A 138,057-nucleotide genomic window follows, 5' to 3' on the forward strand; every position below is an offset into this window, starting at 1 on the left:
CCCTGGTAGCCCTTGGGTACCTACATGATCATCACTGGCTTCAGGAGACAATAAAGGACAGAGATTCAAGGTTTTCAGACAGCCTTGTAGGATTGAGCTTCCAATGTCAAAATGAACTAAATTAAAGGACTTCCAGGTGGTGTCCATGAAAGAAACTGCCTGCTTAGCATGCAGAAGAAATCCCCACCCCCCACCCCCACCCTCAACACAGACAGACACATAGACACACAGACACACACACACACACACACACACACACACACACACACATGCACACACACCCATAGTGACAAAAGTGTTCTGAGACTATAAAATATTCTGAGTTTTCTGAGTTTGTTTATCCCATATCCTTTGTAGAGCAAATGAGTACTTTTAAAATGACCCTCAAAACAGCTCATCTAAAATGGAAATTATTTTTATTGTTTTTAATGTATTTAGCTGATGTTTCATTCCTTATGCTTATCATTAATATTGGAGTTTCATTTTCTACTTTTTACCTATACTCTCTTGAATTTTGAACTTTTTTTCTCTTTTTTGAGATTTAAACCATTTTATTTTGTGTGTCTGAATATTTTGCCTAAATGTATATATGTGTACCATGTGCATAGCTGGTGTCCTCAGAGGATAGAGGACGGCATCAGTTACCCTGTACTTCAGTTACTGATGGCTGTGAGCCACCATGTGGGTGCTGGGAATTGAACCCAGCCTACCGCAGGAACAGCAGGTGCTGTTAACTGCTGAGCCATCAGCCCAACTCCTTCAGTTACATTCTTGATAAATGAATTGTTTTTATAGCTAGGAACAGTGAATAAAATTTTTAGCTCTATTGCAATTAAATTACCGTCTAAGGGAATATCTGTTCTATTCCCCCAAATCAAACATTCTAAATTAGATTTTTTGGTGCCAAATATAAAGTATCTATATTACAGAGAAAAAAGACTGCTGAAAATATAATCAAGAATTCTCTGAACAAGTCTAGTGCTAAAAATAAGTAATGAACCTTATTACTCCGTATACTATAGACAAAAGGAGAGTACAATCATAAAGTTTGTAGAATACATTGTCAAATCCTTTGGACTTTCAATTGTGACATGGTGCAGGTACTATTGTTACATAGATAACTGCATTTATATTTATTTATCAATACAAATATTTGGCACTGCAGATCATGACTTCACAAGGAAGTTCTCAGAGAAGAAATTGAATCTTTCTTGAGAATGATTGATTAGATTCTTGGACTTGAATGAGGATGGGCAATATCTGCTTTGTAGTTAGATGTGATCTGTCTGTCAGATAATGCTTAAGTTTATTTCTTTATTCTTCAGCTTCAAACTGTATTCCTTATACCCAGGGACAGGTATGACAAAGATTGAGGGAACATATCTATTTCACATATTAATTGTAGCCCAACTATATCAAGGTTGACAGCCTGGATTTCTAAGGAACAGAGAGGGCAGATACAGTCAGCATTTTATGGGAACAATACTTTTTTATTCTTCACCTCAACTTCTTTACACACAAGGTTACATATTGACTGGCAGCAGATAGTAACAGCAGTGTGTTTGTGTGTGTGTGTGTGTGTGTGTGTGTGTGTGTGTGAAATTCAGATTTTAATCAGTGTTAACCAGATTATACCATTTATACCCAGATCACATTCACAAAAAGCTTCTGCAAAGTGAGATAGCCAATGCTAGTAATGAGTTATGGATCTAATATAATACCTGATTACTTGGTAGGTCATGTATTTCTAATTAATGTATAATTAATTTTTAGTTATTTTGGCTTTTTTCAATTTTATTAGATATTTTCTTCATTTACATTTCACATGCTATCCCAAAAGTCCCCTATACTCCCCCCCCCCCAGGCCCTGCTCCCCTATCCACCCACTCCCACTTCTTGGCCCTGGCGTTCCCCTGTACTGAGGCATATAAAGTTTGCAAGTCCAAGGGGCCTCTCTTCCCAATGATGACCGACTAAGACATCTTCTGCTACATATGCAGCTAGAGACACAAGCTCTGGGTGTACTGATTAGTTCATATTATTGTTCCACCTATAGGGTTGCAGACCCCTTCAGCTACTTGAGTACTTTCTCTAGCTCCTCCATTGGGGGCCCTGTGTCCCATCCAATAGACTACTGTGAGCATCCACTTCTGTATTTGTCAGGCACTGGTATAGCCTCACACGGGACAGCTATATCAGAGTCCTTTCAGCAAAATCTTACCGGCATATGTAATGGTGTCTGCTTTTGGTGGCTGATTATGGGATGGATCCCCAGGTGGGGTAGTCTCTAGATGGTCCATCCTTTCATCACAGCTCCAAACTTTGTCTCTGTAACTCCTTCCAAGGGTATTTGCTCCCAATTCTAAGAAGGGGCAAAGTGTCCACACTTTGGTCGTCGTTCTTCGTTCTTGAGTTTCATGTGTTTTGCAAATTGTATCTTGTATCTTGGGTATTCTAAGTTTCTGGGTTAATATCCACTTATCAGTGAGTACATATCATGTGAGTTCTTTTGTGATTGGGTTACCTCACTCAGGATGATGTCCTCCAGGTCCATCCATTTGCCTAGGAATTTCATAAATTCATTCTTTTTAATAGCTGAGTAGTACTCCATTGTGTAAATGTACCACATTTTCTGTATCCATTCCTCTGTGGAGTGACATCTGGATTCTTTCCAGCTTCTAGCTATTATAAACATGGCTGCTATGAACATAGCAGAACATGTGGCCTTATTACATGTTGGAACATCTTCTGGGTATATGTCCAGGAGAGGTATAGCTGGGACTTCAGGTAGTACTATGTCCAATTTTTTGAGGAACCACCAGCCTGATTTCTATAGTTTTTGTACCAGCTTGCAATCCCACCAACAATGAAGGAGTGTCCCTCTTTCTCCACATCCTCGCCAGCATGTGCTGCCACCTGAATTTTTGATCTTGAATCACTTGAATTTCTGACTGGTGTAAGGTAGAATCTCAGAGTTGTTTTGATTTGCATTTCCCTGATGACTAAGGACATTGAATGTTTCTTTAGGTGTTTTTTGTCCATTCTGTGTTCCTTAGTAGAGAATTCTTTGTTTATCTCTGTACCCCGTTTTTTAATAGGGTTATTTGAATGGGTTCTGGCACATAGTAAGTGACTAGTAAATTATAACCCTTCGTTTACTTATCACAAAAGATGGCTACTCAGATGAAAGACATCATTTTCTTTCTCTCTGAAATAGTGGTCCTAAGGTCCATATACACATAAGGAAGACCCTCCCCTCCTTTTTAAAGGAGCACTTATGTATTATTTTACTGTTCAGTTTCTTGCTGGAGTTTCTTGCAAAGCATTACCTTGTGGGTAAATACCATTATGATTGGATTTGCACGTAGTTGTAAATAAGTGCTGAACACATTTAAATCTCATTTTGTCTCAAAAGGCCCCATAAAGGTTTACAGTGCCTTTAACAACTGGAAATTAAGAAAGCAATGGAACTTCATGTTTCCTGGGGCACAAAAAACGTCAGGGCAAACCCCTTTGTAAAAATATAAACCATGAAAAGCAAAAAGCAAAGCACAAAGTTCTTGTGGAATGGGTACCTTTTTCCTCAAGCCTTCCCACAGCACATCTCCAACTTCTAGACAGAATTTCCATCGTTTGGCTACATCTGTCAGAGTCTTTCAAAACATATACTATGACTGAAGCCAGATAAACAGGTTCACAAATTAGAGAAAATTTCTTGGAGTCCCCATGGCAATCTGGTTTATCAACATTATCACAGGGGGTTTGTGAAGAATGCAAATTTATCTCTGAAAATTAGTGTGTCCCTAGGCTTTAATTTGGTCTGAGGTTCTGGAATGAGTACTTAGGCTTGAAACTACCTTTGCTAAATTTACAAGCCATGGGAAAGTGGTGTTGTTTTCTCGAACAGGTTTTGACACTGGTATCTTTGTCTTCAAATTTCCAGTCCTAGGAGCTGGCTCCTGCCCTGAACTTCTGTGTCTACTTTTTCTAGACTACTTTACCTACTGGGAAGTCCTGTTGCTATCTCTGTGGCAAGGCAGGGCCTCTCCTGGCACGCAAACCTGCCAGGTGAATCCGCCCCTCAGGGGCGTGTCAGTGCCATTTCCTGGAGCAATCTCCCAGGGTGGCTCCTGTTTTCTTTTGAGCTCAAATACTTTGCTGTCTACTCTGCAGCTGCCAGACCTGCTCCTGCTGCTGTTCGGGTAACTCATCCTTTACTGGTACCACCAGGGATAAAAGGTGCTTGATAAAGGTCTTCTTTGCGTGTCTCTGCATGCCTGCCCTCCCTGTTATCATCTTTTTAATGTAGTTTTTTTTTTTTCCTTAGGGAGAGCACCTGGGAAAACTCTGGGGAAACTGTTTCTGACCACCACCGAGAAGATGATGAGCTCAAGCTATTGGAGTGAGACCAGCAGCAGCAGCTGCGGGACGCAGCAGCCCACAGAGGTCCTGCAGTGCCAGCCTCAGCATTACCACTATTACCATCAGCCAAGTCAAGCCCAGCAGCCTCCAGAAAAAAATGTAGTGTATGAACGAGTGAGGACCTACAGTGGGCCAATGAACAAGGTGGTGCAGGCCTTGGACCCGCTCGGCTCACGGGAAGTACTCTCGCCTCTCAAACCTGCCTCCTCCTACCAAAATTTGGTTTGGAGCGACCATTCCCAGGTAATAAAAGACAGCTATTCCAGATTATCTTGAAAAAGGAAAACAAATCTTAAATCTCACTTCTTTTCTGCTTCATTTGCCATTTGCTGTAATCTATGGGATAGCTGTTGGTGGATTTCGGTTATGTATGTGTTAGACAGTCTCCCAAATTCTGTCTCTTAGCTTTTTTCCCCATTTACTAGAGCCTGTGGTTGGTTGGTTGCCATTCTAATGATTTACATAACTTAGCCAGAGTATAGAAAAGCATATTTTTAAAATTGAAGTTGATTGAAAGATGTGTTCTAAGTGGCAAGCCATTTTGCCTTTAACGACAAAAGTAGTCATCAATTTGAATGCAATAGGTTTATTTTTAGAACAGTTCCCCACTAATTCACATCATATCACGAGCAAACAGGTGTTTTGTGCCAAATAGAATGATATAGAGACAATAGCACATATGGAGTGACGTGTAGTTATTTGTGTTCAGCTAATAGTATGCTGATCCCAGATAAGTGACAGGTGCACATGTCTTAGAATTTTTTTAGGTGTCAAAATGACACATTGATTCTTATACATACTAACTGAGCAATTTATGGAATGTTGGGAGAAGAAAGGTTATAGAATTTGAAAAGCAAGAAAGAGGTATACAGGTACAAAAGATTGATCTGTAATAACATCCTGAAAATGAGATAAATTGGTATTTTTTTTCTTACGACCAATACCTGTGCTAATAGTCTTGAAAGTACATAAAAAGTAACATGGAAAGATTATTTAAAAAATGACAGCTTAAAGTCTGTCTCTAACTCCCTTTATATTAAGTGTATATAACTTTAAGCTTTCTGTGAGCTTCTATCCAAACTGAAATTGTATTTCCATAGTATTTATACTGTGAAGACCTCATAAAGGAATGACTAGGGTCTTATCCTATCTTATATTATTATATCAACTGCAAACAGTAGATGTTCTTTCTCTAAAACCCATAATCGAGTAGAATATAAAGCAACATTCTTAAAATGTACAGTAAAACTATGAAAATATTTCCTCAAAGATACAAATGGTTTCCAAACTATGAGCACAATTATTTTACTATTGTCTTATTTAGCAGTTTAAATGCAGGGAAATTACAGAAAATTTAATACCAGTAATTTTATTTTTCTTTTAGTGCCTCCCCCAACTCCTCCCATCGGAATCCACACCTTTTCTTTCTGTAGCTAGGAAAAACCTTAATCTGTATTGTGTTCAAAGCATAGACAACTATCAAGGTTAAAAAAAAAAAAAAATCCCAGGTTGTATAAGTGATCATTCTAATACTCCAATTTACATTCCAACATTCAACATTAGCATGTTAATGAACAACAAACCTGATACCATCTTAGATCCTGAATATATCCAAAACAATTGTTAAAAACAATTACAATTATCATAGGAATGCTGAAGTCATCCTACTTTTCAGTTAATTCAACCCACAGCCTTTTTTTTTTCATGTGAACATGCTAGCAAAAGAATGATAGATGCACACGTAAAAGCAAAATTCTTTTTAAAAAGTAATACTGAATATAGGACAATTTTGACAATTGTATTTTACTGTTTATTCCTTGTTTCAGCTTCCATTCTTAATAATAATGTCAGGGTCAAACTAAGATGGTTAAGCTTTTTTATAAAACTTTCTTTCTTTTATACAGAATTTGCTGAATTGATCTCTTTAAGACTCTTTTCATCCTGAAACTTAGTTCCTTGTAGAAAAGCCGTATAACACCTTATAGCCTGAAAGTGTGACTTTAATAGCTGAGATAAGATTCTGGAATGGAGTTCATTGTGAGGTATGGGGTTATTTATGACTAGAGAGAAATAAAACTAATGAATGAATGGACATGAGAGAGATGAAATTCAAGCTATTTGGTAGAGGGAAAGAAGAAGCCTTTTTTTCCTTGGTAGAAAAAAAAGAAACTTTGACTATAAAATTTCCGGTGGACTTGGAGATAAATTGCACTAAAAGGGACTATAATTAAACAGCTTTTAAAGTCAGCGACCACAATGACCATGAATAGCAAGCCCTTCTATTTAGTTTTTCTTCCTTCCTCTTTGTTGGTGGGATTATGGCAGTATGTAAAGTCCTCCTAGATGCGACCTGAAATTACCTTCCTGCTTACAAAGTGGCTGCACTGTGACAGACCTTTACTACAGGACCATCTGGGCACAAGGCAATAGAGATTACTCAAAACTCCCTTCCAGTTTCAAGAAATTTTTTCTTAATGTCTTGAGTTTTAGATGAGCTGCTATGTGGCAATTATGCTAATTTCAGAGTTTACTACAGGGGAAGGCAAGCCAATGAGGATTAGCATTCAATTTCTGGCCACAGTGGATTCAGTTAAACCTTTTACTTGTTTGGTTAATGTATGATACTTAGAGAATGTGGATTTTAAAATAAGTCTTGCCAGTTATAAAATATATTTCCTTTGAGAAACAATTCATACTACTCTACTTTGTTTCCCAAATCTTAATCTTAGACTTAACTAAACAGCATTTATGATTATTTAGTATTTTCTATCTTTGGCATTTTAGAATGTTTTCTACTATTCTTCTCTTGTGTATTAAAATTATGCTGATAGATGTAAACAGATTCATATTTCTCTCTATATGATATATAATGTTGCTTTCACTTCTCATCTATAATTGATGAGACATACTTATGGTTTTCTTGGTTATTATTTTGCCTGATTATTAGGGTATTTCTCAAATAAAATTAAATGTAGATACCAGTTGAGCCTACCTTATCTTAATTAATAGTAGAATTTTAAATATTAGGTTAACCTACAAGAACAAGTATACTCATACAAGGCCAGAAACACTTTCAAGCCCAATGTGATTTTACAAATAAATGAGTAATGTTCTCAAAGTTATTTAAAGCCAAAGAAAACAATACCAACAGAACCCTTTAGAATTCAATCCTTAATGCTTAAATATTAAACCACCATAATTAACTCAAAATGGTAGACTGCCATAAATGAACAACACTGGTGTGAATTATTCATTGGACTTATATTTTTTCCTTTGGCTAATTTAAGTATTCATGAAGGTCAAGATATTTTCCATGAATACTGAGTTTTGAGAAAGAAAAATGGATCAAAATTAAATATGTTAAACTCCAGTCATTCAGTGACCAGTTTCTTCTGAAGTGCCTATTTGACAGGAAATGTCGTGATCTGGATAAATACCATTTGTTTATCCAAGGAAAGTCCACTTGGAGGATAAACACAGTCTGGGATGTCAGTGACCTAGCTAACATAGAAATATGAGTTTATATGTTGTCATGAGCACTTTCTCAAATAAGATATTGGGGTTTAATGTATGGCTTTAAAAGTTTGCCATTATTTTCAATTTGAAAACTTGCAATAAAAAAGTCTGACCTCAGAGAGTAGCCTAAAGGTAAATGTAAATTTGTAAATGACCTTCATTGCCAATAATTATTCACTTGGGGCTTAGGTTTGTTTACATTTTATTTTCCTTTGTCTTTGGTTGCAAAGGGCAGGAGTGACTTCCCTACTGTGTTAAAGTTTCTATTTACTACTAGACATTTTTTCTGTTCTGTGTGGAGGGGTGTGCTGCTTGAGAAATTGTTGTTCAAGGGTGTGGTCAGTAAAGGGAATGATTGTTCAGGGAAGTAGGTTGCCTGAGTCAAGAATGAGGTCATGGGATAAAGGGGTTTGTGTTTTCAGAGTCGGTCATCCCCTTTGTGCTTACAATTAAATGAAGCTTTAGAAATTGTTAGTGCACCTAATTGCTGGGTGAAAATGTTCATGGCAATTGTCTCTTGTTAAGGCAGGTCTGATAAATCTGTGGGCCAGTTTTCAGGCTGTGACACTCACAAGCTGTCCTTGTGATGTGGTGATGGCCAGGGAATGCAGCCAGTGGAAGAAGAGAAGAAAGATTGTGTCAACTGTTCTTTCTTCACAATTTCTCCTGAAACTACTGAGAGATTTGTCATACTCTGAAGCTTCATTTAATAGTTAAAGCCTTTCTAAATAAATATATTTAAACTGACTTTTCATATCATCAGCTATCCCAGTACAAGCTCTTCTTTACTTTTCCGGAGAATATATCCTGGTAAAAGTTAAAGACAGCATGAACTGAATAGAGAACTGTATCTTTTGTTCTCTCTCCATTTTATAGCTTTCTTAACAAAGCTAGAGAGCAAGAGAGGGGAGAGAATGAGAGACAGAGACAGAGAGGGAAAGGGCGAGGGGAAGGGAAAGGGAAAAGGAGAGGAAAAGGAGGAGAGAGAGAGAATAACAATCAGAAATAAGGATTTTAAGTGAGAGATTTGGGCTTGAGGGAAGAAAGGAATGGAACTACTTTTTTTGTTGTTTTGTTTTGTTTTCCTTTCATGACAACATAATCATAGACTTCAGTTTTAATTGAATGAAATGTTTGTCTCCTCTTTAAAAAATGGTGCTGGTATTTACATATTTCTTATTTTGTAAAGCATTGAAAATATCTCAAAAATAACCTAAGGCAGCTGTTTGATAATGATACTGATTTTGAAACATTCTAACAAGTGTTCTCCACACTATTCAGGGACTTAATTCAAATAATAGTTTACCTTGTGAAATTCCATCAGGGTAAATGCCAGATAGTTTTAAATATATTATGTTTTCAGATTTTGTGGTTTTGTGGTGTGTGTGTTTCTAATCTTTTTATCTTATTTTTTTTTTACTTTAGTAAACTGTGATCAGAATGTATTGTGTGAAAATATTATTTTCAATAAAAAGAACTATAAAGATGAAAAATACCTCCTTTGAAACTATTGTTCCTATACCTAGTCTAACTCAATACTACTATTTTCAGTGATTGTTGTTAAGTATTGGGACTAGCAAGAGGGTCATAATACTCCCATGATCTTTATTGGGAAACATCATGTATTTGCTTCTAAGAAAAAAATTTAAAACTCAAATTAAAAATCATGAAGAAGTTCCATGTTCATTACAGTATAGTTCCAAATATATAGTGAAAAAAAATCTTCCACTGTACATATAATATTCTCTACTAACTAATTCATTTATTTTTTTCTCTGTTGCTTGAATATCTTGAGCTCTTTGGTCAGATCCACAGAGAGATAAGTGAAAGTCAGATAGAGATCCTTGAAGAGGTTGAGATTTGACAGTCTAAACAGCTGTTACTTAGAAAATTCCCAAAAAATTGTTCTCTATGGAGTGTCTTAGGCAGAGCTGTAGGTACTAAATGGTCAGGACTTAAATGTTCACATAGTAAGTGTTCAGGGGGACTGTAGTAGACTGGAACTCTGAAAACAATGTAGCTTAGAGTTTAAACTTGAGTTTAGTACCAGGTTCGGGAACTCATTAGCTGTATATGTCATTTTCCTCATATAAAGTGGGACAACAATACAAAGGAACTTATAGGTTATTGTTACAGTTATAGGATTACATATAATGGAAAACACATAATACAATACCTGACACATAGGTGAGTGTTAAGTATTGTATTACCTTGAATAAGCCACTGGACTTGTTAGAACCTCTGTTCATTTATTTTTTCAGACTGTATTGATTACTGAATGACATATATGTAATGGTATCCAGTAAATGAAATTCTATTTCATTTCCATTTTTACAGACCAGGTCCATGAAATGGAGAGAATATAACCTTTGGAATAAGGCTAGTGCATACTAAAATTGGGATTTAAACCTAGCAGTTAGTTGCAGGTCAACACGTAAAAGCAATATGCAATATTCTTGGCATGTGCACTTGACTCATTAACATTACAAAGTTAGTGCTAGCTGATTCATTGTTGTATTTCAACACCAAATGGTGTATGTACCCATTATAAACTGCCTGAGATAATGTAGTTGAACATAAAAAAACCCATATGATAGATTTGGTATATAGTCTCCTCATTCAGGAGCCCAAGGTGGGAGGATCACAATGAACTTGAGTCCAGTCTTAGCTACATAGTAACTCTGATGTCTTAATAGACTTTCTAAGAAAATGTGGCACAAATGCCATTCTATCTGAAATATGTTCTTTCTCAGGAATGAAAATGTTGCTGTCATTCAGAATTAATATTTAAAATATTTCTCTGTAATACTTTTACTGTTTTTAATATTTTTACTGATTTTTAATCAAAATATATGTTGATGCAAGACATTAATTTTATTTATTTCAAGAGTCCAACTGCCTTAGGATAACTTTGATGGAAATGCTGAAAGGATAAGATCCTCCCTTTACCTTCATGTGAAGTTTAGGATCTAAATGACACAAAAATGTCTTTAATGATGCCAAAGGAGTATTTCGGGACCTCCCATCCTGCTTTTTGGTCTATCCTCCATTTGCTACAGCTTTCCATTCTGTTGCAGATGCCACCCTCTCCACTTCCACTGTTGTTATTTGCATTCCAGGCTCTGTAAATAATTCATCTTGATTCAGACCTTACTAAGTTATTGTTAAGGGTTTTTTTTTTTCTCACTCCGAATTTTTTTGACATACAGCCACCCCAGATGTAGCCTACTATATTATTTTGCATTAACTAGAGGGTGACACACATAATACTTCTTTACTCTCTTATGCCACCCAGGCTTTACAGCTCTTAAAGGTTGACAAATTATTTCTAAAACCAAGACTCAATGACAAACGGAAGGAAATGTTCTGGAAAACAGAATGTGTACGCTTTTCCTTTCTCCTTATCCTGTTTTTCTGTTCCTCCCTCTCTCTTCCATTCCTCTGGTTTTCCTTCCATTTAGATGATTATGGCTTCCCTAATTCCTGAATATGTTTTTTTGTAAAGACGTAGTTCTTAACTGGAGTTGTTTCAGACTGTCACTCTTGCACAAGCTCTCTTTGAAATTAAACTAGAGCCGGGCGTGGTGGTGCACGCCTATAGTCCCAGCACTTGGGAGGCAGAGGCAGGCGGATTTCTGAGTCCCAGGACAGCCAGAGCTACACAGAGAAACCCTGTCTCGGAAAAAAACAAAACAAAACAAAACAAAACAAAAAAACAAACTAGAAAGTCAGATATTGCTTCCTTTTTAAAAATTGAACAACACATAAACTAAAAATAATAAATATAAAGAAGTTATTCGATGAGTTTTCCAGGTCTTCGGCCTTATGAAGTATCTGAAATTGACTTGTTTATATTTGGCTTGTGGTTTTGATGGATAAATATTTTTCACAATTGTTATGGCATGTGGTGTTGAAGGGCAGGTATTTTGACTGGTCATGGCATCGGTTCCCTGAGCCATTGTTGCTTGAAGACATTAATTAGGTTGCTTTTAGATATATTCCATGTTCTTGTCCTGATAATGAAGTTCTGTCCAAGTGAAGTGATTTTGTTTATTAAATTTTATTCCATAATCCTCTAATGGTTTGACATACTAGTTGTGAACCCAAAGATTCTCTTATACAAACTATTATAACTTTTCATCCACAAACCAAACTATATTTGTAACTTTCTTTCTTCCTTTCTTTTAAATTAATTTATTTTTTACATCCTATATTCCATTCCCCGTCCCCCTACACCCTCCTATTGTTCCACATCCCACACCTCCTCCCCACCCCACCCCATCTCCACATGGATGCCCCCAACCCCCACCCCACCTGACCTCTAAACTCCGTGAGGTCTCCAGTCTCTTGAGGGTTAGGGGCATCTTTTCTGACTGAATCCAGACCCTGCAGTCCTCTGCTGTATATGTGTTGGGGGCCTCATATCAGCTGGTGTATGCTGCCTGTTTGGTGGTCCAGTGTTTGAGAGATCTCGGGGGTCCAGATTAATTGAGAGTGCTCTTCCTCCTACAGGATCGCCCTTCTCCTCAGCTTTGCTGGAGAGATGGCTCAGCAGTTAAGAGTACTGGCTGCTTGCTCTTCCAGAGGTCCTGAGCTGAATTCCCATCAAAGATATGGTGGCTCACAACTATCTGTAATGGGATCTGGTGCCCTCTTCTGGTCTCTGAAAGACAGTGACACTGTACTCACATATGTAACTTTCTAATGAAAGACTTTGCTTCATATGGAGTATTTACCCATTTATCTTCTTCCACAAACTTTAGCTTGGATGTTATTGTGCCTCAATTATGAAATGGCAACCACAAGCTCGTGTTTTAAATCATTCCTGCATTGAAGCGCTATATTTTGAAGAGTCTAGAAACTTTGAAGGAAATGTGGCCTGACTAAAAAAATAAGGTCATTTTGGATAGGTTCTTCAGTGAATATTATCCCTAGCTAGTTCCTGAATAAATTCTCTCTCTCTCTCTCTCTCTCTCTCTCTCTCTCTCTCTCTCTCTCTCTCTCTCTCTCTCTCTCCCTCCCTCTCTCTCTCTCTCTCCCTCTCTCTTCCTCTCTCCCCCTCTCTCCCCCTCTCCCCCCCTCTCCCATAGTGTTATCAACTTCCTTCCACCACAGGTTCCTGCCACCTTGTTCTTTTTGTCTTTTGTTGTTGTTATTGTTATTGTTTTTTTTTTTTTTTTTTTCGAGACAGGGTTTCTCTGTGTAGTCCTGGCTGTTCTGGAATTCACTCTGTAGACCAGGCTGGCCTCAGTCTCAGAAATCTGCCTGCCTCTGCCTCCCAAGTTCTGGGATTAAAGGCCTGTGCCACCACTGCCCAGCCACCTTGTTCTTTTTAATCACACATATCTGCAAGCTTTCTGAAACTGTGAGCCAAAATAAAATAATTTTTACATTAGCCTATTTTTGTACTTGATCAAAATTTTGCAAAAGTGACTGGATCAAATGTGAAAATTCTAACATAAAAACTATTTTAAATTCATCATAAATTTAATTACACCTAAAATGTCTTTTCTAGAAAAAATTCCTCAGGTTTTTTACAAATACCTCAACTCATTCTTCTCCCTATTAGACTTTTGGTGACATTCAGCCTATAAATTTCTTTGTTTCAGTTTCAGATCTACTCCTTGATCTGTTTCTTCTGGCCTAATTTGTTGAAATTCTATTCTACTGCCCTGTGCTTCAGACAAAGTATAAGATACCATTCTGTAAATAAGATCCCAGTTCCTATACCTCTCACCAATAGCTAACAAAACTCTTGTGACATTTGTTATGTTCCTCCTATGTTTCCTTGTGATCCAATCTTTAATTACCCAAGGTTGACTTCACCTCTTAACACATGAAGCTCCTTATAGTTCATACTTCACTGTGATTTGTAAATTTTTATCTGCTGCCCAATTATAAGTTTGAAAAGAATAGAGAGTATGCTCTGTTAATTGTTAGACTTCTCTGTTACATAACAGGTAATATACATTGCATGTATATAAAGAGGGCTGGAGGTAGAGCTCAGTTGGTAGAGTCCTTGCTAGCATTCGCAAATCCATGTGTGTGATATCCAATACCCACATAGACTGTGTGTGGTCCATATGTACATTTGGGAATCAAAAGTTCAAAGTTATTCTTGGCTCAGTAGCAAGTTCAAGACCAGCTGGGATTACTCAATACACTGCTCTCTGAGAAAAACCAAATTAAAAAATCCAGTATTCCAACAGTCCAAGACAATAGCACAGCTATTTTAAGGAATCCTGACTCATTGCATTTAGATACTTACTTTTGAGATTTTCATTATATTAATTGCCTACTTTAGTTAACTTTGATTACATAATAACTTGTTTCACTTTAAACATGTTTCTATTTTCATTATAAGTCACTTATTGACTATGCTATCTTTATCATCTTAGAACAGCATAAAAATATATTAGAGAACAAAAAACATCTATTCTGATATTCAATTTCATTTCTCAAATAATCCTTAAATTCAGAACATAGCCTATGTTTTGTAGGTCTAGAGGGAAATAGCAGCTTGCCAGCTTCTGATTTTCTTTCTTTTTCCATTGCACTGTGATACTGAAAAGCACTGTGATTAGAGTAAATAACTGAGAAACTTGAGCCATTTATACTCCAACTGATTTAACTCTGAAAAACACATATCTATTTTAACAGCTGAAAATGGATACATTTTTGTGAATAGTGAATTCTCTACTGGAAACCAAAGTTCTTGGCTCTCATATAGTATGTGCTAAGATGCAGAAAATTATCTTGAGTGATGTGGTGAAATTCTCTCAGAAAGCCAACTGATTTCAACCCACTTTGATTTTAAAATTGTTCATGCAGTGTCTACTTTATAAAAAGTAAATGAGGAAGAGAAGGAAGAACACTGTTACAACTTTGCAAAAAGCTAAAAAAGCATTACTTGAGGCAGCACAGGACAAACAGACCTGGGTTTCATACCAGACCTAGCCTGTGTAATGATGAACACTGATTTTACCAGACTTCTGTGTAAAGTAAGTTGAAAGCAAGGTAATGGTTATCATTTCTGGGGCAGAAGACTAGATGACTCAATAATATACTGTATATTTTATATGAAAAAGTGGAACCATCCTGAACTATTAAGGGGATTAACTGACATAAGTGGTAAATAGAACTTTAGTGTGTTATTTGATTTAGAGCCCCGTGGCTATACTCTTCAGATATATCATGCAGTCTGCAGATATCCTTTGTTGAATTTAGAGCAATTAAATCTTTTAATCAGGGTTGTCTCCTCATGCAATCACTTTTAAGTATGTATAATGTTTTCAGAATGACTAAAGTTGCTTTGTAACTGGGTATGCTGATGCACACCTATCCAGCATGCTGTGACTAAAGTAGGGGGATCATGAGGCCAGCCTGGCATACATACTAAAATTCTACCATAGAAAACAATAGCCAGGGTATAACATAGTGGTGGAGCACTTTTTCTAGCATGTACAAAGACTTCTACTTATTCTCCAAGCGCTAAAAATGTAAGTGTTACTTTCCACAAGAACTAATTTGAAAGAGAGAAATAAAAATATATTTAGGGTCCTCATGTAATACCTAATCACAATTTATCTTATAAGTAGATTCTACAATTTGTAAAACTGAAAATATAATCAAGCAAGTTTAAATGTGGCAAAATATAGAGGGGTTAAAAGCCTTATTTCTGGAGTCATTGCCATTGTTGTTGAATTCTATCTAGTACCCAATAATATCTCTATAATCATCATCTATGTAAATTAGGCTGTTTTGTATAAAATGACTTATAAGTCTAATAGAGTTATACTGGTACCTTCTTTATGAAGTTGTTTTAGGTATTGGATTTCAAAGCTCTATAAAAGATGTTTGATATAGGAAACTTTTAATATTTGTTAGCACCATCATCAGCATTAGCAACATTCTTATTATCAAAGGAAAACAAGATTGACAAGCTTAAATAATTTAAAATTATTTTCTTAATATAGAACCAAAATGCAAAAAAATAAGTTAAAAATTATCTCTTTTGTTTACATAATATCAGAAATAGAACAGAGATTAAGCATTGTCTAAGCCACACTTACACAATAACTATATGTAATTTCCCACATGCAGAAACTGAAGCTCATGGAAGAGACATGAGATAACCAATATCACAATCTGAGTAGTACTATACCTAGGTTCCAACCCAAGGAGCCTGACTCCTAGCCCAGGCATCTTTCTACTATACCATGATAACCAAGCACCTCATCTGTGCCTTGAACTACTTATCAGGAATGAAAGGCTCTAAATAGGACACATTGAACCAAAATATCACTGCTCGTTGAATTAATGATTCCAATATGAATAATATGAATGCTCTATATGACATATATATATATATATATATATATATATATATATATATATATATAGAGAGAGAGAGAGAGAGAGAGAGAGAGTGATTTATACAAAGCTAAACACTTAGAAAGTCTACTAAAAAGGAAACCCCTCTTGGTGTGACCTTAAAATTATGACATGCTCTTCTTTGATTCTTTCACAAATTTTTTTTCACTTCTTATGGAACAGGAAATGACTGTTTCCAGGATTAATAAAGGGGATAAATATGACCTAATTACATTATAGGCATGTAACTATCATGATGAAACCACTTACTTTGTATAGTTAATATGCTAGTAAAACATCTCACTAATCTTAATCTTTAAAAAAACAAAATTATGTTCATGTAGAACAAAAAACCCAAAATCTCATTTTTTCTCCATGATCTGTGGGCCTCATCTATTAGCACATGGTTGTATTTGGAATCGTTTTTTTCTGAAGTGAAGGATATGTGCCCATTTGTTTTACAGTCTGTAATCTTCTGCATTCATCTGAAGAGCTTTTAGCTTCTAGCAGGAAATCCAGGAACCTATTTAGAGGCATCCAGAAAACACCAGATCTATAGTATTTGAAGTTAAAATAAAGAAAGGGGAAGATGGTAAAAATAGTGCCCAAGTGTTCAGAACATTCTTCAGTTGGAGTAAGTGTCTTGGCTTCTGATAAACTGTCAGTGTTAACCTTGTATATCTGTGATTCAGATTTTCATCATCCCTTTCTTAGGAAACTTTTTATTTTATTTTATTTTATTTTATTTTCTGTTTGTGGGGAGATATCCTGGAGGCATGTCAATCCTCTATAAATTATAGGAAGGTGTGATGAGCTTGAGTAATACTATCAAGTCTGTGCAATCTAGTGATGGGGGAGTTGCTCAGTGGTAAGCCCATGACTTAACATATGTGGTCTTGTGTTTGATCCCCAGTGCGATGAAAAAAAAATTATCTGTGCACACTAATGAGGTAGTGCATCTTTCCTAACTTGGGAAGAAATATAAGCAATGATAGCACAGTAATCATTTTGCCTAATCATTGTGAATACCACCTTCATTCCCTTTTGTGAATCATTTTAAAACAGCGTCGCTGACTCTAGAATTAAGTTGGTAGCAACAGATAAAGTATAATGGAGTCAACTTGAAGTAAACTAAGAGTAATAGTCAACTTTTCAAAGGTAGCTTCATCTATTAGTTTGATAATTTTTTTCTTTGTTTTTGCTCTACGAAATTTTCATTTGCTCCACAGCACACATATAATACTATTGTGGTATATTTTAGCACAATTGTCAAAGAAGGAAAAAAGAAAACAATAATACAAGATGGCATTGCTATAAAAATGCTCTAGAAATTATTTTATTATTAGGTTACATTAAAAGTTGTCCAAGTAATTCAGTAAATGTGGATAGACATCATCAGAGAAAGTCTCCACACAATGTTCTTATTTGTGACTAATAAGATTATTATAAAAATAAAGGACACCTCATCCATTCAATTGAATGGGTTAGCAGTCACAGTGACTGAAGACTTTCAAAATGCAGGGGTCAGAAACAATTTCTGAATGCTTTGTTTTGTTTTTCTCAACAGGAGCTCCATTCTCCAACTCTGAAAATATCTACTTGTGCACCAAGCACTCTCCACATAACACAAAATGCTGAACAGGTAAACAAAGTTGTGTTAACTTGGTTTTCTTCTTTTTATATAAGTCTTGTTCATATGTAGGGACACTCTTTATGTCTTTATATAACTACACCTTCACAAAACGTCAGTGCTCACAAACAAGAGGGTATTCTCATACATGAATATAAACTGCCCATGAGAAATTTGTACAGCATGTACCATAATTACATTTTTATATCCATTATTCTCTCATTCATACTGTTTCTAATTGAGGTGTAGTTTAATTTTAGCTGAGAATATTCTAGTGAATGCAGATATTTTAAGGGTCCTTGATTTGAAAACCAAGAAAATACATAAATTTGGATTGACCAAGGAACTGACTTTGTGAATGATAGTCCTTTAAAATTTATACTCATGAGGCAAAAAAGTAGCCTTCTTATGAGTTTATGATTTCAGAGACACACAAGACTGTTATTTCCTTTCATGTTTATGACCTAAGAGTCCTAGTCATTTTATTAGGTTTTAATATAAGTATTGTATATCCAAATGTAAGCTGTAATAATTATTACTACTGTAATATAATGTTTAGTTAATTGACATGTGTAAAAATATTAAAGTCCAGAGAAACATAATATAAAGCATATTAAATTTTTAGTTGCATGGGAGAGGAGTATACAATTTAGGGTGTTGACAAGAGTGAAGTTTCTAGAAAACACGAGGTATTTTGTAGTTGTTAAACTCTTAATTCCTACTTTGGTTGAATAGTTTGAAGTTTATTAACCATTTCCTTTCTTCTCGTATTTTAATTGAGAATCTCATACTGTGTATACTGTGTTGTGACCGAATCAGCTACCTATTCCTTCCCCCTTTGCTCACAACACTTTTTCCTCCCACCTTTATGTATTTTGATCATTTTGTATAGAGTTCTCTAGGTGCTTCCTGTATAAGCATGAGTGTTGGACCCTCTGCATGAGTAGTTTCTTAGCAGCCACATCCCTGACAAAAACTTACTTTTCATCCTTAAGCATTCATCAGTTCCCAGTAGCTCTTTAGATAGGGGCAGGACTTCATGAACCCTTCTTCCAACCATGTTGGTGTTGTGGCTTGTTTGATCTTGGACAGATATTATACATGCAGTCAAAGCCACTGTGAATTCATGTGTTCAATGATTTTGTCATGTCCAGCAAATAATGCTTTGCTGCAGATATCCATGATTTCTGGCTCTTACAGTCTTCCCACACTTCCTTTTTGAGGAATCCATGAGCCTTACTTTATTAAGTTATACATATATTTGATGATTCTACGAATTTACAAATCTTTTCTTTTGATGTGTAACGACTCTTATATTAACAATATTGACTTTTCCATTAAAAGTTTACAAATGACTTTATTCTAGTGTTTTCTCTTTCTCTTTTCTTTTTTTCTCGATAAATTTCTGAGACAAAGTCTTAGTATGTACATCAGGCTAATCTGGAAATCTAGATCCTCTTGCTTCAGCCTCCTAAGTACTATAATTACAGGCCTGCATCACCACATACAGATTTTTTGTTTCTTTTAATGTCTATTAAATGGCTCTCTATCTCCAACCCAAGGAATATTTAAAGGTGTATGCTACTATGCCCAGATACAGCTAAAATTTTAATTGGCTCCCTTCAAGTAATATTTTGTTCTAACCCTATGGGCATGCATCCAAAAAGAAAAAAAAAACAAATACTTAAAAAAAATATCACCAAGTGCAGTTTAAAAAGTATGGAGAGGCACTTAGTTACCAAGCTGCTGCTGTTGCTTTTAGAGTTACTCTTGGTCACACTGTGTGGTTTCCAATGTGCCTGATGTTGCCACATCAGATAGCCTTAGCTGAAGAATAGCCTTATTCCAAAAGTGACTCCACATCAGAAAAGGCTTTCACTCTCCCCCAAAAAAGCACCAGAAGACCATTTGACCACTGAGCAGGCACCATCATCTCTTCTCCAGAAAGCAAACCAGACAAGAAACTGGGCATTCCCCCTGATCTATGAAACTTCCTAGATTTTCACAAAGCTGATATCAATGGGAAGAATACAACTACCCAAGTCATTGTAGAGGTTGTCCTTCCTTGAAAGACTTTAAATATCCCTATCTGGGGCTTAAGATAGCCAGTCTCATTCTTTGATTTGCTGTGGGAGTCTCTACAAACACCACAGCCAGCAGGATGTCCCTGTGAGGCAAAAAGAAAGTCTGATTAAACAGGACTCAGTAGCTGGTTAAGGTTCAAACTTTGAAAATCTGACACTGGATGGTTTATTTTAGACATATTTAAGCACAGCACAGTTTGGAAAATATTTTCTGATGATAATTAAACCCAAGCCCATGTGTACAGCAAAGCTTAAAACATGATTACATTGAAACTCTTGTAAAACACAAGTGACATCTTCCATAAAGACGGGTTCTATAAATTAACTAAGGAAGAAGGCTCAAGGTAAACAATGCTCATGATAAGGGTCTCTGGGAAGATAGCACCATAGATTGACTGAGATAAACATAAGTCTGTGGGAGCCAGTGTTGCCTGGCTATACAGATAGAGCAGATGTCGCCAGGCTATTAACCACATCCGTTCCCAGCCTTCTGGCCTAAAAAAGGTTATACATCTCTCCTTTTGAAAAGATAACTCTTTATGTTTAACTGTTTGACATTCCTGGTTCCTCTAGTGCTTATCTATGAGCACAAGTACCTACGTGCTTCCTACAACTTACAACACTGCTGGCAGAAACCCTTTTTGTTGGTGAGGGAAAACAGTGGGGGCTGGGACTATAAGGAATGATAATGGTTTACGTACCATATATTAGTGTTACTTGCCTGTTGCTATGATAAATCACTATAACCAAAAGTGACTTAGAGAAGTGACTTAATTAATATTACTATTGCTGTGATAAAACACCATGACCAAAAATAATTTGGGGGTGGGGGAAAAGGGCTTATTTGACTTATGCTTTCCCATCACTGTTCATCATCAAAGGAAGTTCAGGGTGGGAATTCAAACAGGGCAGGAAGCTGGAAGCAGGAGCTGATGCAGAAACCAAACTGTGGAGGAATGCTGTTTACTCTCTCTGCACTGGCTTGCTGAGCCTGATTTCTTAAATAACTCAGGACCACCAGCCCAAGCGTGGCCCCACATCAGTCACAATTAAGAACATGCCCTACAGGCCTGATGTTATAGATGAATTTGAGTCTTCTTTCTCTCTAATGACTCTAACTTGTACCAAGTTGACATAAAACTAGCCAGCACAACTGACCACTTGTCAATGTTACACACAAATAACTTACTGTTAAGCCACAACCTTCTTTGTCCTGTTCATCCCCAAGGTCGGACATGAATATTGATACTTCAATACAAAACATTTTACAAACTTAGAAAAGTCTCACACAGCCTTGAAAAATTCAAACCCTTAAATATTCAATTTCTTTAAAATATCCAATCTCTTTTAAAAATCAAAAGTCTATTAACATCAAACGTCTCTCAATTGTGAGGGCCTATAAAATAATAACCATGTAAAATACTTCCTTACTTCAAAATGGAATAACCAGGGCATAATCACTATCTGAAAAACGCAAAAACAGTCTCCAAATATAAATAAATTGGTCTTCGATGTCTGGGATCCACATATGAACTTCGGGGCTCCTCCAAAGGGCCTAGGTCACTTCTCAGGCTCCACTGTCTACACCACACACAGCTTATCTTCTAGGTACCAGTTGACTCAACACCAACTCCATTGCTGCTGGTGTTCTTGGTGGTTATTCCATAGCATTGGCATCTCTAAAATGTTGGGGTCTCTTGCTGCAACTGGGCAGCACTTTCACCAATAGCTTCTCCCAGGCTCCTTTTATGATGCCAAGCCTCAACTTCTCTTCATGACCCCTGAAATTCTATGGCTTTAACTGCTACTAAGGCTGCACCTTCATCAGTGGACACTCCTGACTTCTCACAGTGCCAATCCTCAGCTGTTTTCTGTGACTCCCTTCATGCCTTCAAAACTAGTACCACCTGGGAAACTCTTACACCATGCTGTTAACCGAGGCTACATCTAAAACATACCTTCTGTGCGCTAACTCTTAGGAAACACTTCCTAGAAGACCTCACGTCAATGATACTGTCTTTCCTTGAGCACAACTGATTCTTCAGCCCCAGATGATCAGCATCTATTGTCACAGAGAAGTAAAGGTTTTACTATAGTGGCTCAGGTCTCTTGTTTAGTCACAGTTGATTAGTCAGCTTCAGCTGACCAGATATTGCAGATCCTTCACACATGTGACCTGATAGAAGTTCTACTTTTCTCTGAAGCCAGGCCTTCATCATATGCACCGCTCTCAACATTCTTATCATTCAAGCTCTGGCAGAAGAGCTCATTAAGCTCTCAAAATCCAATGACTTTTCTAGCCTAAAGTTCCAAAGTCCTTCCACAATCCTCCTCAAAACAACACAGTCAGTCCTTTTTCAGTAATACTCCACTATCCTGGTACCATTTTCTGTTTTTGTTAGGGTTACAATTGCTGTGATAAAACACCATGACCAAAAGGAATGGATTTATTTAGTTTACACTTTCACATCGCTGTTTATCATTGAAGGAAGTCCGGACAAGGACTCAAACAGGACAGGGACCTGGAGGCAGGAGCTGAGATGCAGAAGCCATGGAAAAGTGTTGCTTACTGGCTTGCTCCACATGGATTGCTCAGCTTGCTTTCTTATTGAACTCAGGACCACCGGCCTAGGGGGGGGGTGGTCCTATCAATAATATCCTGGGCCCTTGCACATCAATCACTAATTAAGAAAATGTCCTAATGACTTACCTGAATAGTGATCTTAAGGAGACATTTTCTCAATTGAAGTTCCTTTCTATCTTGTGTCAAGTTAACAAAACTGGGCAGCACAGGAAGAAAGAGTTCATTTGGCCTACAGTTCCAGAGAATGAGTTCATAATGGTAAGAGAGCCATGACAGCAAGTGGCTGAAGCAGGAACCTGAGAGATCACATCTTAACAACAAACATGTAATAAAGAATATCCTGGAAGTACAGTGAGGTTATAAACCTTCAAAACCCATCTTCAGTAAAGTGCTTCCTGAAGGAAGATTATTCCACCTAAAGATTTCATAATCTATCCAAATAGTACCATCATTTGAGCACAAAGTTTTCAAATAACTGAGTCCATAGGAGAAATTTCTCATCTAAAGCACCAATCAACCACTCCCCAAGATTGAACCATCTACAGTCAGGACAACAGACTTTTGAAAGCAAAGAGCAGCAAGACTATGAAGAGTGAATGCAGTTTCTGGTCTGTCTGTAGTATCACCTACAATAATTGCAACCAAAAACATCTCAAGTCTGGTGTGCCATGAAAATATTTCAGTGAAATCTAGAACTTTGATGATCCAACCTGTCCATGAATTGAAGGCATTTTCAAAGGGAATGGATCCCTTTCAAAGTGTTAGATTTGGGGAGACACTAACCTTTTGGCAAAGGATACAGCTGTGAGTGATGACTTGAAAAATGAAGTTCTTAAAGAAGTAAGCATATAAGGTAATCAATGAGCCTCCAGTTGCCCCTGCTCCTTTCCAAGCAAGTAGCCAGTAAAGTATTTACTGAGTCATTGGGTCTAGAGAATCAATCAATCTTAAAGACAAATAAACTCTCAGATCTTATAGAGTTTTTACTTACCAAACTTTAATAAAAATGAATATGTAATGAAACCATAACAATTTGTGAAAAAGTATGGTAAAAATAGAAATTAGTAAATGCAATTACTTACAATAGAGCCGAGCAACTGCAGCTTTGCAAAAGTACTTTTAACACTAACATTAAATAAATTATAAAGTCATATATCATTGTTCATAAAAGGGACTGTATAATGTTCACTATGAAAAATGTTCCTTATTTTTATTTTTGATAGATCCAAGCAACCAAATAATGATAACTTTATATAGTTATATGGATTTAATTTTTCTCCACAGGAACTCCATTCTCCAACAGTGAAAGTTACTACATATCCACAAACCACCATTAGGAGATACATAGTACAAAACCCTGAACAGGTAAGGTATCATACGATCTCTTCTTCTAGTGCATAAGTTATCAGATCCTTAAACACTGATTGATGGCTTATCTTCCAGTTAGAAAGTGCACCTGTAACCATTAATCTAAAACCCTATTTTTAATTCCAAGTAGCCATACACCCATACAGTCTGACAAAGAGACCAAAAGTTCCAAGCCGCTTGGCTGTTAGAATACTTTCATATCTATAACCCCACCTGAGCACTATAAGGGACCTTTGTGCACTTTGAAGCAGAGCAAAAAGGGACAAAGGTCTTCACGGGCTTCCCATAAAATCTACCAACCATCACATCAGGAGTTGGAAGATTCAGTTTATTTGAATTTACCTTTTAGATGTGGACTAGAAAGAAGAAAATTAAAAAGTAAAAGTTCAAAAATGTTTCATGTGCTTGTAGCCTGCGAGGCATAAATTACGTACCTAGAAATAAGCTTGTTAAAAATTTACATTATTTTATTTTTACTAAAATAAATAAGCACATGTTTTACAGAGTATATATTTTTCTCTGTCTAATTTCAGAAGAATATTAAGACAACGTTTTCAATAATAACAAACCTTTCTGAAGGCACACACATACATGTGCATGCACACGTCTATCTATAGTGGCAACAAAATGAGCTTGTTTTGTTGTTTGTTTTAAGGAATCAGTCTCTCAAAAGGAACACTGTGGTATGGATAGAGATATGACATTTTTTTTCCTTTACACTTTATTTCTCCATTATAACAAGAAACTATCTTTCTCCTGAAAGATTATGTATTTCAGCTGCAGAAAGAAAACTGTTAATCCAGAGCCTTTCTCATTCACCGCTAATCTAAGTGGTGTGGAGCATATTCTTATACTACTACCTTTTCCACCTCTTATTTTTTAATTTACTTATTAAAACCATGTTCTCAGGTCTCCTTAGCTAAGGAAGCTGCTGGTTGTGTATGCATGTCTGTGTGGATTTGTGTACACAGAGGAGCTGAGTAAGGGGATGATTGCTTTGGATATTTGCTTGAGTTTTCATAAATTTGTGTAAACATTGAAAGAGGATGTGATTATAGCTAAAGCAGTTGCCTGCTCCTTCTTTTGCATAATCAAATATTTAAGCAGCAAGTATGAAAACAGGGGCAAGGTGGCTGGACAAGGGGCAGTGAAGAGAACCTTAGTAGGGGACGGATATTTCCCTACCTTTGTCCTTCTGCTGTGGCCCTTCTCAATATAATATGTGATGGGAGTTGAATGCATTCTACCTGAATACACGTATACTATTGGTTTCTTACAAAGGCAGCATTTCTTGTATGATTTGTATTTACATATATCTCATCTTCTGCTTTCTTACCCATATAGTTGTCCTTATATTTACACAGGTATAAATCCTTGTATATGTGTGTTTATGTGTATCCATATACGCAAGTTAACATCAGGTGTCTTCTTCAACCTCTATTTGCCTGATTTTTTGAGACAAAGCTTCTTACTGAACCTGAGCTCCTGTTTAAGACTAACCTGTCTGGTCAGTGAGCTCTGGAGCCAGCCTGGTCAGTGAGCTCTGGGGATCTATTTGTTTTTACTTCCTCAGGGCTGAGATTACAGATCTGATAACAGGGCCAGATTTTTACTGAATGCCAGGCATCCATACTCTGGTTTTTATGTTTACACAGTAAGTGCTTTATCAAGTGAGCCATCTCCCCAGCCTGGAACTCACATTCTTTAAAACATACTTTCTTTAGTCTTGAGAACACTTAAATTCTTAAGTGCTGCAGGAACACGGAGCTACAAAGTGACAATGTAGATAGATTTGAATACTGCAGAATAAGAAGTAGCAAATTAAGGACAACGCACAATGGACCTTAACTGATTACCAGATAAATTATGTAGCTACAAATTTGCTTATACACCATGTTGTTTACAAAGGCAGCAAAATTAGAAGTATGTGTATAAGTAAGGACATATTAATAACACTGGGCTTGCTTCTCTAAGAACTCATTATCTCGGGCTATTTTGAACTACAAACATTTTCTCAGGAACATCTAACAGAAGAATGAAGAAAAATACTCCTTTAAAGATTCAAACTCTGTCCTTTATTGAGCAATAAAACAAATTTCAAGCCACATGCTTTGTAAACAAAAATAACCTAACTGGTTTTGCAAAATAGCTTTAACACTATATATATATATATATATATATATATATATATATATTCTTATTTTAAGTGTATTTCTTTTGTATTGTGTACTTTTAAATCTCTCAGGCAGAAGACTTAGTTTAATTGCAATGTTTACAGTAAGTTGAAGCTCTTAAATTGTAACCTCACCCTCTTTCACTTCCTAGCTTTGCTAAGCTTTACTTCTCTTTGGAATTATACTGATCTTGAGCCACTTCTCTAATTATGATTCCTCCTATCTCTATTCAGGCTTTTATTTGAAGTTGTTCCTAATTTTCTTTATTCTCGATGTGTCTTTGTACTACAAAGATTTATGAATGCTGGTTTACTTTTCAAAAAAAAATGAAGAAAACACACTCATTTCATTAGGGGGATGAAATCCAGCTGATATTTATCAATTTCATTAAGTTTCTCATTGTAATGCTCCTAATGTGGAGAAAATACTCTATAGTAGCGGTTCCCAACCTTCCTACTGCTGTGACCTTTAATATAGTTCTGGGTACTCATATTTGGGTTTATCTGCATGTGAGCAAAGCCTCCTCGAGATGAATGGAGGAGCAGCGTCTCTGTTTCCAAGACCATTGGAAGTATGTGTTTTCTGATATTCTTAGGTGACCCCTGTACAGGTCTATAGTAGTAATTTGGGGGGGGGAGGGTTGCTACACCTTTTTTTAGTCATACCTCCCAAATAAAAATCACAGAAACCTGGTATTTTTAATAATATACTCCAAGCCTAAACTGGGCAGATTCTGAGCTTTCTAACCTACATTCCAGCCATAGACTCCATGAAACTTGCCAACTGAGTTTTGTTCTGTTCCATGTGTGTCCTCAGAGCGAGCTTCTCTCATGCCAAACTTCTTCTCCTGGTCCGTACCTGAGACTGCCTACTGGATCTAAAGTTCTACCTTCCTCTCTCCCCTTCCCAGTCACAGACTCTAACTTTTTTTTGAAACCCAATCAGAGATTACTGGGGAGCATTTTTTACAGCACATTAGTCAATACAATGTCCATGTCTAGACTGTAACCTGATCTTGGCCTACAGAACTAAGCATCTGAATACACATAAGACCAACCTCAGCAGGGGTCACAATCCACAGGTTGCGGGCCACTGCTTTAGAGCCTTAAAATAGGAAGAAGGAAATAAGGCATGTTTCCTAAACCAAAGACGCTTACATTTTTTAGAGTGTGAAGTAAAGGTACGGCGATATTTAGCTGTGAAAATTACATGGTAAAATACATGGTTGGGTGGGTGACAGTCACTAGTAGACAAATGCAAAGTGTCTTAGTTTTCTGTTGTAGTGACAAAATACCTTGACCTAGGTGATATATAAAAGAAAACATTTACTTGGGGCATTTCATATAGTTTCAGAGTGTGAGTCCATGACCAACAACGTGGTAGGAGGCATGGGAGCAGGCAGGCAGTCATGGTCCTGGAGCAGTAGCTGAAAGCTTATAACTGGGTGGGCTCTCACCCTGCAGATATCACTGCTTTTATTATATTTCTCCATATCTCTCATCACAAACTAAGGCTCCAAAACTAAATTTTCTAGTGCTCTTTTTCTTTCTCTCTCTCTCTCTCTCTCTCTCTCTCTCTCTCTCTCTTTTTACCTTTTCTCTTTATCACGTTAGATCTGCACAGGAGAGATCATTCATAACCACATGACATAGTCAGTACTAGGCTGTATCAAAATCTTCTCTGCCAACTAAACTAGTCTGAAACACTTTAGTTAGCCTCAGGCACACTCTTAGCACAAAGGGAAAAAGCAGCCACATTCATTGCTAAAATATGCCAAGAATAACTCTTTGCCTAGTTCCTAACACTGTTCACCTCTGAAACCAGTTAATCTGGGCCTCCACAGTCTGAATTGCTCTGAACCCTATTGTTTTCAGCATCCTACTAGGATGGATTATTAAGCTCCACTTAAAGAATTCAACTGCTTTTCCAGTCCAAAGTCTCAAAGTTTTCCATTTTCCTCCCAAAGCAACAGACAAAACTAAATTAATAAATAACTAAATAAACACAACAGATTCCATAGTTAGGTATGTCACAGCAATAGCCTACTCCTGGTACCAACTCCTGTTTTAGTTACTTTTCTATTGTCATGATAGAAATTATTACCAAGGCAATGGTAAAAGAATGAGATTAGTTTGGTGGCATATAGTTCCAGAGGGTGAGTCCATAGCCATCAAGGCAGGAAGCTTGGCAACAGACAAGCAGTTATGGCAGTGGAACAATAGCTGAGAATTTATAACTTATCCACAAGCACTAGGCAGAGAGAGAGGGTGGTGAGGGAGGGAGGGGAGAGGAAGAGAGAGAGGGAGAAGAAGGGAGAGGAGGAGAGAAGGAGAGGAACAAGGACAGAGTCAGGGAGAAGACAGAGACAGAGAGACAGAGAGAGAGAGCTAACAGGGAATAGTGTGGCCCATCCACAGTGACATACCTCCTCTAATAAGGTCACATCTCCTAATCTTTCTCAAATAGTACCAGTAGTGGGGACCAAGTATTAAAACATATGAACCTAGGGGACATTCACATTAAAACCACCACACAGCAATTTGACTAGAGATAGCACATTTGCTGTGTGTGGAAAATCAAGGAAAGATTTGTTTTGACATATAGTGTATTAGTACAATTTACATGATGTTAGAATCATTACACTTATAAGGAAATTTAAATTCAAATATGTGGTGCTTTGTTCAGGTTTTCACAAATTCTTTTCTTTTCTGACAGCTAATTTGGGAATAGTTTTAACAAAATTTAAAACTTACTGGCTAAGGAGGCTGGGGTTATGGTGGCCTGCAAGAAAAGATTAAGAAGAGATGTGGAATAAGTTTATTAAAGGGAAATACTGTAAGGTTTGCTTGAGCTAGTGGGATCTGAGGTACATAATAGAGAGAGTACTAGTAGATATTTAAAATGACATTACTAAAGGTCACATTTTAGATAGAAGTAAGAGGGTTGGTATCTAAATTTTATCACCAAGGATAAAGGCAGGAGTCGGATTGCTGTGAGGTAATGGAGAAGGTTAAGGAAAATATCTATTTCAAGTGAACAGAAAGACAGATCCCCTGCAAGAAAATGTCTTCTGAGAGAAGGTTCTAAAAATAGAAATAGAGCAAATAGAGGAAAGTATTGACTAACCATATGAAATTAACATAAAGCCAAAGAGAACAGGAATGCAAGAGCTTTGACAGTTAAGAAAGTCACAGTGATATTTCAAACAACAGTTTAAATATGCTTGTGGGAGCAAAATCCAGATACAGGAAGTTGATGGGTAGACTTCTCAAAAGGAAGCAGAGGAAATAAGTGGGGGATGCATTTCTGAAAAGGATAGTGGTCAAAGGTAAGAAGGAAGGTATCACTGGAGGAGAAAACTGGATCTTAAGGAGCCTGGAAGATTTGTAGATAGAATGAATCAGTAATGGAGAAGAAAAGAGACAAATGAGATAAGATTCTGAAGGAGAAAACAGGGTAAAATTTCAGATATGCATAGAAAATAAAGGTATGGATTCGTCTTTGAAGAGCTGGAAGGAACGGAAACCAAAAAGTAGTTTTTGCAGTGTGGAGAAAGGTAGTGAGATCTGGAAGGAAAGGGACTGGGTGAGCACCAGGTCAGGGGCTGTGGAAAATACAAGGCTTTAGAACCACAGTTGTGGAACTTGATTAATCCAGGTGTGATCATACAGCTTGGAGGTGATGCTTGAAACGGAATAACTTGAACTTGTAATCAACAAATTTTTGTTTTGGTTTCAAAAAATGTTTCTCTATTATAGCTTGTGGCCTGGGAACATTGCAATAGATGCTGGGAATTATATACTTTGTTAAATGTGAGAACTACTGCCAGAGGTTTTGAAAGTAACAATTAAAGTTATAACATCAACCGTTTGGAAAACACCTGCTAATTTTTAGGGTGGATTTGGCAGCGAATCAAATGTAGAGACTGAAGCAGTGAAACTGTTGAGCTCCTCACACACTAAGAACTCTAAAATGCTTGGTTACAGTTAGTAAGCTGATTTGTTTTTCTACAGTAATTATTCATAGGAATATTTTTACCTTCTTATAAATTTGGTAAAATAATAGTCTAAATTTAAATTAGTTTTTATTGCCATGTTAAGTCTTGAAAACACTTGTAATAGACAGATTAAAAATGAATTGCATTTCACACAGAAGAAAATCTTATATTTTCATAAATTCATTTTTATTTTTTAGAAAATTCTAAATCATCAAGATCAGAGTAACTACCATCCCCTTTCATTCAATAATCTGTTCATCTACTATGGAATTAGGGCCAATAATTTCTTTGCCTTCAAAACAGTCTATATTGTATAATTAAAATTGATAGCCTAGAAATATTATACGTTTTCCCGAAAGCATTTTAATATATTACATATTATGATACTACATATTAAAAATAAATGTACAAAATTAATGGTACCTTAAATTTTTTTGCTTGATCAGGATACCGTGTATCCTATCCTTGTGTGTGATAAGCACACTGAGGTTCAGAGAAGGTTAATTCCTTACATGAATCCACTTCATATGGATGGAGAAAGACTTGCATCTTTTGTTTCACGACACCATACCTTCCTTTTATACTTGGCCTGCTTCCACTGATTATTTGAAGTCAGATTCAATGTATTCATAGCAGCTAAAATCCAATCTACTTTGTAGTTCTTATACACTGATGTTTCAAGTATTGTTGTGTTCAGTTTCTTACTAACTTGCTGGAATTTTCTCTCTCTGATTTTTATGGTATTTTTCTATCTTGATTCTAAAACTTTGAAAGACTTCCCTAGTTCTTGGGGTGTTTGTTTGTTTGTTTGTTTTCTGTCTTCACTCACATTTTGAGCTATTGTGTGATTACTAACCAGAACTTTTTCTAATCTGTTCATTGAGAAATCTGGGTCTGCAGACTTAAGCTAAAGAATTTCTTCCCTTCATAACAGTCTTTTAGGTCAGTTGCTTTAAGAACTGAGAATAATTACAATATTTTCCAATCAACAATATTTTCCATATACTAGCAGTTTTATCTACTCTACATACACTAAAAATACATTTACACATTTTTTATTTTGTGGCAAATCAATGAACAAAACAACCTCATGACTCAAATGAAAATCAGAAGGAAAAACTGGACATGGTTGCACTCATCTTTAATGCCCTAGTACTTGGAAGCAAAAGTAGGCAGACACCTGAATGCAAGGCCAGCAAGAGCTAATGAGTTCTGAGGCAGCCAGGGAGGGCTACAGCAAGACCCTTTCTCAAAATGAAAGAAAATAATGGGGAAAAATAATGTGATTTATGTTACATTTACATTGAACTCCTTGTCTGATTTTTTTCATTAGTCTTTCAATCTAAGACACATCACAGGCCTTTATTTCATTGACTGATATCTTCTAAGTACTTGGCTAATATTATAGCAATTTAGTTGATTATATAGAGATACAGTGGCTCTTAAAGTTTCTGCCCTGTTCTCAGTACTCAAAACATATGTTGTACTGAGAATCTTAGTCTTGATTATCATCACAAATAGGGATTGTACACTTCAATGACATGCAAATTTGAGTCCTAGAAAAAATAGTTCAATGCAGTTCTACCCACTTTATGGTTTAGTAAATTCTATGGTTCAGAATGAATTCTATTTATTCTAAAGTTCTCTAATAATTTCTTTACATAGAAAGAAACCTGCCTGTGACCCCAGTTTAAAATCTGACAATTTTATGCAAGACTACCTTAGAAGACAGACATTTTACTTGTGTCCTGTCTTAGAGCCAATGGGGTTACAACAACTTAAGCCCAATCTACTTTATACTTCGCCCCCATTTCTCACCCAGAAAAATGAATACTATATTTCCTACTTCCTTCAGATCTTCCCTGGAGAACCAGTAAAAATAGGAGGAATTCAAATTGTTCTCATTGACAGACTATTTTTTAAAATTCTTTCTTCCTCTTGGAAGAAACTTATTAATGAATTCTTCCATTATCTTCCTAAAATCTGTTACTACATCAGAGCCTAGTAGATACCATGTATTTGTTGGAGAGCCTATGGAAACAACACTTTTCAAATGAAAACATATTATTTAATCTCTTACTAGGAACCATTGTCTCCTTTCCTAAGAGGAAGTCAATTCTTCCCAGGAAACAATGTAATTTATGAAAAAACAATAAGAAAAGTGGAGAAGCTAAACACAGATCAGGTAAGTAATATTTATTTTAAAACTTGTTTTATAAATATAAATCTTGAATTATGAATATTTTAATAGAATTGAAATTGTACTTAATTATCAAGTACCAGGCAAGACTACTGTGAGTTATAGTATGGCATCTTGTCTATGGTCCCCCATACTATCCTTAATATTTTTATATTTTATTACGAAGCTCATTTTACTGAAAATGAATCTGAAGTCACATAACAAGGTAATGGTAGAAAATTAACCTTATATATAGTATATGTTTTCTTTTATATATGTATATGTATATATATATGATATACATGTTATATGTTAGAAGTATATAATATAGCTTTAAAAACTAGTTTACAAAAATAAAAGCCCAAAATGTTATCTAAATTATTTTAAGATGCTCAGATTTAAATTAGTACTATGTATTAACAGGTAAGTAAAATATTCTGAAGGATATAGGAAGCTGAAGCTTTAAGTCATACTTGAATTAGGTGGTTTAAAGTGAAAGAATTTTATTGTCTCTCAATTCTAAAAAGCAGAAATTGAAAACTCCAGTGTGCAACAGGACCATCATCCTTCTGGAACTGTCAGGAAAGAAACCTTTTCATTCTTAGTTTATTTAGCTTGTGGCACCCTCAGGCATTTTTGATTGCATAATCACATTCCAAACCCCTTCTTATGACATGGCACCCTACATGAGCATCTTTACAGCAGCATCCCTCTCTGCATGGCTGTCTCAATGTAAAATCTCTCATTTTTATGAGGACATTGCTCATATTGGATTGGATCTCATCCTAGTAACCTTACTCTAAATGGATTCTATCTGAAAAGACCATATTTTTTTTAAAGCAGATGCTATATTTCTGGAACTTAGAACGCCACCATAAATTTGGAGTATGGGTAACAATTCAGGACATAATAGGCAGTGAAATATTATAAAATCAGTCTGGAAAATAAAATTATCTTTCTCACATGTAAATAAAACACACTGAAAATGTATTGGATTTTGTTTCAAAACTTCTTGGCATGAGAACATGCTCTATTTTTATAAGCACTTATTGGCAATTGTTAGTAGACTTGTAGGAAATAACATGCTATGTATCAAATATTCCTTATTTGATGCCTAGTAAAAGTGAAATGACATAAATTTTCAGAATGATAACATCAAAATGTCTCCCTTTTGGTTTCCCTGTTATGCTGAATAGTGTCTAAAGACCTGGTAGATTAAACAGTTTTCAAAGAACAACCCAACATGCTATCAAGTAGAAAAAAAAAAATCACTGGTTGTTTTTGATGTTCCAAATAATAGTTTCTAAAGCTGTTGATTTATATTTATATTTATTCAACCAGGATATCAAAAGTAATGTTTTACACTTTTTAAGTAGCATGGGAGAATTTGGGGTACATTATTTAATGCTGCTTTCAAGTTTCTGGGTTTTTTTTTCTTGTTTGTTTGTTTGTTTGTTTGTCGTCTTTCGAGATAGGTTTTCTCTGTGTTGTCCTGGCTGTCCTAGAACTCACTCTGTAGACCAGGCTGGCCTTGAACTCAGAAATCTGCCTGCCTCTGCCTCCCAAGTGCTGGGATCAAAGGCGTGTGCCACCAGTGCCTGGCTGAAGTGTCTGTTTTAATAAGAATGAATAGTTTTTCCACTTTATAGCCTCTAGAATACAATGTTCTCTATAACATTGATTGCCTTACCACCCATACAGCTTAAAATATTAAGATATGTTTTTAAGAACACGGCTTTTGCTTACTGTTGACATTAGTATTTATTTGTGCTACCTTTTTTCCCCCCACTAATGATTTTAATCATTTGGGAGTTTTATAACTACCATGTGTGCTGTCCAAAGTATAATTGCCTGTACCAAGGAACAAAGCATAATTTTTTGTTTTGTTATTTCCTCAGTGATAGGGGCTATACCATAGCATGTTAGATAAAGCCAAGGTCTAATCAAAACAATGTACTGGCACTTGTCCAAGAAAAAAAAAGAGGCCTCTGTAGTAAAAAGTTGGTACAGTAGTAAGTTAACTATACTTTCAAACTACTTGTAGTTTATATTATTCTTTTTCCCCTCTATTTAAAGGAATAACTCATGAGAGATCATTAGTGGTTAATATTCTGTACATTTACATTTAAATTATGCTATGCTTCAAAGTATGATTACAATATGAATATTTTCCTTTAAAACAATGATTTCAGTACTTGAGTATCAGAACTGGAGCTATAACTCAGGGGTAGGCACTTTTGTAGATGAAGATCTGGATTCCACCTTAGTGTCAAGACTAAAAATAGTAAATACAATTCTTTTTAATATCCCATCACAACATGGTGACATTTTATAACATAAAAGAACAGATAATATATTTATCTGTTAATTTGTAGCAAAGTTGATTAAAGCATATGGTTAGTTTTCTAAACTGTAAAGATCTCAGTGCTATCACACTTGTAAAATGAGTCATACTTAAACAGTCTAGAGAAAGGAATGCCAAGAACTGATTCTGTGGCCTTTATATATCTACAGAGGCAGTTTTTATTCATAACATGGCCTCTTCATATATTTTTCTTTATTTCAAAATATTCTATGCACATAAAATGTAATTCATATAGATTAAAATTTTTCTAACTATAAAAAGAATATTGAAAACAATACAAATAATATTAATGGTAATTGGCTTCTCTATCTGGGCCGTCATGCATCTAGTTTCTTTTTGCAGATAGCCACTCTTGAAAGTTTATCACTCTATTCATATAAAAGGACATATATGTATATATACATAAACATATGTGTATATATAATATATGTATATAGATTACTTTACATGTTAAACCAGAGGGGTGATGCTGTATTCATTGTTCTGCAATTCAGTATTGTTTTCATCTGACATAGTTTGAAAATTATTGCATCTAAGTATCTAAATGCTTGTATTACATTACTTTTCAATAAGTCAACTTTTTACAGTCAAAAAGAAAATTTACACTGAATTTATACTTTCAAACCTGACTATATGTGAGTGAATATAACATTATGAATAAAACTTGAGTGCTTTTTCTTTGAAAGCAGGCTTTTATTAGCTGTCTCTTTTCAAAGCAGAATAATAACAGCATACTATAGAAATGTTCAAGTATGCCTGAAGCCCTCCCAATGGATATATGCAAATATTAGTTCCTTCCTGTATTGTTCAGGAAAACATAATGACATAAACAAGCAGCTAAAATAGATTGGGTTTAAAAGCAAATTTCAGATTTTCCTGCAGTCAATATAAGTGACCTTTATACCCTTAGATTCTGAGGAACAAATCATGAATTCCACTCACAGTTTTGTCATTATTTATTTTGTCATTAGAAGTACATAATTTGACTTGTCGTTTTTTGGGAGGGTACTAATGTTCAAATTTAGTGAGATAAATGACAATAAAATTAAAGTTTATGGTGGCATCAATGTTATAATAATAGTAACGCACAGTTCCTACAGGCAATTCATTTACTCCACACAGAAACTCAATAAAAGCAGTATTTGAATAAAGGTATCTGGTAGAATTAGAGTAAGGGCTTACATTTCCTAGATCAAAAGCACCAATCAATGATTCTCAATGGTTTTAAAATAGTCTCTTCTCAAGTTTCATAAGCATGAGTTCATTGCCTCCCCAATAGGGATACAAACATACTTCCTATTGAAAATCACTGAATTGTATTTTTTCCTAATTTTAAATTCTTTTAAACCTTCAGCATCATAGAATTATTATATAATTAGATAGTAGAGTGCCTATTGAGTCATAAAAGAAAGCTTAAAATATTCATAATAATTTTAGATTTAAGTACAACTAAAATATCAATTTAATTAGGACATGAAATTTTATAGCTTATTTGAGTAAGTATTTTGATGGCCATAGCTACTGATTAAATAAAAACAAATTCTAATAATTTCTACTTACTGGTTAAATTAAAATTATCATTAGTTAAAATTACAAATTCTATACCTAATTATTTAGTTGTGGCTTTCAAATTTGTTTCCAATCTTTTCTTGATTTGTAATAATTGGTTTTAGATGGCTATTTTTTGACATGTATATATGTTTTAGGAATGTTGTCCTCAAATTCAATGCCATCATCATGTCATCCAGCAACCCCAGATCATCCACTCTCCACATTGTCAGCAGTCCCATTCTAGCCATCAAATCCAGTGTATAACAGAAAATGATTCAAATATTGGGCATGAACTCTGTCATGGCGGGCCAAGCCAAATACATGAACAGGTAAGATCAACCAGTTCAATACTTACCAAATTTAGTAAGTTCTTAAACATGTCTTACTTTAGTAGTCTAACACTCACATTCAAATTTCATCTAAACATTGAAGAATTATACCAGTGTGTTTTCACAACATTTTAAAAACAACTATCCAAACTCCTTTCAAGAAATTAAAAATCATTCAGGTTCATTAATTAAATGGATGAAGTTATTATCAAGTCATGAATATTTAATTGTGACTGATAACTGATCCTTAGAAATGAGCCCAACAGTTGTTCAGCATTACTCATTTTCATGAGATATAATATTCAAATGAACAACGAATTAGAAATGCTGTCATCTGAGATGATTGTTAATGATAGCATTTCACCAGCTTGGAATTAGTTGCTGTATATATTCTTTGAGAATATATTATACTAATTCAAGTCAGACTATACTTATACTTTATTGTGTATTATAACAAAATAGAAACCAAAACTTAGTTGCTAAGGAGAAACCTCCCTGGATACAATCTTGAGTGACTAATTTATGTTGTAAAGATTTTGGAGTCTTGTAAACATCTGCTGCACAAGTGATAATAAGAAAATAATGATTTTCTTCAATCTGGTAAAAACTAACAATAATGACTGAAATAATGGAGAGTCAAACATCATTTGTACTTACTCCAGTTTTATTTTTTTCACAATTTTCACAAATTTATTATTTTTATTTTTCTATACGAATATTTTCTCCTGTGTGTGTGTGTGTGTGTGTGTGTGTGTGTGTGTGTGTGTGTGTGTGTGCGTGTGTGTAAACCATGTGCATACCTGGTGCCTACAGAGACTAGCAGAGAGAGTCAGATCAGTTGGAACTATAATAAAAAGCTACAGATGGTTGTGAACCATCATGTGGGTGCTGAATCTGAACCTGGATTCTCTGCAGGAGAATAAAGTGCATTTCCATGATTTTTTTTAGGTGCTTCTCAACCATCCAAGATTCCTCTGTTGAGAAATCTCTGTTTAGCTCTGTATCCCATTTTTTTAAAAAATTGGATTATTCGGATTTTTGGAGTCTAACTTTTTTTTTTTATTACGTATTTTCCTCAATTACATTTCCAATGCTATCCCAAAAGTCCCCCATACCCTCCCCACCACTCCCCTACCCACCCATTCCCACTTTTTGGCCCTGGTGTTCCCCTGTACTGGGGCATATAAAGTTTGCAAGTCCAATTGACCTCTCTTTCCAGTGATGGCCTAATAGGCCATCTTTTGATACATATGCAGCTAGAGTCAAGAGCTCCGGGGTACCGGTTAGTTCATAATGTTGTTCCACCTATAGGGTTGCAGATCCCTTTAGCTCCTTGGGTACTTTCTCTAGCTCCTCCATTGGGGGCCCTGTGATCCATCCAATAGCTGACTGTGAGCATTCACTTCTCTGTTTGCTAGGCCACGGCCTAGTCTCACAAGAGACAGCTCTATCAGGGTCCTTTCAGCAAACACTTGCTAGTGTATGCAATGGTGTCATCGTTTGGAGGCTAATTATGGGATGGATCCCTGGATATGGCAGTCTCTAGATGGTCCATCCTTTTGTCTCAGCTCCAAACTTTGTCTCTGTAACTCCTTCCATGGGTGATTGTCTCCAATTCTAAGAAGGGGCAACGTGTCCACACTTTGGTCTTCGTTCTTCTTCAGTTTCATGTGTTTTACAAATTGTCTCTTATATCTCGGGTATACTAAGTTTCTGGGCTAATATCCACTTATCAGTGCTTACTCCACTTTTAAATTGACCTCTTTCATAGACATCTCTTAAAAGATAAAAGAATATGAAAAAAGAAATTAGCTTCCAATACAGGAATTGTATTGTTTTATATTAAATATACATGGTATTATTTCTCAGGCATGATGTTTAGAAATATATATGTTGGCCATATTGATAAAAAATTCATGGTGTTCCAATTTTTTTAAAAAGCCTAAAATGATCTTTCCTCTGACTGTCTGAATGGAAACATTAACCTCTAGAGTAGTGTGTGAAATTTCTTACATTATATAGATTGATAATGACAAAAACCCATGTTAATAGATTAAATCATTTGAAATCGTTGTTTTATAGATCAAATACAAATACTTCTGTCAACTTAATCTTTAATTTTTCTTTGCCTTAATTTCCTCTAATAGAGGAAAGTGGTAGGACCTAAAATTTAATGCAAAGCAAAATGTTGTCATCTTACTTAGGAAGGTATAAGCAATATGTTTTGGGAGCAAAAGAAAAAAGAATGATCTATCAGCTGAATACTTATCAAGGGTGTATTGAGGTAGGAATTGATTTAGACTTTGAAAAATAAGAAGAATCTCATATATATATATACATATACATATATGCATTCATATATCCACTTATTTGTAAACATATAGTTTTAAAGTTTTAGAGGATTCCTATGTGTTCAAACAAATGTTTCTCTGGATGTACATGCACCTACCATCCATGTTTCTCTTTGACGCTGTTTTTATTCCCTTTGTTTTGTCCTATTCCAGTTGGTTAGATTTTTTTAAAAAAATCTTATTTATTTTATTTCATTATTATTCTTAAGGTACACATTTGTTTTATAAGGAGAAACAGAAAGCATGTGGATTCCTATGGGAAGGAAGATGGAAGGAATTTCAGAGGAGTTGGGGAAGGGACAACCATGATCAGAATATATTGTATGAAAAACATCTATTTTTAATAAAAGAAAGAAAAAAATGAATGTTTTTCAAGTTTTGCACTTACTAGATCATTTAAAATTGAATGAAATGAAATAAATTGAAAATGTTTCAATGTTGATATTTCCTTTCAATTCCTTGCCTATTGAAAATATACACATCTAATGCATAAAAAATTTGGTAACTTGATTCAAGTGATGATTTAATCATCTTTTATTCTTTAAAATTTCATAGCCTCAGTGATAGAAGATGCACCTAACTCTCAAGAGACTTGAGGCCCCAGAGAGTGGGGAGACTTGGTGGGATGGGGTGGAGATATGAGATGGAGAGCAGTTGCAGAGCGGGGGACAGGCTGGGACGGGCATGAAGAAGTCTGGACTGTAATAAAGGATTAAAGAATAAAAATAAATTTAAAAATTTTGTATCAATATGTCTATGAACTTAGAAAATCAATATTGCTTATAATTGCAATTGATATTTCCTTCAGGTGATAATTCAGGATGATGGTCCTGAAAAATTGGATCCCAAATATTTTGGAGAGTTGCTTGCTGATCTAAGTCGCAAGAATACAGACCTATATCACTGCCTATTAGAACATTTGGAGCGAATTGGAGGAAGGTATTATAAATATATATTTCATCTTGATGTTGCACTTGTCAAGTATTTAGGTACAATTTTGTAATTTTAGAAATAGATATTTCAAGATTTACATGCATATGTGTGCACCTCCATGAATTTATTCCACCACATGTGTTTGGGTACCCATATAGTCCAGAGGGACTTGAAGCCCCTGGAACTTGAGTTACACACAGTGGTAGGCTTTCCAGCATCATTTAGGGGAATAAAACTTGGGTCCTCTCCAAGAGCAGTATGTGGTCTTAATCACTGAGCCATCTCTCTAGCCCTTAAGAAAGTCTTTTTTGAGACTCTCTGCTCCTCGGAAATTGTTGCCATCAATGACCCCTTCATTGACCTCGACTACATGGTCTACATGTTCCAGTATGACTCCACCCATGGCAAATTCAGCTGCACAGTCAAGGCTGAAAATGGGACGCTTGTCATCAATGGGGGGAGCCCATCACCATCTTCCTGGAGCAAGATCCAGCTAACATCAAGTCGGGTGATGCTGGTGCTGAGTATTTCATGGAGTCTACTGGAGTCTTCACCACCATGGAAAAGGCTAGGGCCCACTTGAAGGGTGGGAACAAAAGGGTCATCATCTCCCCCGCTTCTGCCGATGCCCCCATGTTGGTGATGGGTGTGAGCCATGAGAAATATGACAACTCACTCAAGATTGTCAGCAATGCATCCTTCACTACCAACTGCTTAGCCTCTGGTCAAGGTCATCCATGACAACTTTGGCATCGTGGAAGGGCTCATGACCACAGTCCTAGCCATCACAACCACTCAAAAGACTGTGGATGTCCCCTCTGGAAAGCTGTGGTGTGGTGGCCGTGTGGCTGCTCAGAATATCATCCCTGCATCCAGTGGTGCTGCCAAGGCCGTGGGCAAGTTCATCCCAGAGCTGAATAGAAAGCCCACTGGCATGGCCTTCCTTGTTCCTACTCACAGTGTATCCATTGTTGATCTGACATGCCTCCTGGAGAAACCTGCCAAGTATGATGACATCAAAAAGGTGGTGAAGCAGGCATCTAAGGGCCCACTGAAGGTCCTCCTGGGCTACACTGAGGACCAGGTTGTCTCCTGCCACTTCAACAGCAACTCCCACTCTTCCACTTTGATGCTGGGGTTGGCATTGCTCTCAATGACAACTTTGTAAAGCTCATTTCCTGGTATGATAATGAATACGGCTACGGCAACAGGGTGGTGGACCTCACGGCCTACGTGGCCTCTAAGGAGTAAGAAACCCTGGACCACCCACCCCAGCAAGGACACTGAGAGCAAGAGAGAGGCCTTCGGTTGCTGAGGAATCCCTGTTCCAACTTGGCCCCCAACCCTGAGCATTTCCCTCACAATTTCCATCCCAGACCCCCATAATGACAGGAGGGGCCTAGGAAGCCCTCTGCACCCCTCCTCCCCCCAAAGAAAGTCTTTTTGATGGAATACATTCAGGTTCACAGCAAAACACCACTACTGAGCATATAGGGTGATTATATGAGAAAACTGAGCAAATATTTCATTTTAAAAGTGAATCACACTGGTGTGGTGGTTTCCCAACCTATGATCACTGCCTTCAAGAGGCTGAGACTAGAGTACCTCATTTGTTTTGAGACCATCATGAGCTACATATCTTATCTTGCCAGCTGGTGCAAGACTATGTATGTCTCAAAAATGTCAAAACCAAAGAAAGAAGAGTTACTGTGTTTGTAAGAGTTGTTTTTAGCATATTACACTTAGAATAGAATATATATTTTTACTACCAATACACTACCATGTCTATGTTATTGATGTGTTCTCATTTTATAAATTTTATCTATAAATATTATATTTTATAAATAAATCTCAGTATATTAATTTATATAGTATACTGTATGTAACATGCATTGTGGAGGATTATGTTATTGTAAATATAAAACTGCATAATGTAATAAATAGCATACAATTATATATAAATACATAAATTTACCATTTTATATGTACATGTGTGTGTATAGCATGGTTACAGATGCCTACATAGACCACTAGCATAACGATTGCCTGGAATTTGAGGGTATCATTTATTTGTAGATGACAGCACATCTTATTAACTGAATTACCTAATGCTGTGTAGTCAAAGCATGGATATGACAACAAATTCAAAGTAATCTAGAAGATAAAGAAATGTCAATAGATTTACTTTTAATTCAAAATTCTCACTGATTACATTCTTTTGCTTCTAGATAAATACTTTTATTATAGAACTTATATGCTATATAAATATGGAGGGTATGATATAATATATATGTGTATATATGCATATATATAATTTTGTATACTTTTTAAGTTAAAGAAGGCATATGTTTTCCAAATCAATATTTATGTTTAGTGCCTTTAATATATTCATCTCATACCCATCTCTTTTCTATAAATTTTATTACCTTCCTACAACCATTCTCTTACCATTTTCCTCAACTATATTCTATTATCTAATTGTTCATCCCACTTGGCAAAGTGCTAACTCTAGAAAAGTATAGTCCTCTCACTTGGCTCTCTGTCCTCTCTCTCTACTGCCATCTCTGCTATTCACCTTCCATTGTGTACTATCCATAGAATTTAGAGTTATACAAGGGCCCTTTTATGTAGTTTGGAATTCATGCTACTTAATACAGGACTTAATATTGTTGACCAAATGTATGCCTCCAGTACTGTTAATTCACTCAGGATACATCAGAGTAAAATATAGCTAATTATTTAAGTCTATTCCAATATAAGAGTTTTCTCTTTTGCTAGGTTTTGATCATTATACCTAATCAACATCTTGCATTATCTGAAAAACTCTCTTCTCTTGCATGGCCCAAAGAATTATGCCATGCATTCAATTATTTTTGAACAAGTTTGCTATTTTAATGCATTTTGCTTCCTCTCACTAGCCTATTGAGTGACCATCATATGCCAGAAACTGTATGCCTATCTATATTATAAAATTTGACAACCAACTGCATAAAATTTCAGATAAAGTAATGAATTAAGAACATACTACCAAAGGCTAGAGATGTATTCAAACCTTTTTGGGTATCTTTCACCTATGTATAAACTATCACTTTTCTTTAATCCATTATTCTTTTGTATTTTAGTTATACTTTGTGGATATTTCATTTTCTCTCTAGGTCTGTTCTAAAATATCTATTTGGCACAACACAGCAAATACCACATACATACATGCAAACCATTTTACATGTATTAATCATGCCTTAAAATAGAATCCTGGAGTTCCCATAGTAGCCTGCATATTTTTATAAATATATGCAAGAGGCTTTTCACAATGACCCATTTACCTCTATAAGCACAATATTGCTCATAAGCAATTACATAATGGATAAAGTTAGGGACTAATGTACTAAAACTAATACCTTTAAATATTATTTCTGCTTTCTTGTCAAAACCTGTTCATTTCTGTTTGTTTGACATATTCACCATCCGTGTTCATATCTCATTCTTCTACTGTGTAGAGAGGAAGTAATTAGACAAAATAAAGGTCGGTCTGTTGCCCTTGACAACACGTTAACTGTATTCTTCCCAGATTTCACAGTTCCTACAGCAGCATATTTCAGACTTGTATAACCACTGACAATCCCATAAGATTTGCCTTCTTAATTTGGCTCCACAAATACTCTCTCAACCTCTCTGTTCAAATACTCATCTTGTTGCTAGAAATTCTCTTATGAAACTAGAATTTTGGCTGTTTTACTTTGTTAGGTATAGATTCAAATCCCATTCTTTCTAGTATACATAGATAAGGTGAGTTGACCTCTTCTTAAAAGCTTTTATTTTGATAAAATGAAATAAATAACATGAAAACAGTAATACAGAGAAACTAGCTCAGTCCTGAAAGTGAGACCCAGAGAGGGAATATGGAGGGAGAACAAGAGAAAACCTGTAATTGTGGTTTGGTTCACCAAACACCATTTCCTGTCAAGCCCTTCTTCATCTATCCTCAAATGCACTGGTGAAATGGATGCTGTTCTAATTCTGCACACTTTATTACTTTTTATTTAGATGTTACTCATTTTAGTATATCAGCTAATTCCAGAAAAATCATTTTAGTTAAACTAAGTGAAAGTTACATGTTTTTATATTTAAAATTCTTTATTTGTGATTCCAATTTAAACCAGTATTATTGTGATATACAAAGTAAAAAAATAATTAGAACAGAAATATCTGTATGTGATTACAGAATACATTTTTTCTAAAATTGTCTCTTTTTTGTTGTTTTTGCAGCAAACAAGATTTTGAGTCCACAGATACAGTAAGTGCAAAAATCATTCAGTTAGAGAATAATGTGCATTTTGATTGTGATACTAATAATATCCATTTATTTAGTTTATTTATCAGACTGGAAACACAGATTAGAAAGGAAACTAATGTTTATATCTTTGTAATGACTATAAATAAAAATAATAACCACAAGGAATATTTTATGACTATAACTAGGATTTAGGTTGTCATCATTTAAAATACACTTAAATTTTACTTGGTAGCAAAACTGTCTTAGAAGACAGAAATTTATACAATAAAAATAAATGTTATCTAATATGTTTCAAAACCATATGCAGTAGCCACTTGAAGTAAAAAAAATCTTTAAGTATCAATTCTATTACATTTGTAATTTTGAAAACCAATTTATTTTAATTTAATAAGCAAGCAGATAAATAGTTTATTTTAGCATAATAAAAAGAACTGTCACCTCTTGTGCATTAATTTTATAATTTCTCTATGTTGTTATTCTATATGCACTAAAGTAGTTTTGTAAGTTCTAAATTGTCTATGAAAAGCATTTATTCTGCATTTTCCCTTAATTTAGTTGAAGCTTAAAAATGTTGCTGTTGTAAAAATATAATCTCTCAAAAGTCACAATAGCCTCAAGCAAATTTTCTTTAAGTTCTATAATACCTATAATTTTATTTCACAGTTTTCACTATTTAAAAATGAAGCTTCCTAAACATATCTACCATCCAACAAAACTTAAATTTTGGAGGATACAGTGATGTTATTTCAAGTAAAATTTGAATCCTCTGTTATTGTTATATCCATCATCATCATTAATTTCTCTTATGAGGCAGGATTTGTTTATATATCATGTCCTGTTCTTGAACTTATGTGGTACATGCTAGCCTTGATCATCTTGCCTTAGATACTTAGGTATGAGGAAATATGGCATGTATTACTACACCCAGGTAAGTAATCACTTTGTTTTAAATTGCTATTGCACCCACCCCCTTTGGTTCTGGAGTTCAAAGACAGGACCTTGTAGCACTATGTGAGCATTGTGCCTCTCAATCCTAGCCCTAAACTGGTCTTTTAAAACACAAGTGGAATGTTACCTGGTTGCCACAATCTCTGGAATTTAGTATTGTTTCCAAGTCTATGCAATATAACTGAGTAGTTAAACGCTTTGAAAAGTGATTTATCTTCTGCTATCCTCCCAAAATATGCTATTTTCATACAAAAGTCTTTGAAGTACAGCCCATAAGATTAAAGTGCTGATGTTTTCAAAGGATAAATTCCATTTTCTTACAGTCAGAAGACATTGAGTCATTGATTCCCAAAGGACTGTCAGAGTTTACAAAACAGCAAATTCGTTATATTCTGCAGGTAAGATGCGATCAGTGTCGAACTTCGATATAATAGTTTTTGTTTCATCTTATTATATTTCATTTTGTCATGTTTGGTCGTTATCTCTTAGAAGTCTGTTTCTTTTATAATGAGAGACAGAAAGGGAGAGGATCCAGAGGGAAGGGGAGGGGTGGAACTAGGAGGAACAGAGGGTGAGGAAACTATAAACAGGATACATTGTATGAGAAAAAAAAATCTATTTCCAATTTAAAAGAATTTTTAAAGTAGTAACACTCCATTTCAGATCATTTTATTACCTATATTAATTTAAAATTTTTCATAATAAACTTAAAATGTGTTTTAAAAGTAATTAATCCTAGGGGACTGCTGCTGTGCATGCTTCCATTAGAATAGGTAGCGTCAAATAAAAGCTATGTTCTACAGGAGATGACTATATTTTAATTAGTTAGTTGACTATATTTTAATTAGATAGAATCACATTTTAGCTTTGTCAGACCACCAAGACTTGGACGGCTAGCATTCAGAAAATTGATCTCTATGTGTTGCCTGCTGTAAAGTGTTCTTATTAGTCAATACTGTATTCTTATTAGTCAATACTTCCATACTTTACTAGAACCTGATTCTAAATCAGTCTTTCCCTTCTCTTCCTCATGCCCATTTCATACTCCACTTCTCTCATTCCAAGTACAGGCAGTGAAAGATGGAAAGGCATTGCCTTCTCTTTCCAGTGTTATATAAGGATAGAATCCATAGGAGCAGGACATTTTCCTGTAATAAGGGAAAATCCACAAATCGAGATAGAAGCCAAGGAAATATGACTAAAAGTAGTATGTGTTAAGAAAAGAAACAATAACAAATACTAGCCAGGATGCAAAGGAAAGGGAACCCATATATCTGGCATACGGAAAAGCAAAGTTATGTAGTTACTATGGAAATCACTAGGAAGTTTCCTCAGAAACTAAAATAAAACTACTTGGGTGTATGTTACTGTGGGGAGGGTTTATTTAACCTTATACTTCCAAGTAACAGTTTAGGAAGTAAAGGCAGGAACTCAAGCAGAAGTCATGAATGAATGCTGCTACTGGATTACTGCCTCTGGCTTGCTGCAGATTGAGCAAGGGTCGCACTATCCACAGAGATCTGGGCCCTCCTACATCAATCATTAATCAAGACAATATCTCACAGAATTTCTTTAGTCTTTATTCTGCTTCCTTATAAAATACGTGGCATTTTAGAATTCCATTAAGATTTGTTATTATTTTGGGGTATATCTGTTTTAGTAGTTTCTCTAGCTATCAAATTATATATCCATTTCTTAATCCCATGTGTGGATTTGAGTGTATTTTACCAAGTTCAGAAGCTGTAGAAAGCTTTGAGGGTTTTATGTCTCTTTACTATATATTTATATTATTTTGAACCATTTCTTCTCCAATCATATACAATATATTAGTATCATAAATTTTGTTTCATCTATCAAATATAAATGAGAAAGTTGAACATAATTATAGCCTGTTGTATTTTCCCATATGATGTTTATCTTTAATGCCAAGTAATTTAGAATTTTATTCTATTTAGAGAAATTCCTGTAGCTAATATAAAAGTAGGTCTAATAATGATTTGTTATTTCCAGTCTCCTAGACCTGAAAAATACCATAATTTGTTTTCTTCATTTGAAAATGAGTTCTATTTTTCTGATATAAAATTCATATTTGACATTTCTGTTCTTTGAGCATCTGAAAAATATTTTATCAGTTTTTCTTTCTTTTTTCCCTCTTTTTTTAAGTTTTATTCTAAAAATCATTTTATTTATTTACATTTCAAATGTTGCCCCACTTCCCAGTCCATCCTCCAAGAGTTCTTCACCACATCCATCCCTTTACCTCTAAGAGGGTGCTTCCCCACCCTTCACCCCTGCACCCCCATATCCTCATTCCCTGGGGTATCAAATCTCTAAAGGATTAGGCTCATCCTCTCCCACTGAGACAAGACAAGGCAACTCTCTCATACATATGTGCAGGGTTGGGGCAAAAGAATTGGGGGTGCAGGGAGGGAAGAGCACTACAGACCAGTTAGTGCATGCTCTTTGGTTGGTGCCTTAGTCTCTGGGAGCTCCCAGGGTTCTGGATTAGTTGAAACTTTTGGGCTTCCTATTCACCTCCTTCAGCTCCTTCCATCCTTCCCCTAACTCTTCAATAGGGGTCCCTGAACTCAGTGTCTGCATCTTGTCGCCATGATTTCTACCATAACTCTGCTACTTTTTTACCTGTTTTTCCCAATAACTAAGGATTTTCTTGCACTTTTCAGTTTTTGTCTTTTGATTTAAGAAGTTTTTGTTTTGTTTTTATTTGGTTTGATTTCTTAAGGACTAGATTTCTTTGAATACATCCTGTTTGGTATTCATACTCTTTCTCCACATCCTCTCCCCACTTCTCTCTATAAAACAGATATATTAATGAAGATTGCTAATATGGAGAACTTATTAGCCACTACTTCTCTGAATAGTCTTTCAGTTTCTGCCTTCCTCTTTCCCTTCCAGGGTTCTAATTGTGTGACTATTAGACATGCATAAAGGCATAGAGAATTCTTGGATTAGCTTCATTATTGCCATTATTTATTACTGGTGCTTACATTATGAACTTTCCTTTGTATGTTTATGGTTACTTTTCTCTGTCCTTTCTCTTCATTTTTATAACCCATTCACTGCGATTTTTCTTGTTGTTGTTTTCTTGTTTATTGGGATTGTTCTAAAATTTTTATTCAGTTATTCTTTTTATTACCCATTTCTTTGCCAAGACTCAATAGTCTATTGTAGAGTAATCTGTTTTAAGCCTATTTCTTAATTTCTTCATTATGTTTATTGTGTTTTATTTTTTCAAGAATTTAATTAATGAAGAAAATAATTTCATTAGGAAATTTTCACATGTATCTGCCATTGTACTTTTTATTCATCTGCTTATTCATTATTTTTGTCCTTGATCCTCCCACTGATGACCCTTCCTGCAACTTCACCAACCCCCCAAAAAAACTACTTCTCCTTTTATACGATTCTCTCTCTTTTTTTATATGATCTTCTCTCCCCATGTTAGAGAACACAAATGCCCATATATATACATATATATATGTATGTATATGTGTATATATTTCTAAATTTCATACATAAGAGGAAAGATATAAAGTATGTTTGTCTTGTTTTGCTTAAATGATCTGACATTCTAGCCACTGCTTGAAATAGCAGTTTGATTCTTCTTTATGACTAAATAAAATTCACATAAACATAGTATATACCTAGGAGTGTTGGGCTAGATTATATGGTAGTTTCTTTTGTAATATTTTGTGAAATCAAAAAAAATAAAAATAAAAAATATTTTGTGAAATCTTCCATATTGATTTCTCTAGTGGGTATACAAACTTACATTCCTATGAGAAACATAGTTACATTCCCATTCCCCTGCATCCTGTTCATAGTCGGTTGTTTATTTCTATAAGAGTTTTAAAAAAGAAACTGTGATAGCAGTAATTACTGGATGGCAGTAATTACATTTTTTTTTTTTTTGGTTTTTTCGAGACAGGGTTTCTCTGTATAGCCCTGGCTGTCCTGGCACTCACTTTGTAGACCAGGCTGGCCTCGAACTCAGAAATCCGCCTGCCTCTGCCTCCCGAGTGCTGGGATTAAAGGCGTGCGCCACCACGCCCGGCTTTAGTAATTACATTTTATAATTTGAAATCTATTGATCCATGATTTTCTATATTTTATGTGTTATTTTTTGTTTAGAGAGATGATGTTTTTGAATAGCTTTGGTTCTGTAAGTTAAATGGCAATATTCTTATAGCTTTTAATACCACAAGAACTACACCTTTTGTGTGTGTGTGTATTTGTGTGTGTGTGTGTATCTGTCTGTCTGGAACTGATATTCAATCATATGTTTTATCAGACATTCCTGGCTTAATTTATGGAAAAGTTTGTGACTTCCTCTTTCACAGTGTTTGTAATTTCTTGCTAAAGAATTTTATGGTTGCTTAAAAGCTTTTGTTGAGAAATTTTAACAATCCCTTTTAGCTTGATATTGATAGCTATCAATTGATTTTCCTTATCAACTTGAGACTTCGTTTTTGTCTTTCAGTGGTCAGTGAATCTAGATGAAAGCCTGACCATTTGGTTGCTGTGTTATGAAACTCTTAACCAATGAAAGTTTTATTCAGATATCTTGTTTTAGAAGGTTACCTCCTATGGTAAACAATAAGAGGAAGTGAGACAGTTTCTATTACTGCCAAGTGGAAGTGAATGTTCTTCTAATTGGCCTGTCTTCACATGATACAACAGAAGGCTTTATGGTATCAGTTGATATGACAGCTTGGGGTATCATTTTTGCACTGTTAGGATGAAAGTTTCATCTCTGCTTTTCCTGACACAGACCTAATAAGTAGTATTGATGTAGCTCTTTAAACCCTGATAATGGAAGAAGTCTGGGCTCGTTCCTCCTCCTCTTATCCTTAGGTGATATAAGAGTCAGAATTTCCCCAAACCAACCTGTTGTAGAATTTAGTTTGAGACAAATATTGTCTAAAGGTTTTCTGCATTGTTTCTTTCATCATCTTGAGCTTTACATATTTTTTATGTATAAATGCTTGTGATTTTCAGTCCTACTAAGAAACCATTAAAGAGACTATGAGATTCAAAGAAGTCTAAGTAAAGGCCTGGACACTTATACAAATGCAGTGAGAGCCACTGGAGATAGTTAGGGAAGATATTAAGAAAACCTGTCCTGAAGGAGTTTTGTAAGACAAAATCTCTCCAAAGTCTACATGTTTCAACAGGTATTCATGTTCTAATATAGTTCATATGAAGCCATCCTAACTAATATCAATTACATTGAACATGTTAGGAAGATAGGACTATTATGAGCTGTAGTTCTCAGGTCAGACCTGAACTTTTTTCACTTGTTGATAAACATGATGCATATACCACATGATCTGATGATATGTCAATAAGCCTGCACCCCTCATTGTGAGGTTTATTACCTTTGATAAGTGTGTTGCATCTTTCTTTAATCTGGTGTGTATGATAGACATTTAGACCTGTGCTTTGTTTTATATGGTTTTGATATGCTGATATTCTCATGTATTCATTTTTTTATTCTTTCTTTTCTTTTCTTTTCTTTTCTTTTCTTTTCTTTTCTTTTCTTTTCTTCTTTTCTTTTCTTTTCTTTCTTTCTTTCTTTTTCTTTTTCTTCTTTTTTTTTTTGTTTTTTGTTTTGTTTTTTGGTTTTGTCAAGACAGAGTTGCTCTGTATAGCCCTGGCTGTCCTGGAACCCACTTTGTAGACCAGGCTGGCCTCAATCCCAGAAATCCGCCTGCCTCTGCCTCCCAAGTGCTGAGATTAAAGGCGTGTGCCACCACCGCCTGGCATTCCCATGTATTCTTTATTATTATTATTAATTAGGTATTTTCTTCATTTACATTTCCAATGCTACCCCATAAGTCCCCCAAACCCTCCCCCCACTCCCCTCCCTCCCACTCCCCTCCCCCCTACTCCCACTTCTTGGCCCTGGCGTTCCCCTGTTAATTTAATTTTAGTTGTAGAAGTTCATAGGTAGTGGTATTTGATTCATCTAATTGAGTAGTTCTGAACCTTCGTAAACTTAATAGAATTCTTCATAGTCTGGTGACCCATAACCATAAAATTATTTTGTTGCCCCTTCTTTATAACTGTAATTTTGCTACTGTTATGACTTATAAATGTCTGCTATGCAGGATATCTGAGAGTCTATCCCCGAAGGGATCGCAACCCTCAGGTTGAGATCCTTAAGAGATGATTTACTTTTCCTCATAGTTCTTGTTGGGTAGGCAGGTGGTCACTTGCTTGAAACAAACAAAAACAGGCTGTCATTGGCATCAGAGTTTGTATTTAAATGCAGCAGTCTAGTTCTGTTCACTGCTCTGTCTCAACAGCCCTGTGTGGTTTTGAGGGACAGGACAGATGAACCACTTCTTCCTATAGTAGAGAACCGGAGTTGAGTTCCAAGCACCAACATAGAAGTTAACAACGTTCAGTAACTACACTTGCAAGAGATTTGATGCCACTTTCTTGCCTCCATGAGCACCACACACTCATGTGATACATATGTATATATGCAGGCATACACTCATACACATGATGTAAAATGAGCACATTGTTTTGAGAATTGGGTTGTGACATAGCCTACATTTTAGATGTAACAATGAGCTAGGGGATGGGGTGGTAATGGAGTCACTCAAGGCAAGTTACTGCCTGAAAAAAAACTCCAATTGGAATAGCTTAGGACAAAGCAGCCTGTACTCCACATAAAACTTAATTCTTTACACCTCAGGAAGAATCCTTGGACATCACAGCACACTTAAAGTTCCTTTTTTTCTTTCAAATTTTTATTAGATATTTTCTTCATTTACATTTCAAATGCTATCCCAAAAGTCCCCTATAACCTACCCCTACCCCCTGCCCTGCTCCACAACCCACCCACTCCCGCTTCCTGGCCCTGGCATTCCCCTGTACTGGGGCATATGATCTTCACAAGACCAAGGGCCTCTCCTCCCATTGATGGCCTACTAGGCCATCCTCTGCTACATATACAATTAGAGACACAGCTCTGGGGAATACTGATTAGTTCATATTGTTGTTCCTTAAAGTTCTTTTTATGGCTTGAAGATCAAGTGCCTCAACTCTTCAAAAGCAAAAATTTGATGATAGAATTCTGCTGTGTAAAGAAGATAGTACTTTTTTCGTACAAATGGAAAAAAAGAAAAGTTTCCAAAGGATTAGTTAAAATCTTTTCAGGAGTGTGGCTTGACTTGCTTAAGAGAGAATTCGGAGAGACATGGGTGGGGTACTAAACATGGATAGTCTAGAGGGAGCAAAAAGAAAGGGGAAGGTGATAGAATTGTTTTGATTGAAAACATGTATAAAATGCTGGGTGTTGTGGTGTACAAGCCTTTAATCCCAGCATTTGTGAGGAAGAAGCCAGCAGATCTCTTGTGAGTTCAAGGCCAGTCTACTTTAGCTACAAAACAAGTACCAAGCCAGTCAAGGCTACACAGTGAGCAATTATCTCAAAGAAAAGGTATTAAAAATAAAAAATTAAAGTATTTTTGTAGCACTAGAATATAAATACAAATAAATAAGCTACACTTGCTCGTGTTGCCTATTTTGAAGCATTAGTAAACAGAAACCTGGATGCTTTTCTTCCTCCAGATGAGGGGTATGTCTGATAAGTCCCTGAGACTAGTGCTGTCCACGTTTAGCAACATACGGGAGGAACTTGGACATCTTCAAAATGATTTGACAGTAAGATTTATTTTGATATTTCTTTCCCATGTATTTCTGATGGTTAGCTTCTCCACACAGAAATGAAAACAAATGTTCAATATACTTTTACAAATATATTGTAAAACAATAGTATTACACATCCATAGACATGACTAACTTTGTGAAACAGCTAATAAGCATTGAAAGAGGAGAAAAGAACTGCCTCATGAGTACATGAAAGTATGTTGATAGGCATGAATCATTTAATCTCCCACTAAGGTAATTAATGCTTAAAGGCAGAGTTGTCTACAAAATTAGAATAACTGTAGTCATTTAAAAAGAATTTCCCTCTTTACTGTAATGATAAAGAATACTTAGAATTTCTTTTTAAATAAAACAACTTGAAAACCCTTTCCTCCCAATGCTTAACTTTTTTATTATTCTAATTGATATTTTTTGGTGCCATCAGCTAGATACATTCTGGTGAAATTCCACTCTAGTAAAAAACACCTCAAGGAATTTTGAGTGTTTTCCCTTACTTTTCTGGTTAGGTTCTGCAGTCTCATAAGTGTAGCTGTATTTTAATTTGAAGATTCTCCACCTGCTGAGATTAAGAAGTCTTTGTAGATTGAAATAAAATATAAAAATTATTCAGAGCATTCTGCTTCATTGCACTTAGCAGTAGCCAATCCATCAAAATAGTCCTTTCAATAGAGGATTTCAAAGTTTGTGCTTTTGTATCTCTTGACTTTGAAGAATTCCACTTTGTTAAGCAATTACAGATGAAACAGGTTTTTATTGAAATTTTACAATGTAATCAAGACATTACCTGTTAACAATTTTATATAACTCTGAGTCCTAATAAGTAATTTATGCCTTTAGTCACTGGAAAATGACAAGATAAGACTTGAAAAGGACTTAGCATTCAAAGAAAATCAAATGAAAGAGTATGAAGAACTCTTGGCATCGGTGAGAGCAAATAATCGCCAACAGCAAGTAAGTTAATGTCTTTTGTAGGTGATATTCTAATGGATACCTTTCCATATGCACAATTACTGGCACATTGAAGTCCTGAGATATAATCCAGATGGTATTAAAGTGTGATGGAACAATTTGTTCATCTGAGAATTGAACAGCTTTGCATATTTTCAACAACTGAATACGCTCTCAGAGAAATAGGCAACCTTATGTAGTATATAGCATACAAAATACACAGTGCTCTATATTTTGGGGCAACAAGAATTGTCACTGAAAGTCTAAGTTGATGCAGTCTTTTAATCTAATGATGTGTTAATTGGAAAAAAATGATACATCTTATGTTTGTGTACAGAATAAACAAGGAAATGGACTCTATAGGCATTCTGTGTTTTTTTGAGCAGAGATTGTTCTAACCAAAACTATGATAAGCTTTCAGATTTCATTCTCTCTGTTTGGTCTCATGACTTTCCCAAAGTTCTTACAAACTTAATCTTTTAACCACAGTGAAGGACAAGGTCATTTTAGAAACTGCTAGTATAGTATGATGTACTCAGACTAACAAGGATCTAATAACTAAATTGGGACTGAAATTTTTATAAAAATGTTATTCCTTTTTACACATTAGACAAATAAGATTAGGGAAAAGATTAAAATGTAGCATGATGTTCAAAATATCATAAGGCAAAAGTCTAAAAGATTGAGTTTGGAATTTTTTTCTTCATATTTCTCAATGAGTCACTTAAAAGGACACTTACTTTGTAAACTCAAAATGCATTTTTCTTATGGATTTGTATCTTCTTTACAGCAAGGACTTCAAGACTCAAGTGCAAAATGTCAGTCATTGGAAGAAAATAACCTTTCTCTTCGACATACACTGTCAGACTTGGAATACAGACTGAAAGAACTTGAGTATTGTAAACGCAATTTAGAGCAAGAGAATAAAAACCTTAGAATACAGGTACTAGATTTTATAGTATTGTACTAGTTATATAGCTATAAGGCTATCATTGTTAATAGAATATACAAACTTCACCTTGAGAAGTACTTCGACTCCTTTCTGTTGACCTTACATGAAAGTTGTACCATGCTGACACTTGAGCTTTATAAAACAGCCTCTCAAGATTATTTTTATTATTTCAATGTCTTATTTAATAACATGGTATTAATGTCGTAATAATTTTGAAACCTAATATGTATTTCCTTCTTAACAATCCAATTACAAAAAGTTATTTTGGTTTTATATAGGTGTCTGAGACTTGCACAGGCCCTACACTACAGGCTAAAATGGATGAGATTGGCAATCATTATATGGAGATGGTAAAAAACTTGAGACTTGATAAAGATAGAGAAATCAGCAAGCTAAGGGTATGTTGATCCTATGTTGCATAAAACTGTCTACAGAAGCTTTTTAAAACAATAGTGATTGTTGGGCCTTGAGAGATAACTCAGAGGATTTTAACAAAACCTGCTGTTCCAATCATGAGGAAGAGAGTTACCATCAGCCATGTAACAAGTCATGAATTCCATCCTTCAAATGTTTGTAACTATAGCTCTGTGATATCTATTACCTTCTTCTGGCCTCTGCATACACATACAAGCATATATACACATTTATCATATATGTATGCATAAATTAATAAGGTAAATTTTTATTAAAATAATAATTATCATCACCATCACCACCACTCCCCTGTCCAGCCACTATTAAAAAGAAAAATAAATATTGTTACAATTTTAAAACTATAGAGAAATAAATAAGTTGAAGACTTTAGTATTTTCTAAAACTTTTTCTTATAAATATACTTCTGTCTATTAAAAAGCAGTGAAACTTCCAACTGGTACTTCAAGTTAAATTATTTTATACTTTAAGTTACTTTTTTCTTCTCAGTTGTTTAGAAAAACATTCATTTCATTGTCTTGGTTTTTAAAGTTTTAACAATTTATGTTTGGGAGATTGGTGAAGGATCCTTCAAAATATTGCTTAATGCATACTTTTTTCAGAGAAGAGTCATATAACATTGTTCAGCTAAGACATAGTTGAGCTGGGTGATGATATTTTGGTTAATTTTTTTAAATTAAAAAATAATTACACCATTTCTCCCTTCTCTTTCTTCTGTCCAATCTCTCCTGTATACCCATCCTTTGTTTGTTCTCCAGATCCTTGCTTTTATACATAAATACAACCTGGTCAGCCCATCTAGTATTACGGTATAGTTTTGAGTCTCATCATTCAGTACTGAATAACCAATTAAGGGATGTATACATACAGAAACCTATTTCTCCCATTTCCTGCATTTCTTAGTTGCCTGTCGTTCTTTATTCACGGATGGGGGGCTTGGTGAGATTTTTTTCCCCTATGTTATCATGCCTATTTATATTGTCTTTCTTCAGGTCTTGTTTAGGCAGCCATATTGAGGCATCATGGGTGAAATTACCCAGTCGTTGATACAGTTAATACAGACAGGGTCAATCTCACAGAAAATTTACTTTTCCTGTGGCTTACTTACTTACAATCTTACTGCCCCCTCTTCCTTGATATTCCCTGAGCCTTAAATTCAGGATTCAGGATTTACATGTATCAGTTGTGGCTGAACACATCACGATATTTTGTTTTCTGTATGTTAACATTTATTCATATAAAGAGTTTTGTCACTCATGTTTATGTATAATGGACAAAGTATATAGTTGTTGCCTTATAATTCTATGTTGAATTGATATAACTAACCCTTAACTTACTGAGTCCTAAATGTAGATAAATACATTTAACTATCTTATGATTTATTTATTTTTGTTTACTGTGAATTGTTGATATGTCTCTTTGAGGACATTAGATCCCCTGGAACTGGAGTTTAAAGACCATTGTGAGTTGCCACATGGGTGTTAGGAATTGAACCTGGGTCCTCTGGAAAAGCAGCCAGTGTTCTAAGAGGCTGAGCCATCTCTTCAGCTCTGTCATTTAAATATCTTGATGGATAAAATGGCCAATGATTTTTCTCTCCTAATATTAGTGATTTTTTTCCTAAAATAAATAAAACAAAACTCAATTTGTTAATAGGCCTCCTGATCATTTTACCAAATTTCTACCACTGGTTTCCTCTTTTCCAACCTAACATTATTAGATGCGCATTAACCTGGCAGCTTCTATGTCTACATATGTGGAAGTGAGGAAGAAAAGGTTTGTCCTCAGGACCTTTGCTTTGAGTTGCAGCAGCTGCTATTATATTAGTCTGGATTACTTCGGAGATGCTTATCTCCCTTAGGATGCTGTGAATATTCACTTAAGACATGCATCAGGAGTCATTTTGTGAACTGAAAGCCACAGTATGACATTAAGATTGAAGGTGCCTTAATTTGTTTTTGACAGAATCCAAAGTGCCTCTTTCCTTAGCTTTATTTTATTGCCAGGGCCTAAAGCAGTTGCTTACATAGTACTAATCATGAATATTAAACACAGCTTTTTAAGATAAGAAACTTCTAACTGGCATTTAAAATTATATTTTATGTCAATAAAATTCTATAGAGATTCATGAAAATTGATATATTATTTTTCATTTTATGACTATGTGACTTGACCTAACTGTACTACATTGAAATTAAGTTGTTTTTTAAAAGCATTTTAATAATTGTTATTTCTAAATCCTTAGTCCCAATTAAACCAGTACCAAAAAGATGTTTCAAAAAGAGAAGGAAGTTGTAGTGATTTCCAATTCAAACTTCATGAATTGACAAGTTTGCTGGAAGAGAAGGATTCTCTTATAAAGCGTCAATCAGAGGTAAGAAAAAGGAGAGAAAATGCAATGGTACAATTAAATTCTGTATAATAAATAATTCCCATGGATTAGGAAAGGACACATTGAGTGGGAGGGATGGTTCAGCTGTTAAGAGCTCCTAATCAAAATACCAAGGAAAGCACACATTTCCAAGTTATACTTTACTACATATCAATGTATGTATATGAATCGTATGATTTTTAATGAAATGAAAGAAGGAATTGAAGTTAAAAAAAAAAAACATGGGTGTTCTACGTGTACTATTTCTAAGACAGTGGATTTATATTTTATTAACAGTGAAATTCTCTAAAGCCTGTGAGCTCATTCTTAGATCATGAACTCCTCCTTCATTAAGGAACATGTAGCCCAGAATCTGGTATATGATAAGTTCTTAAAAGCACTACTATTATTTTTAAAATGGCACTCATAGTGACATTCATAATAAATTTGTTAGAATGCTGAATTTACTTTCTTATAGAAACTTCACTATCATCATCATCATCATTATTATTATTAGGCCATATTTTCAACTACTCAGAACAAAATAAATTCACATCTTCATACTGACATCCATGTTCATCCAATTGTCAACATCCTACCTCAGTTAGTAGTCAGGTTAAAGAGTTATTAATAATATTAGGTTGGAAAAGATAAAACCGGTGGAAAAACTTTGGTAAAAGGCATGTATAGCATTTTGACTACTGTGTATCAACATTAGTAGAATTACAAAACAGGAGGAGTGGTGGATGTTGTTCTTAGTAATCTTATTACCAAATGCTTATATTTCTATTTAAATGATTATTGTGTTTTATTTGTAAGGAACTCTCAAAGTTGAGACAAGAAATATATTCATCCCATAACCAACCCTCTTGTGGTGGAAGGACTACAATCACCACAAAAAAGTAATGTACTTTAAAATGACATAATGTGCCAAGTTATTATAAAATTTAAGTTTTTATTCTTAAATTTAGTTGATGTGCATACCATTAAGAAGTGTTCCGATCATTTTACTTGTTTGATCATTCTACTGGAGAGTGAATATTCAAAAAAGACTAATATCATGGTTAGGATAATTGTGTTTCATATTTAGAGTATGTTAACTACTATGGAAATAAAAACAAAGTTGTTTATGACATTGGGGCCAGCAGTTGATAGATATTTAGTTGTGGTAAGTTGTAGAAAGCAGTCTTTATCTTGCCCTGATTATTCAAGTTGATATTTGTAATCCTTTATGTGAAAGGTATGTGTTTCACTAATTACAGTGTATGCCTGAAACCTTGAATAATATAAACTCTAATATAAACTTTGTCTTTTATTTGATTTTAAAACATATATTATGAAGATCATCATATAATTTCCATCATAATTTTTCCATTAAGTACAGATGTTTTAAGTTTGTTCACTTAAATAATGTATACATCCAAGTTTTCAGCATCATTAATTTTGTGCTTTAGGAAATAAAATGGTTATGTGTGATATCACCAGTTGACTTAATAATAAAGAAAGCTGAGTCAGTGACTGAGTAGCATATCAAGTATAGATACATTAAGGAATAATTCACATGCTAAATGTAGTTCAACAGCACAAGATTTTATTAGCCTACTCATAATGGTACAATATTTGTAACTTAAGAATTATATATTTGGGGAAAATTTTAATTAGTGTTTTGGAACATATTTGGGAAGGAATATCTGGAAGTGTTGGTAATTAGGGCAGAGGTCTGTTACAGATTTCTACCTATGTATAAAACAGTACTAGATAGTTTTAACACACAAGATACGACTGTAATATACATTATTGTGTCACTTTAACTTGAAAAACTTTCTAGAATCCAGTTAATTTTCCTTTCCCTATGTTTCCCTATTGTGTATACACGAAAAACTCCTAGTAGTGATCTCAGCAATTATGATACTTAGTTATTTTGATTTTTCCTGTGTATTATTGTCCTGTGTTACCAGTGATCCATCATAATCAGAGGCCACATCCTCCCCATATTTAACATAAAAAGAGTTGCACTTTTATATTTGAGAAGGCATTTCATTTGAAACTAATTATTTAGTGATAAATGGATTTGAACAGGGGAGAAGAAATGGAAGTGACTACAAATGAAAGTTAGTAACTAGTAACTCTGTTTTTGGTGTGTAGGTACAGAACACAATATCCAATCCTAGGTCTCCTGTACGATGACTATGAATATATACCACCAGGTAGTGACACACAAACAATTGTGATTGAGAAAACTGAAGACAAATGGACTTGTGTAAGTTTATTTGGGTATTTCTAGCCTGTTTTAATTGCATATTTATAGCTTTTAAAAATTAGGTAAAATATCAGATGTCATAGGCAATTTGAAGTGGAATGGAACATGAATGTGCATGTATCGATAGAATTTGTCTTGTAATCTTGAATGTGGATACTTACTACCTTTTATTTATTTAAAAATGGAAAAGAGATTTGTATCTATTTTATATCTAGACTATAAAATTCTCCAATTTTAAATTCTGGGGTTTAATGTGAAGCTGAATAACCATGCAAATAACATCTACTCTAAAATTTACTTCAATTTCCTCCTCCAACATGATCAGATAACATAGATATCAACACCATTCTAAATACTTCAATCCATTACTAAAAATCTCTTCTTGTACATGGATGCCAGCTACATTCTTCAGATTTTCACTGCTTTCATTGTTAACCTTTAGAATAGTGATCATCATAGAGGAAATATATATATTCCCCAGCACAATAGTTCTATCCTGTGGCATCTACTTTCTAACTCCAGAACATTTACTGTATTTGGACATTTTCAGTTTGCAGTAGAGGTCAGCTATATTGACATCTACTGGGTATAGTCCTGCCTATGGTGTGCAGGACACTCCTTAAAAAAAATCTTCTGACCCCAAATTTTAATAGTGCTGAGCTTGAGAAAACTTGCTAATATTAAAAAATGTTTTTGAGCTGTTCTTAATTATATACTTCTACAATCTTGAAAGGTATCTTAATAAGCAATTCAGTGATCATAAGCGCAGAAATGCAAAACATTCCTCCTGTACAATGGACAGAGAAATTTCAGAATCTCAGCTTTCTAACCGTACATAATTTTATTCAAAACAGTAACTTCAGTGTTGTTATCATCTACCTGTCTAATGGCTTATATACTAAGATAAAGCAAATCCATGGTTAGTAAACTCAAGGAAGTGGTTAGTCTGAAAAAGTAGAGGTGGATTGAAAGGCGCATGAGGAGGGCATCCAGTTTACTAATAATGTTTTGTTTTCTGAGATTTGTGATTTTGAGCATATGTGTGGAATTTGGAAACAAAGATCTGTAATATATGTTTTTATTCACAATTTTATTGTACTTTGATACATATATGTTGAAAAATATTACACCTCAAAATTACAGTTTACTTATCCTGTTATTAAAATTAAATAGTTGTTAAATAATGCATTAAAGATATATATCTTGGGCAGTGGTGCCACATGCCTTTAATCCCAGCACTTGGGAGGCAGAGACAGGCAGATCTCTGTGAGTTTGAGACCAGGCTAGTCTATAGAGTATGTTCCATGACAGTCATGGCTACACAGTGAAAAAAATAAGGGGGGCGGGGGGACAGAAAGAAATGAAGAAATGAAAAGAAAAAAGAAAAATATGTATCTTATAGCCAAATAAACTCAAATACTTCAGTAGCAATAAAAAATCATGATGATTTAAGTTCTAATGTTCTTTTACAGTAATAGGCACCAGTATTTTTTTATTTATTATTATATGTAAGTACATTGTAGCTGTTTTCAGACACACCAGAAGAGGGCGTCAGATCTCATTATGGGTGGTTGTGAGCCACCATGTGGTTGGTGGGATTTGAACTCAGGACCTTCGAAAGAGCTGTCAGTGCTCTTAACCGCTGAGCCATCTCTCCAGCTCCAGGCACCAGTATTTTAACTAATCAGTGAAAGTAAGCAGTGTGTATTAGATCTCCAACAAAAATAAAAATACATGCATAGTTTAATCTTTTTCAAATCACTCCTCAGGCCATCAACTTGTTAAGAAATATTACTAATTATCAAGTGAGAAAAGTACTTGATAACTTAAGAATCATATTAGTACAAAAATGTGTTTACACAGGGAAAAAATTTGATCCTAAAAGTTAAAATTCAAAAAAATTGCTTGATGGGGCTGGAGAGATGGTTCGGTGGTTAAGAGCACTGACTGCTTTTCCAGAGGCTCTGAGTTCAATTCCCAGCAACCAATGGTGGCTCACAACCATCTGTAATAGGATGCGATGCCCTCTTCTGGTGTGTCTGAAGACAGTAACAGTATACTCACATACATGAAATAAATCTAAAAACAAAGCCGGGCGTGGTGGCGCACGCCTTTAATCCCAGCACTCGGGAGGCAGAGGCAGGCAGATTTCTGAGTTCGAGGCCAGCCTGGTCTACAGAGTGAGTGCCAGGACAGCCAGGGCTACACAGAGAAACCCTGTCTCAAAAAACAAAAACAAACAAACAAACAAAAAAACAAAAACAAAAAAAACAAAAAAATAATCTAAAAACAAAACAAAACAAAACCAATTGCATGACTACGTGCAGTGACAATATTTTCTGTGGAATTGAAGGGTCTAGTATAGCTATTTCTTCTGTCTGCTGTATAGAGGAAGAAGTTCCAAATTATTCAATAAGTTCATAAATTATCGAACTGTATTTATTGACTCACATATTTCACCAATCATATTTAACCTTTAAATATGACAATAAGAACAAAATTACCCAATCTCCCTCCCCCTTGCCTTACAGTCATTTAAAACACATTCCTTAAGTTGGAGATCATCATTTTATTGAATACTCTATAAAATAGTGTATAAAAGTGAGATACATTTCTGTTAGCAGTATACATACCCAACTGAATATTTTAATAACTATGTACATGTAAAAAAATAACTGTGAACCGATTTTAAGATGTATTTTTTTTTCTTTTCTAGCCATGAATGGATTCATTCTACAATACTACAACCCAAAGGAAATTTTCTTTGTCTGCATCAGGATTTTAATTGTTATTTTTCTATTGCTAATATGCAATCAAATTGTGAATCCTGGTACTACCCCATGGATCTAATGGGATGCTTTAATTCTAGAGATGAGTTCCCCTCATTCAGGAGAACTAGGTCCTTTAAAAAAAACACACACACATTTATATATTTGAAATTTAACACCATGCAAATGGGAGAAAAAAATGACCTTCGTGTTTAAACCCTGGTTGCAGAAACTGTAGAACCTAACCTGTTATTTTTATATAGGGTGCTTCCTATATGTTGAACTTATTCATACAATAGAGTCTTTACAAGTTATTCTATTATGTTAAATGTGTAACTTAGCTATAGGATTCAGTCCTGTTTTTCAGCAAAACAGAGGCAAATAGCAATTAAATTAAAAAAAAATAGGTTAACTAGAGCATGAAATATACAGCCTTACTTTTCTCACATTAAGCTTGTGACTAATATGAGTACAGCAGTGCTAACATATCTTGGAAACAGCTAAGTCAAAGGTGGAGGTTAATTTTGTTAATCATGGAAATGAGCTAATATCTTTTAACTAAATGCATTAATTGAATTATACATTGTGTAACTTAGTTCTAAGTACATGTCAGTGCCGGGGAAAATCTGTTCTTTCAAAACACATCTTCTGCAAGCGATTCCATTCACTTTGTAAAAAACGTAATACTGTACTGAAGCAGGGGCATAAGAATGTAGAAGTTTTCATAGTGATAGACAGATATAACATTGCAATACTGCATAGTCATAAAATCTTTAAATAACAAAAATTAGCAGTAAAAGATACTTGATAGCTGTATCTTACTTGGAGAATATTTTATAGTAGAGACTTTGATGTAGTTAGAAATTTGTTATTTGAATTGTAATGACGTTACAAAGTGATACAAGTATTTGTTTATTATATTATAAATAAGGAAATTTCATAATATAACCCAATCAAAAGGTACAAAACATTGCTCATCAAAGTAGGATTAAGGTAACAAATATATTGAGGTTACATGTTTAGTTCATAGTTTTGTACTAAAATATCTACAGAAACCTTTATAAAATTCTTCAATGCTTTATAAGCATATTCTAATTATTCTAAGAAGCAGTTAGTATAAGCATGGCTGTGGCACTATATGCACTAGAACTATGAGTTAGAAATATTTAAAAGGTCTTGATATGAAATTGAGTCTTATTTATATTCTTATAACACTTAAGATATGCATTAAGTTCTCTGACATGAATAAAATTTCTATTTTATCAATATTTTATGATATAAAATGTTAATGTTTCCTATTTTTACAATTCCCCTCTATTTTCTGGACAGATAAGTTCTCTCCTCTGATAGATACCCAGATATGCAATTATGGCAAAAGTGTATTGTTTTCGTCTATTACAAAAGTTACAATCGAATGCTTTAATCACCTTGACAAAAAAATGCCATAATTACAATGAGAATGTCTTTTTCAAAATTACAGAAAACTAATGATATCCAGAATTAAAGAGCAATTAAGAAGACAGTCTGTTTGATCTAAGATAGTGATTTAGAGTCATATAAAAGTTTCCCATTTTTTAACCAACGTTTTGAGATCAATAGAAATAAGAGGAATAAAAGTGATATTAATAAAATTATACATTTAGTTCTGGAGATGGATTCCCCCAGTCATTCAGGAGACCTGAGTCTGTTTTTTATACATTGATATATTTGATATAGCAACATGCAAATGAGAGGGGGGAAAAACCTTTGTGTTTGAACTCTAATTGCAGGCAGTGTAGAACCTAACCTGCTTCCTATGTTCATCAATTCTGTGTAGTTACTCAAGGAAAACTCCAGTGTCATCAGGTGAAGATGTCCATTCATCTCATTTCTATTTCTATATGTTTTCACTTTAGATTTGTCAAATAAAATGGAAACTGGAGAGTGTCATACAAAATATTCTTATGTATCTAAATAAAATATGTTAAGCATCTGTATTGTCTTTGTGAAACTTCAAATAGAAAAAAAAATTTAGCTTATCTTCCTATTTTACCAGGAAATGTTTTATCCTTTGAATGTTTATATAGGAGCTATGAGGCAAATTTGTAAAATAAGTACAAAAGAAAATTCTTCTTGATATAGCCTACACGAGGTAGAACTTTAACAAAAGTTTGACATCCAGCTGGTGCAAAATGTAGTTTTCTAAGCCCACACATGGTTTTCTAAGATATTTTCTTCCCATCTTGGTACCGGTACTTTAGCCATATTACTTTTTTCAAATTTGAACAATATGAAAAGTGCAACTTTTAAAAATATTTAACTATCAAATTTACATCAGTTTAACAAAAGTCTGTCTTTGCATTTCTTTCTTTCTCATTATTGTAATTTATAAAGATTACATTTCTTTAGAAAATAGAAATTCTTTTGAAAGTAAATGTTTTCAAATGATTTCCTCAAATGACCCATCTTCACCAGGATACACCGTTACAAAATTTACTTGATTTTGTAGTAATTTTTGTTCAACTGAAAAATACATTATTTCATGCTTACTCTAGGATAAATAATAAAAATAGTATTTCAGTAGAGTATAATAAGCACATCTTTCATTGATAAAAGTGCCTAATATTTACTCCAGAACAAGACATAACTTTTTATTCTATAAAGGAATAGTGGGATTGTTATGTGACACAATTACATGATAGACAGTATCAATTGCCATTCTCAGTAATTTTCTTGAATTCAGCTTATTAATAATGTGCTCATAAAAAAGCAGGCATGGTGGCATATACCTTTAATCCCAGTACTTGGGAGGTAGAAACAAAAAGATCTCTGAGTTTGAAGACAGCCTAGTCTACAAAATGAGTTCCAATATATCCAGGGCTACACAAAGGAAGCATGTCTCAAAAATTTGTTTTAAACAAAAGGTGCTTTAAACTCCCTGGGGCCTCCTGTCTCTTGAGAGTTAGGTGCATCATCTCTGAATGAACATAGACCTGGAAGTCCTCTACTGTATGTGTGTTGGGGGCTTCATATTAGCTGGTGTATAAACCTTGTTTTCCCATCCCAACATATTAAATGTTTTGAAATTCATGCTACAGATATCAGTTAAGGGGGGGGGGACTTTACAGTATAATGCCTCATTTCTATACTGTGTTTGCTAATACAATCAGTGAATACTCTATATGGCTCAAGGACCTAAAAAGCAAACCAGTATATTTAAATGAAAGAATATATAGGTATTTTAATGTAGTTTCCTAAAGGAGTCCAATGAAACAATCATACTGTGGAAAGTATCTGTTCCTAGGATAAGAGTTTGTAAATCAGATGGGAGGTAAATAAGACTTGCAAAATTACTATCAGTAATGCCAACTTTTCCAATTTTTAATGAAACAAAATTCTCTTTGGAATACTTACTTGTAAATGTAACATTTATTCCCCAGATATAATTTTCACCTGATAGTTTACTGCTGAATAAGCTCACCCTTCCTAGTTCTTTCTGAACTCTGGCTGGCTGGTTCAACTGAGCTGTTCTAGCTCAACACTCTCCAAGCTGACTAATTCAAACTGGCTTCTCTCAGATGCTGACTGAATTTGTTTGTCCTCAAACTAACTCTGCTGACCATCACTGCATGGACTTGACAAACTGATCTCAAGTGAACTCCATGGAATTGCCTAGACTCAAGTGAACTTCACTCACCGAACTTCCCCCACTCCCGACTCACACTGCACTCCTTCAATTAGCCTCTCTTTCCTGTCTGTTCTCTTGCAAGCCGGGCATCTTATAGAGATAAACCTGACCCATTCTGTGAAATCTTTCTCAGCTTCATCACTTTATCTTCCCCTTTATAAAATTTCACTTTCAAACAAGGCTGCTTCCTTCTACAAACTAACTTTACCTTCATTGTTAGGGGAATAATATAAATGAAACAAGCTTTGTCAAATAATGTTAATGATTAAAGATGTTAAAATGTTTACGTGGGTCCTGAAAATTACTCTTGAATTTGTATATATATAATTTTTTTATGAGTGGTACAAAGTTCATATTGAAAGTTTTCCTGTTTGAGACATGAGTAGAATTTAAGAGCTCTTTCTGGGAAAATAATTCCCAGATACATTGTTCATACCATAGACCACTTAAAAGTGAGAGTTGAATGAATCTATCTGCACACGATGGCTAGGAACTAGTCTGTGAAAGGAACTTAACAGTTAAGTCCTCTACAGGTATTTAGGGTAGTCATGTGCCAGGGAAACCTGTTCTTTTAAGGACAATTTTTAGTTTATAATGTGACTTCTATCTTGTTTGCACTGAAGTTTCTTTTAGGGACTATGTGTAAGTAAAGAAATAGATCTTATTTAGTTCAATTCTGCTATAAACACAAACACCTTATATGGTAACTTACTTCCCCCAGGAACTGTGATAAAAAGTCTTTACATTCTCCAAAATGATCTTCAAATATAAACAACAACAACAACAAAATGTGTTCCATTCTTTTAAACCTACAATGATTTCCTACTAGAACTTCTAAGACTCCCATCTCTTATCAGTCCTACTCACTCATTGACTCACAACAGGTTATTTTATCTCAGGCTATTTGTATTTACAGGTTTCCTTTCCTTGTTCTTAATGGCATGCCCTTAATAGGGATTTTCTTTATCCACATACCCAGTTATTTAATCAAGAGCACCACAGTTTTCTGGACTAATACTAGATGCTTTTTACCTAACACTTATTACTCAAAAAGCACAGCAAGTGAACTTGCTAGAAATGTAAAACTTTAGTTACTACAACTAAATTCAAATTAATAAGATCCCTAGGTGAACCTTATAATTTGTGGAGCACTAGTCTAATGTATGAAGGTAAGAGATTTCTTCTGCTGCTAATGGGCTTTAAAGAATAACCATTCAACTGGCAAGTGTTTAACATATATGGCAGTATGATTCCTGTTAAATAAAAACTATTGAAAATAGCAAATTATTGTATGCTTATTTTCAAAAACAAATCCAAAATACACAAATCAATACTTTACTTTTAAAATGTATATTGGGAAAATAAATATTCTCATTTCTCTTAACTCATGTAAACAGTTTAAAAAATTTTTAATTTCCTTTCTAATAGTCAATCTCAGGTCTTAAAATGAGCACTTTTATTTATAGCACTTAATCATGGTTTTATCAAATGACACCTATTTTTGAGGAATAAACATGATGGAATCATGACTGTTTAAATCCATAACTCACATTCACACAAAAATTCAAAAAATATTTTTAAATGATCAAATTGCCTAAGAGAAACTTTAAATGAAAAGTCTTTAATGTGGAATGAAAATTATAACAGAACTTTAAATAAAATTATAAAACTTTGAAGTGCAATAAATGCTTTTTATTGTATGCTCATTTCAATGAGTAACATTTAGAAATAATAAGTCCACATAACAGTAACAATCTTATTTTACAGCGTGTACATCATTTACAGCCACATAACACACAAGTTTAGTAGATTTTCCAAATTTAGTATTCTGAAGTTAAGAAAGGTAAAAAATTTATTTTCAAGTAACAGATTCTTATCTGGTGCAAAAACAGAAAGGAGAATATTACTTAAAACACAAAGCCACAATATAGCATGAAGGAAAATCACACATTAATTATGCTGAACAGCTGAATATAAACTAAATTAGGGGAACTAGAACTTAAAAGTACACATCATATGCATTACATTTATGAACAGGATTTTCATTAAAATTCCCTACACCAGGTTTTATTATTAAGCGCCATTTTGATTTGCAGCATGCTAACACAAAGCGTTGTTAAGGGATGCATATTTTAAATTTATACACTGTAAACTGAATACCCACCTCCAAACTCTATTGGCAGCATATTGTTCTGTTAAATACTGCATAAATACCACCTCATTGAAAATTTATGTTAAGAATATGGTATATAGATTTTAAAAATCAAAATTTTCAATAATGGCATAAAATTGCACCTTTAAACATTAGAGCAAGTAAGACTTGAAGAGTCATACTTACTAAAAATGCCCTAAAAATTCTAAATATTTTCATATTTAAGAAAACTGTTCTCTCAATTTAACATTTAGATTATAAGAAACATAGTGTTGACTTTTTAACATACTTGCATCCATTTTAGAAAGCCACATTTGACTCAAACACTTTTATCATATATGCCATACTGAATCTACTTGAACATCAAAACTGGAACTTTTTATTTCTTATATTTCACATCAGGTTTCAGCACAGAATGCTATGTCTTAAACTTCATATCCTGTGATAAAATATCAACAACTCTGAAGTTCTGCTTTTTAAAACTAGGACTGAATCAATGTAACTTGTTTTTTCAGAGTGAGATTCCTTGTAACAAATACACAAAACATTTGCTGTTTCTGGAATCCAATGTCCAGGTACAATATAAAAGGTTCAATGACTAAGTGACTGATGGATGACTGCATTTTCTTTCCCCACCCTATTTCTAAAATTGCATAAAAGTGAGGCTGCTTGCTACTGCAAAGCATTTCTAAATCAATTATGTATTCTCCTTCCAGAAACACTTATCTCTAGTGTAACCAATCAAATAAGGTGTCTTAACTTTCCCCATCTGTAGTTTAGTTATGCATATAATACTGTTAATTACAGTTAAGTTCCTCTGCAGCCGTCCTATGGTACTCCTTAAATTCTTTAGATAATTTTCAAAGGGCTATGAGACTGCCTTTCTAGTCCAAATATTTCAAGATCTTTAATACAAAGAATGTAAATTTATGATTTAATATCAAGCTTTGAAACCAGATAAAACAGTGGGATTTTCCTCCCAAATAGTATATTTTATTTTGTAAATAACTTCTTTCCTTATATCGATCTTACTACATAAGCGTCTCCTTGTGGTGCCTCATTATGTGCTGGTTTTTTTCTGATGGTCTTCGGAATCCCTTTTTGCAGAATTCACACCTGTGTGGATAGTCTTTCGTATGTATTGAAATCACATGTCGTTTGAATCCAGATGCATCTGTGGTGCTGTATTCACAATATTCACATTGGTAAATCTTCCTTCCAGTATGAGTCTTCATGTGCTTTTTCAGCTCATTCTGTTGTCTGAATCCTCTCTTGCACCTTTTACACTTCAATGACTGATCTTTAGTATGAACTGAAAGGATATGACCACTAAGAATAAATGGATCTGAGGTTTTAAAGTCACAATGCCTACACTGATGAATCTTCCTACCCTTATGAATATCACTATGTTTTTTAAGCTCTGAAGGACGATGAAAACCTTTATCACAGACTTCACATTTGTGAGGAAAGTCCTTGGTATGGACAGATATGATGTGCCGCTTAAGGTCACTTGAGTTGGTGCTCTTATGATCACAATGAGGACATTGGTGTGTTTTATGTCCTTGAAACAAATCCAGATGGCGCTGAAGCTCTCTCTCATCACCAAAGGCTTGAGGACAATGCTCACATTTATAGGGCAAGTTGCTACCATGCTTAGACTTAATGTGAGTTTTCAGGTTTGATTGATCTGCACATCTGAATGCACAGTACTGACACTGATATGGCTTCTCACCAGTATGGGTTCTCATATGTTTCTTGAGTTCAGAAGGATGACGAAAACCCTTTCCACACTCAACACAAACATGAGGAAAACTCTTGCTATGAACAGCCAGCAAATGTCTATTTAACAGTCCTTGTTCGGCAGTTTCATAATCACAGTACTTGCACTTGTGCATCTTCGGTTCCTTGTCTCTTAAAATGAGTTTATTTGAACTCAGTGGACTAGCTTCTCTGTATCTTCGAGTGTATTCTGTAAATTCATGGGTTTTATCAACTTTGTTTATGAGCTTATGGCTTTCTAAGTGGTTATGGAAACTCACTTTCTTGTTAGTTGTAAAATCACAATCTGTACACTGGTACTTCTTTCTCATCAAATGATCAGGATGATTCTTCATGTGTCTTTTTAAGAATCCCCTGGATTTAAACTTTTTTGTGCAAATATGGCAAGGGTATACTGTCAAGGGCTGTCCATCAGGACCTATTATAACAGCTGAAAGGGGGGAAAAGGAAATTGTAACATTTGATCACACTTCTTTAAAACAGTCTTTAAAACAATACCCTGAAAATAACTAAAATTTACTATGTTAAAATACTAGTTGAATAAAAGCTTTACATAATAAAAATGCATACTATAAAATATTTGTAGTAAAGTTGTTTACTGAATAAGTGGATCTCTCCTTTAGACTACTCATCTATGGCATGAAATATAAAAAAGGAATCAAGTATCTTTATAATTAAACCCATCTGAAGATTGTCTTTAAAATATCTTTGAATAAGGAGACAATATGCCTTTTTAAAGCATCAATCATATGCTGTTAAAATATAATTATCAGGGCTGGAGATTGGAAATGTAATTGAGGAAAATATGCAATAAAAATATTAAAAATCAAAAAAAGAGAGATATAGCTTAGTTATTAAAAAATACTTGATGTTCTCATAAAACATAAATATCTTACCTGTTTGCCACTGCCTTGTTTCTCCCCTTCTCCTCTTCTTGATTTTTTGTTTAAGAACTTTATTTGTGTTCATGCTATCACAAATTTGAAGGTACTGTGCTGCTGTAGTGTTTCTGTTTTCTAATGCTGAGTCAAAAGTGTTTCCTGAAAACAAAAAAAGAAAAAAAATGTTCAACTGCATATATTTCTACTTGGGGGATTTTGGTATGTGAATTACTACAGAAGACACTGCTAAATTATGGTGTTAAATTTCACAAAGTATACACATTTTCTCACTAATTCTCATTAATTTAATACTCGTGTACATTCAAGCACATTGGTATGATAGTATATAACCTGAGTTATTTCAACATGAATATCTTAAAGGAATAACTGGTAAGATTAACATAAGAAACATTTTAAGAACCTATACAAAATTATGGCATCAAACCAACTTTTCGTGAATAGAACCTGATAAAATTGAAGTAATTTGGCAAGAAACATATATAGGTAAGTTAGCCAATATTTGTAAAGGAATTTTAAACCAGCAACATGACTACTGTGGCAAGAGATCACATCCAAAGACCATCTAAGACTCTGTGATCCAGCTGGAATGATACACCTTTAATTATTATTGCTGGAATATAGACATGTTCTTAGTACACACCTTTAATCCCTAACAAGGAAGGTAAGATTAGCTGTAGAAGGAAGCAGCGACCACATTTAAAAGTGAGGGGCAGACAAAGTAATGAATCAGGAAGGTTTTGGGATAGAGTGAGAGATAGGATATGTCCAACTCTCAGAACATTGTAGAAAAGAGAGGCTACTTAAAAGAACAGCACAGAAAAGAGAGGCAACTTAAGAGAGAGAGCAGAGAGATAGGGAGAGGAGGCAATTTTACTAGGACACTCTTACTGAGACTGGTGGCAGGTGAAGACAGAAGGAGCCAAAGAGTAAGGAGCCAGAAGATTAGAACAGATTGTCAGAGTTAGGTTCAGAGTTTAGAAAGAACTAGAAAGGATAAGCTTATACAGTAGTAAACCTCTGAGAGACAATTATAGCTGTCAAATAAAAATTACCTTCACAAATGCAGTCATGGTAGTTTTATGTAAAATAGAGGATACATGTGTATTTTAGAATAATATATATGATATGAAATTTATTCTTTAGACTAACTTCTAGGATTAAAACCGACATGACAAGTAATTTGCTGTTGTTTCAATGTGATCAGTGCATACAAAATAAAGTCTTTAATAAGACAAGTTCTTGAAAGTCTGTCCTATCATATAATTGCATTATGGTTTAAATGAGCATTGCCCTCATGGGCTACTATGTTTGAATGTTGGGTTCTCGTTAGTGAAACTGTTTGGGAAGGATTAGGAGCTCTAGCCTTGTTGGAGCCAGTGTGACCTTATAGGAGAATGTAAGGGTGGGCTTCAAAACCCCACCCTAAGGGCAGTTTCTCTCTCTCTGCTGGCCTGCTGCCTGTAGATCAGGATGTAAGTTGTTATCCCCAAGCCTGATTGCCTATTTGCCTGCTGTTATGTTTCCTGACATGATGATAATGGACTAACCTCTGAAACTGTAAGCAAGCCCCCAATTAAATGCTTTGTTTAATACGAAGTGCCTTGATCACAGCTCTTCACAGCAACAGAACAGGAACTAAGACACACAACTACCCATGGGAAGAAACAATAATTATATACTTTGTAATGAAAAAAAAAATAGTCTCCTTTAAGGAAAAGAAACCTATGTATCACGGAATAACATTAAAGTGTATTAAACTAAAAATGTTATTATGCTGGGACATAGATTTATGATATATACATATTAGATGTTTGTCATAAAATTAGGAAGATAGTTTTAAATCCAAGAATGATATTAATAAATGGTTGATATGAACACTTGCTCTTTTTCTCTTCAAGTAATTTGTATAATTTTTTTCTATAGCAACCTTTTATTGCCCATGTGACTAAATTGTCTAGTACTTGTATCATTAGAGAAATCCAAAGTGGATTTCACTCACAAATTAATACCTTGTATTTATATGTTGGTTGTTAAAAAGAGGCAAACTCCTATATAAGTTCTATAATAGGTGAAGTCCAACAAATTCGTCTAGAGTCACAAGTTTTTACTTATCAGATAGTACATTTAATTTATGTCTCTTATACAATGTCCTCTCACCTGTTGCTTGACAATCTTCATACCTTCGAGAAACTCGTCTTTCATCTATAAAAAAGGACTAGTTATAAACTGATATACTGCCTACAGAACTACTACCAGATTATATTTTAATCTATAAAATTCTACTTTTGCAACTAATTTCTCATTAAAATACACTTGTTATTGAAAATATCCCAAAATTAGACAATCCCCTCCACTGATAATAGGGACAATTATCTGCCTCCTTAGAATTGGTAATATCTAGAACAGTTTTACATCATAAGTGAAAACTGAGTAGCTATTTCTGCAAAACATCCTTAGCAATGAAGATGTTAAAATACATGCAGAACTGCTGATGAAAGAAACTTTGAGAGAACTTTAAATAAATTAATGCATTGTACATTGGAAGCTTGGAAAGTGTAAGCTACATAAAAATAATGAAATTAACAAAAGACATAATGTGGTTAAAAAAATTAGTGAATACATTCTAAAGAATTTGATTTTCTTCCAGAACCTCAATTTTATTATTTGTGTGTCAACAATTGATATACATTTTTGCAAAAGAGAAAGGATTAACTTTTTTAAAGGTCAGTCCTATTTTAGGAAAATAAAATATTTTATGTTGCTCACTCATACAGGCAGGATTTAGAATCTATTCTAACAAAAATGCATTAAGCAAGGTTTAGTAGTATAAGATATGTGATAAAAAGCCATGAAAAGTAATTTGTGATGAATCAATTCACTGCAGAATATTTTACTCACTTAGCTAACACACCGTGGCACTATAACACAGAATATTTAATTGCTCAAAGGCATAGTCAATACATACTTTATGTACTTAGGTAAAAATACTGGTGTCCTACCATATGATGCAGGAGAGAGAACAGGGGAAACTGTTTTATTAACATCAGAGTCCTCAAGCGGAATCTCAAGGGGAGTTCCTTCCTCTTCCCCTATAATGACTTCCATGCACAGTTCATTTGATATATCAGCATTACCTGAATTTTGGAAATAATTGCTTACTTACAATCTCAAGTATTTAATAAATGGGCAAAAATTCCAAACAATTTAAATCTTTAGGTTTTAAAGATTTCATCTTAGTTGATTTCAAAAGTATAAATTTAAATTAAGCTTATAGTCAGTATTTTTGGAAAGTAGTGCTTCTAGAAGACATTTTTTTCTCCAAATTATTAGTGTCCTATATTAGAAGTGAGTGCCATAAAAATGGTTTTTCTTTATAAGACAAGGTCTTGATTTGCAGCCAAAGTTGATCTAAAACTTGCAATCCTATTGCTTCAGCCTTCCGTGTCCTAGAATTACAGCCATGCGCCATCATGCCTGGCTCTGAAAAGGATTTTTAAATGTATAAAACATGTATGCTTGAAGAGGGTGTTATAACACATATTGCACTGAAACTTATAAAAAGGATGTTATTCCATAAATTATCCTGATAGTTTTTTGGAACTCAGAAAGTATGTTCAATGTAATATAGAGTAAGAAATGCTTTCCCATACTATTTTGATAGCACCATTAGTGTAATGATTAATAATCAATATACTAATCATTGAATAAAGTTTTAAAAATAATTATAATCATATGTGATTATACATATATAAATATAAAATGCTGTTGTTCAAGAATTAGACACTCTTCAAGAAGCTAGACTTTTAAGTATACTAGTGAGAGTAAAAAAGAACATATTTAAAGATAATAGTATTGAGGTTTAAAATTTTTAATCATAAAGGGAAAATTTATATACTTTTGTGAAAAATATTTCTATTTAAGGTCATAAATAGAACATCAAGTTTAATGTATGCTTTTCCTACAATTCACAAACGTGTATCTTCTATTTATATAAAAGAAATGTATAAAAACTACTGAGGAAAGGTAACTTCTTGTTTCTCCTTCTTAATAACCACAGATGCTAGTCTAAGTTTTCCATGTTCCTGTCAAATTATGGCATTAGATAAACCTGGACCTCGGTTTCCCATAGCCTATCATGCCTTATTGAATTAGTGAGTTAAAATTTTTAAGATTTCAGATGAAAGAAGCATTACTTAAACGAACGCTTTTGTTCCCTAGCACTAAGTGTTTTGATAGTTTCAGCTGTGACATGGAGGTAGAATTCAGCTCTCTGTGGTTGCTAGAGAAATACATAAGGAGTAGTCGTTATAGTGCAGCATAAATAGAACATAGCACTATTGAGAAAATTCTATGAAAAGGAGGGTCTTGCCCTTGTGTGATAAGATAGCATTTTGTCATCATGGCAAGGAAACAAATACAACCTCAGACAAGACTGAAAAGTGAGATGAAGACAATGTAGGAAAAACATAAAATGTCTTGAAAAAATAAACAAAAAGCATGAAGAATGACAAAAGAAAGCATATGAATAGAATATTTCACCCTGTGATCCTGAGTCCCAGGAAACCCTTTACCCCAATTACCCATGAACAGCATAATAAATTAACATCCTAGCAGAATGGCTTGTATACTTACCCACCCAACTTCTCAGTGACAGGAGATCAACCAGTTAGCCCTTTCACTGCTAAATCCAAAGAGGCCAAAAGTGCTTACTGTCATGTAGACAAAACACTGGCAGTAGTGTTAGACAAGTACTCAAGTTTTAGTGTTGTCTTGGACAACTTATTTTCCCTGAGGATTTACTTGTCTTATAAAAAAGGAATAATACTTTCCACCTCAGAGATTAATTATTAAAATGAAATAAAACTTAACAGATATAAATATTTCTAAATTTATGCCTATGTGTCTGTCTGCCTTGTGAATTTATGTGCACTACACGTCTATAATATATATTTAATATATGATTCAATTTCTATGTATTTTGAACTTCATTACATCAAAACTATAAACTCTTCATCTCTTTGTAACATATTATTTGAGATGTATTGTTCATGTATTCTTATCTGAGTAATAATCTATTGGTTCAGGAATGTCTAAAAGGACCCATACTTTTAAATATTTTCAAGAACAGGCTTATTGCTTTTAACTTAGCTAATATTCAGTGCATCTATGGTTATTATCACTTGCTTTTAAAGTTGTGTTATTGTTTCTTGTAAGTCATTAGAGTGCCCTTTGATCTTACTGATATCATCCTCTTCTTGGGAAGAGTCTTTCACTGCCATGTAAACCATTTTCTCTCGCTGCATTCGGCTCTGGTCAAGCACTCCAGCCACAGAATGTCCACTGGTGTATTCACTCTCTGTGACAATTTCTGTCCCACCTTAAAATTTAAAAACACATATAAACTCAAAATATATCATGGAATAAATCCCCGAATTAATGAGGATATACAGGGTATATAAATATTCTAACAAACTTCAAAGTGCCATTAAAATATGCATGTAAATTATACCTTAGACATTCATCATTCATTTCAGTTAACAGCTATACCATATTTATATGACAAGCACTACAAAAATTTCATACATATTTACCCATTCATTTCTCATAAAAAACCTTATTGTATCATTGCCATTATGGCCATCATACAGACGAGGACACAAGGTAGTAGAAGAACATAAAAGTTATTGAGGATTTTTCTCAGTTAGGTGCTAGAGGTAGGTTTAAAATACAAAATACCTTCCTCTGTCATCAATGCTCTTACACACCCACCATAATTTTTCTCTAATTCAAATTATTTTCATTTGTTTGAAAATGTTCTGCCATAATAGTTTCATATCTGAAAAAAATCTGAGCGACATTTTTCCCATTCCCACTTTATATGTAGATATTCATATACAGTTTTAAAAATACACTAAGAAGCCTATGAATATTTTTTGTCTTTTGAGAATTTTAGTATAATCCCCATGAAAGATAAGAATTCTATCATGGAATTAAAATAGTTTTGTACCTATTTCAACATCATCTTCAGCCTCTGCTTTAAAGATATATACTTTTATCACTTCTGAACCAAATCCATCTTCTTTAACATCTTCTTGTGAACCATCACTACCGATTTTTAATGGTGTGTTCCCCATATGCTCTAACTTCTCTCCCACATCATCCACTGCAAAATATAAAGGAAACTATTTCAGTAAAAGGACTACTGACATTTAATGAGTGTTAAGGATAATGACAAAATGTTTTAAACACCTACCCACTATATTCCCTCAGTGACCTATTTACAGTCACTAAAAATGGTATGTTTCATGGAAAAATAATACTCAAGATCAAAATAATACTCAAGTTATAACAGGACCAAAATTACATTAAAATATTATTTATAAAATTAACATTACCCAAACCATGTTTCTGTATAAAAAGCACTGAAATTTAATATAGCAATATAGCAAATGTATTTATGTGGCCATTTATTTCTTGAATGTGACTTGTGATTTTCACAGATTATGAATATCTATTCACTGCAGTTCATATATACTGCCTCTGTGATATTAATATGATTCTTAAAACTGACTTCAAATAATGTATCTTCTCTTTTTGTATATGATGTTTTTATATTCACTGAATCATTAAGCTATCTAGTTAGGTATTTGCTTCACATGCATTTAAGATAATAAAATATGTGATATTGTTTAATTGTTTCTCATACACACACATACATATATCGAGTAAAATAAAGAGATCATAGAAATACTAAAACAAACAATTAAAATATTAAGGAAAAATAAGTTGTTCATTCATTGATTTTAAAACAGTATTTATAAAAAACTTTCAAACGGTCCAAAATTACAATTTTAGAGTTTGGAATCATTATAAGTTGACAATAAAATACTCTCACTTAATAAATAATCTGTTATTAGATGTAAATAGGTTAAGTAGACATATTTCCATCTAGATCACACTCATTTAAAATTATTATTGAAATCTAAAGTTCATGTAATAAAACATATTTTGGGGGTAATTATAAACTATGTACCACAATTTTAGCTTTAAATATTGAAATTATAGTTAATTTGTCCTCACTGCTTTTTCTGTTAGCATTTATTTTCTAATTTTACTTCTACTTTAAAAAAACATTTCATACTTTAAGTTTAATTTATCCACTGTTTTCCACTTAGATTAAGCATCTCAGAATGAGCAATTTTTAAATGTATGGAGCAACTGAATTTGTTCTGTATTTTCATCTAATAAATAATAGATATTTTTTAAAACTAGTGTGTACTTTGAAGAGTTTAGCTTTACCAATATTTATTTAATAGTATTAGTTACAGAAACTATAACATTAACAAAGTTTACTAGGAAACCAAATGACTTAATAAATTCTCAAATATTTTTCTTCCTATTTTGATAACATAGAGCTAAGTAGCCCAAGCAGGCCTAGAGCTTGCAAACTTCCTACCTTCCCTCTCTAGTACTGAGATTATAGGAAAGAACCTTGACTTCAGAATTAGCACTAGACTTTCAACGACTGTTCTTAATAGAGATTAAAAAGTAAATACTTAATATTCAAACTTAATTTTTTGCTTATCTTAAGGCATACCCCACTGTATTGATTCTTGATCCACCTTTAAGTGAGCAATATAACACCCATAAAAAAATCCATTAGCATTAAAGACAATGTAAGTAAGTTACACTGTTTGGCAACACTGAAAAGGCTGGATGTTTTCAATGTTTTTTGTAGATCACTGGCACAATTTGAATAAAATATACAGTATAATACTGATTTTGAAAATTTAATTAAAATGTAATTACATCATTTCCTTCATGCCTCTTATGCCTCACATGTAAACCCCACACCCTCCTAAATTAATGACCTCTTTTTTAAAGCCACAGAGGCTTTTGAGTTTGCCCCTGTTTATGGTACATCAGTAAAATTATGCTGTGGGTATTATATAACTATGCAGTATACTAATATACTATTGTGATTAGACAATTAACAAAAAAATCTCTTCTATAATGCAGAAAAATGAGAAAAACAGAAATCATACTTAAATCTCAATGGTATACCATGCTCAGGTACATAGCCAAAAGAAGTCAAACACCCAGAAAAACTTCTCCACACTTTTCCTATTATCCTTAGTCATACTAGTTAAGAAGTAGAAACTAGAAAAATATACATCAACTGATGAATGGGTGAACAAAATTAGTATACATGTATAATAGAATATCATGTGGTAATAACATCAATGCCTCACATGATCAATACTATGATATGGATGATCTTTGAGAAACACAAAGAAGACAGAAAGGAATGGTCATATATTACATGATTCCATTCACATGAAGTATATAAATGAAATAGGCAAAATTTATATACCATATTTCTTGTTGCCTGAGAATGAATACAGCAGGGATTAACTTCAAGAGCTTATCAGGTTCAATTTTGGCATAATTAAATTGTAAATTGTTTGAAGTGGTGATAATTCAATTGTTGATATATGAACAAACAATTTAAATCTTTAGATGAGTGAATTTTGTTGTATATAAGTAATGTCTTGGTAAACTAGTTATATTTTTAATGATGCAAAGATGTCAACATTTTCTTTTATTATTAAAATTTGAGAGATTTGAATGGTATTTTCCTATATGAATTCACTTTCATAAGTAAAAAGTCTTTGTTACATTATAGTGGATCATTATGAAGGAGATTCCTCATCCCAGTGAAGCTTTTCAAAAAGGAAACAACCACCCATGAATGTCTTAAATAGACTTAAAAAAGAGTTCAACCAGTACATTAGACACAGTTACTGTATATTCATTTCAATGCTACTCAGCACAAGTGGACAATGTTAGCCATGTGGTAGGATAAAGAAGGTGTAAGCTTTAGCTTGAATATGGATTGAATTTAGATACAGAGAAAAGCAATTCTTTAACTCTAAAGCCTATCCTAACAAGATCTAAAAGTACCTAACAGGAAGCTAGAATCCGATAAAACTCTTCAACTTCAGCCCTTAAATATTTTGGAAAGTCTACTTTGAGGCCAAAAAGTAAAGGACATCCTGGTTAAAATGAATTTTTTTCATGGCAATTTATTTTATAATTATTGAAAGACTCAATGGCCACTGGACACCCAAAGGTAATCAAATGAAGATTTAAAAGAAGAAGAGAAAAAAATATTAAGAATAACTAGAAACTGGGCAGTGGTGGTGCACACCTTTAATCCCAGCACTTGGGAGGCAGAGGCAGTGGATTTCTGAGTTCCAGGACACAGAGAAACCTTGTCTCGAAAAACAAACAAACAAAAAGAATAAATAGTTCAAATGTAAGTATGTAAGTATAACTATTAAAAATGGCTAAGAAGACCCAATAAGCAGCTGAAAGAGTCAGATGCAGATATTTGCACCCAACCAATGGACAGAAGCAACTGACCCATGTTGTTGAATTAGGGAAAGGCTAGAAGAAGCTGAGGAGAAGGGCAACCCTGTAGGAGGACAAGCAGTCTCAATTAATTTGGACCCCTGAGATCTCTCAGACACTGGACCACCAAACAGCATACACCAGCTGATATGAGGCTCCCAACACATATACAGCAGAGGACTGCTGGGTTTCTGTTCATTCAGAGATGATGCACCTAACCCTCAAGACACTGGAGGCCTCAGGGAGTTTAGGGATCACGTAGAGTGGGGGGTGGGGACATCTATATGGAGACAAGGAGTGGGGAAGAGGTATGGAATGTAAAACAGTCAGAGGGTAGACAGGGGGGGAATAAAATATGGAGTGTAAATAAATATATTTTTAAAAACCTGTCAAAATGTGGGGAAATTCTGAATAGTCAGACCTTAGATGTTTTCTATGATATATCTGCAATTTTTTTCTGAAAAAAAATTCTTAACTAGACTTAGAAGCACATACCTAGAATCCCTTCACTTGAGGGTATAGGTATGAAAATCAAAATGTTCATGAATAATATAAGAAAATATATATTTTTGTTTATTTGTATATATAACAATTTTATTAGTATATACTAATTGTACAAAGTAATATATTTCACAACATGTCCATATATGTATATAATGTACCTTGATCATAATTACATTCTCTATCACTTTTAGAAGTATACCCCATTCTCTTAAGGAAAATGAAAATATTTACTGGCAAAGTATCTACAGGCTGGGCTTGATGGCATATACCTACAGTCTTAATGCTCTAGCCACAGAAGCAAGAGTTCATAGGACCAGATGTTCAAGGGTAATCTTGGATACCAGACAACTTTAAGGCCAGCTTGCAGGATGTGAAAATCTGCCTCAAAAGACATCAATAGAATAGAATTGAAGACCCAGAAATAAAACCACACACTTATGGTAGGTCACTTGATCTTTGACAAAGAAGCCAAAAATATACAATGGAAAAAAGAAAGCATCTTCAATAAATGGTGCTGGTCTTACTAGCTGTCTGTATGTAGAAGAATGAAAATAGACCTTTATTTGTCACCTTATACAAAGCTCAAGTCCAAGTGGATCAAGGACCTCAACATAAAACCAGATACACTGAAACTAATAGAAGAAAAAGTGAGAAAGAGCCTTGAACTCATTGGCATGGTGGGAGGCAGGGATTTCCTGAGCAGAACACCAATGTCTCAGGCTCTATTAGATTAAGAATTGATAAAAAGTACCTCATGAAACTGGAAAGTTTCTGTAAGGCAAAGGACAGAGTCATTAGGAAATATCCACAATGTACAGATTGAGAAAAAAAACTTTCATTAACCCCACATCTGATAGAAGTCTAATATTCAAAATATATAAAGAATGCAAGAAGCTAACCTCCAAAGAAACCAAACAACCCAATGAAAAAATGGGGTATAGAGCTAAACAGAAAATTCACAACAGAGAAATCTCAAATGGCCAAGAAGCACCTAAAGAAACGTTCAACATCCTTAATCATCAGATAAATGCAAATCAAAATGACCCTGAGATTCCACCTCACAGCAGTCAGAATGGCTAAGATGAAAACCTCAGGTGACAGCAGATGCTGGGGAGAATGTGGAGAAAGAAGAACATTCCTCCATTGTTGGTGGGATTGCAAGCTTGTACAACCACTCTGGAAATCAGTCTGGAGATTCCTCAGAAAAATGGAAACAGATTCATGTGAAGCCTCAGCTACACTGTTCCTGGGCACACACCCAGAAGATGCCCCACCATGTCACAGGGACACATGCTCTACTACATTCATAGATACCTTATCTGTGATAGCCAGAACCTGGGTACAATCCAGATGTCCCACAAAGGAGGAATGAATACAGAAAATGTGGTTCATTTACACCATGGAATACTATTCAGCTATTCAGAACAAGGACATCATGAATCTTACAGGCAAATAGATGGAACTAGAAAATATCATCCTTAGTGAGGTAACTCAGATCCAAAAGGACATGCATGACATGTACACACTAATAAGTGGATATTAGCCAAAAAAAAAAAAAAAAAGTACAGAATGCCCAGGATACAATCAACAGAACTCAAGAAGGTTAACAATCCAAAAGGGCCAAGTGAGGATACTTCAATCCCAATTCAGAGGGAGAAGAAAGCAATCATGGAGGGCAAAGGGAAGAAGGTACCTGGTTGGGAGGGATAAAGAGGCGAAAAGGGGAACACAATCAGGTATTGAGGACAGGGAGTAAATAAGAGTGAAGTCCTAAGGGCCAACAGAAAGAATGAAAGCAGGCAACCTCAGGAGATAAGGGAGGGGGGGAGCTCCAGAATGTACCAGAGACCTGGGAGATGAGAGGCTCTAAGTACTCAAAGGGAGGGACCTTAGAAGAAATGCTTTACAGTGGGGAGAGGAAACTTGTAGAGCCCATCTCCAGTAGGAAGACAGGGCATCAAGTCAGGGATGGGGTTGCTATCCCACAGTCAAAAACTCTGACCCAGAATTGTTCCTGTCTGAAAGAACTGCAGGAACAAAAATGTAGAAGAGCCCAAAGGAAAGGGAGGTCCAGTGACAGGCCCAAATTGGGATCCATCTCAAGGGGAGGCTCCAAGGCCTGACACTATTACTGAGGCTATGACATCCTTGCAGACAGAGGCCTAGCATGACTGCCTTCAGAGAGGCCCAACAAGCAGCTGACTGAGACAGAAGCAGATATTTACACCCAGCCAATGGACTGAAGTCTGGAACCCCTGTGGTTGGATTGGGGAAAGTCTGGAAGAAGCTGAGGAGGAGGGCAACCCCATAGGAATACCAGCAGTCTCAACTAACCTGGACCCTTGAGATCTCTCAGACACTGAGCCACCAACCAGGCAGCGTACTTTAGCCCCTCCCCCCAGCCCCCTTGACAGATATACAGCAGAAAACTGCCTAGTCTGGCTTCAGTGAGTGAAGTGCCTAATCCTGGAGAGATTTGAGGTCCCAGTGAGTAGAGAGGCATCCTCTTGGAGACAGGAGCGAGGAGGAATGGGGTGAGGAACTGTGAAAGGTATTGACTGGACTATAAAAAAAATAAAATTAAATTAAAAAAACAAAAGTGCATATAAAAAGAAAGGTAACAGTAGTAGAGTTTAGAATTATATTTAAAACTTAAATAAATCTCATTTGTACTCTTTATCTTTAAAATCACTAACTGAAATATATCATAAAATCATTTTACAAGTACACGGGCACACATATACACACTCTCTACATGGTTATTCCCTTCCCAGCATTTTATTTTTACTTTCCAAAGGAAAAAGCACATCCTTTGGAAATGTTAAAAGCCTTCATCTAATCTTTTCTATTTGTAGAATGATTCCTTCAAATTTTATGAAGAACATTTCCACTCATTTTGCACAGACCTATGTGCATGTGTGCATGTGCATTCATGTGTGTGTGTGGGGGGGGTTGCATTCAAGGCAAGTGCTCTAGCAGAAGGACTCCCTCCTTTTATAAACATCAAAATCATGAGACTTTTATTATCTTTGATAGTTTGTGTACCAAATCTATCACCCAAAATGATAGTAAAATACTTCTACACTCTTCTTTCAAATGGAATACTGTAAAGACCTCACAGCAGTCTGAAGTAAATGCATCAAATAGTTTTGCATATACTACACATAATCACTCAATAAAAAATAGAACAAATCTGGAAAGAATGGTAGGACACAAACTAAGTTTATGCTTTAACTGAAATATTTTTAAAATTCATATAACCTATACCTAACCACATTATGCTTAAGTTCTTATGTAAATACTTATTGACAATACCAGTACCTATTGTTTTTAAAGAGCATTGATAACATAATTTACTCCTTATTCTGAAATATCATAATTTATCATTAAAACATTGTATTAGTTAATGTTTCTGTTGAGCCTTTCAAATATATACTTCTATTCTAAGACTTTAATTGACTTCCACTGGTGTGCAATTTCAGAGTGTATTAAAAGTATAGGTAAATCCAAAAATAATCTCAATACCACAGCTTTGAAATTATTTTCAAAGATTTTTTTCTATTACTTCTATTGAATCTACCTTTGATCCCAGAATGCTTTTACATATTATAGAAATTAATATCTCAAGCAATTGATTTTATGTTTCACTTACAAGATATCATTAAGTAGTCTTCCGAAGTGCTCTTGACATCATCATCATCATCATCTTCCGTTTTTATGGTAACAGTAGACCCAGGAACACCACCAGCTGCTTGAATCACAGTTTCTGTATCTGAATTAGTTACAAGAACTTCTTCTGACACCATTGTGGGAGAGTCCACACCTGAAACACAATCTTGGACCACATGTTCCAAATGTCCATCAGGACCAGAAACAAGATCAGCCACAAAAACCTGCTCAGGTACCCTAACGGTTTCTGTAATAAGCTCAGAAGTTAAGATATGATCTCCATCATCTTCTTCCAAATCTTCTTCAATGGCAACATCGGCTTCAAGTACAGCTTCAGGAACAATCACCCCTTCTGTTACTACATCAGTCTCAGTAATAATATCAGGCCCATGGACAACTTCAGCTGCAAGGCCATGATCGAGAGTTATCCCATCATCTGTGACAACATCAGAAACTAATACAGCTTCAGGAACTGAAACTACAATATGGTCTCCATCGATATGTGCAGTACCAGCCATTCCAGCCACTACAATACAAACAATTATTCAAAAAAAGGTAAAGTTATTTTATTAATAAAATATTATGTTTAATTGATATGTACTTGCCTAAAATAGTTTAAATATGTACTAGACATCTTGATTAAACATTTAGAAGCATTGTTGATAACTGATTTGGAACTGGGCTAGAGGTCAGTGTAAAAAAGCCAAAAAAAAAAAAAAATCTAAATAAAGATGTTAAAAGAAAATTTTCCTTTAAAAGCAAAAGTCAAAATGAGAAATCACTGCACTCTAATTAAAATAACTAAAATAAAAACCAAGCTTGTAAAGATAGAGAAAATATGTCTTGTATATGTTTGGGGAAATACAAAATGTTAACAGCCATTCAGAAAAATAGTTTTTGACAGTTTCTGACAAAACTAAACATTAATTTTCTATACAAACCAACAACTGCAAATAAGGCATTTCTCCCCATAAAATGTAAAACATGTTTACACAAAACCTACACTTAAGTATTCACAATAGTTCATAATAGCTGTTATTCATAATAGTAGAAAATAAACATTATCCAAATATCAATCTATCAGCAGATAAATGTTTGGTTAAATCACCTCTGCCACATCCTTTCACCAGAATTTATTATCAGTAATAAATTCAAGTAAGGTGATACAACCAACAACCAGAAAAAAAAAATCTCTGGAAATTTATCCTCACTTGGACCTACTACTCAAAATGAAGAAAATAAAAGACAGATGGGGGTCTATCCCTAAAAAAAATTTACTTAAATCACTTCAAAGGCCAGGGCAACATTAAATAGAGGAGAGTTAGATGTACGTAAGATCCAAAGCTAAGGTGAACTGTTACAAACAGCATTACCTAGACTATTGTAATCCTTAACTCTCATAACCTGTATTGGACCCACACAAGACCAGCCATGTCAATAATCAGTATAGAATATGGGAGAGAGGGAAATCACTGTCTTTAGCTGTATAACCTCTCCTTAGCTTACCAGACTCCAAAGGATAGTTCTAAACTCATCACACAAATGGCTCTGGATGACCTTGGTGGGTCACGATGTGAAATAAAAAGCCATAAATGTGAGAAATTTGTTGCAAGGAAGAGTGAACAGGGGTGACAAGAAATAAGAGGTGAGAATATTCAGAATGAAAGTGATACATATGAGAAACGATATAAAAGAGTAAGGTAAAATAAAAAATTAAAATTGATGCACAAATAAGTGGGCATCTTACCAAAAGCAATCCACAGGTTCAATGCAATCCCCATCAAAATTTCAACACAATTCTTCACAGACATGGAAAACTTTAAATGGAAAAACAAAAGTCCAGGATAGCCAAAATGATTCTCAACAATATAAGATCTTCTGGGGGAATCACAATCCTTGACCGTAAGCTATACTACAGAGCAATAGTGATGAAGACCACATGGTATTGGTTTAGAGACAGACAGCTCGATCAATGGAATAGAATCAAAGACCCAAACATAAACCCACATACCTATGAACACTTGATCTTTAACGAAGATGACAAAAACATACAGTGGGACAAATTATGCTGGTTTAATTGGTGGTCTTTATGTAGAAAAATGAAAATAGATCCATATTTATTATCTTGCACAAAGCTCAATCAAGTCCAAGTAGATCAAGGACTTCAACATAAAACCAGATACAGTGTAAATCTAATAGAAAAGAAAGTGGGAAAAAACCTCAAACTCATTGGCACAGTGGTGGTGCACGCCTTTAATCCCAGCACTCAGGAGGCAGAGGCAGGCGGATTTCTGAGTTCGAGGCCAGCCTGGTCTACAACGTGAGTGCCAGGACAGCCAGGGCTACACAGAGAAACCCTGTCTCGAAAAATCCCCCCCAAAAATGGGGGGGGGGAACTTCCTAAACAAAACACCAATGGCTCAGGCTCTAAGATCAACAATTGATAAATGGGACCCTCATGAAACTGAAAAGCTTCTGTAAGGCAAAAACCAGGCAATAGGACAAATTGGCAAAGAGCTCAAGAAGTTAATCTCCAAAAAATCCAAATAACCCAATTTTAAAAATGCAGTACAAAGCTAAACAGAGAATTCACAACAGAATATTCTCCAATGGATGAGAAGCACTTAACGAAGTGGAAGTGTTCAAACTCCTTAGGCATCAGTGAAATGAAAATCCAAACAACCTTGAGATTCCACCTTATACCCATCAAAATGGCTAAGATCAAATACTCAAGTGACAATACATGCTGTCGAGGATGTGGAGAAAGAGGAACACTCCCCCACTGCTGGTGGGATTGCAAACTGGTACAACCACTCTTGAAATCAATCTGGAGGTTCCTCAGAAAATTGGAAATAGTTCTACCTGAAGACCCAGCTATACCACTCCTGAGCATATACCCCAAAATATGCCCCACCACACCACAAGGACATGTGTACCACTGTGTTCATAGCAGCCTTATTTGTAATAGCCAAAAACTGGAAATAATGCAGGCATCCCTCAAAGGAAGAATGGATACAGAAAATGTCATTCATTTATACAATGGAATACTATTCCGCTATTAAAAACAAGGACATCATGAATTTTACAGGCAAATGGACGGAACTATTATCCTGAGTGAGGTAATTCAGACCCAAAGAACATGTATAGTATGTGCTCGCTGATAAGTGGATAGTAGCCAAAAAGTTCATCATACCTAGGTTATAAGCCACAGACTACAAGAAGTTTAACAAGCAGGAAGGCCCATGTGAGGATGCTTAAATCATGCTTAGAAGGGAGAACAAAGTAAAAGGAGGTAGAGGGAGAGAGGGACATGGGTGGGAAGGGAGGAAGGGAAAACAAGAACAGGATTGGATCTGGGGGTGGGGTGGGGCAGAAGAGAAGCTCAGAGGGACAGGAGAGTGAATGGAAATATGCAGCCCCTGGGGGTGAAAAGTGGAGGGATCCTCTAGAAAGTACCAGAGACCTGGGAGGCGAGAGACTCTCAGAACTCAATAGGGGCAACTTTAACCAAAATCCCCAGCAGTGGGGAGAGGGAAGAGTCTACCTCCAGTAGAGAGGCAGAGCTTCAAATGGAGAGAGAGGGTTACTAACCCACAGTCAAAACTTTTAACAGAATTATTCCTGCCTAAAAGAACTACAGAGCCAGGCGTGGTGGCGCACACCTTTAATCCCAGCACTCCGGAGGCAGAGGCAGGTGATTTTCTGAGTTTGAGGCCAGCCTGGTCTACAAAGTGAGTTCCTGGACAGCCAGGGCTATACAGAGAAACCCTGTCTCAAAAAAACAAACAAACAAACAAAAAACAGAAAAAAAAAATCTACAGGGACAAAAATGGAGAAAAGACTGACTATAGGTGGTCCAGTGACTGGCCCAACTTTGGATCCATTTCATGGGGGGTGGGGGACACCATGCCTGACACTATTACTGATGCTATTTTGTGCATAGAGAAGCCTAGCAAGGCTGTCCTCTGAGAGGCCCTACCAGCATCTAACTGAGACAGAAGCAGACTCATACCCAACCATTGGACTGAAGTCAGGGACCCCTGGGGTTGAACTGGGGGAAGGATTGAAGAAGCTGAAGGGGTGAGGAAGTCCATAGGAAGACTAGCAGTCTCCACTAATCCAGACCCTACGGAGCTCTCAGAGACTCAGCCACCAACCAGAAGCATAAATGGGCCAGTCGGAGGCCCCTGGAACCTATGTAGCAAAGGACTGCCTGGTCTGGCCTTAGTGGGAAAAGATGTGTCTAATCCTAGAGAGAGTTAAAATACCAGGAATGAGGGAGGCCAGGTGGGGAGTGAAGGGGGAGCACCCTCTTGCAGGTAACGGGGAGGAGGAATGGGATGAGGAACTGGGGGAGGAGGATCCGGGAGGGGAGACAATGGCTGGAATGTAAATAAATAAAATAATTTTTAAAAGTAAAATATGAATAAAAATTAAAATTCACGCACAAATATATGTCCAAATGATAGAAAATGGATGAGGCATATAGTTTTAAAGAACAGAATTATCTAAAACGTTAATATTCTGAGCTTGGTATTGTACTAATGTTAAATATGATACTAGCATTGGAGGGAATGAATACTAATTTTTCCCATTTTCTATGACTAAAATTTTTGAAAAAAATAGAAGCAACAGAATATTGTTATAAGTTAATACACTATACAACAAATATAGAAGATTATATAACTACAGAAGTCCCATAAGTTCTTTAACTTAAAAGAACTGCTATAACACTTAACCTTAGGACCTTCCAACACCTGATTTAGGAAAAAAACAATCTTAACTCACACTGGACTATGATTTAGCTTGATAATATTAGTAAGTTTGAAAGAGGGAGAAAAGGTTAATTTTTCTCTTGAGAAGCAGAGTAAGCACCAAGTACCTCTTGCTTTGTAAATACTGTAAAGAGTATAAATTCCCTTATTGAGAAATTTTAAATTCTGCCACCCTAATGAATTGAGTTTGTTGGTCTACTTAAAATGTATTATCTACATGAAATGACCCAGCACACAGCCTTTTTGACCTAATGATCACTTTCTTATAAAGTAATATCTGAAAGAATGTAAAAATACTATTATTGAGATATACAATGCAATTTATAACCAATTCATCAGGAAGTTAAAGATGAAAACCAGCTTTTATTGGCAATGATAAAAAGCTAAGACTGAAAAAGGAAGCTGACTTTTCAGCCGAGATCCTGGGATCATTATCATTATACTGACTTTTGAGACAGGGCCTCATGCAGTTTAGGCTGGCTTCAAAGCAGCTAAGTAGTCAAGGTTGACCTTGAATTCATGATTGGCCTGACTTTGCCTCAGGAGTTCTGGAATTACAGGCACATGCCAGCACACCCAACATCCCTTTTTGCTATTCTAAATCTCTCTTAAATCACTCTTAAATTTTTACCAAAATTGTAAATTACATCAAAAGAACATAACAATAGACATGGCAAAATGGCACAAGGCCTCACCCCTACACAAGGAGCTACAGGCAAACTAAGGAATATTCACAGCATGGGAGAGAAATAGTCTTCCTCAGAAAAGAGCACACCAATTGCTTATCCAATACCAAACAGTTCTGAAAATATATATAACAAGTAATATTACAGAGACTTAGCAGGTTATATTTAGGAATATATATGCATGAAAATATTTAGAAATATATATCAATGAAAAAAAGAGGTCATGAATTTGAAAGACAGCAAGGAAGGATGTATGACAGGGTTTGAAGAGAGGAAAGGGACGACAAATAATGTAATTATATTATAATCTCAAAAAATAAAAGACATAACTATAACCCTACAAAATTAATAGACAAAGAGGATATGTATCACCTGGGGGGTAGAGAGAGGGAGGGACCTGGGTGGTAGAAGGGAGAGGAGGGGGAAAAGGGGAACATCAGGTATTGGGGGCAACAGGAGTGAAGCCCCAAGGGCCAGCAGAATGAATGGAAACAAGCAACCTCAGAGTTGGGGGGGGGACCTTCTAGGATGTACCAGGGACCTGGAAGATAAGAGACTTTCAGGACTCAAAGAAAGGGACCTTAGATGAAATGTCCTACAGTGTGGCGGGTTGGGGGGGGGACTTATAGAGCCCATCTCCAGTAGAAAGACAGGTGGAGGGATGGGGTTGCCATCCCACAGTCAAAAACTCTGGTCCAGAATTGTTCCTGCCTAAAAGAACTGCAGGAACAAAAATGTAGAAGAGCTCAAAGGAAAGGAGGTCCAGTGACAGGCCCAAATTGGGATCCATCTCAAGGGGAGGCTCCAAGACCTGACACTATTGCTGAGGCTATGACATCCTTGCAGACAGAGGCCTAGCATGACTGCCTTCAGAGAGGCCCATCAAGCAGCTGACTGAGACAGAAGCAGATATTTACACCCAGCCAATGGACTGAAGTCTGGAACCCCTGTGGTTGGATTGGGGAAAGTCTGGAAGAAGCTGAGGAGGAGGGCAACCCCATAGGAAGACCAGCAGTCTCAACTAACCTGGACCCTTGAGATCTCTCAGACACTGAGCCACCAACCAGACAGCATACACTAGCTGATATGAGACCCTCAACACATATACAGCAGATTACTGCCAGGTCTGGCCTCAAAGAGGCACCTAACCCTCAAAAGACTTGAAGCTCCAGGGAGTGGGGAGACCTGGTAGCATGGAGTGGGGTTGGGTGGGGACATCGTCTTGGAGGCAGGGGAGTAGGAATGGGTTGAGGAACTATCTGAGGGTGGAATGGTAGGAGGATAATGACTGGACTGCAAAAAAGGATTAAAGATAATTTTTTAAAAAATTACTCTTTGTCATTTATTACTCCAGAAAATTAAGAGATAGACACAGAGTAGGGTTTCAGATCTTGCATTTATCCAGACTGGAAATGGTAGCTTTAGCAAAGAAAATTAAATATTAAGCCTATTAAATTCCTAATGATGGAATTCTCTATATGTATTTGCTAAGATTATTATTTCATAAAAAATATTTTCACAAATCAATGGCTTGATAATCAAGAAATCACAATTATTTCAGGGTCTGGTTGGAGATGAGTTTGATTTCTGATCAGCTAGTGGGTTCTGACAGAAGGATAGAATAATGCTAGTGTTGCCTTCTGCTCGGATTAACCTGGCCCAGCTGATTCTAAGAAAATAAAAGAAACTATTCCAAGTTCACCTAGAGTAGGTCAAATTCAATCAAACCTAAAGCAAAATGAACCATCAATATTCTTTTTTACCCTGAGTATATTTCTTAAAGCTGAGACAACTCATCTTAAAGAACCTAGACCAAGAACTAAGGAGCACAGCAGAATATTACCAAATTACTCAGACTAAAAAAATCCATAATTTTTATTTTTTATCAGTTAAACTGTTTTACTTTGTTAAATTGCAAAACAAATTCAGTTGTATATGAGTTGTAATTCCTTTAAAATGTCATTTATTCAGATACATGAGTAATATTTATTATGCACTAATAATGATCAAGCAACCTTATGCTGGGTATGTGAGGGAGCACATATATACATATATATAATATTAAATATTTAATCCTCATTTAATCCTCAAAATAAGTGTATTTCCTCCATTTTATATATGAAGAAAACATATTATCCTTTAAAAAATGTATGCATTATTGTTGTGTATATAAAATTGGAGAAAACCCCAGAGAAGAACTTTTTGGAGTTTGTTGTCTCCTTTAGCCTTTATGTGAATTCCAGGAATTGAAGTCAGGCTGTTGTTAGGCAAGCACTTCACCTGCTATACCATCTCGCTAGCCCCCAGAAACTACATTTTAGATAAGTTAGCTGTATTCATTCTTTGACTCGGAGTTGTAGGGTTTTTTTTTCCTTCTTCTTCTACTCACCTAGGAGCATAAAGTTTCTTTTCTTACCCTAGATAAGTTTTAAAAGAGAGACTTTATAAAATTAAGCAAATACAGTATTAGTATAATAATATTTTGTGAAGAATTTTAAAATCCTCAGATAAAAACTTATTAAATATTATTAAAAACTTATTTAAATATTTTTAAATTTATTAAGCAACACCTAATAGCATAAAGAATTTATCTTATTAGTTAAAAAATTACAATTGATAAACATTCATCTTTCAAATGTGAACCAATGAGATAAACGTAGCAACAAAGACTAAATCCTGACTTGAAGTATTTTCCATTTTATGAAAAGTATTTGTTCAAATGTTATCTGGCACTCCACTAGAGTGATAGCAAAAAATGTGCTTCTTAACACTGTTTTCTTGGACCACTATCTAAGGTCATTTTGCTATTTAAGTTTCAAACCAACACTGCTTTGCAACACTAAAATCCCAAACAACTATAAAAGTCAATGCCACTGACTGTAAGTACAATCACTTTACTCAAACATCAGCAAAAATATTATATGAGACATAAAATTTAAAAAATTGAAATCTCAACCATCCTTCTAAAGAAATTGATCTAATAACCTCTAAATTAGTTCTTCTAATTTTCTATAAAATATCAATCCCATAGTATCAATGGGGAACCTTACAGAATTTGGAGACCTTATAACACAGTCTATTTACATGGCTGTGTACCCAAACTTCTATAATTTATAACTTCCAAGAATTAAAAATCTATTTACTAAGGACAGATGGAAACCTAGCATATTTTAGGAAAGCACCATCACAAACCAAATCCAAGAGTAAACTTTGCTCTATTAGCAATTCTTGATTTCACTATAATTCAGAAAAACAATCTTACCACAGTATAAAAATTCAGTTTGCACTGATTTATATACATCGATATAAGAAATCACAAAATGGATCCTAAAAAAAAATCATCATTTCAAAAACACAACTAAGTAGTTCAGTCTTGAATAGGCATCTAACAACAAGAAAAAGTACCTCTCTACTTTTTACTGACATAAATAGATTTAATTACTCCATTAATTCACTTTAAAAGAAAACTTCAAATAACTATGACAATGCCAACCAAAATTAGTAGTTCTCGAACTTTCCCATCTTCTTAATCCTTCCTTAAACAACAGTAGTTATACAAAATGAATTTTCCATAATATATTATATGTATTTTTAGATATTACATAGCTATATAAAACATTATATAGCTAAATCACATGTAAATATGTGAAAATGACCCCCAAGCTCTGATAGTTTCAAGTATGCCTTGGCATAATGACACATGCCTCAAAGGGAATAAGCCTAAAAAAAAAGTTTCAAGTCAAACACAAAATTGATCTAAAACACTGAAGTATTTCAACAACTCAAATATTTACTAATAGGGTAGTAAACAAAATATGATTATAAACCATGAAACTGTGTTAAAGTAAAAGCTATGCATGAAAAGCCATATATTACATGATTGTACTTATAAGAATTGTTTAGAATAGGTGAATCTATAAATTGAATTACTGGTTATTAAGGACTGGTTGAAAAAAAGATGGGTTAATAACTAATAATATATATGAGACTTTATTTCATATATATTTTTTAAATTATAATTTTTATTATAAGATGTTTTTGTAAAATATGACTGCATAATTCTCTAATTGTACCAAAATCTGGAATTATAAACTTTAAAATAGGGTCTGAAGAGATGACTCAGTGGTTTAGAATGCCTGCTGCTCTTCCATAGAATCTGAGTTCAGTTACAGAATCTACTTTAGGTGGCCTTTTTTCTACCTGTAACTTCAGCTCCAAGGGATCTAACACCCTCTTTTCTGGCTTTCACATATATCAGCATAAATGTGGCACACGCATACACGCATACACACACACACACTCACACACACACACGTAAATTAAAATAACTTCCTTAAAAACAAACTTTAAAAGGAGTGAATAGTATGGCAACTGAATTATATCTCAATGAAAAGAAATACCCCCTAGAGCTGTGTCTCTAGCTGCATATGTAGCAGAGGATGGCCTAGTGGGCCATCAATGGGAGGAGAGGCCCTTGGTCTTGCAAAGATCATATGCCCCAGTACAGGGGAATGCCAGGGCCAGGAAGCAGGAGTGGGTGGGTTGGGGAGCAGGGCAGGGGAGGGAATAGGTGGCTTTGGGGATAGCATTTGAAATGTAAATAAAGAAAATATCTAATAAAAATGCCTTTAAAAAAAAGAAATACACACACACACACACACACACACGTGTTTTTGTAAAATATGACTGCATAATTCTCTAATTGTGCCAAAATCTGGAATTATAAACTTTAAAATAGGGTCTGAAGAGATGACTCAGTGGTTTGTGTGTGTGTGTGTGTGTGTGTGTGTGTGTGTGTGTATTGCAATATGTAGCAAGTAAAAGGAAATAAAATATTACATAAAGGGAAACCTCAATGTATTGAAGAGGTCTCAAATTTGACATTTAAAATAAAACCTTTACTATATTAAAATTCAAGTATCTGTCTATTCTAAAACCTAAGTAGTAACCTAACTGGCTCTAGCAGTCTAAACCCTATCAACTCTCCAGCCAAGAATTTTAAGAACAACAACAAAAATTGTCTTAATCTTGTAATTCTTCCTGTCACCCTTTTTCATGCCTGTGATTTAAACATGATAGAAGAATTTAAAGGATTAATTTTAGCTCACAGTCTCAGAGATTTCAGCCTGTTTCCATTGCTCTGTGCCTGAAGTGTGAGGCTGAATGCCATGGCAGGGAGCATGAAACAGAGCAAAGCAGCTAACCTCATGGAGAAAAGGAAGCAGAAGGAAACTACGCCCATGGTAGCAGGCATTCTCCATTCTTCCTATGTTATTGCATGTCCTAAGGCCCTGTGTTGGATGGTAATGCTCATGTGTAAACTGGATCTTTCATCCCACTCAATCCTCTGTAAAAACACACTAACAGATATACACAAGCATGTGCTTTTGATAACCTCTAAAAATCCTCTCAAACCAGTCACGTCACCAACAAAGATTAATTATCACAATCGTGTACTCTTTTAACCCACCCGAAATCATTTCTAAATCATTCATAAACAACAAAACTCACTCATCTTTTAGGAGAATAAATCCACAACTCCTTCATATAACACCTTAAAAATCATCTCAAGCCTTACTAAATTCAACCTTAAAGGTACCCAACTGTATTAATCTGACAAATGTTAATCATAGAAGAGGACCTTAAGTGTTAGCTCAACCTCTTCAATATAAAATTTTATTAGTACTACAGCCAATAACATCACTGTCAAGATAAGAATACGTTCCTCTAATTCTTATTACTGTGAACCTTAAACTAGTGCAGCAAATGGCATATTACACCACGCTGAGAACAGTAGCATCATTTTCTTAATTCATCCAAGTATTACTAGTTCTACTCCCCCATCATTGATTTCAGCTTCACCAACTCCACATCAACCTGTGTCCTTCTCACACCAATTTATCATTTCTATTTTCATTTATTCCTATCTTGTCTTCAATTCTTAATATCCCATCCCTGCCTCTTTTAATTTGGGTACCTCTATCTCCTCTAAAACTCACACCAAGCTTCCCAAAATTTAGTTTACTTTCTTAAAAAAAAAAAAAACCTATTAACGTAGTCTTAATATATTCATCAAATGTTTAGTCTCTTAAGGCTACTAAAAATGAGCATAAAAGTAAGGAGTCTTTTATTAGGAGAAAAAATTAAAAAGTGGGCTGCAGAAATTGCTCAGTCGATAAGAGTGCTTGCTCTTAGAGGACCTGAGTTCAGTTCTAAGCACCCATGTCAGACAGTTCACAGAAATCCATAACCCTGGCCCCAAGAGATTCAATGACTGCTTATGGACTGTTTGGGTAGCTACACAAGTGTGACACAAACATACAAGCATACATACATACAGACAGACACAGATACATACACACATACATACATAAATAAACAAAAATTCTTTTTAAAAAGAAGTGTATTCTATTGGTAATAACCTTGAGGAAATGATATCTGAACATGATTTCTAAGTATATGATTCATTTTTATCATTTTCTAATTCCAAATTTTTGTATTGACAGAGCACAACGTTTTAGTTTTGTGAACAATGTAACTTAGTATGATTTAACATTTTCTGCATCTGAAAACTAACATATACTATCACATGATATAATTAAGCACTTATGCATAGCTTTCCATTGCTACTAAAATACTACTTTTATATTCAAAGTCTTTATTTCAACCTTTTCACAAAGTATATAACCTTAAATAGGTTGTTTATATATGCCGTTAAGAAAATACACCGTACATTTTATTTTCCAAGTTAAAAATTCATTGTAATTCTAATTCCTTGGTTTATTTTTAATATGTTCTTACTTTGCAATAAGTAAGTACAACAAAGAAAATGCTTTACCAAAATCCTGCATAATCATGGTATGAGCCATTCTAGCATCTGAAGTGTGCAATCCAAGACTTCCACCACCTGAATCCATCCTTAGCAAAGCTCATTCACATGTATCTGTAAAACAAATGGTTTGGAAAAGGTTTAAATGCATTTATTTCAAGTTAGTTGTTTTGAGAAAAAGACAATAGAAAATATGCCTTTCAACCAGGTATGCAAAGCTCATTACAGAAGAAAAGAAACATTCCAAACTGCTTAGATGCTTTATGTGAGAGCCATACATAAAAGGGGTAGGTGGAAGTAAAGCCAAGATAACAGAAAATAAGGCACAGTTATGGTAATGAGCCATATGAGGAATATGACTAATAAACAAGCAAAAGAACAACATTGCAAGACTGGGGTCCAGTTAAAATATACTTAATAAAGAAAAAGATGATGACAGATTAATAGTTGTGATATGTATACATTACTAGAGGACTCAGGTGTCTAGCATTAGTGAATTTCATCCAGTAGCTCTGATCCATTTCTTCCAGAACCAGATCAGCCCTGCAGCGGAGCTCTGCAGATATTGTATTCACCTCTGGTTCCTGGGGTTCTACTTATAATGCAAAATGTTCTATCACAAGTTTCCCCGGAGTTCTTTGAACCAGTAGGGACTTCTGGCCTCACTCTACTACATTCTCTTGTCTCACAGTTTTGAGGACTCATGAAACATGACTGCTTCCTAAATATGGTAAAGATAAGATCAATCACATACAAATATTTAGAACAGTACACTGATATTTTTCAGTAATGTTACTAAAATAATGCTATTCTCATGGAAATTTTTAAATAGCCGATGAACCCCTTTCATTTCCTATATCAGGACAACCAAGCAATATGCAACAGAAAGCCAGAGGTTGTCACTCAATATATTACTTATAATTGCATATCAGATGTGCATTGCCCTAGCAACAAAAGATTCTAACCAAACAATAGAAAAGGTGTGTTTTTTAAAGGTATTTATCTTATTGTTACTCAGAAGTGTTTGTTATATTGACCCATATCACACAAAGGTATGCCCTTAATGAAAAATTTAGAACAATGACACAAAAACAAAAACTAAGTTCTTAAGCACAAGGGTATGTGGCTAAGCTTTTCCCCCATGCTGTAAAGCAACAGCTACCCAACAGGCTGAACAATCTCCGAGTTCTCTTTATTAGACATTTGAGCTGTATACTTTGGACACAAAAATATGCTCTATAAGTGGATAATTATGTCTAAGTACCAAAATAATTAGGTAAATTGTGTGAGAGCAAAATTATTGGAGGAGACTTCTTAGCTGTATTTTGCCTTTCTTTCAAATTAGTATACTTTCTGGCTTGCTCTTATCCAAGATGAGGACAAAAGGCCAATGGAGTTCACCATAAATTACCTATATATCCATATATTTAAATAAAAATACCATAAGGATTTATTTTGACACTTACAACTACACTATGTGGACTACAATTTTATCAGTTGCTTCCTTTATCAGATAACTAACACAACAGTTATAAATGGCACTCTATGGTTTAACTTTTTATGTAATTACTTAAGAAAAGAATAAGTAATTTCTTAATCACCTTTTACAAGTAGATTGAAGAAAATGAAGATTTCCTTAAGGATTATAAAGTAAATTTTGCAAAATTTCTTATTTTTTTCCTTCAAAACAATTCATTTTCTTTGGGAAAACGGTCTTTACCTATTATGGAAATAGAAATTAGAAGACATTTTTAAACAGTCTCTTACACAACTTAAGAATGTTTTTCTTTACTTTTCAACTTGTAAGGTGAGATTTCAAAAAGCTCACATGCTCAAGCCTGTGTTTATCTAAAAAGCAGCCAAAGGGATGCCACTAGACATCCCCCCAAATAACTACTACAATACAAAATATTATTACATTTAGCCTTCAACTGCTTGACTAAGTCCAAATCTTCTTTAAATTGGGTTTTTAAAAACACCTTATTTTGGAAAGTAAAGAACAAGAGCAAGGTTTGTCTTTGCCAAATCCTCACAGAAAAATCTGCCTTAGCACTCAATGAAGTATAAAGATTACAACATACAAGGGAAGTATTATGGAAAGTAACACACTGTTCGAATAGCAAAGAAATAAAGTGGAATACTTTTTCACATATAGCAAGTTTCAATAAGATCAATAACAAATAATGTAAGGGAACAGCAGTATGGTATTTAATAACCAATAGATAGCTAAGGTTCTCAGCCTTCTCAAGAGTACCACAGATGCGTATCGAACCGAGATAAACCACGCAAGTACACTTCAAGTAAACACCCTTCTATCAATGCACGGGAAGCAGAAAACACAAAAATCAAATTTTACTCTCCCATGTCTCTTCTAAACAGCTCGCTGGGGAGCGAGCTTCTCCGTGCTGTCAACGGGGCGAGGGATAGAAGAGAAATGATGCTAAGGCAGCTGGGCAAGAGAATGGGGAAAGTAGTATTTGCGGAGATAGACAAAGGAGCCCTGGCAAGTAGCAATATTGCAGCTTTGGACGCTGCACTCTTCCCGCAGAAGTCTCCCTTTCCCACGACCGTGCCAAGTTTCAATCATTTCCAGCAGAACGCACACACGTGCCCTCTCCGCTGTCGCCCAGCCGACTGATGTTCCAGCGAACAAGAACAAGAGAGCCGGCGAGCCGGCGAGCGTTCACAGCGGAGCGCCGAGACCCAGCCTAGGAGGCGTCCCCCGCGGCGCCCACCCTGCTCACCCGCGGCGCAGCGGTCACCGGCGCTGCCCCCGCCCCGCGGCGCCCGCCGGCCGGCTCACCGCCCCTCGCTCCGGCGGCCCCGCCGTACGTGGGAGCCGGCCACCAGGCAAAATGGTGGTGATGGGGCTGAGGCGACGGTGGCCGCACTCGGCACCCCCCCAAAACACACAGCCCGGCTCTGACGGCACCGGAGCTCCGCTCCTGTCCTCTGCCCGGCCCCGGGGCCACTTGAGCGGCAGATCCTGCTAGCCCTCGGGCGTGCCGCCGAAGGCTCCGTCAACCGCCGCCCCGCCGCGCGCGAGCGGCTGCAACGACGTGGGGCGCGGGCGAGAGGAACATGGAGGGGGTGGGGGCTGGGGGGTCGCCGAGAGAAAATGCCAAGGGGACGCCGCACTCTCCACCGTTTTGTTTTCCGCCATTTTCCTGTCACCCTAAACCACCGACGGACACAACGACGGCTCTGGCTTCCCCGGGGGGCTCCGAGCGAGGGGAGCAGGGGGCTGACTGAGGAGGGGGACCCTCACTTGCCAACCTTTCCCTGGCCTCCGCCGTCCGAGGAGGAGGAAGCCAGGGCTCCGGAGGCAGAGGTGAAGCTCGGGGACTAGACGCCACTTCCATTGTTCCCTTCGCCCTCCCCGAGACGCTGGGTGGGAGCCTCTCCCCTCCCAGAAACACGCTGAGCGTGGCAGAGCCGCCGCTCCCGAGTTGCTGCTCAGGAGTCCCCTTACCTGTCACCGCCGCCGCGGGGCTGCAACCGCCACCGCCTTCCCGGCCACCAGGCAGTCGGAGGCCACGCTCTCAACTGCCGCGGGGGGCGGCAGCCGTGGACCTGGAAGGTCCTGGCGTTCGTTCGGGATTCCGAGGTTCCGCAGCCCGAGCCAATCACGAGCTACTCTGCGTCTGCGAGGCGCGCCGCCTCGTCCCGCTTTATAGCGCTCCTACATGCTGAGGTTGCATTACGTCACGCTACCCTTGCTGCAGGGTAGGGGGCCAAAGGGGGAGCGCGCGCACGCGCGCGCCACGCCGACCGTGGAGCCCGCGCTGGGTTCGTGCTAGGAGACCCCGCGGACTCGCAGCCAAGGCTGCGCCGCCGGTGGAGTCCGAGTGCGCAAGCTCCGATCTTGGGACGTCCCTGAGGAGTTTCCGTGGGAAGATTTTGGTTTCCAGGTTTCCCAATTGGGATAAGGAGAAAGAGGGCAAAGCGCAATGACCACTCGCTGAACCTCTAATAGATATTAGATGTCATTTAAAACTCTCTCTCTCTCTCCCTCTCTCTCTCTCTCTCTCTCTCTCTCTCTCTCTCTCTCTCTCTCTCTCATACATATTACTTGTCATTTAAAACTCGCTCTGTGTGGGTCTGTGTGCACATCCCACCCTGGAAACCACGGAGGAATTTTCAGTCCACCGATATGATTTGCAGGTTCCCTCCATTCACCCCTTCATTACTTTTATAATGGAGATAATTTGACAAAGAAAGTTTTAAAACGCAGAATAAAAAGGTAGACAGGGGAACTAAATGAAATGAACACTAAATAATTCCAGAATATGACACTTTTAGCTTCTGTCTGCATAAAGTAAAAAGGTGGAAAAATTTGGCGATATGCAAGAAAAAATGATGAACTGTGACAGAAAAGGAGGTATGAACTAGGTTGCAATTTTAACTTGTCTTATGTTCTGAGAATTAAGCCTTATTATATGATCACTCTATAGCACTATTTAAACAAGGATGATGGAGGGGTAACTCATAATTGTTGAGTAAATATTTTTTAAAGATGGTTTTGTTCTAGATAATTGTGATCATTTCTCCAGTTACCTAGAACTATATACCTCTAGAGAGTTTTTAGATATCTAGAAAGATATGACACTTTTAAGTACTGTCTGACCAGGAGGCTGGAGGAAGAGGAGAAGGAGAAGGAGGAAGAGGAGGAAAAAGCGGAAGAAGAAAATGGTATTTGTCCATGTCTAGATTTGACTTATGGACCATGATTTGCCCATCCGTTTAGCTGTCTTTACACTTCTGTTTTCTTTCCTAGATGAAGAAAGTTTTTTTTTTTTTTTGAATGTATACAATGGCTTATTTCTGTATTTAATACTTTGCCAAATACTGCTTAATGGTCTTTTCCTGTGACAATTCCAACTGAATATTTAGAAGAAACTTGGAAAGAAAGTGTAGTTTTGTGTGTGTGTGTGTGTGTGTGTGTGTGTGTGTGTATGAGAGAGAGAGAGAGAGAGAGAGAGAGAGAGAGAGAGAGAGAGAGAGAGAGAGAGAGCCTTGTGAATGGCAGCACTCTGATAGATAATTTTGAAATACTTCAAATCTATCTTTGCTCCTCTTTCCTTAAACATCTGGCCAATCAAAATGTCAGGAGAATTCTACCTCCTTAACATCTGTAGAACTCTCCCCATTTCTAACAAGATCCTTTGTTCCAATTCACATCCCATCTCCTTTGCATTACTATGACACTATGCTAAGCAATCCTTTTGTGTCTGTTTAGTCATGACATTTCAAAATTTCAAGCCAGAAAAAAAAAAGTACAGAATTGAGTCTCCACACTCCATTCTCACTTGGTGCTCTCAGCAAGTGAGATTATTGTCGTGTTCTTCTGATTTGTTTCTCTTTCATATAACCCAATTTAATGAAATAAAAAATAAATCTAATCAAATCAAAACATAAAAGATACTCATTTAAAGGAGAAAAGTGACTACCACATGGAATAAAAAAGCATAAAGGAGAGTTTTTGTGATGTTTTCAAAAATATTAAATGTTACTTATATGTTGATAGTTTAGTGCCTTTACAGTTTCATACTAGCTCCAATAATATAACTAGAACCAATAATATAATCAGGTTCTATAAATTCTATAATTCTATACTGTGCTTTGCTATGTAGATTGTCCAATTCACTCCCACTGATTTCTTCAATAACCTCAGCCAACTAATAGTGAATTGCTACGGTACATTTAGAAATCAAATATTTCTGTCTCCTTTTTTAAAATGATTCTGCAGTCACAGTTTGTCATCAGCTATATTCCCTTTAAACTAAATCTCGTGTATGAACTGTATTCCTCTTCTTTCTTTCTTTCTTTCACTGTAACCTAGGCAACTCCCACAGAATAATACAAAATGAATGAACATAAGCAAATTCTGGGTCAACTAGAACACTTTACAAATAATTACTGTCATGCACTGTCAACATTCATATTTCTATTTCTATTTACAAACATGTTGACACTAGATAATACTGTTTTAATTGTTCTGGGATGATTTGAAACAAGAGTCAGAATTCATTTGTAAATTATATAGTAGTACCCAATGTGCTGTGCATAATAAAATATCTTGGTACTTAAAGTGATGGGTGGAGTGAGTCATCTCATACAGACAATAGGGCAAGCCACATCCAATATGCCACTGCAGTCTTATTCATGTATGAACTACAATTTAGTTTCATCAAAAATATAATGTGATATTAAATTAATGCTCTTAGTTCAATAAGATTTTTATTTGTTCTCTGAATTGCATATACACAAAAAACCCAAAGAATGTATTTCTATATTGCTTTAGATTTGTTCATGTTTAACTGACATTAGCATAAACCTAAATTAACACTGAATAATACCACTCTCCTACAAAATAATTTAGAATGAAAACTATAAATTATACATAAAAGTTAAAAACTATCCTCCACAAATGGTACCAGGAAACCTTGGGGGAAATAGCTAATTACAGGTAACAGGAAATTAAGAAGAAGAGGTTCTGTCAGTGTGTTATAATAAAGAGGAAACTTTCAAAGACTAATATGTTCATGTCAAAAGTACACAAAAGCTACCAAACATAATATATGTCATTGATAGAAACATATTAAATAAAAAATTTTCTAAGTTGTCTTGATCTTAAAAGAGATCTACTCACAAGCATAAACTTCAATGGAAGCTATTTTTCTTGCATCCATAGAATACCAACTTACATATTTTGAAAATAAACAATCAAGAGAAAATAAATCAACCATTTACTTTTACCATAGAAATTATTTCAACACAACAAAGTATCCCTAGTATGATCAGAGAAATATTTTCTTGCAAGAAAACAATAAATGTAGAATAATCAGCATTTTCAAATTTTTGAAGTAACAACTGACCAAAGCAATATCAGCAATGAACCAGAGAAATGTTTAACAGACTGAGTCAGAGATAGGATATGCCCAACTATGAAGAGAACATCACAGAAAAGAAAGGAGACTTAAGAGAGCAGTGGAGTGACAGAGAGTGAGTGAGAGAGACAGAGACAGAGACAGAGAGACAGAGAGAGAGGAGGCAGTTTTCCTGGAACAGTTTTACAAGGAGAGGTGAGCCAAAGAATGAGAAGGACCTAGAAAATTAAAACAAGTTGCCAGGGCTAGTTGGAGGCCAAGCAGATCAATAATTCTGAAGCCAAGAGAAGTCAGTTTGAATCAGTCAGCTTGAAGAGGAATTTTGAGTCAAAACACCCAGTTTTGTCTTAACTCCATCTCCCTGCCCTATCTCCACTTGATCCTCCTGTTCCTGAAAGGAAATAAAACTTGAGACCTGTGATTCATGTAATGTATGTCAAATAGCCCCAAGAGTTGTTTGTGAGCTTTGAAACCTGGGGCTGAGAACATAGCAGAACAGACCAGGACATGCCCGGGCAGGCCCGTCGCCTCCCTATCTCCCACCCCTCTGACCTAAGTTAAATGTTAACAGGCTGCTGATGTTAAATGGACCAATCATGTGAAACCGTGCCAATTCCTCCCCCAGCCCCACTCCTTTTCTATAAAAACCCCTAGCTTCCAAGCCTCGTGGTCGAATCCACTGTCTCCTGTGTGAGATATGTTTCGACCCGGAGCTCCGTCATTAAAATACCTCATGTTGTTACATCAAGGTGTTGTGTTCTATTCGTGATTCTTGGGTGCACGCCGAATCGGGAGTTGAGTGGGAGTTTCCCCACTAGGTTCTTTCATTTGGAGGTTCCACCGAGATCTGCGTGACACCCAGGATTCCCGAAGGACCCCTTGGAGGTGCGTTTGTTTGTGTGAGTCTTGTTATGTTGTCTGTTGTCTAAGTGTCTAAGTGTGGCACTGCTGAATTTGTGTCTTAGTTTTTCAGTTCTGAGATTGTGGGTTTGAGCCCCACCTGTGTTACCAGTTCTGGTATTCTGTATTCTGGCAGCTGCCACTGAGGACCGTAAAGACCCTAGTGGCTGTGGGAAGACATTCCGAGGGAGACCCTGGAGTTCCCGGGATACGGAACAGTCAGGAGGACCTGGCTGTTGCCTGGCAGAGTGAAGAAGAGTGAGTGCTCTTCCTGCCAGAGGAGTGGACGCGGAATCCCACTCCGTCAGAGGTAGCGTTTGGCTGGTTGTTTAAGTCCAGACGTGGATGAGTGTGTTTGGATGTCTTAATGTTTTCCGTCTCTGTCATTGTGTTGTGTTTATTCTTATTCTTCACTATGGGACAGACCGTGTCTACTCCTTTATCTTTGACTAAGGACCATTGGATGGACGTTAGGGCTAGAGGACAAAAATTGTAATAGTGAAGAAAAAGCCATGGATGACTTTCTGTTCCTCGGAATGGCCTGATTTTGGAGTAGGTTGGCCAGCAGAAGGAACTTTTTACTTACCCACCATAAGGGCTGTGAAGGCCATTGTTTTTCAGGAGGGGCCAGGATCGTATCCAGACCAGCAACCGTACATCACGGTATGGGAAGACTTGGCACACTACCCACCCCCGTGGGTTCGCCCATTCCTCCAGCCTCTCCGCCCTGGCACCAAGATTCTAGCCATCCGAGAAAATGGTGAGAAAAAGAAACCGAAACCACCGCTCGGGGGAGATGATGATCGCAGCACACCAGTGACGAAACCCCCCAAGATCTATCCAGAGATTGAAGAACCCCCTGAGTGGCCTGACACCCCTCAACCCCCACCATATGCTCCCCAGCCCCAACCTTCAGCTCCCTCAGGACCCCTGCCTCAGGTCCCGGCCGGAGGAGGGGGTCCCTCCACAGGAACAAGGAGTCGGCGAGGAGTCACCCCTGAGGGGCCTGCGGATTCAACCGTGGAGCTCCCCCTCAGGGCTATTGGGGCTCCCCCCGCCGATCCGAATAGTCTACAGCCCCTACAGTATTGGCCTTTTTCCTCTTCTGACCTCTATAACTGGAAAGCTAATCACCCCCCTTTTTCAGAGAACCCTGCAGGACTCACTGGGTTGGTTGAATCATTAATGTATTCACACCAGCCGACCTGGGATGACTGCCAGCAGCTTCTGCAGACTCTATTCACAACCGAGGAGAGAGAGAGGATTCTCCTCGAGGCTCGGAAAAACGTCCGAGATGAGGCTGGGCGCCCTGTCCAAACTCCAGCTGAGATAGATAGAGGATTCCTGCTAACCCGGCCCCGATGGGATTATAATACGGCACCAGGTAGGGAACCACTGTCCAATTATCGCCAGGTCCTAGTGGCGGGTCTGAGAGGTGCTGCCCGGCAGAACACGAATCTGGCCAAGGTAAGAGAGGTTATACAGGGAGCGACTGAGCCCCCCTCAGTCTTCCTCGAAAGGCTCATGGAGGCTTATAGGAGATATACCACATTCGACCCCACGTCTGAGGGTCAAAGGGCCTCAGTAATTATGGCCTTCATTGGCCAGTCGGCTCCTGACATTAGGAAGAAGTTACAACGAATTGAGGGCTTGCAGGATTACACCATAAGGGATGTAGTTAGAGAGGCAGAGAAAGTGTATCATAGGAGAGAAACAGAAGATGAAAAGTTAGAGAGAGAAAAGAGAGAAAAGAGAGGATGAGGATAGGAGAGACAGGAGGCAAGAAAAGGTTTTGACTAGGATCCTGGCCGCAGTAGGAGAAAGAGATAACGGAAGAAGAGGTAGACAGTCAGGGAACCTGGGAGACAAAAGACAGCAGGGACCAAGGAGACCCAGAGAAGGCGGGCAACGCCTGGAGAGGAACCAATGTACATATTGCAAGGAAATGGGCCACTGGAAGAGCGACTGTTCGAAAAACAAAAAAACAAAAAAACAAAAAAACAAAAAAAAAACAAGAGGTAAAGGTGCTTTCTCTTGGAGAAGATGAAGACTAGGGGGAACGGGGCTCAGCCCCCCTCCCTGAGCCTAGGGTAACCTTAGAAGTGGAGGGGACCCCCATGGACTTTCTAGTAGACACGGAAGAGAGATGGACAATGGTGGCTCACAGAAGCCAGAAAACAAGCTGTTATGCAGATCCCGGCCCCAACCACTGCTCACCAGGTAAGAGAGTTCCTGGGGACTGCTGGGTTTTGCAGACTCTGGATTCCCAGATTTGCCTCACTGGCAGCTCCCTTGTATCCACTAACCAAAGAGAAAGGGGAATTCACCTGGACCAGAAAACATCAGCTAGCCTTTAAAACACTCAAAAAGGCACTGCTGCAGGCTCCGGCATTGGCCCTGCCAGATTTAAAAAAACCTTTCACCCTATACATTGATGAAAGAAATGGAGTGGCAAGGGGAGTCCTTACCCAGGTTTTGGGACCATGGAAGCACCCGGTAGCCTACTTATCAAAGAAACTGGACTCTGTGGCCAGTGGATGGCCCCCCTGCCTGCGAGCGATAGCAGCCACAGCTGTGCTAGTAAGAGATGCTGACAAACTGACTATGGGCCAGAATGTTACCATAGTGGCCCCACACTCTCTTGAGAGCATCATCAGGCAACCACCGGACCGCTGGATGACCAACGCCCGAATGACGCATTACCAGAGCCTATTGCTGACAGAGCGAGTAAGTTTCGCACCCCCAGCCATTCTCAACCTTGCCTCCTTATTACTTGAGGCTGATGAGGCCCCTGCACATAAGTGTGAAAAAATACTGGCAGAAGAGACTGGAATCTGACCTCACAGACCAACCTTGGCCAGGGGCTATGACTTCATTGACGGATGGAAGCAGCTTTGTGGTAGAAGGTAAGCAGAGGTCTGGGGCAGCAGTAGTGGATGGAAAGTCTGTCATATGGGCCAGCAGCCTGCTGGAGGGTACATCAGCTCAAAAAGCGTAACTAATCGCACTAATTCAAGCCTTAAGGCTGGCAGAAGGAAGGCCTCTTAATGTCTATATTGACAACTTTATGCTTTTGCCCCTGCTCATGTTCACGGAGCAATATACCAACACCGTGGACTGCTGGCATCTGCCGGCAAAGATATCAAAAATAAAGAAGAAATTCTCAGCTTATTAGAAGTTGTTCATCTGCCCTGTAGGGTGGCAATTATCCATTGCCCAGGACACCAGAAGGGAACTGGGCCCGTTGAAAAGAGAAATCAAATGGCAGACCAAGAAGCTAAAAAAGTAGCCCAAGGGCCAATGACTCTAGCAGTGAGAACCCAACAGCCCGCTGCTGAGGAAATAAATAAAAGAACCCACACAGAAGAAGAGGGGCGAGATTACTTAGCTAACATACACCATCTGACTCATTTAGGAACTAAAAAAAAATACTAAAATTGGTTAGTAAGTCCCCCTATTACATTCCTGGATTAAAAAGTAATGTAGAAGAGATAGTAAAAAAACTGCCGTGCTTGTGCACTTACCAACGCTGGGTCTAGCAGGCTCCAGGAAGGAAAACGACTGCGAGGAGACAGGCCTGGAGCCTACTGGGAAACTGACTTCACTGAGGTGAAATCGGCTAGGTATGGAAATAAATATCTCCTAGATTTTATAGACACCTTCTTGGGATTGGTTGAAGCGTTCCCCACCAAGAAAAAAGCGGCTAATGTAGTGGTCAAGAAGATACTTAAAGAAATCCTTCCCCGCTTTGGGATACCTAAGGTAATGGGGTCAGACAACGGACCTGCCTTCGTTTCCCAGGTAAGTCAGGGATTGGCCAGACAACTGGGGACAAATTGGAAATTACATTGTGCATACAGACCCCAGAGTTCAGAACAGGTAGAGAGGATGAACAGAACCCTAAAGGAGACTCTGACTAAAATAGCCTTAGAATCCGGTGGAAGCGATTGGACAGCCGTTCTCCCTTATGCCTTGTTCAGGGTTCGGAATACACCTGGACCCCTTGGCCTAACTCAATTTGAATTAATGTATGGGGCGCCCCCACCCATTTTCATGACCGTAGGGGATAAGAATCGCCCGGATGTGTCTTTCTCTCCTTCTTCTAGTCTTTTGGCTCAATTAAAATCTCTCGAAATAGTAAGAAAAGAGGTCTGGGAACAGCTATAAGAAACCTATGTTGCTGGTGACATACAGGTGCCGCACCAGTTTGAGTAGGAGACACAGTCCTGGTGAGGAGACACTGAGTGGGAAACCTAGAACCGAGGTGGAAGGGACCCTACTTGGTGCTACTGACAACGCCCACCGCAGTCAAAGTGGAAGGAATCCCACTTGGGTCCACGTATCCCATGTCAAGAGAGCACCCCCTGGGTCCGCCTTATTATAAAGGAATTGCCTTCAATGGAGATTTCAACAGAACCAGCAGCCATACTTCCTGCTCTTGGGGAACTGGACAAAAACTGACCCTGACTGAAATATCCGTGAGGAGTCCAGGTCTCTGTATAGGCACCCCACCTTCCACTCACAAACACCTATGTGGACAAATTCAGTCCAGGTCCAGAATGGAAGCTAATTACTATCTTGTACCTTCCCCGGTTGGATGGTGGGCTTGCAATACAGGACTTACTCCCTGTGTATCAACTAAGGTTTTTAATTCATCTCATGATTTTTGTGTCATGATCCAGCTGTTACCCCGCGTATATTATCACCCTGCATCCAGTTTAGAAGAAAGCTATGCTGGCCAGCAGTTGAAAAGAGAACCAATTACTTTAACCCTGGCTGCATTCATGGGAATAGGTATGGTAGTAGGAGTGGGGACAGGAGTGTCAGCTTTGATAGAAGAAAGACAGGGAATTCAGTCTTTAAGGGATGCTGTCAATGAAGACCTAGCGGCAATAGAGAAGTCCATTGACACTTTAGGAAAATCTTTGACCTCCCTGTCTGAGGTAGTTTTGCAGAACAGGAGAGGTCTTGATTTGTTGTTCCTAAAGGAAGGAGGACTGTGTGCTGCCCTTAAAGAAGAGTGCTGCTTCTATGCAGATCATACAGGAATAGTTAGAGACTCTATGCAGAAACTGAGAGAAAGGTTAGAGCAAAGGAAACGGGAACGGGATGCTCAACGGGGGTGGTTTGAGTCGTGGTTTAAATCACGACCATTTTGGATAACTTCTTTGATTTCCACTGTAGCTAGACCAATCCTTATGATATGCTCAGCTTTAGTTTTCGGCCCTTGTATAATACATAAAGGAATGGCTTTCATCCAGAGTAGAATTGATACAATAAAACTCATGGTTCTGAAGAAGTATAGCAAAATTCGAGGCTTTTAGGCCCAAGCTTGGGAATGTGGCCTCTGTGGCTCAGTGCTCCAAGGTGTGCTGGTCATAAAACAGATAGCAACATTCCTTCCTCCCCCCAACCGCTTCCTGGGTTCAAAGAGTGTTCATTCAAAGAAAGTCACCCTGACCCACCCTGACCATTGCTGGAACCTGCAATGCAAATGTACTATCTTTAGGGGCTCTTAGATTATTAGGGGCTCTTAGAAACTGTCTTGAGAAATAACCCTCACAATTACCAGGTATTCCTTGTGACATTTGTGACTTTATACTTCCTTGTGACTCTGAACTGGTATTTTTGGTATTTTCCAACAACGCCCTCTCCACCTCCTTGAGTTGTGGTTTCTTCCTTTAAATACCCCCTTACTCAGCTACTCCGGGCGCCACGGTCCTCTACCCCTGCGTGGTGTATAACCGTGGGCCTGAGAGCGCTCTTGAATAAAAATCCTCTTGCAATTTGCAGCAAGATCGTTTCTTGTGGGTGATTTTGGGGTGTCGCCTCTCCTGAGTCAGAACGTGGGGGAGTCCTCACGTTGTGGGTCTTTCAGTTCTTCAATGGCAATATCAACCTATAGTAAAGGTAGATGAAGAGTTAGGGGACACCAATCTCGAAAATTCTATGATTAGAATTAGTCTAAACAGAAGAAGAGGGGAATGAAAGGAAATAAAACTTGAGACCTGTGATTCATGTAATGTATGTCAAATAGCCCCAAGAGTTGTTTGTGAGCTTTGAAACCTGGGGCTGAGAACATAGCAGAACAGACCAGGACATGCCCGGGCAGGCCCGTCGCCTCCCTATCTCCCACCCCTCTGACCTAAGTTAAATGTTAACAGGCTGCTGATGTTTAAATGGACCAGTCATGTGAAACCGCGCCAATTCCTCCCCCAGCCCCACTCCTTTTCTATAAAAACCCCTAGCTTCCAAGCCTCGTGGTCGAATCCACTGTCTCCTGTGTGAGATACGTTTCGACCCGGAGCTCCGCAATTAAAATACCTCGTGTTGTTACATCAAGGTGTTGTGTTCTATTCGTGATTCTTGGGTGCACGCCGAATCAGGAGTTGAGTGGGGGTTTCCCCACTAGGTTCTTTCATTCCAACCCTTCTAATCCATCCAGATAATTACCAGATGTAATTGTTATTTAGGAGGCTTACTGATGAATAGGCTCACCCTTTTTAGTTCTTTCAGAAAACTTGGAAAAACAGATAAAATTAAGAGGCATTTGAGGGATAGTATGGCAATCTAATACAGTAGGAACTTTCTAAAATATATACATGCATGATGGTGATCTACGTGAAATCACCATATAACGGGGAGTCAGAGTCCAAATGAAGATTCCAGTACCAGGATTGGGTTACATCTAATGGTGTTGTTGACCAACTTGGGCTGCTGTGGATAGCTCATCACAAATTGACAGAAAGGCCTCTTTGCTTAAAACAACACCTATACAACACATTGAATGTAGAGAAATGGAAGAGTTCCATGACCTTCCCAAAGTTCCTGAGCTGACGTTTTCAAAGGAAAGTGTATTTCAGAGCTCACCTAGAGACAGAAGGAAATCAGGGCAGCCTGGATATTCATTTGGAATTTTGATATTGAGAAATTCAGCTCTTCCGGTCAGAAAAGCACCAGGGTAGCTAGGGCGCAGAGTCGGCTGACACTCGCCAGCTACCCACAACACCCGCCACAGGATCTTAAGACTTCTGGTGAGTGGAACACAGCTTCTGCTCCAATCCAATTGCGCGCGGGACCTGAGACTGCATTAGTTTGGGAAGCAGAAACCGGCCTGAGTAGGGCCACAGGCCTCATCCGGCCAGAACAGCACCAGTGTAGCTAGAGCGCAGGGTCGGCTGACACCCGCCAGCTACCCACGACCCCCGCCACAGGATTTTGATACTGCTGGTGAGTGGAACACAGCTTCTGCTCCAATCTTTAAACAGTGACAACGACAACAACTAACCCCAGAGATTACCAGATGGCGAAAGGTAAACGTAATAATCTTACTAACAGAAACCAAGACCACTCACCATCATCAGAACCCAGCACTCCCACTTCGCCCAGTCCAGGGCACCCCAACACACCGGAAAAGCTAGACACGGATCTAAAAGCATATCTCATGATGATGGTAGAGGACTTCAAGAAGGACTTTAATAACACACTTAAAGAAATACAAAGGAACACTGGTAAACAGGTAGAAGACAATAAAGAGGAAGCACAAAAATCCCTTAAAGAATTGCAGGAGAACACTGCTAAAGAGTTACAAATCCTTAAAGAAAAACAGGATAACCTAATCAAACAGGTAGAAGTCCTTAATGAAAAACAGGAAAACACATCCAAACAGATGATGGAAATGAACAAAACCATACTAGACCTAAAAAGGGAAGTAGACACAATAAAGAAAACCCAAAATGAGGCAACACTGGAGATAGAAACCCTAGGAAAGAAATCTGGAACCATAGATACCAGCATCAGCAACAGAATACAAGAGATGGAAGAGAGAATCTCAGGTGCAGAAGATTCCATAGAGAACATCGGCACAACAATCAAGGAAAATGTAAAATGCAAAAAGATCCTAACTCAAAACATCCAAGAAATCCAGGACACAATGAGAAGACCAAACCTACGGATAATAGGAGTGGATGAGAATGAAGATTTTCAACTCAAAGGACCAGCAAATATCTTCAACAAAATTATAGAAGAAAACTTCCCAAATCTAAAGAAAGAGATGCCCATGAACATACAAGAAGCCTACAGAACTCCAAATAGACTGGACCAGAAAAGAAATACCTCCCGACACATAATAATCAGAACAACAAATGCTCTAAATAAAGATAGAATACTAAAAGCAGTAAGAGAAAAAGGCCAAGTAACATATAAAGGCAAGCCTATCAGCATTACACCAGATTTTTCACCAGAGACTATGAAAGCCAGAAGATCCTGGACGGATGTTATACAGACACTAAAAGAACACAAATTCCAGCCCAGGCTACTATACCCAGCCAAACTCTCAATTAACATAGATGGAGAAACCAAAGTATTCCATGACAAAACCAAATTCACACATTATCTCTCCACGAATCCAGCCCTTCAAAGGATAATAACAGAAAAAAAAAATACAAGGACAGGAACCATGCCCTAGAAACTACAAGAAGGTAATCCCTCAACAAACCTAAAAGAAGACAGCCACAAGAATAGAATGCCAACTTTAACAACAAAAATAACAGGAAACAACAATTACTTTTCCTTAATATCTCTTAATATCAATGGACTCAACTCCCCGATAAAAAGACATAGACTAACAAACTGGCTACACAAACAAGACCCAACATTTTGCTGCTTACAGGAAACTCATCTCAGAGAAAAAGATAGACACTACCTCAGAATGAAAGGCTGGAAAACAATTTTCCAAGCAAATGGTATGAAGAAACAAGCTGGAGTAGCCATTCTAATATCTGATAAGATTGACTTCCAACCCAAAGTCATTAAAAAAGACAGGGAGGGACACTTCATACTCATCAAAGGTAAAATCCTCCAAGAGGAACTATCAATCCTGAATATCTATGCTCCAAATAAAAAGGCAGCCACATTCATTAAAGAAACTTTAGTAAATCTCAAAGCACACATTGCACCTCATACAATAATAGTGGGAGACTTCAACACACCACTTTCACCAATGGACAGATCGTGGAAACAGAAACTAAACAGGGACACAGTGAAACTAACAGAAGTTATGAATCAAATGGATCTGGCAGATATCTACAGAACATTCTATCCTAAAACAAAAGGATATACCTTCTTCTCAGCACCTCATGGTACTTTCTCCAAAATTGACCACATAATTGGTCACAAAACAGGCCTCAACAGATACAAAAATATTGAAATTGTCCCATGCATCCTATCAGATCACCATGGACTAAGGCTGATCTTCAATAACAAAATAAATAATAGAAAGCCAACCTTCACGTGGAAACTGAACAACACTCTTCTCAATGATACCTTGGTCAAGGAAGGAATAAAGAAAGAAATTAAGGACTTTTTAGAGTTCAATGAAAATGAAGCCACAACATACCCAAACTTATGGGACGCAATGAAAGCATTTCTAAGAGGAAAACTCATAGCTCTGAGTGCCTCCAAAAGGAAACTAGAGAGAGCACACATTAGCAGCTTGACAACATACCTAAAAGCACTAGAACAAAAGGAAGCAAATTCACCCAAGAGGAGTAGACAGCAGGAAATAATCAAACTCAGGGGCGAAATCAACCAAATGGAAACAAGAAGAACTATTCAAAGAATCAACCAATCAAGGAGCTGGTTCTTTGAGAAAATCAACAAGATAGATAAACCCTTAGCCAGACTCACTAGAGGGCACAGGGAAAGCATCCTAATTAACAAAATCAGAAATGAAAAAGGAGACATAACAACAGATCCTGAAGACATCCAAAACACCATCAGATCCTTCTACCAAAGGCTATACTCAACAAAACTGGAGAACCTGGATGAAATGGAGAAGTTCCTAGACAGATACCAGGTACCAAAGTTGAATCAAGATCAGGTTAATGATCTAAACAGCCCTATATCCCCCAAAGAAATAGAAGCAGTCATTAATAGTCTCCCAACTAAAAAAAGCCCAGGACCAGATGGGTTTAGTGCAGAGTTCTATCAGACCTTCAAAGAAGATCTAATCCCAGTTCTTCACAAACTATTCCACAAAATAGAAACAGAAGGTACTCTACCCAACTCATTCTATGAAGCCACAATTACTCTGATACCTAAACCACAAAAAGACCCAACAAAGATAGAAAACTTCAGACCAATATCCCTTATGAATATTGATGCAAAAATCCTCAATAAAGTTCTTGCTAACCGAATCCATGAACACATCAAAACAATCATCCATCCTGACCAAGTAGGTTTCATCCCAGGGATGCAGGGATGGTTCAATATACGGAAATCCATCAACGTAATCCAGTATATAAACAAACTCAAAGACAAAAACCACATGGTCATCTCGTTAGATGCGGAAAAAGCATTTGACAAGATCCAACACCCATTCATGATAAAAGTCTTGGAAAGATCAGGAATTCAAGGCCCATACCTAAACATGATAAAAGCAATCTACAGCAAACCAGTAGCCAACATCAAAGTAAATGGTGAGAAGCTTGAAGCAATCCCTCTAAAATCAGGGACTAGACAAGGCTGTCCACTTTCTCCATACCTATTCAACATTGTACTTGAAGTCCTAGCCAGAGCAATTCAACAACAAAAGGAGATCAAAGGGATACAAATTGGAAAAGATGAAATCAAAATATCACTTTTTGCAGATGATATGATAGTATATCTAAGTGACCCTAAAAATTCCACCAGAGAACTCCTAAGCCTGATAAACAGCTTCGGTGAAGTAGCTGGATATAAAATTAACTCAAACAAATCAATGGCCTTTCTCTACACAAAGAATAAACAGGCTGAGAAAGAAATTAGGGAAACAACACCCTTCTCAATAGTCACAAATAATATAAAATATCTTGGCGTGACTCTAACTAAGGAAGTGAAACATCTGTATAATAAAAACTTCAAGTCTCTGAAGAAAGAAATTATAGAAGATCTCAGAAGATGGAAAGATCTCCCATGCTCATGGATTGGCAGGATCAACATTGTAAAAATGGCTATCTTGCCAAAAGCAATCTACAGATTCAATGCAATCCCCATCAAAATTCCAACTCAATTCTTCAACGAATTAGAAAGTGCAATCTGCAAATTCATCTGGAATAACAAAAAACCTAGGATAGCAAAAACTCTTCTCAAGGATAAAAGAACCTCTGGTGGAACCATGCCGGACCTAAAGCTTTACTACAGAGCAATTGTGATAAAAACTGCATGGTACTGGTATAGTGACAGACAAATAGACCAATGGAATAGAATTGAAGACCCAGAAATGAACCCACACACCTACGGTCACTTGATCTTCGACAAGGGAGCTAAAAACATCCAGTGGAAGAAAGACAGCATTTTCAACAAATGGTGCTGGCACAACTGGTTGTTAACATGTAGAAGAATGTGAATCGATCCATTCCTATCTCCTTGTACTAAGGTCAAGTCTAAGTGGATCAAGGAACTACACATAAAACCAGAGACACTGAAACTTATAGAGGAGAAAGTGGGGAAAAGCCTTGAAGATATGGGCACAGGGGAAAAATTCCTGAATAGAACAGTAATGGCTTGTGCTGTAAGATCGAGAATTGACAAGTGGGACCTCATGAAACTGCAAAGCTTCTGCAAGGCTAAAGACACCATCAATAAGACAAAAAAACCACCAACAAATTGGGAAAGGATCTTCACCTATTCTAAATCAGATAAGGGACTAATATCCAATATATATAAAGAACTCAAGAAGGTGGACTCCAGAAAGTCAAATAACCCCATTAAAAAATGGGGCTCAGAACTGAACAAAGAATTCTCACCTGAGGAATACCGAATGGCAGAGAAGCACCTGAAAAAATGTTCAACATCCTTAATCATCAGGGAAATGCAAATCAAAACAACCCTGAGATTCCACCTCACACCAGTCAGAATGGCTAAGATCAAAAATTCAGGTGACAGCAGATGCTGGCGAGGATGTGGAGAAAGAGGAACACTCCTCCATTGTTGGTGGGATTGCAAGCTTGTACAACCACTCTGGAAATCAGTCTGGCGGTTCCTCAGAAAATTGGACATAGTACTACCGGAGGATCCAGCAATACCTCTCCTGGGCATATATCCAGAAGATGTCCCAACCGGTAAAAAGGACACATGCTCCACTATGTTCATAGCAGCCCTATTTATAATAGCCAGAAGCTGGAAAGAACCCAGATGTCCCTCAACAGAGGAATGGATACAGAAATTATGGTACATTTACACAATGGAGTACTACTCAGCTATTAAAAAGAATGAATTTATGAAATTCCTAGCCAAATGGATGGACCTGGAGGGCATCATCTTGAGTGAAGTAACACAATCACAAAAGAACTCACACAATATGTACTCACTGATAAGTGGATATTTGCCCAAAACTTAGGATACCCAAGATATGAGATACAATTTGCTAAACGCATGAAACTCAAGAAGAATGAAGACCAAAGTGTGGACACTGTGCACCTTCTTAGAATTGGGAACAAAACACCCAGGGAAGGAGTTACAGAGACAAAGTTCGTAGCTGTGATGAAAGGATGGACCATTTAGAGACTGCCGTATCCAGGGATCCATCCCATAAGCAGCTTCTAAACGCTGACACCATTGCATACACTAGCAAGATTTTGCTGAAAGGACCCAAATATAGCTGTCTCTTGTGAGACGATGCCAGGTCCTAGCAAACACAGGAGTGGATGTTCACAGTCAGCTATTGGATGTATCACAGGGCTCCCAATGGAGAAGCTAGAGAAAGTACCCAAGGAGCTAAAGGGATCTGCAACCCTATTGTTGGAACAACATGATGTACTAACCAGAACCCCGGAGCTCTTGTCTCTAGCTGCATATGTATCGAAAGATGGTCTAGTTGGCCATCAATGGAAAGAGAGGCCCATTGGACTTGCAAACTTTATATGCCCCAATATAGGGGAATGCCAGGGCCAAAAGAATGGGAATGGGTGGGTAGGGAAGTGGGGGGCGCTATGGGGGACTTTTGGGATAACATTGGAAATGTAATGGAGGAAAATATGTAATAAAAATATTAAAAATTAAAAAAAAGAAAAATTCAAAAAAAAAAGAATGTAGAGAAATGGAGCTGGTATCTACATAGAGCTTTAACTCCTTTGTTCTAATATCTTTGGTACAGGAAGAAAAGTATACACTAATCCAGCCACAAACCTTTTGATCTACAATAGTATCCTTCCCGCAAGATGTGCTAGGGAATAATGGCACCAAGCTTATGGAAGTAACTTAGCAATATCTGATTTGACTAAAGTCTACTCCGAGAGAAGAGACCTATACCTGACCTGTTTGGGTGACTCAAGAACCAGAGACTAGGTAGACCTGAGACCTAAATACCAAATACTCCTGGTCAAACAAACAACAACAAACACAAGTACACTCAGCAATCCTCAGAGAACTTTCCTCTTGTTTCAGAAGGAACAAATACAGAAAATCACCGTCAGGCATAATCTACAGAATTGCAGACCTTGAAACACTTAGCCATGAATGGGATGTTTCCACAAATCCCTACCTTCGGGGCTCAGGGAACCCAGACAAGGTGGAAAAAGAAAGAATTTAAATTTAAGAGTTTGAGGGCATGGAGGACATCAAAAAATGAAAACCCTCTAAATTAATATGATAAAGGATAAAGGGTCCTTGTCATGCACAGGGTCTGTACCTGTCTGCACCAAGTCCTGGATATTATGGCTTCAAGTTTAGTTTAGTTTGTTTTGTTGTTTTGTGTAGAAAGGAAGATGGAAGGGGAGGAACACGATCCAGATTCCACCTGGCTTTAAATAGTCACAGGTAGATATGAATATCATAAGAGGATAGAATAATTGGATAACTTGTCTTATTTAGGTGGACAATTTGTATCATTATCAATTGGCTCTAAAATTACTGTGTGGGAATTTTGTGAATTGAGAACTTATTGATATATAAATCTGACCAATTAATTATAAGATTCAAGAGTTTTGATTTACTGGGGATTTGTTAAGGGGATTTGTGATAACAAGCCGCGGGGCTGAGAAGGAACTAGAGGCTCTGAGACAATGGAACCTGATCTGGGAAGACCTCTATTGGTTGCTGCTGGGGCTAGCCTAGAGGCATAGGCAGGTCTGAGTACATATTTTTCAATATTTATGGGGAAAATATAATGTTAATGCAGTGACAAATCTAATTATATCTGTTAATCTAACACTTTGGGCATTGAATTACTAGCTTGCTATAGGTAGCAAGGGAATTACTCAATATCAATAATGAGTTCATCAGTGAGGAGTAGTGTTCCTACAAGGAGCCCTGGGACACAATAGTAATTTAATACATACTAAAATACATTGTGAAAATGCAGTTTTACAATGGTAATATGCATGAGTTACAGCTTATTATACACACAGAGAGTAAAAAGTGTGTAAGAGAGGGAGAGAGAAAGACACACACAGACACATTTAATAAACTATTAAAGTGTAGAATTCCAATGAGAAATCTTAATGCATTTGCCAGCTCTGTATTTGAAAAGTTAGTATGTTGTTGTCAACTGTGACCTTTCTGTAATAGAAAACAATTTTGTGGAATGTGAGCTTCTGGCATAGAAGTTCTGTCTCTCATTTTGGAGACAAATGAACCTTTTTCTTTATGCCTAGTAAAATTATCAGGACTACAGATTTTCAAGAACTTTTTGAAAGGATAAAACAGTCTGGTTTTATTACAAATGCTTAATGCTCTACATTTTCTCATCTGCCTTCTCATTGGATTTAAAGCCTGCTTACTTCATGGGGGGAATACAAGTCTGTTATTATAAACCTCTTCAAAAACCAGTAGCTATAGGAGTAATTGTCGCTTCATAGAATGAATTGGGTAGAGTACCTTCTGCTTCTATTTTGTGGACTAGTTTGTGCAGAACTGGAATTAGATCTTCTTTGAAGGTCTGATAGAACTCTGCACTAAACCCATCTGGTCCTGGGCTTTTTTGGTTGGGAGACTATTAATGACTACTTCTAATTCTTTAGGGGACATAGAACTCCTTAGATCATTAACCTGATCCTGATTTAACTTTGGTACCTGGTATCTGTCTAGAAATTTGTCCATTTCATCCAGGTTTTCCAGTTTTGTTGAGTATAGCCTTTTGTAGAAGGATCTGATGGCGTTTTGGATTTCTTCAGGATCTGTTGTTATGTCTCCCTTTTCATTTCTGATTTTGTTAATTAGGATGTTGTCCCTGTGCCCTCTAGTGAGTCTGGCTAAGGGTTTATCTATCTTGTTGATTTTCTCAAAGAACCAGCTCCTCGTTTGGTTGATTCTTTGAATAGTTCTTCTTATTTCCACTTGGTTGATTTCGCCCCTGAGTTTGATTATTTCCTGCCATCTACTCATCTTGGGTGAATTTGCTTCCTTTTGTTCTAGAACTTTTAGGTGTGTTGTCAAGCTGCTAGTGTGTGCTCTCTCTAGTTTCTTTTTGGAGGCACTCAGGGCTATGAGTTTTCCTCTTAGAAATGCTTTCATTGTGTTCCATAAGTTTGGGTATGTTGTGGCTTCATTTTTCATTAAACTCTAAAAAGTCTGTAATTTCTTTCTTTATTCACTCCTCCATTGTTGGTGGGATTGCAAGCTTGTACAACTACTCTGGAAATCAGTCTGGTGATTCTTCAGAAAATTGGACACAGTACTACCAGAGGATCCAGCAATACCTCTCCTGGGCATATATCCAGAAGATGTTCCAACTGCTAATAAGAACACATGCTCCACTATGTTCATAGGAGCCTTATTTATAATAGCCAGAAGCTGGAAAGAACCCAGATGCCTCTCAACAGAGGAATGGGTACAGAAAATGTGGTACATTTACACAATGGAGTACTAATCAGGTATTAAAAAGAATGAATTTATGAAATTCCTAGGCAAATGGATGGACCTGGAGGGCATCATCCTGAGTGAGGTAACCCAATCACAAAAGAACTCACATGATATCTACTCACTGATAAGTGGATATTAGCCCAGATACTTAAAATACCCAAGATATAAGATACAATTTGTGAAACACATGAAACTCAAGAAGAACAAAGACCAAAGTGTGGACACTTTGCCCCTTCGTAGAATTGGGAGCAAGTCACCCATGGAAGGAGTTACAGAGACAAAGTTTGGAGCTGTGATGAAAGGATGGACCATCTAGAGACTGCCACATCCGGTGATCCATCCCATAATCAGCCTCCAAATGCTGACACCATTGCATACACTAGCAAGATTTTGCTGAAAGGACCCTGATATACCTGTCTCTTGTGAGACCATGCTGGGGCCTAGCAAACACAGAAGTGGATGCTCACAGTCAGCTATTGGATGGATCACAGGGCCCCCAATGGAGGAGCTAGAGAAAGTACCCAAGGAGCTAAAGGGATCTGCAACCCTATAGGTGGAACAACAATATGAACTACCCAGTACCCCCCACAGCTCGTGTCTCTAGCTGCATATGTATCAGAAGATGGCCTAGTCGGCCATCAGTGGAAAGAGAGGCCCATTGGTCTTGCAAACTTTATATGCCTCAGTACAGGGGAATGCCAGGGCCAAGAAGTGGGAGTGGGTGGGTAGGGGAGTAGGGGGGAGGCCATGGAGGACTTGAAATGTAAATGAAGAAAATACCTAATTAAAAAAAACAGTAGCTGGGGAAGTCACAGACTCATGGGAAGGTAAGCATCTACTACTGTTGCTTAAGTGAATGGATATGTAGTTTAACTGGCTTCTAATATGTATGTTTAGATATAGAAATTTGTATAGATCTCAGCATTGGTCAGAGAGGGCTGTGATTAATGCAGACCTATAAATGATCAATCTGCTGGCCATAGGGGACTGTTGTTGAATGTCTACCCTTAAACAATACATGTATATAACCCCTTAAAAGACTTAAAGGGGTTCCCCAAAGAGGGAGCAGAAAGAATATAAGAGCCTAAGGATGCATAGTACTTGCTATAAAATGCTTTCTTTTGTGACAGGACCATTGCAATCCTAAACTCAAATAGCTATGGCTACCTGAACAAGTCTTACACAATACTGAGCCCTTCAACAACCCTCATGGACAGACAAGGGGCTCATGTGGCCTCACTTTATCTGAATATGCTTGTAGTTAATGGCTGTTGGGGAGGGGGAGTCTTTTTTTGTTTGTTTCAGTGTGTAGCCTGGTAAATTGCTCAAGATCCAGTAACTGACCTACCACCAATTCTCAGGAAGGCAACTTTAATTAAACTAGGTGAGTCACATACAAAAAGATGACATGAAAACAGGGTGGTAATTAATTGGAGAGAGCAAAGGAACAGAAATAGGAAGAGAGAGTAACCAAGATCAAACACAATCACAAAAACGATATACACACATATGAACTTGTCAGAAATTAGAATTAAATATGAGGAAAAATCTAGATGACTGGAATATCAGTCATTTAGGGGGCAGTGTGGAAACCTAAAGCAGTGGAAACTTTCTGGAACTGATGAGGGTGACCCTAGTAAGGACTCCTAATAATGGAAGAGAAGGAGTCTGAACTAGCCATCTTTTTTAAGCAGGCTAGGTTACCAGATGTGGGACTGACCAACCCAACCATGCAATCTTTGAACCACACCCATCCTACCTACAAGATGTGCTGGGGCTATGGTGGCTCAGAGCCTGTGGGAGTTTGACTTATCTAACTTGAGGCCAAAGCCACAAGAGGAAGCCCAGGCAGGATTCTGCCTGAATGGCCAGGAACCAGAAGCTGGATGGCTCAGAGACCTAGGGTAGAACCAAACACTACTGACCAAAACAAACAAGAGAAGGAAAAAGAAAAGTCATAGATTGGTCCCTAGCTGATTTCCTCTGGCAGCTGATGGGAGCAGATGTAGACACCAATACCAAAACATTAGGGGGCATGCAGGTAACTGTGTAGAGGAGGTGAAGAAGTAGGAGCTGTTGGGATTGAGGGCACCAGGAGAATACAGCCTACAAAATCAACTAAGCAGTGCTTACAGGGGCTCACAGAGACTGGAGCAGCAAAGAGCCGGCATGTTTCTGAGCTATATTATCTGCATATATGTTGTTGTTCTGCAGTTTGGTGTTCATGTGGGACTCCTAGGAGTGGAAAGGGATGTCTGTGACTCTTATGCCTACTTTTACAAACTTTTCCTCCTACTGAATTACCCCATCCAGCACTGATATATGGGTTTGGTCCTAGTCTTATTGTAACTTGTTATGACATATTCCCTTATCACTAGAGCCTTGCTCTTTTCTGAAGTGAAATGGAGGAGCAGTGGATCCAGGGAATAGGGACATAAGAGGAAGACTGGGAGGAGTGTAAGGAAGAGAGGCTGTGGTTGGGATGTATTATACAAGAAAAATAAAACAAATAAAAAGAAAAGTCATTGGTGAGAAAATGTATGTACTTTATATGTACAAAATAGATATATGTATTTTGATAAATGTAGTATTTTGATCATATTCACCCTTGCTCCAACTCCTCCAAGATATGTTCTCACTTCATAATCACCCAAATGTGTGCCCCTTGGATTTTTTTTACCCCTCAAGTCCAATCTGTGCAACCCACATATGCTTGAATGTGTGACCTTCTACTGGAACATTGTAGGCCTATTGCAGATAATAGTGTTAATCAAAACTGACCCTCCCTTTATCAGCAGTTATGAAGTGTTAATAGCTCCTTGGCTGTGGACTGGACTTCATGTACATCTCTTGTATCCTTTCTGGAATTTGATCTGATTGGAGTTTGTAGAGGCCTTGTGCATATTGTAACAATGTCTGTCACTGCATATGTGCAGCTGCTCTATTTTGTTTCCATCCTCTGGCTCTTATAGACTTTCTACCCCTCCTCGAAAATGCTCTCTGAACCTTGGGAGGGAAGTGGTAAAACATATGTTTATTTTAGGGATAAACATTCCAAACTCTTTTTTTAATTAATCATTTTATTTGTTTATATTTCAAATGATATCACTTTCCTGGTTACCTCTCCACAACCCCCCATCTCATCTCCCATCTCCCCCTTCACCATTGCCTCTATGAGGATACTCACCAACTCACTCACTCCTGCCTCACCACTCTAGCATCCGCCTACTCTGGGGCATCAAGCCTCCACAGGACCAAGGGCCTCCCCTCTCATTGATGTCAGATAAGGCTATCCTCTGATACATATGTATCTGGAGCCATGGATCCCTCCCTGTACACTCCTTGATTGGTAGTTTAGTCCCTGGGAGCTCTAAGGGGTCCAGTTAGTTGATATTGTTGTTCTTCTTATGGAGTGGCAATCCCCTTTAGCTCCTTGAGTCTTTCCCCTAGCTCATTCATTGGGGTCCCCAGGAACAGTCCTATGGTTATCTGTGAGTGTCTGTATCAGCAATGGGCAGGTGCTGATAGAACTTCTCAGGGAACAGCCATACCAAGCACCTGTCAACAAGTGCTTCTTGGCATCAGCAAGTGTCTGGGTTTGGTGTCTACAGATGGGATGGATCCCTAGGTGGGACAGTCTCTGAGTAGCCTTTTCTTCAGTCTCTGTTCCATTTTAACCCCGTCTTTTCTTTGGCCAGGAATGATTCAGGGTTAAAATATTTGAGATGAGTGCGTGTCCCCATTCCTCAACTGGGGGCCATGCCTATCAACTGGATATAGTTTCTACAGGTTCTCTCTCCCCATTGATAGGTATTTCAGCTAATGTCCTGGGAAGCTCTTGCTTTCCTGGCATCTGAGACTTTCTAGTGGCTACCTGTTCCCCATTTCCTACTGTTATATATTTCTGGTAAAATTTCTGACCCTCCATATTTCTCTCCTATCTCTTTACATACCTTATATTGCCCCCTTTTTCCCTCCCCCTCCTTTCTTCCTCCCGAGTCCCTCCCATCTTCTACCTCCCCTGACTATTCAATCCTTCTAAGTAGGATTAAAGCATCTACACTTTGGTCTTCCTTTTTCTTAAGCTCCATATGGTTTGTGGGTTGTATGGTGGGTATTCTGAGCTTTTTGGCTAATATCCACTTATCAGTAAGTGGATACCATATGTGTTCTTTTGTTTCTGGGTTACTTCACTCAGGACGATATTTTCAAGTTCCATCCATATTCCTGGAAATTTCATGATTTTAATAGTTGAGTAGTACTCCATTGTGTAAATGCACCGCATTTTATATACCCATTATTCTGTTGAGAAAAGCAATCTACAGATTCAATACAATCCCCATCAAAATTCTATCTCAATTCTTCACAGAGTTAGAAAGGGCAATTTGCAAATTCATTTGGAAAAACAAAAAACCTAGGATAGCAAAAACTAATCTCAGCAATAAAAGAACATCTGACGGAATCACCATCCCTAATCTCAAGCTGTACTACAGAGCAATTGTGATTAAAAAACAAACGAACAAACACACAAAACCTGCATGGTACTGGAGCAGTGACAGACAGGTAGATCAATGGAATAGAACTGAAGACCCAGAAATGAACCCATACACCTATGGTCACTAGATCTTTGACAAAGGGACTCAAATAATCCTTTGCAAAGAAGACAGCATTTTCAACAAATGGTGCTGGCTCAACTGGCAGTTATTGCGAATTGATCCATCCTTATCTCCTTGTACAAAGCTCAAGCCCAAATGGATCAAGGAACTCCACATAAAACCAGAGACACTGAAACTTATAGAGGAGAAAGTGGGAAAAAGACTGGAAGATATGGGTACAGGGGAAAAATTCCTGAAAAGAACAGCAATAGCTTGTACTGTAGGATCAAGAATTGACAAATGAGACCTCACAAAATTGTAAAGCTTCTGTAAGGCAAAGGACATTGTCAATAAGACAAAATGACAACCAACAGATTAGGAAAAAATCTTTACCAATCCTAAATCTGATATGGGACTAACATCCAATATATGTAAAGAACACAAGAAGTTAGACTCCAGAACACCAAATAACCTTATTAGAAAATGGGGTACAGAGCTAAACAAAGAATTCTCAACTGAGGAATACTGAATGGCTGAGAAGCACCTAAAAAAATGTTCAACATCCTTAATCATCAGGGAAATGCAATTCAAAACAACCCTGGGATTCCACCTCACACCAGTCAGAATGGCTAAGATCAAAAATTCAGGTGACAGCAGATGCTGGCGAGGATGTGGAGAAAGAGGAACACTCCTTCATTGCTGGTGGAATTGCAAGCTGGTACAACCACTCTGGAAATCTGGCGGTTCCTCAGAAAATTGGACCTAGTACTACCGGAGGATCCCGCAATACCTCTTCTGGGCATATATCCAGAAGATGTTCCAACCAGTAAGAAGGACACATGCTCAACTATGTTCACAGCAGCCTTATTTGTAATAGCCAGAAGCTGGAAAGAACCCAGATGTCCCTCAGCAGAGGAATGGATACAGAAAATGTGGTACATTTACACAATGGAGTACTACTCAGCTATTAAAAACAATGAATTTATGAAATTCTTAGGCAAATGGATGTAACTGGATGATATCATCCTGAGTGAGATAACCCAATCACAAAGAACACACATGATATGCACTCACTGATAAGTGGATATTTGCCCAGAAGCTTAGAATTCCCAAGATATAATTTGCAAAACACATGAAACTCAAGAAGAAGACCAAAGTGCAGACACTTCTATCCTTCTTAAAAGGGGGAACAAAATAGCCATGGATGGAGTTTCGGAGACAATGTTCCGAAGTAGATACTGAAGGAATGACCATTGAGCAACTGCCCCACCTGGAGATCCATCCCATAAACAACCAGCAAACCCAGACACTATTGCAGATGCCAACAAGCGCTTGCTGACAGGAGCCTTATATAGCTGTCTCCTGGGAGGCTCTGCCAGTGCCTGACTAATACAGAAGTGGATGTTCACAGTCATCCATTAGGTGGAGCACAGGGTCCCCAATGAAGGAACTAGAAAAAGTACCCAAGGAGCTGAAGGGGTTTGCAGCCCGCTACGAGGAGCAAGAATATGAACTAACCAGTATCCCCAGAGCTCCCTGGGACTAAACTCCGAATCAAAGGAAACACATGAAGGAACTAGTGGCTGTAGCTGCATATGTAGCAGAGGATTGGCCTTGTCAGTCATCAATGGTAGGAGAGGCCCTTTGTCCTGTGAAGGTTCTATGCCCCAGTATAGTGGAATGCCTGGGCTAGGAAGTGGAAGTGGGTAGGTTAGGGAGCAGGGGGAGTGGGGAGAGGATAGGGGATTTTCAGAATGGGAAAATAGGAAAGGCGATAACATTTGAAATGTAAATAAAGAAAATATCTAATCAAAGAAAATTTTAAAACCCACAAAAAAACCAAGACAAACAAACAAAAAACACTGCTGGAGGGATCACCATCCCAGATTTCAAGTTATACTACAGAGATAAATAATTCAAAAGACTATGATAAAAAGACCTATCTGATGGAACTAAGCAGCAGCTGTTCCAACAAAATCACATTGTACAACAGATCTCATGTGGGAGGTTTATTGAAAGGGATGGGGGCAGAGGCTGCCTGGGGTGAGGAGGGAAGAAAACAAAGAAGAAATGGGGGAAAGAGAAACACAATCTTTTATCAGGGCAGTGGTGCACATGTATGTGGACATGCAACAGGGGTGACAATATGTCACCTTTGGGCCGCTAGTGTTGATATGTCTTGCCCATAAGTCCCTTGGGAGCTGGCTAGAAAGATGCCTGATTGCTAACATTCCTCTTTTTTTCTAATCACAAAGAGGAGAAACTAAAAGGGGAGTGATGGTGAGACTGGGATGGGGCATAAGATTTCTTAGACTGCTTCTTGCTGTCCACAAGTGTCTTCAGTTTTGGGGTGTAGTTTGTTCTCACTATCAAGGACACATTTGATAGCTGATGGCATTAGGTTGGGAATCTTGTAAGAGGAACTGATTAAATGCTTGCTTAGAATTTTTTTGTTGTTGTTATTGGAGGAATGTAGAAAAGAAGTTGATGAAGCAGGATACAAACAATAAAAGCAGGAAAATGAGAAGAAGGGGCACTAGGAAACACAATATCCATTTCCATATGGGGTTTTCAAAGGCCAAGGGATCAGAAGCACTGGGTTAGTCCTTAGATTTTTTGAGGAATGTTTAGAGTTGTTGGATTTTGGTTTTCACTATACTCAACTGGTTGACATAGAAGCAGCATTCTTCGTGGAGTAAAAGGCGAAGGTCACCCTCTTCAGCTGTAAGAAGATCTAGTCCCCAATGGTTTTGAAGTACCACTGCTGCCCGGGAAGCAATCTGTCCTTGGAGAGTGAGAATGTTTTGGACCACCTGTTGAAAATCTTGGCTAAACTGGAAAGAGATCGAATGGTACAAGGTTAGGGAGATGGCCAGTCCTGCTGTTACTGTGGCAACACCCACAGTTATTCCTGAAACAGCCCGGATAGGGAGGATTTGAATCACTCTTTTGTTATGCTAGGAGGCTATTGAGTCCACAACCAGGATTTGCAGGGACTCCTCTCTGTGTATCTCTCCTAAGTTAGGGAAAAGAAATAAGAATGTACAAAATCCTGACCAGCTGGCAAATAGACAATGATTTATATACTTGAATACAACAAAGAAACTAATAGATGTGTTCTGGACTGTAGGGCACTGTAGTAGAGATGAGGTTCCTTCAGAATGTGTCCTGGATGCCTTAAAGCAGTCTGCTATGCCAAAGAGGGTGATTTAGAAATGGTAGGGGGCCATGGCAACACCAGGGTCAGGGCAGTTGGTGAAAGGCAAAACAAGACTATTTGACAAGGTCACTGGAGAAGCTGTAAATGGCCATTGTGAGCCTGTTCCAAGGGGGGACACACAGCCAGCAATCTCCACAGTGGCCAGGTTGAGTGACACTAGGGAGCTAATAGGGCAAGGTCATAGTCTGGAGCAAAAGGTGAAATGACAGGTTGGTATTATTTAGGAGTGGGGATGTCAAAGAAATAATGACCTTGGAGGAGTGTTTAATTATTTCTCCTATTTCTCACATTATTGGATAATTTGGACGTATTTTCTCTGGATGAATTGTGCTTATTGGGAACCCAGATTTGTTGGTGCTATAGAGTTTACAAACAACTCCCATTTCCCACCTGGGATTCCATAAGTCCTGGATATAGAAGAAGAGGGTCTGACATCATAGATAGAAGAAGCAATTGGTCTGTGATATTAACATATATAATTAACAAAACCAATATGGGCAGCCCCCATACCTGTCTGGACATTCCTCACAATAGTCCTTTGACTAGTTAAAAATGAAGCAATCAAAAAGTTCATAATGCTTAAAGGAATGGTGAATATAGATGTGATGAGAACTCTGATCAGTTCTTGGCATCTGGTTATAAAACAATTTTCTCACCCTATTTGGAGACTGTCATAATCGAGGGTTTCTCAAACTTCAAATCTCCATATGTAAGGGTTACCCTGGGTAGAAATGAACAGGATGGGGACTGGAAGAAATCTATGTCTAATCTAGTAGGGTAGAGTATAGCTGGATGAGTAGAGCCGCATTCTTTTGGAACTGGGGAGAAGTTGTTTGATCCTGATGCCCCCACCCCTGAAATTTAAGGGAGTTGTTGGAGTCACTGTGTAAAAAGAATTATTTTGAGGTGGGTTAGATGACTCCAATGAGAGAGTCCCCCAATCTTAGCAGCTTTGGGGGTCACAAGTGTTACCTTGAAAGAGCCCTGCCATTAAGGAGACAGGGATGAGGGATGATGGTTTGGAGGAAGAGAAGGCCCTGATCTCCAATTTTGATAGGCAGTGGACAGGAGATAGTGTGTGGCTGTGGTAGAAAGTGGTCAGTAAAGTTCCATAGAAAAGAGGAGAGATGACAGAGCAAGGGAGTGCATTGGTGATCAGGGAGAGGGTTTAGGTGAAAAACCAGGAGTCAGAATCAGTAGTCCATATATGAACTCAAAGGGTGAAATGAAAAGAGGTCACTTGGGGGAAAGCCTGTAGCCTGAAAAGAGCCAGTGGTAGGAAATTAACCCAATCGAGGTGAAGTTTGTGTGACAGTTTGACAAGGGTAGTTTTTAAGGAACAGTTAGTTCATTCTATCTTTCCTGAGTTCTGGGGATGGTATAGAATATGAAAACATCAAGGGATGTTGAGGGCTTTAGATAGGGTTTGAGAAACTTGGAAGTTTAATTTGGGACCATTATCTGACTGGAGGGAGGCTGGGATTATAAATCAAGGAATGATCTCACAAAGGAGGAGATCTGAGCCCTTTGTTGATGGTGGGGAATGCCTCCACCCACCCTGAGAAGGTATCCACTAAGACCAGGAGATACTTGACGTGTTTGACAGTGGGCATGTAGGTAGTCAAGTTGCCAGTTGGTCCCAAGGAAGGACCCCCTAGCCTGATGGGTAAGAAAATGTCCACTATGATACCTGGAGATGGGGTCTGACATGTAACTGATATTGCAAGATGCAGCAATAAATTTTTAAAAATGCAAGTCCAGGTGTAGGCTGTATGGTGGGTTTTAATAAAGAAAGATATGGCTTGAGTGTTAGAATAAAATAGCTGGTATAGACAGGACCATATTAGGGGAAGTGAATTGTAGTGTGATATTAGATATTAGGGGAAGTGGATTGTAGTGTGAGAATGACCTGTGTTGGATGAAATGAGTCTAGGCCTCCCAAAGGTCACAGCTCTAGCAGCCTCATCATTCCAGTTCTTACCCTTCAAGATGAAAGAGTTGTCCCTCTGGTGGAACCTGCAATGGAGAATTTCAATGGCTGTGGGGAGATAGGAGGTTTTTTTTTTTTTTTAGCATGGCCATAATTTGGTCTGCATTAGTTATAGATTCTTTTATTTTAAGTAAACCACACTTTTTCCAGATAGCAGCATAGGACAAGAGGATATGGAAGGCATATGTAGAGTCTATGTAGATGCTTAGAGATTGTCCCATGCTTATTGAAATGCACTGTTAAGGGCTATTAGTTCAGACTGTTGGTTAGTGGTATGGGCAAGAAGGGCCCATGCCTCAACCACCTCCATATTGGACACTATATCATAGTCAGCTCTTTGAGTTTCTTTATGTAAAAAGGAGCTGCCATCTGTATGTGTGGTATAGATGGCCTGAGACAATATGTCCTTCTCTATACATGAAGGATAGAGCAATATTTTCCCTAAGGTTTCAGTGTAGGAATTAGATAAAGAATGGTCAACATTTGATCAAGGAAGAAGTTTTGAGATGTTGAGAGGTGGGCACGATTGGAAATATAGAGTCTTCTATTAGAGCTACCTGATGGGAAAGAATCCTGGTTTGTAAGTCTAGTTTGTCTAGTTTGTAAGTCTTTGTAAGTTAAGAGATGGGGCAGGTTAAGTGACCCAAAGTTTAGTTTTTTGATTCTCAAATAAGGAGTGCAGCAGCAGCTAAAGCATGTATGCAAGGTGCCCATCCTTAGATAGTCAGGTCTAAACTTTTTACAAGTATGCTGCAGGTGCAAAGGAAGATCCCAGTTGGTGACCTCAAACTCCAAGGGCATGTTCTTTTTCTATTATGTAGAGGGAGAAAGGTAATGTTAGGTCCTGGAGGTGTAAGAAGGGCCTGTTGAAGCCTTTGAAAGGGCTTAGTAACATGTTTGAGAAGAAATTTCTGGGTGGGGCCTAAGGCTCCTTCATATAAGTGGTGGGGAAGAAGACAAAAGGAAGGAACACAGAAACAATAAAAAGCCAGCTATTAGTAAGAATGATAGAATTGCCTCTTTAGTAGAGAGAACTGCTGGAGAGTGGACTAGGTGTTTTGGACCTGAAGCCATGGCTTTGTTGTTTGAAATAAGTGTTAGTCCCAAGTAGGTGATCTGGGAGGTGGACAATTGGACCTTAGAAGGTGAGACTCTATAGCTTTGGCTGGACAGGAAATTTAGAAAAGCAGAGGTATTAGTTTGGCTAGTTGAGAGAGAGAGAGAGAGAAAGAGAGAGAGAGCAGGGGAGAACAGTGCTACAGCAAATTCAAGTCACAAAACCACTGGTGGAACAATGTTTGGGTTCAAGAATAACTGAAGGAAGACCCCAGACTCATATACTATGCAAAGGCAACGAGCATTTGTTTTTCAGAAATTACCAGCATGCAGGTGTCAACCATTCATCAAAATGCTCCCCACTCCCCCCAGAGGTGAGCTCAAAGGATCAATGTAAAGCTGATTAGGGGAATTCCAAGGAGGGGTATGAGTGCCTCAGGGATTAGCTGAGGTTCTAGGGGCTTTCCAGAACTGTTGCTGGGGGCCTGAGGACTTTCTAGAACTATTGCTGACTCAGCCCAGTCCAGATGGCAGGGCAGCTCCTGATTGACTTGCTGTAGACTGTGGCTTTTCCTGGAACTGGTTTGTTTAGCTCTGGATAAAAGAAACTTAGGCCTGGTTTCCTGACATGCAGCCTATCATGGAGTTAGTCTAGCTCAGCCCTCTCATTCCCCTCTTTGAATTGTAACTGAATCAAATCTTTGATTCATCAATTCTTTTCAAGGACAGTGTTATTGGCCAAAGAGTGAATTGGGACCTACGGACCATAAGTTTTATTGTTGAAATGCTGGCCTTTTTAACTTAGTGTCTCAGCCTGTAAGGTGGGACAAAAAATGCTGTATTTTTCTTCTGTAACTGATTCTTGCTGACATTCAGACATTGTCTTTTGGGGGGTCCAGGAAGGCTGAAATGTTAGTCAAAGGCAATGGGGCATTTATCTGATTAGTTGATCCAACTGGAAGACAGGGAACAATCATCTCAGGTAGACTGGTTAACATCAGCCTTCATCAAGTCAGAGTGCATCAGCTCCATAGGTGATTCTTGAATGGAGTCTATCAGCTGGGTGAAAATCTGTTGAGACGAATAAAGACTAGGGATAGAAGTTAAAATTGTCTAGTAATTGGGGAAGGTAAGGGATTCTAAGAACAAGGAAAAAAATATCTCATTTTTGAGTACAGACAGGTGTATTTATTTGGAGTCCATTTGATGTGTGGCAGGTGGATCCAAGTCTTATGACTTTTTGATCTCTTGAAGTTTTTGTGAACTTTAATTAACAAAAGGATGTACATTGGTATTTACCATTATATTGAAACTCATATTTTAGCAAAAGCAGTTAACATGTGTCTGCAAGACAAAAGGAGTAGACTTATGCTTTTGAGACTTACAGAAGCTACAGGTTTATGTTAAAAGACACAGAACATTCTTTCTTCATTCCGGAGGGCTACATAGAGAGATTGAACAGAGACGTTTTTAGCATGATAAGAAACACCTTTAAGTCTACATTTAGAAGACAACCAAAGGGAATTTAAAACCTTAAGCTTGTGACTAAATTGTAAGTAGCCAGTGCTCCATTAGCTTATCAGAACTCCATTGATCAATGTTAAAATTCTCAACTTTGAAATAACAATAGTATGTTTGAGAAAAATTAAACATATATGCACATACACATATATGTATATATGTTAAATTATGTTTTATATTTTTGCAACTTGTATTTACATATTTTAAAATATCGTATCAAATCCTCCAGTCTTTATATCTTGCAATTATTAACCTTAAAATGTCTTTTTAGACTTTTTTTATAACTTTGATTTATCAACTTTAAAATATTTTTCATCTGAAATTATTTTTTATCCTCTAACATTTATCATCTGCATTACCAACCTCAGTTATTTTTCTATACATTTAAATATTCTTTCCAAGTTTATTTCCTCAGACTTTATATAAACTCTTTATTTAATATTTTTTAAAAGATTTATTTTATTTATTTATTATATGTAAGTACACTGTAGCTGTCTTCAGACGCACCAGAAGAGGGCATCAGATCTCATTACGGGTGGTTGTGAGCCACCATGTGGTTGCTGGGATTTGAACTTCGGACCTTTGGAAGAGCAGTCGGGTGCTCTTACCCACTGAGCCATCTCACCAGCCCTATAAACTCTTTATTTAATATTTTTTTAGCTTTTAAGGTACAGTTAGCTCAGTTATCACTGTGATCAGAGATCTGTGAAGAATAAATTGTTATATAACTTGACCATGTGTCAATTAAATGACAGGCTTACCCACTACCTAGATGGCTACCCCATCAGGTACCAGTGATGTCAATGGCTCTGTTGGGAACAGAGATCCCCAAGTAGGATCAATCTTCAGCTGCCAGGTCTGGCAACTCTGAGAGGCCTTCCTGAGGAGGAGAAACTTGGGAGAGATGACCTCAACTTGTCTATCAGTTCTTTGGTGTACTCTGTGTGAGCACAGTTCAGACTAGGTCTGGGGAGTGGGCAAGGCACTGGGGTAATTATGACCCCTGATTAGTACACCAAAATCCCAGGAGTGTCCTCCTTTGTTGTTGTGCCCTTCTCTTCTTCAAGACCTTGAAGGGGTCATTGTTAGTATTTGAGAGTCTCTGTCTGTCATAGTAAGTTTAAAGATATTAAAGGCCATATTCAACAGATCTCTGATTGGTTCGAGGACAAGTATGTACCTAGCATATCTGAGTTAAACAATCTTTGTCTGTTATTAGTTATCTGTTTCAAATTGTACCCTGCAAATGTAAAGCAAGAGATTAAGTAAAACTTTAATTTTGAAATTGACTGCATCAGCACTTAGCATGACTTTAATATATTTCTGAATATGTTAAAGGATATGATCATTCATAAAGTTATATATTATTAACTTGTATTTCTTAATTATAGTAGCTTTTATGAGACTAAAGCCTATTAGGTTTGTGCCTTAAAAATCATAATCCTGAATTGAAGCTCTTCTAGTATAAAAACAAAACTTTTCAAATCATGAACATATGCCATAAAGAGACTGGGAACTTTTTTGACCTCTGTATGGTATATCATCACAGAATATAACAGTTTCTGTTTGATCAAGTTTAAGCCAAAGACAGTGTCAGGACAGAAAATGTTCACAAGCTGGACAAAAAAAGGCACGGTCTTAGCTGTTATCTGCTCCTTGGACTGAAAGGAAGGGGCTGCTAGAGCCTGACCAGAACTCAGTCAAACTGAAACAGAGGGAAGTGGATTCCAATAGCCAAGGATTTTTAATCTTTCTACTGTTTTAACCCATTAATCTATAACAGATAGAAAACATCAGGAATGTATATCTAATTGACATTATATTGTATTAGTTAGTAGCTATATTTTATAAACAAAAACCTTCTGTTATCACACTCATTATTTCCATCATCAGATCCATAGTCATCTTCATTTTTATCACTATCATAGTTATTTCCATTAAAAATGTTCCCACAAGAGGGTGCTCCCCCATCCACTTACTCCTGCCTCACCCCCCTAGCATCTTACTATGCTGGGGCAATAAGCCTCCACAGCACCAAGGGCCTCTCCTCCCATGGATACCAGATAAGGCAATCCTTTGCTAAATATATATCTGGACTCATGGACCCACCCTTGTATGCTCTTTGGTTTAGTCTTTGAGAGCTCTGGGGGTCCCAATAGTTGATATTGTTGTTCTTCCTTTGGGGTTGCAATCCTCTTCAGCTCCTTCAGTCCTTCCCCTAACTCTTCCATTGGAGTCTCCAGGCTCAGTCCAATGGTTGGCTGTGAGTATCTGCACCTGTCTTAGTCAGATGCTGGTGGAGTCTCTCAAAGGACAGCCATACCAGGCTCCTGTCTGCAAGCATATCTTGGCATCAGCAATAGTGTCAGGAGTTGACGTCTGCAGATGGGATGGATTCCAAGGTGGTGCAATCTCAGGATGGCCTTTCCTTCAGTCTCTGATCCATTTTATGCCCCTACATTTCCTTTAGACAGGAAAAATTCTGCATTAAAATTTTTGAGATGGGTGAGTGTCCCCATCCTTCAATTGGGAGGCATGCATATCTACTGAAGGTGGTCTTTCCAGGTTCTATCTCCAATCTATTGTGTATTTCAGCTTATGTAATCTCAGTTGAGTCCTGGGAACCTCTTGCTTCTCTGGAGACTGGTACTTTCTAGTAGTTCTCCTCTGTTCCCCACCCACACTGCTACATATTTCTATTCATTCTCCTGACCCTCTGGACTTCTCTCCTGTCTCTTCTCATACCTGATTCTGCCCCCCCCCCATTTCCCCTCTCCTCCTCTCTTTTTCCCATGTCCTTCACTCCCTCTACCTCCTGTGATTATTTTGTTTCCCCTTCTAAGTAGAAATGAAACATCCACACTTTGGTCCGCCTTTTTCTTGAGCTTCATATGGTCTGTGATTTATATCATGGGCATTCTGAGCTTTTGGGCTAATATCCATTTATCAGTGAGTATCTACCATGTGTGTCCTTTTGGGTCTGGGTTACCTCACTCACAATATTTTCTTGTTCCATCAATTTCCTGTAAAATTCAGGAAGTCATTATTTTTAATAGCTGAGTAGAACTCCATTGTGTAAATGTACCACATTTTCTGTATCCATTCTTCTGTTGATGGACATCTGGTCTAATTCCAGCTTCTGGCTATTATGAATAAGGCTTCTATGAACATAGTGGAGCATGTGCCCTTGTTAGTGGTATAGCTGGGTATTCAGGTAGAAATATTTTCAGTTTTCTGAAGAACTGCCAGATTGATTTTCAAAGTGGTTGTACAAGCAGTGGAGGAGTGTTCCTCTTTCTCTACATCCTTGCTAGCATCTGCTGTCACCCGAATTTTTTATCTTAGCCATTCTAACTGTATGCGGTAGAACCTCAGGGTCATTTTGATTTGCATTTCCTTTATGACTAAGGATGATGAGCATTTCTTTAAGTGCTTCTCTCCAAATTGAGATTCCTCAGTTGAGAATTCTTTGTTTAGCTCTGTACCAAATCCCCTGCTTTCAATAGGGGTATTTGGTTCTCTGGAATCTAACTTCGTGCTTCTTTGTATATTTTGCATACTAACTCTCTATTGGATATAGGATTGGTAAAGATCTTTTACCAATCTCTAGGTTGCTGTTTTGTCTTGATGACAGTGGCCTTTGCCTTACAGAAGTTTTTTCAATTTTTTGAGGTCCCATTGTTCTATTGTTGATTTAGAGCATAAGCCATTGATGTTCTGTTCAGGAAATTTCCCCATGTACTAGTGTGTTCGTGGTTATTTCCCACTTTCTCTTCTATTAGATTCAGCATATCTGGTTTTATGTGGAGGTCCTTGATCCAGTTGGATGTGAGCTTTATATAAGGAGTTAAGAATGAATCAATTTGCATTCTTCTACATGCTGACTCCCAATTGAACCAAGACCATTTGTTGAAAATGCTTTCTTTTTTTCACTAGATGGTTTTGGCTTCTTTGTCAATTAACTGACCATAGTTGTGTGGGTTTATTTCTGGGTTTTCAATTCTATTGTACTGATCTACCTGTCTATCTTTGCACCAATACCATTCAGTTTTTAAAATCACTATTGCTCTGTAGTAGAGCTTAAGTCCAGAGATGGTGATTCCCCCAGAAGTTTTTAACTGTTGAGAATTTTTGCTATCCTAGTTGTTTTGTTGTTGTTCCAGATGAAGTTGAGGATTGCTCTTTCTATCTCTGTAAAGAACTGAGTTGGAATTTTGATGGGTATTGCACTGAATGTGTAGATTGATTTTGGTAAAATGGCCATTTTCACTGTGATAATCCTGGAGATCCAAGATTATAGGAGATCTTTCCATCTTCTGAGATCTTCTTAGATTTCTTTCTTCATAGACTTAAAGTTCTTGTCATACAGATTATTTCACTTGCTTGGTTAGAGTTACACCAAGATATTTTATATTAGTTGTCACTATTGTCAAGTGTGTTGCTTCCCTAATTTCTTTCTCAGCCAGTTTATACTTTGTGTAGAGAAAGACTAGTGATTTGTTTGAGTTAATTTTATATCCAGAAACTTTGCTGAAGTTATTTATCAGCTGTCAGAGATTTTTGGTAGAATTTTGGGGATCGCTTATGTATGCTATCATACCATCCTCAAATAGAGATGCTTTAACTTCTTCCTTTATGATTTGTATCACAGTGATCTCCTTTTCTTATCCATGTTCTTGTGAGAAATTCAAGTATGATATTGACTAGATAGGGGGAGAGTGAGCAACCTATCTTGTCCCCACTTTTAGTGGTATTGCTTCAAGTTTCTCTCCAATTAATTTGATGCTGGCTATTGGTTTGCTATATATTGCTTTCTTTATGTTCAGATATATGCCTTGAATTCTTGATCTTTCCAGGACTTGTCTTTCTATAGGATTCTTGTACATTTATTTTTTACCTTTATTTTTTTATTAGGTATTTTCCTAATTTATATTTCCAATGCTATCCCAAAAGTCTCCCATACACATCCCCCCAATCCCCTACCCACCCACTCCCCCTTTTTGGCCCTAGCGTTCCCCTGTACAGGGGCATATAAAGTTTGCAAGTCCAAAGGGCCTCTCTTTCCAGTGATGGCAAACTAGGCCATCTTTTGATACATATGCAGCTAGAGACAAGAGCTTCGGGGTACTGGTTAG

The 138,057-nt window shown here is 37.0% G+C and overlaps 2 protein-coding genes across 5 annotated transcripts; one reads left to right on the plus strand and one right to left on the minus strand.

Moving 5' to 3' along the window:
• The first annotated feature begins 4,168 nt into the window (after positions 1-4,168).
• Positions 4,169-66,412, plus strand: Pof1b (POF1B actin binding protein). Of its 2 annotated transcripts, XM_021153727.2 has the most exons (17): positions 4,169-4,239; positions 4,328-4,665; positions 17,879-17,953; positions 23,894-23,974; positions 32,232-32,333; positions 36,399-36,572; positions 39,732-39,862; positions 44,123-44,150; positions 45,422-45,496; positions 52,704-52,796; positions 53,640-53,753; positions 54,541-54,693; positions 54,981-55,100; positions 57,380-57,508; positions 58,325-58,407; positions 59,651-59,765; positions 62,482-66,412. In XM_021153727.2, exons 2-17 carry the CDS (start codon positions 4,381-4,383, stop codon positions 62,485-62,487), a joined length of 1,764 nt encoding a protein of 587 aa, XP_021009386.1. In that variant the 5' UTR covers positions 4,169-4,239; positions 4,328-4,380; the 3' UTR covers positions 62,488-66,412. The 2 variants fall into 2 exon arrangements, with proteins under 2 accessions (XP_021009386.1, XP_085694171.1); XM_085838045.1 differs by lacking the exon at positions 62,482-66,412 and having other exon boundaries at positions 59,651-59,789.
• A 1,440-nt stretch (positions 66,413-67,852) lies between these two features.
• Positions 67,853-100,690, minus strand: Znf711 (ZFX family zinc finger ZNF711). 3 transcript variants are annotated; one of them, XM_029472920.2, is made up of 11 exons: positions 100,383-100,690; positions 98,512-98,630; positions 97,378-97,631; positions 96,920-97,024; positions 84,604-85,146; positions 77,041-77,196; positions 76,273-76,410; positions 74,033-74,167; positions 73,191-73,235; positions 71,028-71,171; positions 67,853-70,561 (listed from the first exon to the last, which is right to left on the minus strand). In XM_029472920.2, exons 4-11 carry the CDS (start codon positions 96,996-96,998, stop codon positions 69,384-69,386), a joined length of 2,418 nt encoding a protein of 805 aa, XP_029328780.1. In that variant the 5' UTR covers positions 96,999-97,024; positions 97,378-97,631; positions 98,512-98,630; positions 100,383-100,690; the 3' UTR covers positions 67,853-69,383. The 3 variants fall into 3 exon arrangements, with proteins under 3 accessions (XP_029328780.1, XP_029328781.1, XP_085694172.1); XM_029472921.2 differs by lacking the exon at positions 97,378-97,631; XM_085838046.1 differs by lacking the exons at positions 74,033-74,167; positions 97,378-97,631.
• Positions 100,691-138,057: the final 37,367 nt, after the last annotated feature.

Source organism: Mus caroli, unplaced genomic scaffold, assembly GCF_978045245.1.
Source record: "Mus caroli unplaced genomic scaffold, Mus_caroli_1 scaffold_5, whole genome shotgun sequence".
Taxonomy (NCBI): domain Eukaryota; kingdom Metazoa; phylum Chordata; class Mammalia; order Rodentia; family Muridae; genus Mus; species Mus caroli.

Coding starts and splice junctions, on each gene's coding strand:
- Pof1b (XM_085838045.1), top strand. CDS start 4,381: ATGATGAGCTCAAGCTATTGGAGTGAGACCAGCAGCAGCAGCTGCGGG. Junction 32,334..36,398: donor AGAAGCTAAACACAGATCAG/GTAAGTAATATT, acceptor TATATGTTTTAG/GAATGTTGTCCTCAAATTCA. Junction 44,151..45,421: donor ATTTTGAGTCCACAGATACA/GTAAGTGCAAAA, acceptor ATTTTCTTACAG/TCAGAAGACATTGAGTCATT.
- Znf711 (XM_029472921.2), bottom strand. CDS start 96,998: ATGGATTCAGGTGGTGGAAGTCTTGGATTGCACACTTCAGATGCTAGA. Junction 77,197..84,603: donor AGACTACTTAATGATATCTT/GTAAGTGAAACA, acceptor TATATTTTGCAG/TGGATGATGTGGGAGAGAAG. Junction 71,172..73,190: donor TGAAGATTGTCAAGCAACAG/GTGAGAGGACAT, acceptor TTTTGTTTTCAG/GAAACACTTTTGACTCAGCA.